Raw genomic sequence first — 144,179 nt, forward strand, 5'->3', positions numbered from 1 at the left:
TTATATACAGTCGGGGAAGGGCGTTAATATTTCATTTTAATCCCCAGGGACTTGACTCTCTTTGCACATATTCCATGCTAGTGAGTATTCTCAGCTCCATCCAGCACATAAAACATTATTGATTAACATTGATTAATGAATGCATGTGCATAGTTTTTATGGCATTTCAATGTTTAAATGCAAATATACTGTATTTGTAGCACAAGAAATGTTAAATGTCAAGGGGGTGAATACTTTCCAAAATTACCATATATGGTAATGTGTCCTGACCAGTGATCCTTAATCCATACTCATCTTTGAAGCATTATGCAATGAGACCCTGCAGCTTTTCGCTTCCCTAAAATAGATAATAATCTCACCTCTACTGAAGGAAAAACACCAGCTTCTTTTATTGTGCTTTTGACAAGCAATGAGCACAAAGACTTGCACCGCCCCAAAATAATACCATACTCATTATTCTGCTGTGGGAACTGATGCACACCATGCATTGCTTCTCACACTGCTGTGCTGCAGCTATACTTGTTAATCACTGGCAACACAGCAAATTGTAACATTAATTCAACTCACATCAAATGGCCATCATCGACTTTCCAAGTTTAAACTGGCTAATGAGTTATTAAGAGCTGTTTAAGCAAATAATGCTCCAATTAAATGTGTGAATGGAATACTAATTAGAGGCCAATCTGAGGAGTTGTATTTTAATGACATTGATGATGATTTTAATGATCATGTGAAAAAAATTGTGCGATAAATGGCAATAAAGTATTTATAAAACTCCAGGAGAAATGATGTGAATTCTTAAGTGCACTTTCTCTCTGTAGTGCACAAGGTTTAAATTTTAATTCAAGCAGCTGATGAGATTCTGTGTCTATGGGCAATCCAGATAAATCCATGCTGAGAGTGACTGGTGATCAATTGGTTCCCAAACCCGGACCCTGAGGGACACCGGCCCTGCTGGATCTGTAGGCAGCTGGGTGCTCTGATTAAACTGTGACTGATTTAGAGTATGCCAAACTTGGCCTGATTAATGTGTGTTCACACACTCACATGCACTCTGACACGTAGACAGACGTGGCTGCATAAAGCTCAGGTCAGTCTATTTTAATTTAAAGAGAATGGCATTGATAAGGAAAATACTTTGAATCTCTATATCTAAGAGAAAAAAACAACTTTTAACTGTATTTGCACAAGCAATACATCTGCAGTCTGGCTGCTGGCCAATGTGTCTCTCCACCGGAGCAGTTGGGTGTCATTTATCTTGCTCAATGACACCTCAGTGGTAAATATGGAGGTGGGAGCATTCCTCATTCACTTTCACTGTCCAGATTTCCCCTGCTAGTTGAATAATTTGAACCGAAGGAAGCGCTCTCCAGATCTGCTGCAACTTCTTCTTGCTCATGGGACCAAAAGTACAGCAGGGCCTCCAACACCTCGAGGGCTGAAGCACCATTCCGTCCAAGTATCTGCCGCCAGGGCGGATTAGACAGAAACCTGGTTCTGTCTACAGCCAGGTAATCCATGAGCAGAGAGACAGATAGCGCTCTGAGCAAGGTTTGTAGATCTCCTCTGGTATTTTGGATGAGAAAATGGGATATTTATAGGAAGTGTGGGAGCAACGCCTGCATATACAGTAGCTGTCCAGCAAAGCAAAGCATTGGACACTCTGACTCATTTTGCATAGGCTATATGAGAGAGCTATTTTAAAGAGATGTAGCCTAAAGCTACAATACTTAATGTGTGGGTCATTTCAGAAATGTGCAAAGCATAGCATATCCGGTGGTCGCATTATTCATATTGAAGTCTTGTTTTTTTTTTTTTTTACATTTATTTATTCCACAGTTAACTAGGAGGATGCATTTCATCATTTTGCATACAGCTTTCATCACCCTCCATATCCCACTGACTACATAAATTGAAAGCAAGCCAAACACGTGGCAGATGATTGGGGGGAAAAAAGAGGCTGGTTAAAAGTGTTGAGCTAGAGATATGGAAGCCCATGCCTATTGGTTTAATGGAAATGTGATGACAGGAGAGCGCGGCTGCTCCTGCTATAAAAGCTGCCTCGCTGTGAGCGCAGCGTCTTGGAGAGGACTGGACCTTCAATCAGGCGGCCGGTGAGCATCACAGAGACTGGGACCGACACAGACAGACCACACGCTTCAGCCATGAGTGAGGTAGGTGCTGCTGCCTGTTTTATTAGGCTGCAAAACGCCCTTTCAGCTTCATCTAGTAGACTATAACCTTCACCATCCCTGCCAACTCCGACATTTCAGCACGTGCAGTAAAACAAAGTAAACCAAACAGTGCGACAGAAATGGGAAAAAGACACATTTGGCGACACAGGAGTCAAATTTTGGTTTAATTCGCTTCACTGTCGCGCTTCAAGTCCCTGGCTTTGGCGAACAGCATGCACATAACTCTCAGTAGTAGTCTGATTTGCCAGATTATTGCCTATATATATTCGTGAAATCACATTTTGGATGACTGGTGTACGATTATAATAACCGAAGTGTGGTTAACCTGTGAAGTTACCAATTTTCATTTTAAATCCATTCTGGCGACCAAATTTGTTGGTTTCACCCAAGGAATGACAATTTTGCATCATTAATAACTGCATTAAGAGTAAAAGAAACACCAGTCCAGAAGCTCCGGGTTACTGACTGCGCTGCTGTGCACTGATAAGATATGTAATAATAGCCTACTAATACTACAACTACTACTACTACTACTAGTAGTAGTACTAATATTAATAACAATAATAATAATAATAATAATAATGATAATAATAATAATAATATGCTTTTAATGCGCCGATGGACTTGTTCTATAAAATTAAACCTGAATAACCAACAATATTCCTATTTGCACATTACCCACTGTGCACAAGATCATTCAACCACCCCTGAATAATTCATTTTCATAGCTGTGATGATGATTGATTGAATTGAATGATTGATTGAATGCTGACTGGCCAATATAATTCTAAAAAGCGTCTAAAGCCCACTCACAGATTGATGAGGCTCAAATCTCCTAAAACTTGCCAAAACTGCCAGTCAAGTGCCACAGCATCATGGTTAAGTAAAGCCTATGAAACTATAAGGCATCTTGTTGCTAAATAACAGAGCCAAACTCTGACATTTGAAATGAAAGCTTAATCCAGCATGAACTGACATGTGGTAGATGAAGCGGTGGCAATATTGACCTACACAGTGAGTCTATCAATCAAAACAAACGCATGCATCATTTCATAGAATTAAGCCCTTATAACCCGCATGTGGATTTACAGAGGCGACAAGTCTCTGGGATTGTCATAGTGTAGATTAGAAACATAAAACAGAAATTCTGGCAGAGTCTCCTCTGTGAAAAACTCTGCACTGGCAAAGAGCACATCCTATAGTTACTGAATTATTCAAGGCTTGCTGCTGACCCAGAGAAATAAAACATTCTCGCAGCGTGCATGGGGGAGCGGAAATAAGTGAGGCTCCAATCTGAGACCTTATCATGAGTTTATTCACCCAGACTAATTGGATAGTCTGAAAAAACAATCGAGCGGGATTCTTTGGGCAGATGACGCATACAGTTGGACACAATTATTTTTTTGTTTTCTGTCAAAAATCCCGCAACAATCTGGAATCCCACAGTTGGCACATGAGAGAGGGGTGGGGGGTGGGGTGGGGGGGGGGGGTGGGGGGGGGACAGAGAGAGAGAGAGAGAGAGAGAGAGAGAGAGAGAGAGAGGCTGGCAGTAGCAGATGGTGTCCAGTCCTAGTAGCTGGATACTACAGCTTTACACACGCTCTCCACAGCTGCAGCCTATATTGGGCATCCATTGGAGGAGCTCAGTAAAGGAATGTATAGGTGAGAGAAACCTGCCCATACAATCCTGCATAATAAAAAAATAAAAGTAAAATAAAACTACAATGATAGATATTTTGAGATGGAATATTTTCCCTTGATCAGTGCTACTAGAATATGTGATTTGCCAACAACACCAGCATCATTATGAATCTGCATTGCAGGCGTGTGGATTCACGTTGCGTGTCGCAGACCACAGCCGACTTCTGTTCTGCCCTCTTGTGTACTGCTTGAGCAAAGTCAAGAGTCTTATAAATAAGACATTACACATAGGGAAACTCTGGCTGAGGAAATTCACTTGCATCTCATGTCAGTGATGGATTCATATGCCTATAAACAACCAAGGCCAAGACAAGAGTACGTTGCTGTGAATGAATAATTAAAGAAAAATCAATGGCCGCCTTCATCCACCTCCATCCCCCACCGTGCCTCATCTTCTTCACATTTATCCTATTCAGTCTCAGACAAAGTTTTTATGGTAATCACAATTATATGACTGGTCCAGTTTGGATTATTTGTGCAACTCTGACCAACACATTCTGCATATTTGCAAAAGTGGAGCGAAATAAAATGATTTGGGGAATGGAGCAGAGTGGAGGATTCAGAGCAAAAGAGACAAGAGACTGGAGAGAGAAATCTCATTTAATTACAGTCCACTCACTGCCCTGTCTTTAGAAGCCCGAGGAATTATTTAGTCTCTTCGATCTCTAAGAACATAGCAACCAATCTCTCCCGGGGCTGTAGGCCGGAGCTCTTGAACCGTGGCAGTGTAATCACTTAAGCATATGCGGTGTATTATTGGTAAACACATTTATACCTGCGCTAAAGCCATGCGTCAGGGTAACTGCATCAGAACTGGCCCCTGAATCCACATCTCTCCACATTGAGAGAGTGCTGGCATGATTGAAAAATTCTATTCACAAATAGAAAATTAAACAGACATTAAGGGGTGCTAGGATCAGTAGCATTTTTAAACATCAATAAATCATTGTCAAGTTAATTGTGATACCTTGGCATCTTTGCACTCTGCACCATTGCACTATTGTCCTTTGCTTACAAAGGATATTTGTACATAGTAGTTAAATGTTAAATGTTTAGGTTTACCTCTGTTCATCTTGTTGTCCTTGTTTTTAGCTGTATATCTATTCTGTGTAAGTATATTGAGAGCAACGAAAAACCGGAGTCAAATAAAAAATCAAAGAACTGAGTGTGTGTTCTGCCACCATAGCAATGAAAAATTATGCACTTCCAGATAGTGCTAGCCAGTCTGTGACACCGTCCACATTGTCACAAAATTTGGAGGTACAAAATTACAACTATTACTGTTAGTGTTTCTCAAAATTAAGACCACATCTTCCATAAACCCTGTTGCTTCCTGCCACAAACCGGATGTTGCTATTTGTCCCTGCTCCCTCTCCCTGGCGCCGCTGAAGAGGATAAACATGTTGGAAGTGATTTGTCCATTGGCCTTTCACTCGTTCCACTATCATTATTGCACGACATTCTGAAAGCTGTAGCTCTATTAGCGCTGGAAGGACAGCGCCCTCTTCCCATTTTGTGCCGTAAAGCAACCTGCCTTTCTGCCGTTACATAATGTCCCGCCAAATCCGACCCAGTCTCACAATGTAAAACGCAGTGTAGAGGCCGGTAGAGGCTGCCAGTCTTCTCTGCGATGGTCTTGTTTGTTTTACGGTAATTATACCAATATCTCAAAACTAATGTGGTAATGATTTATTGGTGTTAAAATGCTAAAGGTAGAAGAAGTTGCAGGGCAGGACTGTCAATTATACTCTACACTCAACATGCCTCATATTTCCATCATAAACAAACTAAAACAGGGCAGCCTGGGTCTATTCTCTCCCAACGAGCAGCGTTATGGCACTAATTCTGCTGGCTCTGTGCCCGCAAACACACTTAAAATGGCGAGGGCTGTCTTGTTTTGAAATTCTAATGAATTTGCCAAGTAGTGCCAGAGTGGATGCAGTGTTTTAAAATACAGACTGTAATTTGAAGCACAATTATCACCATCTGTAGTTATTATCAACCATTATTTCAAGATGCAGAAAATGATGTTGGTGTTTAGTCTTCAAATACAGTAATAATATAGCTTATAGTCTTGTTTGTTGTTTTGAAAAGTAATTTATAATGATTACTGTTTGTTTTATAGTAACAGATTGCAGTCATAATTTTTGTAATCAGACCACTGTAATCCTGTAATCCATTACTCCTCATCATTTAACATGGATGCCAGCTATACGTATGATCATCCTGGGATGTGCTGTTCCCTCCACTTACAGAGAAAAGCGGCTGATGTGATGATTAAAGTGTAGCGCTCTGTCATTCTCTGCAGCTGTTATCGTGCTTCGTGGCTCACATCACGATCTTGAACCTTCTTCCGCCTCTGTGCAAAGCCGTAGGCTGTCCAACGAAACTTATGAGTTTATAAATGAGCCAAAGCCATGCTGGTGAGGAACTGTCAAATCTGGCGGGGCAGGCAGATAGAGAAAGAAGATGTAGACTGATGCAAGGAGGCTGATAGATGGGGTAGAAGAATGTAGCTTGAAAACCTCAAATCTGGCTGCAGCCGACTTTGGATAATTAGCTTTACAGATCTAGTGGTTTGTCATGTCCGATGTTCAAGAATCATATCTGACTGGTCGATGGGATAATGTGTCCTGGATGATATCAGAATATCTCACATACCTTATCCAGGTTTCTCACAGTCGGGATAAAAGGTTACCAGGTTATTGTAAACGGGACACGGCGTTAACATGCGCCAGGTCATAGTATGTGAGCATCAAGAATATTTAGTGAATATTAATCTGCCAAACAAGTTCAAGTCTAAATGTGCTTTAAAGTCGATTCTCTTTGTATGTAGCAGTGTTTCCTCAAAGTGTGTTTTACACTCATTGCAGAAACAATTGCTAACTTGCTAAGTAGCATCACTAAACCACAGCTTTGATTCCCTGCCAGTCCAAGACATGTTGCCTCCAGACAGATATGCATTCCATTTTGCTTCAAAGTACAATATGTGATGCATTTAAAGAATTATATAATCTGCCCTGATTTTCAAAAGCATGACTTCTTCTGCGGATGCAACTAGCTTTCCCATTAGCAAGAAGGGTGACGGCTAGATTCCATTAACGCAGATGACAGGGAGTTTGTCGGCAATGGAGTAAAAACACATGAAAGGTCACAGCTTTGGTCTGTGATTACAATGACTAAAAGGTGGCTGTGCCGCCTTCTGACAGATTTCGCTGACGCAAATGAAGCTCTGGAAAAAGCTGGAAATATGATGCTGTTGTAGTTTTTCTCTAGGTAATCGCAGCGTTGTGCACTTCAGTGCTACTTAACGTTACATTTCGTAGGATTTGCTTGGCTTTCTGGATGACTCTGTGCGTTTCCACTAAAGTACAGTATAAACTAACAGTGATGATTCATTCATGTTGGTGGGTATACAGTGAATAGATAATGAAATGGCAGTACCATTCACTATAATAACTATATACTATACGTTTGAAAATTACTACATTAAAGAGGATGTCCTGTTTCCTGTCCTTGATTGAATTGAATGCATCAGTTTGAGTGGTCTTTGTGCTGTGGACTCCTCCCCGATACTTTAATTACAATAAGAGTGGTGGCGCCTTGGCAAAGGCATTTGTTTCATCACCGAAAGTGGACTAGAGCCCCTTTTATTACATTAATGAGAAAAGAGTGTTAAAAAGTTGCTGATCGATGTGAAAAGGACAACTAGCCAAGATGGGTGAAATGTGGATGAGTAATGTTTGGGTATTTCCCTTAAAACTGGATGACGGAATGTGCCGAAGCTCATTTAGAACATATTGTTTGTATTTCCATTTTTCTTTTCTTTTTTTGACCTGAAAGATCCACACATTTTAATCTGCGATTCCTGATGATTTGTTGTGAATCATGCAGACTGACCCTAATCGCCTTGAACAATGAACAGAGATTACACTGAAATAATCTGTAATCCATCTAAACTGTCAGCAGGCTTTGGTCCCGGCACTCCCTGTAACCCCCCAGGGGTAATCCTGGTTTCTGGCTGGCTTTACAGAGGGGAAATGGCAAACAGTGTGTGATCAGTGTGTGAGTGAGGAGTGGGACATGAACGGTCAAGACGTGTGGCGAAAAGAGAGCGGATTAGACTTGCTCTGCCAAAATGAGATCAGAGCTACAGTAGCATTATAGGTTTTTCCAGTGTCACACATCATATTGTCTCACTGAGGTACAGTATATGCTTGATGATATAATACAGATAAAAGAAAAGACGTAAACATCCACGTTTCACGATACACACACGATACACATTCATTGTATAATAGCTCTATAGACACACTTTAAAGGAATACATCAAGTTTTTGGGATGTTGGTGTGTTCATCCATGTGTCCCCGGGAAATCATTTGCTCTGGTGCTCCATGCTAACACTTTAGCATACACTATGTTGTTCCCCAACATAGTACGGGCCCGAAAGTAGAGTTTTGAATGCCAGAAATCTCTGCACCTGGTGAAGTAATCACTGAGTGATTGGTATTGATCAAACCCTATCAGATATATTACAGCCATTTTGTGCTATGGGGCAGAAAAAACCTTACTTATTTCCTCTTAAAGGACATGTTCAGATTGATTGTAATTGCTTTCTGATAGCGAGAGAAAATCAAGTACGCTGTACAGTTTGATGTATGCTGCTGTGTGGCCCGTAGTCTGCCTAATGCATGCTAATGTTCTATGAGGAAACCATGCTGCTATGTCATTAGTTTTGCTTGAATAATTCCAGCAGGAAGGCAAACCGTAACTTTCTGATGCTGTAATGAATGCTGTTGTACATGTTTAGGTGTGAAAGAAGTTTCCTCTTGGCTATAGCAGATCAGATTTTCTAGACATGATTGAACTAAATCTCTGCTCTGCTTTTGTCTGCGGGGCCCTAGAGAAATATGCAGCTTGCACTTGATGTCAGTTCTTCAAATAATAAATGGAGACATCGGTCCTGCAAAGACCTTTTTCATGCATTGAACTTCTCTCCTTGGTTTGGTCTGTTGAATTGAATTGAACTGAATTGATTAAATAAATGAACTGTACATTATCCCCTCTCATCCTCAGTTGACCATAGCGCTCCCAACGAACAGCTAAACATGATGCCAGAGAGGCCGCCCTGGTCTCCTGAAATCCTGTGAAATGAGCACGATGTCTTAAACTACAAATACGTGCTCCGTACACGAAATGAGTGAAATACGTTTTCCCACCACGAAAGGATTACATGAAGAAGGTACGACAAATAGGCAGTAGTCTGACATTGAAATAGCACGGTGGAAAGTAAGTGTGTGAAGTCGACGACCCGGGGTTGATTCCCAGCTCACACCAAGAACATATCTACTGTGAGTTAAATTTACATTTTTAGCTAAAGCTTGTCTTATTTAACCATGACCAAAGGCTTTCCCTTATCTTAACCAAATTGTTTTAGTTGCCTAAACCTAACCATAACCTTAACCAAAGTTGTTTTACTTGCCTCAACTTAACTGTTAGCTAACCTTTTCACATGACAAACAGGTGAAAATGGCGTGTCCAATTCATGCTACTGTCACATAATCCAGTTTGTGGTGGAGGAACATAATCTTCACATAATTTGTGTCCACAACACGTAGTCTGGAAACGTTTCTGCGAAATATTATGAGATCACGTTGGAGAAACTGACCAAAGTTGACAATATTAGCAATGTAGCTACTAGCTTGTTGCTTAAACGCTATCAAGAAGCCACCCTGAAAAACGGATTTTCAATACTACCAAAGTCATGACTGAATAGTGACCATGCCAGCATCAGATTATGAACGAATGAAGAAGTCAGACAACTTTTATCCTCCTGCTGTCTAACACTACATGAGAGGACACTGCCGTTATGCCATTGCGACATGAACATCCTCTTTTAGCTGCCCTTGCTTCTGCTGGTAGATAGATATTTGACAAGATTCCACCTGCTAACAGTTAAAACGATTTCTTGGCATGCAGGTAATGAATTTGAGTTTGTTCTCTATGTTTTCCATATTAGCAATGTAGAGAAAACAGAATGACACACTTTGTCTTGGACAGTTAATGTGTTGGCAGCTGAAGAGTGTCTTGGCTGTATACAGGGCTAACAATGAAAACTAGCGCAGCTCAAAGTCTTCACTTGAAAACATTAATCATCAGAGACCAACTGAGTGCGCTCTTTTCTTCATTAGGAAGCTGTCCTGCATGTGCCACGGAGCGGCTGTGTATGCTAATAGCTTTTGACAGCTAATACTGTAATGGGGAGAGTAGAGATGCACTGATACCACATTTTCCTCTACCGATACCTACTCCCTACCTACTCAGGATTATTTTTTCTGAACTACATAGACTGTTCGTTTTGGTTTAGATTTTAGATTTTGCATAACAGAGACATAAATGCAGAAACAGCTGAGATGTATACTCTTGGTATTGGATAATTGTATTAAATTCAGTTCTCCAGGAAAATCTTTGTGATCAGAATTACTTGTAATGTTCCCCTAACAAAAAATACACCTGTACTTTTAAGCCTGCATAAACTTGATGGAAAAATCCACCCTCAGATGCTCTTACACTGCCAGATATCATCAGTCTGTGATTATCCAATACATTTCAGGAGTTATTTTGTGATTGTTGTAATTTACTTTTTTGGTGTACTGACTTTCTCTCAACATGCCTCGTGTACTTCTACTTCACTTAGTGATTGACTACATTTCCCAGAATGCCTTCTGACAACCCACAGAAAACAGGCCTGAAGTTGTTGCATTCAGCTGTGGGTTATAGTGTAGGTGGAGAGAGTAGTGGTAGCATAGTAAGAACAAGAGAGAAGAATGTTTACAGTTGAGAAAAAGTGAGAGTTGTGCCCCTTACTCAAAATACAACACGTCTTATGGCTACATTGCATTCTGGTCTATTGAGGCTACTGTCAGTGGAGAAATTGGTGTCTCTGCCTCTTCTAGGATGGATTTCTCCCTGTATGATTGTTGAACTTTGGTGCAAAATGGTGAGTCTAGAAAGAAGCTCTTGCTGTTCAATTCTGAGTGACTGACACCAAAACATGACGTTTGCCGTTGATGTCTGACGTTTGTTGACGTTTCTGCCTTGAAATACCTTTGTAGCTGTGCTGGAAGTATCTCAATGTGACGTCATGTTGTCTATGTTTGGCCAGTTGTCTGTGGGAAGAAAACAGCAGCTGTTTTTAAACTATTTTACAGTCGATTTTTCAAACCGTCTTTTGAAGCACAGCGCATGGCCTGGTATCTGTCATCCTTACAGCATGCTGCTTGTTCAGTCAATCATTCCTCAGCGGTGTCACTCTTCCAGGCTGTCATCCCTGTCTCCAGTCTGGTGGTGGGGAGGCTGCTAAAGAGTTGTAATGGTGCTGGGATGAGCTGTCTGTGACCTAGTTTTGCTGTCTCCTCGTTAAATTGTTAATAGATAGTGAGTGCAGCATGGAGTCTCTCTGGAGAGCCCAAGCTGCCGTAAGAGCCAAAAATAGCCCCACACACAGTGGGAAGATCATTTATTTATTTTACCAATTCCCTCCATGTCCATGCCACCCTTTCATGCCAGTGTCGATGTGAGAGTGTTTTATAAATGATATCACTGGAAAACATACATGTGAGCATCACATGAGGAAGTGGTGATGGGCACAGTGAATCATTAGGGACTGCACCAATACCACTTTTTCATTGCTGATGCCGTTTCCTTGGACACAAATTTGAGTACCGACTTGCTGCAGACTCATTATGAACAGACAGCTGTTCATAATTCATTTGTATGGACGCACGCTACTTGGGCGTGTTGTCACAATACCAACATTATTTTGCCTTCAACACCAGCCCAAGTATGAAAGTTTCCATTCAAAATACCACAGAAAATACAAAACAAAATTTAAACAAAGAAATGAAATAAACTCAAAATGCAATGTAGTACTTGAAATGGAATGATTTAGACAACAAACAGATTTTGATTAATCTCCATCCAAAATCAGCCATTGAAGTTAATTTTGAAGGGAGGGCACTGAAACTACTAAATGAGTCCCATTTCATAATTACATTGCTGATTTCTGGTCCAAATGTTTGTCAGAACACTTAAAGTCAGAGCATTTAAAGTTGTTTGAAGTATCATTTTCTGGTAAACAAAACCCCCTTATATACAGTATTATATACAGTCAAGTCACCCTGTAGTGCTGGTGGGTCCAGACCAGTCCACATCAGGAACACAACAACACGTTGAGTTTGCCTACTAATGTAGGTGCACCTGCCCCCAAGGTGACCACTCATTAATTTACCACATACAGGAGGCACAGAGGACAACAGAGTTTAGCCGGAGTCAACTGAGGTTTTCTCTGTGGGTGTGAGAGTGCAGTGTATGTCATATGTGTCTGTGTGCGCAAATACTGTACTTTATTTCATTAACTGTCGAAAATTTCCAATGGATACTGAGGAACTCCAAGACATTTTAGATTTTTGGAAGAAATGCAAAAAAATGTCCTACATCACAGTGTACTCTAATCCAAGCAGAAGGATAAACAAAATAATAATTTCTGTTGTTTATCGAACGTAAACACAGCTTTGTATATTGTGACTCAACCATGTCAAACAAACAAGCTATATGTGACGAATATAGAACATCATTATTACCGATGTAATTATCATCACTGCCGTCCATTAGTCAGGCTCCATGCGATGGCAGCATATGGGACTGGGAGCGTGCAAAACACTGTGGTTCCTCCTTGGGGACTGTGATGAGCGCAGCGCCTCGGTACAAGCTGTGCCCAAGCCCAACTCAGATAGCAGCGAGCAAAACAGTGTGTTAGGTACTCATTATCCTCATGATATCAACAGATCCGGCGCCCTCTCACTGTTTAGCTCCCCACATTACGGCCGCTTAGAGGCGTATGTTGTGGACCGACTCATGATCTGCCCTCGTCCAGCTTCCTAATGAGGGGCTGTGCTGCTTGGCAGACCAGAAAGAGAATCTGTTGCTTTGTGTGTGTGTGTATTTGTGCATCAATCTGCAGTGTGAAACGAGTGAGCTACAGTAATTGCAGACGTTGCCCGTTATACCGACTCTCCTCAGTGACTGTGAACTCGCCACAGGGGGAAGATGAAATAAGATACGATAAAATTAACTCCATTGTCTCCAAAGGGAAATGTGCAACAGATACAACACAGCTGAACTATCACTTCCTGGAATTTAGTATTCTAATGGACACCATCATTTTATCACATCACATTAATGTACAAATTAATAAAACATGGTGATGTACAGGCAGCAGGTTAAGAGAGTTGTTCAATCTTGTTCTATCTTGTTTCTTTCAACTGAGAAATATTTCCAAAATAAAGCAGTTTTTATGCGTTAGTGTTTTGGAGAAAGTTGTCCATGCTTTTTATTTCATCTTGGTTAGAGTACTGCAACCTTTGTATTTCTGCATCATTCACAGAAATCACGTAACATGACGTCAGTAAACTAAATGTCCTGAAATGAATTAGGGCAAATAGGGCAAATCTACGCATCAAGCTATAGCTCAGACCTTTTGACCCTGTATGAGCTGCGCAGGTTCCTATTGGCTGTTCCAAAGCCTAGATTAAAACCAAGAGGTTCCAGTTTACTGTTCCAAAATTGAGATTAAAAACGAAGCGTTTGCCTTCAGCGCTCCCAGAGTTTGGAACGACCTGCCGGAGAAGCTTAGCCTGGCTAAATCTGCATCATCGTTTAATAAATCTCTTTTTAAAACTCATTTATATAGACTTGCTTTTATGTAATGACTTTTGAGAATTGTTTTTGACCTCCCTTTTATGCGTCTTACCGTACTTTTATTGCTTTTGCTGTGGATTTTGTCTGTTTTTTATCCTTTGTAAAGCACTTTGTAACTGTGGATTGAAAAGTGCTATTTATTTTTATTATTATTATTATTAAGTAAATAGCACTTTTCAAACCACAGTTACAAAGTGCTTTACAAAAGATAAAAACTATTTATCTATATCTATTATTATTATACAAATAATAACACTGTTGTTGTTAATATAATATATAATATTCCACACAAGCGCCAGTGGCACCTGCTCCTTTGCCTGTATTATAGTCTTGGCTTGATGTCCTCTGCCAGCCTATATGTCACACATGATCCAGATGGGTTGAAGTCAAGGTCAGTGCTGATGATGGGTGTGAGGGTTAATGAAAAGTGGATGAGCGACAGAGAGAGAGAGAGAGAGAGAGAGAGAGAGAGAGGAGCTCAGATGTGCTGGAATGATGGCTGTGATTCAGTCTGAATCACTCTGAGCCCTTTGGTCCAGACTCGCTCAGAAGTGAAAACATCCCTGCTTCACAACTGGCACTGGGTCTTGTTCAAATTGTCTTGTTGTTCAAATGGCACATTGGACAAAACAGTGTACATTCTGCTTACGTGAGTTCTGAATGCAAAGTGCCATCCAGTGACTATGGGTAACATGCGTGGAGACCCATCCTCACATTCACATATCTCATGTCGTCCCTCTCTTGACCGACATGAACGTACCCAGGTGGATGGTACAGTCATATTGTCTCTCTACTTCGCAAGTTGTTTCTAGAGTCACACAGAACTTTCACTCAGGCCCAACATGAGCTGGACTCCCACACTGTGGAGACCAAGAAGAGTTGGATGGTGTGACTGCACGACTGAAGAGACTGAGAAGACTGGACATCACGCACTTAGCGACTGGCATTCACAGATTTCTTTAGATTCTTTGGATTCTTTTCGGGCATCACACACTTCCCAAGTAACGACAGGCAAACCTGTAGACTTTGACGACGCTGATGATGGCTTATTGCTGAAACGCATCCGTCATTTGTGCTCTATAGCTGCCCATTTAATTAAAAGACGAAAGGACATTATGAGTGCTGGCTTTTCTTTCTTCATGAACTCGCCAAAACACAAACTGTTTCCACACCTGTATTTTTTCCTCCTCTTGTGCTCCGCGCTCATTGGCTGGTCTCCGTTCAGATTTGAGTCCAGCTCACACTACAGGAGTATGTCAAGATTTTTCCAGATTCAAGTCGTAAATATCAACATGTTGGCACATCAAGGCTACCAGTCTTTGGCGCTCATGGGGGAAAAGCAGTGCCACTCTGTGAGAGGATGCAGCAACATCCGAACAGCGCGAGTGTTAGGAACCGGTTCCAAATTTGTAAGAACTGTGGGATTGATAAAATGTCTGACTGTCATTTCTGCTGGATTTAGGAAGATAAATCAAACTGTGGCTGACTGCGGACCGACTGAAAAGAGCTGAAAAGTTTGGCTTAGCTTTACGAGGACGGAAAATGCAATATCTATAGAAAAGCAATTTCCCGCTATAGGGAGGAAACACCCCCAACATGGTGAAGCATTGTTCAGCTGTGATGCCCCAAAGTGTTTGTTTTGAGACATTAAAACATAACCAACAGAGGCAAACTGCAACACCGCTTCAACAACTGTTATGTTTTTTTCCCCATTCAAAATTCCCATTGAGGACTTGAGTCCTTTGTTAAAAACGCTGCCGGCAAACAGAGCGACAAAACCTTCTCAGCTGTGTAGAAGTGAGCGAGTGATAAGAATCAAGCTGTGCCAAGCTTGAGCAAAGACTGCGATGGGCCATGACAAACATCTCATCTGAAATTCGCTCATCGCCTCTGAATCCTCGTGAATTGAATGCATTTTTATGCAAATGCCCTTTTCTTCTCTCTGTGTCTTCCACATTTTATTAGGAACAGTAAAACAAAGGAAGTGCTGAAATTGGGGGAGATAAAACCGGAAAGGGTGGGGAAAATGTGCCAATGCGTTTAGAGTTATCCCCCCGCACATTACTATGACTGGAGTGATTACGTAAGCCCCAACTGTATCCAGGCAGAAAGAGGAAAACGAGAAGTCAGAGAGAGAAAGAGAGAGAGAGAGAGAGAGAGGATGAGGATCTAAGTAGAGGGAAGAAAGAAAGAAGGAGGGAAGAGAAGCGGAGGATTCTTACTGAGGGGCAGTGGTGTGGCGTAGTGAGTAGGGAGATCGCCCCTCATCCAGAAAACACGGGTTCAAGCCCTGCTGAAGTGTCCTTGAACAAGACACTGGATCCCTGCCAGCTCCAGGGAGGCTGTTCTGGGTCTGAGCCTGACCTTTGACCTCCCTATGGGCAGCAACACTGGGATTAGCACAGATTAGATGGAAAAGATTGGTTTTCATTAACCCTCATAGCGCATGTTCAAGTAGCTTACAGCATCAATGGGAAATGTTTTACTCGGTGATATCACTGGTAAGAAGAAGTGAGTAGACAATGACATTTTCTAATGATTTTTTTTTAATGATTTCATTTATCGTAATTGACCACTACATGTATTCTGCAGCATTCTTCTCCAGGAAATACAAAGATCTTAAACAAAAAACTGACTCTTAAACTCTTAAACTGATTTAACAACAAATATGCTCAAATTTTATAAGCCTCATTACATGAATGTCAGATGAATACAGATATCACTACACCTCTTATATTCCCTCACCTGTTCTTTCTGTGATTAATATGACTTGTAAGTATGTTATAGACAAAAATCATCTAACTTTGGGATACTTGGAGGATCCCATACACACACACACACACACAGACACACCCAGCCAAACACAGACAGAAATAGTGCCCACACCTCCTTTCAGTGTGAGATTTTTAGCCCCTCTTGGCCCTGTGGAATAGTAGCCTAGCCGTATTTCATAGCTGAAATGTGGCCTAATATGGAAGAACGTTCCGTCTCTTTGAACTCGGATAAGCTCCTCACCTATCTCTTGGTGAGTCTAAAGCCATGATCCATCTGCTTAGAATATGACAGGGTTACTTGAAGCCAAAGGCCGAAGGAGGATGGAAAAGGAGGAGAGAGAGGGAACTGAAAGATTGAGAAGGTACGGAGATGAAAAGAAGCGAGGCCGAGGAGCGGGAAACGGAGTCAAACCCGGAGCCGGTTATTGATTCCAGCATAAATACACTTCTCTCAGTGTATTTGTGCTGCATCGTGACAGTCATTCAAATATTATTGTTGCTCATTTCCCAGCAGTCTGTTAGTCTGCCACCGAATGCCTGCCTCTGTCCTGGTGGGTGGAGGTGTGATTTGTGGCAGCCTCTCTGTGTGGCACCAGCGAGTAGCAGGGCCCGATCCAAGCAGATGAGAACCAGCATGGCGCCGGGAATCCCAGCGGCTTCGACTCACTTTGATTTCCCCGTGTAAACAGAGAAACAGATGGCCGAGCGAACCGCCAAACAACTTTCTCCTCACACCGGCTCTCGTAATTACACAGAGGAAACGGAGTAAGATGCTGTTGGTTTGGTTTTTTTTTGTTGCAGATTTTATTTTTTGCTTTGTTCCCGCTTGACTCGCGTGTGTCAAAACTGCTTTGGCATTTGAAATTCATTGAAAGCACCAGGATTAATAATTCAGGTTGGGCTAGGCGAGATGGAGAGGTCTTCTCTGCCGGGAAGATGAATCTGTGAAATACAGCGTCTCCTATTCATAACACATTAGTCTTATTGCGGATAACACTGAGAAAAAATGGGATTTAAAAAAAAATAAGGATTCTGGATGGCAGGGAAAAATATAGTTGTGTGACGCAAAAAAATCTGTTTTTGCACTCAAACAAATTTAAAATCTGAATGAAGCAGCTGGAACAATCCCTCTCGAACACATGATGGTGCCTCTGCCTTCTTGCTTTCTGAGCAGCTGAGTGCATGTTGTGATGTTGCAGAGCGGCATCAGACTCAGGGGAGAACAGTCGGGAGTTGTTAGAGCAGGCGGAGCGAGCGTGCCTTTGCTGCAGAAACATGGATTATAGATCAGCGTATCTCATGCAGCCGCACAGAACAGCAGCAGTGGATGTCCTGTAACATGTATGACGAGCGTTAGCGTGTGGACGACTTCATGCGATGCTCCCCCTGGAGGGAATATCAGAAATATACCAAAATCTAGCTGACTGCAGTGTTTTATGGTCAATGTAGATCTTGCAGATATTAAAGGAGGTCATGATGGCTATTGAATATACAGCGTGGTATTTGTTTATCTTGTTGTAAATGTGCATTTGTGGGGAATTTATGGCGAGGTAGCACTTATCTTATATCTTAATGTAATATTTTGCCTCTATAACTAGGCTACTGTAGTTTCACAAAATAAACAAAAGCAATCATTAAAACCCACTATAAATAATTATTTACATTATCTAATACTACACCCAGCACAAAATTAATACCCATTTTCCTCAAAATACTGTATTCCCTGTATGCAAAACAGGTTTTTAAAGATGTTTTGTCATTCTGTTTTGTGGGGTATTGGGGGGCAAATCTACAATTTTTTTCTAAAATATTAGCTAATTTGAATATAAATCATAATACAAAAAGTGTAAAAAAAAAAAAAAAAAAGTGTTTGTATTTGCGTCCATATTCAACATCTAAAATTGTATTCCATTAGGAGGAAAGGATTCCCCCCCCCCCCCCCCCCCTTCAGCTGTGGTGTCCCGCCTTGAATTTAGTTTAAAAAATGGATCATCATATTCCAAGTGTTCCTCTCTGTTTCCTTTGCAGAGACAAGCATCTGGAGTAGCGACTGGAAACAGCAAACCATCTGCTGGACAAGGTATTTTACAACCACACAGAAAGTTAACTGTAAAAACTACAAGTATGCAGAAATACTATGCAGTAGAGTATGTATGACTAATATACAGTTTTCTACTAAGCTTGTATGGTGCATAGACAGTTTCTGACTGACACAAGATAGATATAGATGTAATAGAGCTAGTTTTGCCATTATGTTGCACTGAAAAATGTGATTTCTTGAGTCATCAGTGTTTGTTTCATGTATTTTAATGCCATTGTTGTACAGATCAACTGATATGCCCCTTAGCTCACCAATACTTATTTTAGATAGCCGTCAACCCGGAAGCCATTGGCTCCAATTGTAAGCTAAAAACCTTGAAATACGGCTCACAAAGACATAGTTTCAATTTTAAAAATCGCTAACTGTTACCACGAAAAGTCAGGCTGTTGTAGTTATTACCAAATCTAATTCAAATGGGAACAAATTCTTCATTATGCCGGGGACTATTTTCGGTGCTATGGAACTACTTTCCTGAAATCGCAAAGTGTCTACAGCCGGCTTATTAAGTTTTTTGAGGAAAAAGTCGGCTGGCCCGGTGCATCGCGATGATGAAATATGTTGCCCAGAGCAACGGCATGGCTCTTTGACGTGTTTTTAATCGTTTTTTTTTAATACAATGGAGTTCTATGGCTGCTGGGACGTGGCTGCATTGGGCACCGGCTACATGGACGAGACTTGTTGGCAAAACAAAATCATTGCTGATTTTGTTATTTTCATAGGATTTGTTGACGGTAAGCAATGCATTACAAAACACCAGCCTTATCCTTTAACGTGAGACCAATGTGGTATAAGTCAAATGATGATGCTATTTTAATTTCAATAACATATAGTTAGTATAGTATAGTAGAGGCCTGGAAACATGACCTGGCAAGTTAGTTCCAGTCACATGATATTTTCTGTCCCCTCCTGAGAAGCTGAGTGTGTAAAAACCCGGGAATTACAAATTACAAATACTACACAGATTACTCAAAATTCAGAAGAACCTGATTCAGACTCCTCAGAGCGGTGAGGATGGATTACTAGAATCACCACTACACCAAAACCTGCACCACCAGTTTTATGATTTATATCATAAAAATGGCAATGAAGCAAAACCTGATATGATGTTACATACACATAGAAATAATAAAAAGAAGGACTCGGGTTTGATTCCTGGCCCTTTCTGCTTCATCTCTGGCTGCTTTCGAGAGACAATAACCTTTCACTTAAGCACAACTTCTAAAACCCATGTTAGAATGCAGCAGTAACACACTAGAGGGAGTTCTACAGTGTGTTGTGGTTTTTGTGCTGCGTCATACAGTAGGAATGAGGCCGCTTTTATAAGATTTATAACACTTTTACACTATTATCAAATATTAAACAAAGATACAAGCTTTGGGTTTTAATTTAATAATTTTATTATGGCCCTCTGCCAAAACACAAAATGAGTTCCCCGTTGCTAAGCAATAAACATCCTTGTTTGCTTCATTCCAATCACAGGAACAGTGTGAATAAATTAAATGCAAACAAGGCAGAGTCATGGTGCCTTTTGAATTACAAGGTACAAGTTAGTGGTTATAGGCATTCATATAACGGTTTTATATAAGACAGGACATGCCACAGTGATCATGACGATAAAAGGGTCCCTGCACCCTGGTAGCAATTCACAGGAAGACCTACTTTGCAAACTGGGCCATGGTATTGTTGGCAGAATAATGTAATTCAAATCCCCAGAGTTATAAACGGCAAAATTAGTCTTGCAATACTTGGCAGGATCCTTTGAATTTCATAAATGGTGTTAAGTGTAGAAGCTCTGTCATCCTGACGAAATGGGAGTATGCAAGAACAAAGGCCCGTTTCTAATGAATCTCACTCCGAGTAATTGACTTTTTTCATGACTTCAGCGCAGGTGAGATGAATGTGATTCATTTTGACATTTTCTCTCTATCTTGCAGAATTAATGGACGCTAACCAACTCTTGGCAAGTTTTGAAAAATAGCTGACGTTCTATCACAAATATATAACAGGTTGTTGTGCAGTGTTACTGTAGGTTTCCTCTTTTCCAACATATAAACAGATAAATCCAAGTCTTTTTGGAGTCGGGAAATTGCCAAAATGAGGTTTCATGGTAGCTTTTGATACAATACACCATGGAATCAGTGAATGTAATCTCCCCGCTCCTTGAAACCGACCTTCTCAACCCAACACAATGGATCCAGCACATTAATAGCAGCCCATCTACCACTAAATAGCTCCATATAGCCCCCATTCAGCACATAAAGCAGCCCCGTCCCCGCCTGTGTACCTGGAGACCCGGCATCGCCTCCTCCCTCTCTGGGGCCGCTGATAACACTGAGACCCGTGTTGGAATGGATTTCTGTCTCAACCACTCGCATGATAAAGTACATTGTGGTTCAGGCTCAATCCGTGGGGAAACACCCAGCGGTGACGGAGGAGGGGGGGATCTGAAGCAGCTTAATTGAATTTGATTGAGGCGTGAATTACATTCATTTGACATTTGCCCATTTTCACACTCTTTTTGTCCCCTTCCCTTCTTCTTGTGGATGGGGGAGCGTGAGTGAATAGCATGGAGTATCCTGCTGTAGCAGTGATCACATTTCTTCATTCAGTGCCTTCACTTTAAGAAAGAAATGTACAGAAATGACCTGTGGACACAGTAAAAATAGGAAAGCTCAGTTTATTATCATAACTTTATGTCACAAGCCTCAAAATCGAATGACTGTTACTTTGTTTTACATTCTTACACCTTTACAGACACTGTAGCCTTCAGTTAGAAGCAGTAAAAGTGTCCTTCTGCGATTTATCCATCAATATTTCCAGTGTGATATGTAATTCTTACGGTCATCGCTCGCTTTTGCAGGTCACCTTTTACTGGTTTCGTCACTCAGTTTCCTCTAGATTGGGCCTTCATCAATCACTGTCTCTTTACCTCTTAGTCGCCTTAAATCTCACAGGAATGTGACCTTTCACAAACCTTCCACGGGAATAATATCATCATCCATCGTGGCCATTTTGATTCATTCATGCCGCAGCGCAGCGCCTTATTTGAAGTGCGATGTGCCCGGTTTATGAAGCTAACAATACTCTTACACCCCCTGCGGTATAAAGGGCATTGACCCCGCAGAGCAGGTGTAATTTTAGAGAAGGATGGTCTGTGTGTGTGTGTGTGTGTGTGTGTGTGTGTGAGAGAGAGAGAGAGAGAGAGAGGCACTCTGTCAGATTAAGAGCAAAAATCAAGGGGTGACTCCAATCTTCTCCCCAAGCTTTTTACGTCCCTTTGTGTTGCTGCTTAAAATATGAGCAGAATGGATGATGTGGCTCCTGCAATCCTGAAATTTGTTTTTATTGTTGTCATCCGAGGGCTTCAAGGTCAACCGCAGCAAGTTCCATCTAAATGTAAGTAGGCCGTTTGGACGAGTCACCTTTTATGCAAGAGCACGCGCAGCTTCACGCACAGCGGGCCGGCACGATCACGCAAGGAGCACGGTGTTGCATGTCAAGTGTGGCGTTTAAATAAAGATTTGACCTTTTTGGTATTAAAAGCACAATAGGCGCGCGTGGATGAAGAGTGACGCGTCTTATTGCTTTTTCTCTTTCCACGAGGCCCGGGGCGGGAATCGAAGCCACATCCCATAAAATTGGACCTTTCGCTTGTTCTATCACTCCATTTTTATTATGCTCACCTCCTGTGTTTAAGCGATCAGCATAGACTTGACCTCAATATGCACTGAATGCGCGCCGTTTGGGCACTGGAGCACCGAGACTGCGGCCTCGCTGCATTTCCTTTATGATTAACAATGCATCTGAGATATTTAACCTTTCGAGCGGAGGAGCGCTGTTTGTTTTCCATCTCATCTCAGCGAGGCAGCCCCCATTCTTATTACATAGGAGGATTAAAGGGGATGGCATATGAATAATGAAAGAGGGGTTCGACAATGAAACCTCTGCTGCTTGTGTGGAGGAGATATTTATAAATGGGGGATTAGAGGGGTTTGTCTTCCTTCGTACGTACAAAAGACCGACCTGTTCTCTATAGGATTGTGGGAAGCTGCTGCCTCGCAAACATACAGTCGTCTATTAAATTCAATTCAAATCCAATTTATTTCCATACACTTCGGTGGCTGATGTAGTGTAGCAAAGTTCCTAGAGTGGAAAAAAACTGTTCTTTGGTTGACAAAGGAATGTAGTCGGCTCTGTCTATCAGGGTTAGACCGATATGTCAGCTTGCCCATATGTGGGGCCGATATTGGCCTCTTATTAAATATCAGATATCAGCTATCAGCTAACACTAAAAGAATTTCATCAGTCTGGGTTTCAGTGTTAGTGTCACATGATGGTCTAAATGCAGACTCAGAGTCTTTAAGTAAGTAAGGGGGGAAACACTGAATCCTTGTAATTTTTTTGGCATGAAAATGGAAAACATCTAAGATATTAAACACCAAGACGAAGTGATGTGCAGTATGGGGTGAGCTTAGGAGGTTGAATTTGAATGAGAAGTTTATTAAACTCACTTCTGGTGGACAAGCTGTCCTTTGCTGAATTCTGTGAGGCGAATCAGCTCGATGAGTATGGCAGCTGTCTATCATGCTGGCAGGCACAGGACTAGAATCAGCATAAAGCATCCGGTCATTTTCAACCTGGACCCTATTTTCCCATCATTTTCCATCAATGGACGCTCCAAAAATCCACCCCAAAAGCACCCAAAGCATGTCTTTTTCAACACAGTGACTGTCGGTAAAAAGTTTGCAGGTCCCCTATGTGGCCTCTTAACCATTTCCCCCCCCCTTCTCCTCTCCCCCCAGACGAAAAGAAGGACGCCCTGCCCCAGGACTTCGACATCGACATGGGCGCCCCGGAGACGGAGAAGGCGGCCGTGGCCATCCAGTCGCAGTTCAGGAAATTCCAGAAAAAGAAGCAGGACGTGAAGTCGTAGAGCGGGGCCGCAGAGCTCCGTCTCCCTCCGCTCAGCCGCCGCGCGTCCCGCCGCCGGGCGCAGCCTTGCATGTCAATCAAACTGCACCGTTCGTCATGAACTCAACAGAAGGGGTGGGGGGTGGGGGATGGGATTCCTGGAGGGGGGGTGGGGTGGGGATCTCGGGGTTAAATAGTATCTTTGTGAGAGTATATGTGTAATTATTAAATCAACTGCTGTATACATAAATGATAAAATATTGAATTCTGGATGTATCTATAGGTCTTTCCTGTAATTTTGCTAATTTCTGTTTTTTTTAAATGGAATACTTTCATAATGCACTTGCAGCTGCAGTAGCACTCAAACGTTTTAATAGCCTTTCTTATGTCACCTTCAATGTAATATAGCCATGTGAACAGAACAGAACCAAACAGGTCCTCGATAAATAGATCCTCTCATAAATTAACAAAGCAATGAGCAAGATACAGTAATGGCCTTTAATTCAGGTGGAATATATAGCCACATGCATTGTTCTGACTGATAGTTTCTGCTGCAGTCATGATTCCATTGGTATTCTCAGCCAGGCTTCATAAATCAAAAGGTTTTTCGGCTCTCCCGGAGGTCCGCTAATGACATTTCCCCCTGGCTGGGTAAAATGATCCCGGCCGTTACAGCTTGTCTGTTTGATCCCGTACGGTTGCCGGTGCTTTCATGCTGTATGACTGATGCGTTTAAAATGAAATCAGTGTCTCAAATTGGTATTTGGAGGTCTCACTGCAGCCAGTGTCCAAATCTAGGGCTTTACTGCATCTCTCGGGTTTTCTTTTCCCTCCAACATGTCTTGACGAAGGGATTTCATTTGATCTATACTCTTCCTTTCATGACATGAAGACATCTGGATTGTGTGTTTTTTTTTCTTCTTGTAGATAGATGTCGTGCTTGTGATTTGATTCCAGTTGTTTCTCTCCACTGATATTGTCCAATCCAAACAAGTGATTTAAACACTGCTCAGAAACAATGTTCAGTTGACTCACTCACACACACAGGTGCACACACACTTACACATGCATGTAAGCTTGCACAAACTTAGGCACACACGCACACACACACTCACACTCACACACACACACACACACACAAATAATTAATAAATATATTGGAAAGGATTGCAAGTTGATTTACTTTCTATTTACTATTTACTTTATCATTTCAGTTTGTTCCAGTTATTGTGAGTGTGTGCAGTTGGAAGCGGATGAGGCATGTTGCCCATTATATGAAAGTCTGAGACTCTGGTTTAAAAGAATTACAGTATATGCAGCATATAAGATGCTATTAAAATACAGAGAGAGAAAATATAATTTCCTTCTATGGATCAATTATGTATCACAAAGGTAGAGTTTTAAATGTAGATTATGAAAATTCATTATTCTTATAATATCATAATGTCATAGCTGATGGAATATCTTATAGCCTAGTTCCAGTTTCAATACCTTGATGTATAATTGTCCACTTTATCATGTGAGAGTGTAACTGCGACATGCAATCTTGAGTTTTTACAGCCCATCCCCTTTTTCATTTCTATGTTTTCAGTGAAGGCCAAAAATCATCATAACAACGACATTCCACCCTCCACACCTGCTGATCACGTTTTCCTCTATAAATCATTGTTTTAGGGATAAAACCACTGTAATAAAAAGACAACAGTAAGTGTAAATCATTTTTAACTGTCCTTGCTGTGACAGGAAAAGTACACCGTTGACACATTTTTTCCAGTGTATCACTATCCTCAAAAGAAAAGCTGTGTGGAAACAGCAGAGAATATTTGAGCAGGGGAATTTCTTTAAAGGTCGTATAAAAAAGGAAATATGTTTATGGCACTTTGGTGTGATTAAATGAATCCCCCATCCTCCACGACCCAGGGGAGAAAGACACTACAACAGAAGACTATAGCCTCTCAGAGTGAAAAACCAAACTATTTTAACAGGAAAGCTGAAGCATGCTCTTCTTATCTGGCCGCTCTGTGGCCTCTTAGTAAAAGGAGGGAAGTCTCAGGTGGCGCTTTATTTCCCGGGTCAATAAGCCGCTGACACCGGGCCGCCAGAGGAAGTAACGCCATGCCCAGTAATACATTTCTCTAATATTAATCTCTGCTTCACAGGACAGGGGGTCAGGCCAGGGTGACAGTGTATGGGAGGTATAGAGTATGAGCAGCCAAGTATAAAGCATTAAAGGTAAAGAGCGTTCCTGTGCTTCCCGCAGCCGAGGCCTGACCTTTAATATGCTTCATACAGAGAGGCTGTGCTGAAGCATGAACAGATGTTGTAAAAACCCAACTGAAGCAATTATAAGCTGTGTATTTCTGTATGTGTGACATTAGCTTTTAATGCAAACGATGCTAAAACAGCTAGCAGTGAATATGCAGTGATGTAAACTTACGACGAATGCTGATATCAAACATGCACTCAAAGTTCTGAACCGATTAAAATTAGATTAGATTTGACTGATTATGAGGCACCCAAGTACTATAAGTCACTATATAATATCACTATATAATCCTACATTGTAGCAGTGGGATCTGGACATAAACTTATGGTCTTATGGTCTGTGTCTGCAGCAGAGAGTTTTGTCTGCTGCATGCTAACACTTTAGCATTTGGCGACTAGCATTATTCAAAAAGTGAGAAAATGAGAACAGCTCTAAGGCTGCATGGTTAGTTCATTTCAATGACACATGTCTTTAGAGATTAGTAAAATAGACATAAAATTTGACAAAGATAATATACTTTCAATGGCAGAAGATCTCTTTTCCCATGAGGCTTTGAGTGTAACTTTTGTTTACACAGGAAGTGAGCAAAGTTAGCTAGACAGCTAAAGTTTTTTGAACTTCACTAATGATGAAGATGGAAATTTTGTTTTCAGTAGTTCTACAGGCCATAGAATCAAAACCAATACCAACTTTACTAAAAGGTTTATCTTCATACTTTGGATAATGCTAGTTGCCTACAATTACTTAACATACTGTATGCTAAAGCGTTAGCATGCGCACCAGGCAAAGGGATCTACAGGAGACACAGAGATAATTTAAGTCAATCCTCTTCAGATATTGGGTAAGGTGACCAATTGGACAAACTTCCAAAGTCGGTGTAGCCCTTTAAGCATAATCCTCTACAGTTAGGATCAATGTAGATCATGTAGATTACTGAGTTCTGGTGCTTTAAATGTTAAAACATATACAGTAGATATGCTTTGTCCACTGTGAGCTAACAGCTTGGTTAACCACTTATTGTTAGTGGTCTGCTATTAATGTTAATGGTGCAAATGATTTGTAGAAATGAGCAGCCTCTCTTTTTAAACCAGAGATTTGCTGTCATCTGTGTTTAAAGAGGAGGATCAACATATTTGTACTGCAGTAAATGAATTTGAGAGGGAAAAAAATGTCTGCAATCCAATAAATCAAAACATAAACAATGCCAGTTGTTAGCTGAGAATTGTTCAAGAAGGGTCTCATTACTCCAATTCCGGACTGGGACTTGTATCCATAGAAATAGCAGTTTATTAAACTCCATTTTCACAGTCGTTTCCCCAGCAGCTCCAGCTTCATATTTCTCAGGCTGATCAGAGGGGAGAATTCAGTTCGCCTCCACCTTATTTATGACAGCAGTTATTAACCGCCATGTGTGGCAGCAAGTAAATCTCTGTCACCACGCTTAATTTGTTGTGGACTTCAGAAGTGGATGGCGAATATAGTTGTCACGCTGAGTAATACGCCTTCCTATTAACCCGAGTCGTGTGATATAAGACCGTGGAAGCAATTTCCCAGCCAGGACATTTGGAAGCTGAGGCAGTCTTCAGACTGGCAGGCTGGAAAGCCCTCGATCAATAAACCAGTTTAGGAAGGGAGGCGATCGTCTTTAACGCTCACTGTTATATGACTGCACACTTTACAACTAAATGGGGATTCAGAATGAGTCTTTATAGACCCATGGTGTCAGTGCTATGGAGTGGAGTGGAGTGGTCATATTTTAAATTTGGCATTAGGATAAGGTGCTGACTTTGGAAAAATCTCACACTGTTAGATATCATCAATCTGTGATGTTCAATGCATTCCATTATTTTGTGATGAAGTGTGGTAATTTACTTTTGGTGTATTCCCTTTCCTTCAACCTGCCTTGTCTACTCAAAACACAATGCACTACATTCTGGTCTGTTGAGGCTACTGTAAGTGGAGAAACTGGTCTCTCTCCTCTTCTACGATGGATTTCTCCCTGTATGATTGTTGAACGTCTCTTGGTGCAAAATGGCGGCTCTAGAAAGAAGCCCTCGCTCTTTGATTCTGAGGGACTGACACCAAAACCTGACGTTTACCGTTTAAGTTTTAGATTGCAGAAAAATGTTCTACAATCAAACTCTATTGTAGCTGCACTGGAAATATCTTGACGTAAAGTCACACTATCTACGTTTGACCAGTTATTCATTCATTTTCTATACCCGCTTATTCCTATTTAAGGTCACAGAGGGGGCTGGAGTCTATCCCAGCATGCATTTGGCAGAAGGCAAGGAAACACCTTGGGCAGATCGCCAGTCCATCACAGCTGGCCAGTTATCCGTGGGAATAAAAAAAAAACACCACCAAACAACAAAATGGACCCAGAAATGCAAGATACACCACCAATAGCTGTTTTTTTTTTAACAGTGTTGAAGTGTTTTAGGGTGAATTTTTCCTTTCATTTGTTAATCTGTGGAATGCTTGGAGCCTATAAGAAATCAGGTTCCTCCAGTCCTACCTCATCCATTAGGATTTGGCATTACAGTTTAGGGAAGATAAGAGGGACGAAAGAGGATGGAGTGATGAGCAACACTTTGCAACACTGCCACCTGCAGGCGAGAGTCCACAGAGTCAGAGAGGATGAATGTACAGAAAACTATGAATGCCATTGCTGAGGATATTTGAATCTAGAGGTGAGTATTGTTAGGATGGCTCACCGCTGCTAAGTTAAAGGTCTACTGCTGAAATTCCTGACACCGCAGACCAGACCAGCTCTCGGCATGTCTGGGTCGACTCCAGACCACCATCAGTCATTCACGTCAAACTGTGGAGGACACTTTGGGGAACAGCCATTTTATTCATCAAATTTGAACTGTGTGTTAGTTTCTCTTTATTCCAGTGCCACCATGGTGAACACTCATGTTAAAAATAAAAAGTGACATTTTTTTTTTTTTCCGTTAAAATGTATAATCATAATGAAGACAGTTAATCATAGAACTAATCATAGAAACTGACATAATGACCTCACAGCATTTTGGATCAAACTCTCCCTCCAGGACTAACTCAAAGAAACAGAAAGAACAGAAACGGGCCAGGGTAGACAGTAACAAAAGTAATAACAGCTTATTATATCCACATTTTTTTTTTTTTAGATATTTCCCATAGACATTAGGTTTGGTTTGAAGGGGGGATTCTGTTGGATTGTCTCACGTTTTTTTTTTCCCTGTAGAGGAGCGTCACCGCAATGCAGCGACAGTAAATCTACTGAGGAGAGTGAGAGCCGTGAAGACTCTACCTAGTGCACTGAGATTAGGGGGCTCTATCTGGACACACTTGAGTCGGGGTGTCGTGAAGTGCAAACCATTAGTTCTTTAACCCTCCCTGTTCTAGCTAACATCATTTACCACCCTGGCAAATAAGCAGTGGTAAACTACACCTGAATACATAGCTGGAGTGTGTCCGGCCCTGTAAGTATACTCACAACATAGTTATTTTTCATCAATACAGTACAGTATAGAGCAATAGTTTTCATATAATTTTTCATATCTTTTTTTTTTTCATATTGCACCATCAGAGAATGGGACACAGAGAAAGATCAACAGAGACTCCATTTCCTAATTAAAACGAGATATGTGCAAACATGACTAAGGACTTTATTAACCAAATCAATTCTTCCCTGTAATATCCACAAATAAAAGTGATTTCTCTTTTTATATATATATTTATAGTAATAAGAATAATAAATCTTCACATTGGATCATTTCATAGTGTGACAAAATGCTTGACTGGGCTTGTCCAGCCACGATCGTAATCCTCATTGTCTTTTAATTGGTCAGTCCCCATGCATCCATAGGAAATAGATTTTTTTTTCTTCAAAAAAGTAACAATTTGAGAGCAGCTGAAAAGTTTGGACTGGTGTCAATTGCTTTCATTCCAAGATTTCTCCCAAGTTTCATTCAGTGTTTCAGAAGGATATTCCATAGGAAAAAAATTACTCCAAATCGTCATCTTCCACTCCAGAAAAAAAAGATGTCCGGGTTCTTATGAAAACATTGTAGTAATGGTAATAATCGATCATTTGGTAATCAATAATTAATAATCATTAATAGCTGACAACTAACAATTAATAATCACTGATTAATTATTAAGAATTAACAAGAATCAAGAATAAATAATGCTCCCTCGTTACTCAATTAGTTTGGCAAAGCTCCGCCTGGAGTCATTTCCGATGAGTGAATTTGTCTCAAGTGAAAAACAGAAAACAAACAAGAGATGAAAGAAAGCTCTAAAATAAATAAAAGGAGATTAGTAAAAGTGACCCCGCCCTTGGAGGAAGGGGACGTATATACAGAACTGCGTGGTGAAAGTCAGTTTACTGCACTTGAGTGTTAAGTCCAGTGTTAGAGTGAGTTCTAGTCCCGCCCTAGACGCCCCTGCTGTTATACCAGCGTGTAGGACTTTGCGTAGGGGTTGCTGCTCTGTTTGAGATGTCCTCGCGAGTCCAGCAGGGACTCCTGGGAGGTGCTGAGCTTGGCGGCCTGGGCCAGCTCCGAGCCCTCTCTGTGGGGGAGCGTGGCCGCCGAGCCAGGCTGCCACTGGGCCACTGGGTCCCTGCTGGCCTGAGGGGCCTCCGTGGGCGTGGGGGGCGCCATGCGCGAGGGCCGCTTCAGCGAGCGGCTCTTCTGCGGCTCCAGACACGCCTGGCCCATCGCCGCCCCCTCCCCACTGGCCGTCCCCCTGGACGACCCCGAGCACGACATGCCTCGGTTCAGCAGGAAGTCCATGCGCAGGTACGGAGGAAGGTGAACCAACTCGCCCCCTGCAGGACGGAGAAGAGGAGGAGGTCAGAGTGAGTTCAGGGAGAAAATACATGGAAGAAAATGGGTCGTCTGATTGTTAAGTGTTCATTGTTAATTCCAATTTTAGAAACATGATCAGTGGAAACTCAACAGACTGCTTCCTGGATTTGTGCACTGAGAAAGTGCATTGAAATGCTGCCTTCACGTTCTGTCAGGAATATTGTAATTAAGTTGAGCGAACATAAACCCAACAAAGTGGTCCCCAAGTCCAACAGTGGACCCAACAAAATGTCTAGGCTGTCAGAGGAAGAACCCAGCTCTATATTAGTCATACTCACCGTGAGAGGTGATGAAAGTATTAAGTGTTATCGCACAGACATGCAAGCTGTCCTGTGTCCTGACACTGACCTTGACCTTAAACAACATCTAATTTAACAGTAACATTTTACTGTCACCCTCCATCCTCTATCCCTGCTGGCTCCATTACACTTACTGGAAGAGTGATTTTCTTAAATATTAATAAGCGATGTCACTGATCTGAAGACTGCACAGCAGTTAATTTAAATATGCAAACTCTATCAAGCCTGAGTTTTATTAAATATGTAGTTATACAATGGTTTAGCATATCTCTTTTACACATATTGAATGTGCCACTTAGCAAGCTTAGCAGCCTTTGCTCATCTGTCACTTTTATCCAGTATTATCAAGGTTTACCCAATTAACACAAATCCCTCCAGCAACCACTGGCATCTGTGAATAGATTCTGGTAAATGAATGATAAATTATGACATTATTTAGAAAGGTTGATTTACAAAACCCTGCGTTATGCTTTGCTTGGCCTGCGGTTTCATTTGTGATACCATCAAATGAAACCTTTTGGATCTGTTCCACTGACAGTAAGATACTGTTGGATGCTGCAGCCAAGGTGATTTTCTGGATACATTGTCTGGTTTAGAGCTGTTAGCAGTAATATACAGTGAGGCTCATTCAGATGTACATAAACATAACGTGTTTTTTAACTGTTTAGTGTCTTGGCTCTTACTTTGAGAAAGAGTTGTCATGAGTTTTCATTTTCAGATAATTGTAGGGTTCGACCAATATAGGTTTGTGTAAGCCGATAACATATTTTTAGACTGAAGCTGCCTATAACTGATATTCAATATCTTTAAATATGACAATTTCATGCCAAAAAAAAATCCAAGCATTCAGTGTTTCCTCCCACCATGGGACTAAAACTCCACTGAAACCCAGACTAATTATTTTAGGGTTAGTCTAGAGTTTTTATGTAGCTGTGATCAGGGAGGAACCTCCATCATCAGCAATGGATGACATGGCCAAGAACCAATAATTAATAAAAGGCCAATATCAGCCCGATATAAAGGCAAAAGTCGAACCCTGATTAATTGAGTCATGTAATATTTTAGGAATAGCATAAGATATGTGAGCTTTTTTTTAGGCTGGCTTTTCCAATTAATGGTCCAATAATCTCTGAAAATATGAACCTGACTGAAGCGATCATCTACAGGGTTAGAATCACAGCTAAGGGTTGGTTAGCAGCATTAGACTGGAAATTGAAGCTGAGGGATTAAGTGTTATCAGCATCATAATGAGGCCGGTTGTAACGTGGCGGTTAGCGTGGCGTCGGGGTTCGGGCCAAGACAAGAGCTGTGGTGCTTGGCGACGCGGCCTCACCCGGTCTGTGGGCCTTGGGCACGGCCATGTTCATGACTCGGCTGACGTCCTGAGGCTTGGGCGGGGAGGCAGTGAAGCGGCAGATGCCCGACTCGGACGGTGTGCTGGAGGTCAGGCTGTCGGTGTAGTCGTTGGTGCCCGCCGTCATCTGCTCCGAGGAAGTGTCCGAGATGAAGCATTCGGTGATGGTGAACTTGGCGTGGCGCAGCTGCTCCTCCATCTTGGCGTGCTCGTAGGCCCTGGCCAGCTCCTCGTAGGTGGAGGAGGCGCTCTCGGTCGACACCATGCTGCTCCGCGCGCGGTCTGGACGTGGGCCGGGGGTTAGCGGGAAGAGTGAGCGTGAAGAGAGTTAGTAGCAGCACGGTTAGGGCGTGGCTTTGTTAAAGTTGTAAGACAGCTGATATTTGAATTGTCGTTAGAGATTAAGGGTAGTGTTATGTTGTTATAGCCGGTATTTGCATCCTGGTGTGCTGTTTACCTGTGTCCTGAGATGGGCTAACGCTGTAGCTGTCGCTCTCCTTGTCAACAGAGCCTGCGACTCTGGGAGTGGGCAGCCTCCAGTCCGTGCTGAGTGTGTGGGCGGAGACGGGGGGATGCGGGCGGTTCAGGGTCCACTGGCTGGCGTAGCGGTTGCGGGCGGCTGGGCCGGCTTTGGCTGTGCGGCGGGCTGTGGGGTCTGGGAACAGGGAGGAGAATGATGGGGTTTGTTAATGCAGATCACACAGGCGTCATTCCACTAAACCCTATGGCATGGCAAAGTTTCTGCATCTCATATCAGTTGCCACCAAAATTTAACTTAATTTTGGGGGACAAGTGGAGCTTATACAATATACTGTATTATTATTTGGTCAATGACAAATTGGTTTGCTATGCTTCCAAATACCTTTCTAGTGATTTTGCTTGATATTTGCTCTCCATTATAATGATAAATCCAATTTGAACTCACCAACAACTGATGCCTACAACACGTTACATCTCACTACACACTACATCATCACATTATCATGTCTTATATAGGAGTGATGGAGAATTTACAGAAATTATTCATGTACAGTACTGGAAGAAGGTGAATGCTACTGTGTAGCAGTTCATAAGATTAACTAACATTAGCGCTTAAGAGTCATGTATCTAGAATGTAATATCTTACTGGGAAACTGAGCAACCAGAGAATAACAACAGGCACATCAATGGGGGAAAACAATGTGGGATAACAGTAGGGAAAAATGCTGGGAAAACAACAGGGTTTCAACCAGTTATATGAAAACAACCACAAGCACACATTCTAAGTCTAATGAAGTTAAAAAAAGAGAGTCCGTACTGGACTTACTGGTTCCTGGTCTGGCATCGGACACGTCTACCAGTGGACCGGTGGCCTGGGACAGGGACTGGTAGTGGACTGTGTGGGTGACAGTGGACGACTTCTGTTTCTGGGTCTCCCCAAAGTCGTTATCGGTCAGTAACACAGTGGACCTGTCATCTGGAGGGACAGAGGAAGTTCAGGACTACAATAAGGAGGCTCATTTGCTCAATATGTTACTTGGAAACAGAAACACAACATACACTTATAGCATACAGGTACACAGACACTCACCAACAGTCTCCATGGTGTCTCTCTCCTCGATGAGAAGCTGGGCTCTGGGGATGTCGATGTGCATGCGGAGCGTCTGCTGCTGCTTGTTAATTGGCTCGGCCGGACGTGTGTTTTTACTGGGGAACACGGAAAATGAGCTCAGTTATAGGAAGCTCTTGCAGAAATTAATATTACTCAGACAACAACATTATCGATATATTCCAAGCAGACATTTGTCTTGATAATGGATATGCAATGAAGTTGTAGAACAATCTTACCTCATGAGCATCTCAGCCAAACTTTTTGCATCTATAAAATAAACACAGGCAAAACATCATTTTATTTGCTGTCCATGTGAGAGAATTGAGGCTAAAATCTGTTCATGTGTCAATGTTCCCATCTCACCTCGGAGCCTCTTGAGCCTCTGTTCCCTCCTCCTCCTCCGCAGCACCAGCAGTCCGATGAAGATGAGAACGATGCCCACCAGCACGCAGGAAATGGTCACCATCATCTTCAGACCATCGCCGCCCCCGGAGCTGCCCTCGCTCACATTGGGCGCCTTCACCAGCGGCGCGATGGTACCTGAGCAGAGGTCACATGCGGGTTACGAATGGACTTTGAATGCTAATGCAATTGTCATGACAACAGCATGGCGTGAATACTATTGTAAGAATCCAGAAAATACGCAAAACACAACCAAATATGATTTGTGTCAATGAATGCTAAGTACTGGATGACCTTTATGATAATGTTTAATGGAAAACATGTGGCCAGCAACTGGTGAAAGTAGAGCAAGACCCTCAGCAGCTGACAACTTGCAACTATAACATCTTCCTTATAGAAATTGCATACAATCTGGCACCACCAGCTGCTGCACTGTGCTAATATCAGCACTTGACCTTTTGCCGAATTGGCAGTGATGCCTGGTTGCCATTCTGCCAAGCAGTACTTAAAGAGAATGAACTCATCCCTCACAGCTAAATGCTCAGCCTGATTTTTCTCTGTAACAGTTCCAAGATGGGAGGGTGGGGGAAAATGAAGCGGGGGTCTTCAGAAACGGGGCGGCGGAGAAGCTACCGAGCTCCCGGAGCGTGCAGCGGTGGAGGTATGGGATGGCAGCGCTCACATCCTTTCACTCGAATGAGATCATGACATTATTGAACTCGTGCGGTGGCATTCAATAGGGACGTGATGGAGGCATCATAAAGAGCAGCAGACAAATCAGCCGCAGCCACCGGAGTCAGCATAAAATGTGTTTTTTTACTGCCCAATTCATCAAGGGAGCCTCAATCTTTTGCAGCTAACGTGGAGACTGGCATTAAAGAGCCACTGTAGCAGCAGAGAGATGAGTCTTGAGCTCTGCCATTAACAAAAAAAAAGGGGATTTATTCCCCTCAGTGTTAGCCTGAAACTACCACCGTTGGATAGAGTCGGTGAGGATGCTACAGTTATTGAAAAAGTGAGTCTTTTATCACCGGTTCTTCACAGATACTTGCTTCAACAGTCAGGGAGTCACTCTTCACACTATACAACCTCTGGAGCAGCCAGTGAATCTTGCAGCTACAGTACCAGACATTACTAGTAGAGCCGCTTATGGCTGGCCCAGATAGATATTTCATGGAAAGAGATGCTGATTGGAAAACAGTACTGTGTTTTGCGGACAACTCACTGCCGTCGTAGCTGAGCGTGGCGAACTTGACTCTCTTCTCAGCGTAGCCGGCGCTGTTGTAGACCTTCATCTGCAGCTCGTACCAGGTGGCCTCCTGCAGGTCGTACAGGATGTAGCTCTTGGTCAGGGAGGTGCGCTGGGCGGTGGTCCAGGTGGGCGAGTCTACGGGCCGGTACTCCAGGGTGAAGGAGGTGATGGGACAGCCGCCGTTGTTCCAGCCGATCAGGTTGAGCCTGACCCGAGTGGCGTTGATGCTGGTGAAGAGCTCCTGCTCCTTCGAGTACTGCGGCTCTGTGAGGCAGAGGGGAGGAAGGAAGGAAGGAAGGAAGGAAGGAAAGCTTAAATGTATGAATCAAATAGTGTGAATGAACTCTGGATGAAGGAAAAACTTATGTTTTATGCTTTGTGGCAACTGATAATGTAATAAGTTGTAAAAATGTAATAAAATGTTTCTCTAAATGGGTCAAAACTGTAATAAAACCTGTTATTGTAATAAATTGCTGGATAAAGTAATAACATCTTCAGACTGATACTGTAGTAATTTGCACCCATTATAATGCAACATTTGCTGGTTAATATAATAATGTATTACATTATCAGGAAAGAAATATAACAGTATCACTTCACTTGCTATTCATTACAATAGCAAGTATTGTTACATTTTTCACCCATTTAGAGGGACAATTTATTATATTTTGACCAATTATTACACTATCTGGTGGTTATTACATTATCAGTTGCTTCTTCGTTATTTAGAGGAAAGCAGAAAAAATGTTTAAAATACCAAATAAATTATATCCTTTGGAAACTGATTATCACTCCTATGAAATAATTGCAATAATTGCATTGCATTGTCAAATTTTCAAAGTCAGACACATTATACATAGTGTAAAAGCATGTGAATGCTCGCCTGAAAAGATAATCAGATAATTCCACTTTACAGATCAAAACCCAAACCCTCAAAAAACCTTCAACTAAAATAGCCATTATAGCATCTTGTGTATCTTAAAAGAAAGCTTGTTTGCTCATACCTTTCCCATGGGTCTTTGCCTCAATGATCTCACTGATGCGTCCGGGCCCCACTGCATTTTGGGCCGTGAGGGTGAACTTGTACCAGGTGCCGCACTTGAGGTTCTCCAGGCGGTAGGAGCGCTCGCTGGGACTGATGGCGAAGTTACCCCACTGCTCACTGTTGTCCTCCGAGTACTGCAGGATGTAGCCTGGAGGACAGATGAGGACTTTCTTTAATGTCGGTCAATAGCCGTTTCGTTCATATTCATATAGAAGGAAAACAAACACAGACAACAAATTTTCCCTAGAAAAACAGAGAAAAAAGGAACTGTGTGGTGTGTGTCTGACCTCTGATGGAGCTGCCTCCGTTGTCTCCTGGGATCCAGGACAGTGTTATTGAAGTGGTGGTGGTTTTGGTCACTGTGAGGCGAGGCTGGTCCGGTGGAACTAGAGGAAGGAAAACAACTCAGTCAGACTATAAAGATTAAACACAGGAATAAAAGGTTTACAACTGAAAAGTAAATTTGCACCCTGCACTGCTTGAACGAGAGTCTGCACACTGTTGTCTGCTCCTGAGGTGTGTAAATCTATTAACACCTATAGACAGGTGATGTTTTGAACATGCTGCTCTTCATCAGACGATCACATGAAGAGCAGCAACACACTCGAAACATCACCCGTGTATAGGTGTTAATGAATGGACCCACCTTGCGAGCAGATAATAGTGTGTGGACTCTTTCATTCTTCATGTTTTGGATTCTGTTTGGCACCTGTTGATGAGATTTGGTTGAGATGTGTGTGTGTTTTGTCCTTTTCTACGCCGTGCATTGCTTACCTTGAACCTGCAGGTTGAGGATGATCTTGTCCGGCCCAAAGCTGTTACTGGCCACGCAAGTGTAGTTCCCAGAATCCTCTGCCTTCACCGTGCGGATGACGAGGCTGCCGTTGCCGTGGACGCTGCGCCGGCTGTCGATCACAACGGGCGCTGGGGTTCCATTGCTGAAACATGAATGTGTTTTAGTGTTTATGTGTTGAGAAATAGCTTCATGTTTTCAATGTTACACAGTTCATTATATGAAACACAAGATTTACAGCTATTCTGACAAATTGAATTTGAACAAATTGAACAATGAATATTCAACTAATAGGCAAATGTCCTGTCAAAGCTTTTATAAGCATTTAGCTATCTGTTATCTATCTGGGCCAGCTTTGAGGTTAAACTGCTGTGTACTCACGTCTCCTTCAGCCACTTGATGGTGGGGGAGGGGTCGCCCACCGCCTTACAAGGCAGCACAATGTCTCTCATCCAGGGGGTCGTCACTGTCCGGTTGAAGGTCAGGATCCGAGCTGGAGCTGCAAAAATACACAAAATACACAAACACCTCATCAGCCCACGGTGGAGATATCACACACGACAAATAAATATGTTGTCCCGATTGAGACGGGCCTTATGGAAACACCAACAAGTAAGAATTGCTGCAGCTTATCTGCAATATAAATACTCAAGCTCTCTAGAATTTATCAAGGTGTTTTGTGTTTATTTTCATTCGGTTAACTTTCCACCACTAAAACTGCGGGGTGATGCTGTTGCTTTCTCCGACTGAGCTGTGGAGCGGGGGAGGAGAGGACATCCATCACCTCGACCTCGGACAGGATGTGAACGTCCTGATAGGAGGTGCGGGTCCCGACTCCAGGCACCGCGGGGTCTATCGCCGCCTGCTATCAGCTTATCAGCTCTCACCAAGCATGTAAAGTGCTGACAGGGCCAAACAGTGGGCTGTTTGCATTCGGCCGACGCTCCCCCACCTGTGTTCTCGTAAGGCGATACTGGGAACGGGCTGCTTTTTCACCCCCCAGATAGGTCTAGTGAGTTGGGGTGTGTGTGGAGTGAGGGAGGGGAGTGAGGAGGGCAACAGGGGATCTTGCATGCATTACAACCTATACAGTTCTCTGATGCTCTGGTAAGGGCTTAAAAATTATACTTGTACCCAAAACAGATTGAGGAATATACAAGTAAGCTAATATCAAATTGGATAAATGCATAGGATGAAGGGTATATTAATCCTATATTTGTGAACATGACCAATTGTCTGCGAGAGCCAAGTTTTTTTATCTGTGATATTATTGAGTGGCAAAGTTTGGACCTTCTCCAATGGCATGTAAATAATGTCAAATGCTGTAAATTAATATTAAGCATTTCCCCTGATTGATACATACCCACACGGTAGAAAAATATGTGAGAGAAACAGGTTGCTTGTGCCTTCCGTCTGGTACATGCAGTTGAAATCCATGCTGATACATGTTTAATTATAAGCTCTTGGTGCTCCATCCATCACAGCATTTCTTCACATATTTGGTCTGCCCGCTCACCCCCACCCAACAGCTTGGCACTGAGACACAGACATTTTGCAAAAATTGTGTTGGGACCTGCAGAATTCCCATAGTTATGCATCCCTCCACCCACATTACCATCTTATCTCTCTGGTTTCTAGCTTTGGAAGACATTTGTTCACTTTTGCAAACATTGAACTGAACTTCACTGAACTTTTGCATTTTAGTGTACGCAGTCATTTGTTAAGAAGCACTAAAGGAACTGAGATTTTTCCACTGTCCGCCCAGGAATGGTGTGGAGTAAACACACGTAAATTCAGTTTACTCACCTTTTTGCAGAATAGGGTTTACCCACATTTTTAGACTGACATAAATCTTTAAAATTACAGACTGTAATTCTAAATATACATCATAGTAAGTAATATCAAACTGATGTAAATGATATAAGGATAATGTCTTTTCAGGGAAAAAATTAGCATAAATGAATGTGTCTCTGAGAGTATAATTGATTTTTGTTTATATTGGTGGTTGTGACGCCTTTATTTACCACTACATCGCTGAATCCACCCACTGATCATATGATGTGCAGTGCAGTACAGCTGTTTCAGCGCCATCCAGCATTCGACTATCAGAGTGTGCAAAGGAAGAGCTCCACCTACCCTCGGCCATGGGTTTCACGGTGATGATCTCACTGGCGTTTCCGCGGCCCGCAGCAGTGACGGCCACCACCCAGATGCTGTACTGGCGGTTTCTGCTCAGGTTGGGGATGCGGTAGAAGAAAACGTCTGGGGCCGCCTCGAACTCACTGCTCACCTGGGAGGAGGGAGACATTCAACAAGGTCTTATCTTGCTGCTGCAGCACCAGTTATGGTGTTTCTTTCCGTTCTTTGACTTCATCTGAAGGTTTGCATGACCTTTTGTGGGCTGAGAAAGTTTCAGGACCCGAAGGCCAATGAAACCTATTCAAAACTCATTGTATATTTCCAAACATGCATGATTATCAACCTGAAAACAATGTTGTTTATCCAAAAAATGCCAAAAAAGTCTATCTTTTTTTGGGAACACAAGGTTTTCATTCAAAAGCAATGATATGTATGTGATCCTTTATCATGAAATCATGTGCTTTTATAGGGAATAGGTGACTGAAATGGAATTTATTGGTGGAAATTGATGGGTCAGTTCACTTTCAATACACACAATTCAAAATGTAAACTGAAACTGCTATTCGCATAATAATCATAGAGCCTTCATTCTCAATTATTCCTTAATAGATTGGGTATAAGAGCTGCCTACTTTCTATTTTAACAGAAAACCCACTTGCTGAACTGATTGAATTGAGAATGAACTGACCCCAACTCACTCCGTCTACCGGTTCCTTCTAAGGCCCCCAAGAGTCTTACCGTGGGATGTGGGTTGGAGCAGAAGACGGTGTACTTCCTGATAATGCCGTTCACTTTGAGAGGAGGGAGCCAGGACACGAACACCACGGAGTTGGATGCAGCTGCTGCCTTCACACCTGCCGGAGGGCCGGGAACTGAGGGGGAGAGAAGAAGAAGCCCCAGTTGATATATTTCCTACATAAAACTAATATTACCACTAGGAATAACTTTGTACGGTGCTTTCCAGAATACTGAGACTTTTTTACACTGATCATCAAACAAGATAATGAAAACGCCGGACCTTCAGTGGGATTTATCATTCTAGTAAGTGCAGCTTCAAACGCTACTAATTCTTGCAGGACATGCAGGAATTACAGCTCTCCACTTAATTTGCTAATTTAAGACCCTGACCACTCTTTGGCCCAGTTTGAGCCTCGGGATGTGTTCATTACTGCAGAATATTGACTATTTTGCACAACTGACATTTTATGTAAAGAGCAGACATATTTCCTTAAGGCTACACAACAGACACTCACACACGGTGAGTCAAACCTACACTTCACAACACGTCAATTGACGAGTGTGATTTGTAAGCTGCCTTCGTCTCTTTCATCTTCAGAGTTGATAATGTTTATGGTCCTACCGTCCTCCTTGGTGCGAGTGTAGATCTGCTCGCTGCGAACACCGTCGCCCGCTCTGGTGAAGGCCAACACCTGGATGCTGTAGTTGGTGTACTTCTCCAGCCCGTCCAGCTCCAGAGAGGGCTTGGAGGTCGTCACGTTCCTGATCTCTCCGAGCTCTGATGGACAGAAAAACAGGGGAGGACAGGATTTTTAGTGGAGGCATCTTAAGTCAAAGGCCTCATCAAATGCAACTCTCCTACCGTAAATAATAATCCGGTGATATGACAAGCTGCCACTGTGCCAAACATGTGACTAATATATCACACAGTAGATCACATACATAAAAGTAAACGTCAGGCCCAAGGGTGTCACACCACAGCCTTGGGTGTGATGTCATATTCAATCACAAAGTTTGAACAACCCTGTGTCCAAGGTCCGCTCCAGTGGCAGGCCTTGACTGGCAACCTGCTACTCTCAGCTGTTAGGGTTTGAATTATTGATGTCTCATTGCTCATTCTTTCACTCTTCTCTGTCCTTATCACTTCTTCACTCTGGTTTCTTCTCCCTCCTTTCTCCTTCTTTCTCTCTCTTTCTAGAGATTTACGAGTCCAACTGTAGCTCCTCTTCTGTGGCTTTTATTGAGCAATTAAAACTCAAATTGTCGTGGAATGACCATTGCACCTGCAGAACTGTTGACTCTTTGTGTGTGTGTGTGTGTGTGTGTGTGTGTGTTTGCCTTGGGTCTTGATATCCAGTTATATTATCCAGATACAAAATTAAACTTAAAAACAATATCTTATATCAGGAAAATATATTACCTTATATCTCTGGAATTTAGTAAGGGCAGTAGCTTTACTTCAAGGGGTTGTATTGGTTTGTTCTAGTGTATTTTATACACTTTCACACTCACAATTTACGTGTATGCAAGTAGCATATGTGTATCAATCTAGTCATGTATATACAACATCCTGCAGCCATTTGAAATAATAAAGTATAATCTTAATGTAATCCCAAACTCAGTTATTGTTTGAATAGGAAATGGAGAAAATGGACCGCAGTAAGAACTAGTTGATTCCAGCAACACTGGTAATGATGATACAAATTGCACCACCATTTTTACAAAGGACTTGCATCTCCCTCTGCTGGTCAATGAGCTTAAGTTCTCACATAATGAATGATGACAGCTATTATCTGGGGGGGATTTGCAGAAACATACAGTACAAACATACAAATCACAAGATTGAGTTTAATTTAACCAGATTATATAATCATACATGGCATGTTATATGTGAATTATGTACATGTATTGTGTATAACCTAGACTATGTGTACATACAGTAATAACCCATGTCGTTTATCAATAACACCTAAATTCAACCTTCAGCATTCACTTAGCTTTCTCTCAATGCCAAACTTTAATGAATCGGTGGCTCCTAACTGTTTCTTCTGTGTGTGTGACGTGTGCATAGTAAATCTGTAGTAAATGGTCCAGTCCTGAGCCGGTCTGGCTGTGCCATGGACTGTTACCATGCAAACTAGTCCTAGCTGTCAAGTCCTGAGCAGTCATGTTCCATAGGCGGGCCGATGTGATGTGACAGTCTGGGGGTCAAAGGTAACCGCGCTGTCACAACCAATCTCACTGACACATTCCCGGCATGTGACAACGGCATGGCATGCTGTCTGACTTCCACAGGACCATCCAGCCTGTTGGCCCATAGTGGAGGCTGTAATCACCCTCCTTAATTAGTCTGTAGGAAAGAGCTGGAAGCCTACAGACACACACCAGCCATCTTACAGGGTAAAGCTAACCCACTAGCATTACTACCAGTCTGCCTTTATGTCTGGTAGCATTCACAGTTATTAATTCGTAGTGTTTTACAGTCTGGGGAGATAGCCAGCTAGGTAAAAGTTGTCTCACATGAAGACCAGACTTCAGCCAGGATGTCAGCTGACTGCTAACAAAACAGACGTCTAGATTTGATTCACAGATAATCTATGTATGTATGGGATTCTGTGTGTTGGCCCAATCAATACAATAGGTGAGTTTTTCTGAGCAGCCAGTTTGGGAATTTGCAATGCTTTCTATATTTATTTGGAATAAAATAATGTACTCTTGATTGAAATGATCAGAAAACTAAGCCTAACTCTAAAACATATAATGATTAGTGTAACTGCTGTGTTTTGGCTGCTTATTGCAGGAAAACTGCAATCCCTGTCCTCTTTTCCAGTGTTATGAGGTTTCATAGAGTAGAAGTCATTGGTTGAAATTGCAAGCCCTTGCAAAGAACTATTGATGTGTCCAAAAATATTTTGACGAAAAAGTGCAAGTTCCTGAAGACGCTGGCATGCATATCTACTTATGTAAAATGTGTGCTAGTGGAAACTGTCCTGCACACGCAATGTATTTCTCTATATCACATACACTTTGTGCGTAACCTTAGTGTCTTTGAAGTAGTATACAGGCGTGAGTGTGTGTACCTCCGTCAGGCAGGTTGGCCCAGTAGATGACCCTGAAGCCCAGCAGGTTGCCATTCAGGGCTTCTTTAGGAGGAGTCAGCCAGGACAGGGAGATGACCTCTGGAGACGTGGCTGTGGCCTGGACGTTCTCTGGAGGACGACTGGGCACTAGGAGGAAAGAAAGAACCAGGGAGACAACCCATGAAAACAGTGGACTGATGGGACCGACTACATCTGGCAGTACCCTCTAACCTCCACTAGGTTGTGATAGAGCCTCACATTAGCTTCCATCATGAAACCCTGTTGTCTGCTTCTTCAAGCACAGTAAGTTCATCAAATGTAATCAAATGTACACTACCAGTCAAAAGTTTGGACACACCTGATTTAATGTACTATGTTTTTCATTATCTTAAAGCCATTTTGATCTGAAGGTTTATTCTTAAATGCTTGAAATGTGTTTCTTAGACAAATATAAATAGTGAAGTTGATATGTATGAATTTCTTTCCAAAGCATTTGCCTTTCCATCAAGGTAAAGGGCAGCTACTTTTAAGAATCTAAAATATAAGATCATTTTGATTTGTTTAACACTTTGACATTATTTCATAGTTTGGATGTCTTTACTATTATTCTAAAATGTGGAAAATAGTAAAAATAAAGAACAATGTGGTGTGTCCAAACTTTTGACTGGTAGTGTATGTTTGTAGAATCTTTTGTAGTTTGTTGTGGTATCTTTTAGTATCCACTTTTAGCATTATTAGCTTGTATTAGTCTTCTTTACTTTCACGATTTGTTCATTATGGTTTTACTATTATGGATTATACATTAATTCAGTCCCCAAGGCAGACACCACAACCTTGCTGAGCTTGCTATCATATTACAGAACCACCATAGTATCTCCCTCCTTTGCTTACCATCCTCCAGTGTGGTGGCGGCTACCTCCGTAGAAGAGGGCCCCGTCCCGGCGCTGTTGCTGGCTTGCACCACCACCCCGTACTGGGTGAACTTCTTCAGGTTGTCCAGCACCAGGCTCTCTGCGTTGTCCCCCGTGGTCTCCATGCTGATCACACTGAACTGGTAGTTTCCCCCGGAGCTGTACTCCCTGTAGCCCACCTGGTAGCCGCGGATGGCTCCGTTCTGGAGGTGCTTCTTAGGGGCCTGGAGGTGGGAAGAGAGGGGCAACATGAGACGATGAGAAGCGAATGATGATTTGAAGAAAGTGTGCGCCCTCACCTACACTGCTATATAAGATCCTATGGAAAACACACTGCAACATAGACAATGCATGCATAGTCACACATAAGCACATAATTTTTCTAAACCTTTATTTATTCAGGAAAAGACAACTGAGCACGCATGCCGTTTCCCAGCAACACCCTGCTTTACATTCATACAGTTCCACACATTCAGCAGCTGAGGGTTAAATGTCTTGCTCAAGGGCACAATGATAGTAGTTATTGAGGGAAGGGAGAGCAGTGCTCATTTACTTTCCCCACCCAGATTTTCAAAGCTGGTCCAGCAACCTTTAGGCCACAAGTCTGTTTCTCTAAAGCCTAGGCCACCGCTGCCCAAGAGTGTCTCTGTCTGGACACACACACACACACACACACACACACACACACTTATTTGTAGCCCATAAGGTCACATCAGCTTACCCTCCAAGTGACTCGGATGCTCTGGGAGGAGAGGGCTTCCAGCTGCACCTCCTGAGGCGGTCCATCGGGAGCTGAGATCAGGTCACAAACATGTACGTTTTATTATACTGCACAGCAGCCTGAACTGTAACAACTATGACAAACATTTACTTCTATACTGGTTATTGCAAATGATGTGCACAGAACAAAACCCCCCAAAAAACAACAGATGTCCAGCAATAAATCTCAACCTAGTTACTTGATCATTGTGTTTATATGTGGCTGGTGGGGGTGAGGAGAGGTGCTCTGTGGGGGGTGGAGGGAGGGAAGGGGGGATAGGCGGGTAATTTGCAGAAGGGGTCCAGCCTCAGTCTATTGACCGCAGTGTGACATTTACTACTGGGGCCGCTAATTGAAAAGTTCTGCTTTTAGTGCGGGGTCAGCGTGTGTTCAATAATGCAACAGAGCCAATGGGCTGATGTCACCGGGCTGTTAATGAATTGACTCGGGCGGCCCTCTCCCTCCCTCGCTTCTCATCTTTCACTCACGTCCGTCTGTTGTCTTGCTCACTCTGACTGTATCTCTGCTTTGTTGGGTGGAAGTAACTGTGGTACTGTGATTAAGTAGGTTTTTTTTTTTGTGTGCTTGTATTTTTACAGAGTATAAATTTCAGCTACGGTATTGGTTTGTGTTAGCCTGGTTGTTTCCAGCTAGTTTGCTAGCCTTGCTAGCTAGTTGGATAGCTAATAGAGCAAAAAACATCAATATAGTAATGATACTGAATAAAGGGATGGGCATTTTTTGTTTTTTTTATATCACAGATTAAATAATGACATGAATTTCAGCATCTTGTTTTAGAATGCTCAACATAGTCATAGTAAAAATATACATATTGAATATCACATACTGAACTCTCCGTAGTCTTGTCCTTTTTACATTGCATGGGAAAGGCCATTATGTAGTAAAACATTTTTTTTAAGTAACTTAGTAACGTTTACTCTGGGTACATTTTTTGACCTTTTACCTGTTTACTTCCCACCCCTGGTCGTATGTCATGTCATCTGACACAGACCTGACAGAAGGACTGGCCAATGGGCATTGCATAATGTATTGGTATGTGAGAGTGTGTGAGTAATATTTGTGCGTCAGAGTGTTTTATGCAGTATACAACATAGACTGTATGTGGAGGGTGTTTGCAGAAAAGAAACACGTCCACAGTCGCTGATGCTTCACCTGCTTCATCTGTGGTGATGGTGAGCTCGTTGCTGGCCTCACTCTTGCCGATCAGGTTCTTGGCGAACATGCGGATGTTGTAGGTGGAGGATGGGTGCAGGTCGATGATGGTGGCCTGGTTGAGCTGGGGTGACACATCTTTGGTCTTCTGAGCGGTATCCCAGGAGGCTGTGGGGGGGAGGCCAAGGTTTACTGGGGTTAGTGAGGATGGGAGAGGTCAAATACAGCTACGTGCATTAGGACTGGCTGTATTAAATTATAGTACTGAGACAAAGTGAATGCCTAAGGGATAATTCATGTCCTGGAGCAAAGCACTCCCCAAAAAACATGATTCTGCACAAGCTGACAGATTATAACCTACAATACATGCAATCCTTTGTATTCATGCCATCTCATTTTAGATTGAAATGTCTTTTCCTGTACCTGATTTGTTCTTGCTCTCGATATCGAAGCCTGTGATGGGGCTGTTGCCATCGAAGCCCATGGTCCAGCGCAGGGCAATGGTCCTGTCCTTCACCTCTCTGATCTCCACCTCTGGAGGGTCAGGGGGCTCTAAGAGAGAGGCACAATGTCAACATACTCTGTTATTTCAATGTTACTGCACTTACAATGGGTTATCACTAATCTGCAGCTTGCATAGAGGCTGGAATGTTCTATCTCAGTGGTGAAATATTTTTCTTTAGGTGTCTGAGGTAGTTGCACTATACCTTGTACTGTGAGTTGAATGATTCCTCTGTCTTCACCAAAGGAGTTGATGGCATGGCAGGAGAAGAAGCCGGAGTCCTCCCTCACTGTGGGCATGATCTGATGGAGGTAAGGGAAGAACCTCCATTATATTGGCAATGGACGACATGACATGCCCATTTTTTTTAATAAGGCCAACATTAGCCAATTGTACGCCTAGTTCCTAGTGGCACTGCCCCCTACCTGCAGGGTGGAGATGACCTCGTCGGCGACCTCCTTGACAGTGACCACATAGCGGCTGGTCTCGGGGTTGATGATGCGCTCCTCCTTCTCCCAGCGCACCATGATGGGCTTCTCGCCGTGCGCCGTGCAGCTCATCTTCTTCTCCTCGCCCTGCGTGGCCAGCGTGGTGTTGGGGTACGATGTGATCATGGCCGGGACTGGAGGGAGAGGAAGATGGAGGAAAGGAGGAGAAGATGAGAGAAGATATCTTGTTAAAGTTATCTCAAAGACTCGCCATAGGTTTTTGACTTCAGCCATAATCCAATACCATTCCTGAATTACACCTGATAACTGTATCGGTCAAAGGAAGACCACCAGCGCAGGACCGTTTCTCCAGTTCAAATGACTCTTAATTGAGCCACTGACTATCACACATCACTGGTTTCTTTTCAACATGTTTGCATGGCAGAATTTCAATTATGTGTTATATTGTTCAACCTAAATCTAAGTGTACTGACCAATCCAAAAATGAATATTGTTATGTGGAACTTTAATAATGTGATGTTTCATGCAACAATTTTTTATAGATCTCCTACCATCATGATACATTTTTCACATGCCATGATATGTTGCTGTCTATGTATTTGTTTGAATGCCGATAACAGTAGAAGAAAGCTGCTGTATTCTACTAAGAAAGATTCAATCTGGCCAACAATAATAAAGTAAGTTTTGTAGCTAAGTAAACTTGTATTGATATTAACTATTTAGCTTGCATTAATGCAAACAAGTGAATTATTCAACATTTAAAAAACTCCTAACACATCATACAGTCCTGTTCAACATGTAACTTTTTACACAAATACTGTAGATACCAACAGCAACTGACGAGTAACTAACCCTTTGGTTTACTTTAGGCACACAAAGTAGTTCCAGCATTTTTAAATATACTGTAACTGAAGCTTCCCTTTAATGTTGTGTTGATAGCAACAAATGGCTTGTATCTGGTATCCGGAGGTCCCTATTGGTACAGTGGTGCGCTAACAACACTCTTAAGACACCGCACTAAACACACACTAACGACGTACACGCCTCATTACACCCACAGCAGAGTGTATAACAACCCTCTGCTCCCAGATGCACACACAGATACACCCACACGCACACACACACACACACATACTGTACACACACTTTCAGTCGAAACATGCACAAGCTAGCGCATGCACACATACGTGCGTGCACTCCCCCCCTCTCTTTCTCTCTCTCTCTCTCACACACACACACACACACACACACACACAGAGCGTGACTTCAGTGATGTGATGGGAAGTGTCAGGCAAGGGGTTGCAAACATTTAAGCCTCATCTCTTATTCACTCCGCAGCCATTTGGAGCTCGGCTACGGAAAAGAACGCTGATTTATTTTGCATGACAAGTATGAATTTTTTGTGAGACGCATTTGGAAAAGTGGGGGAAAAAAATAACTGCTCAGGCTTTATGTAAACGTTATCGTTTTAGAGCAAAGCTACTCTCATTTTGCCGTGTAAGTGGCTCAGAGGTGGCGCACAGCGATGTTGTTGACACTCCTGGCAGGGCAGGATACTGTGCTAGGTGACAAAAAGCAGGGAGGGAGAGCAGATACAGACAGCCCGGCCCATTAAGACTGTACTGTACACAAGACATCCACACTGTAAGCATCACAGGCCTTTCAGCATCCGGCCTCTACAGCAGAACTACATTCAATACAAAGTTATATTTGTCTACATTGGCACATTTTTCTTGTACCTGCCCGATTCCTTTCTTTATGTTACAGCACAGCAGATATATTGATGTGCTGATGCTATAGGCTGATATTGGCTTTTGTCAGGCTTTTGCATTGTATCAGCTTGAATTTCACCCATAGTACAGTGATTAAATAAGCAGATTTTGGCAAAAATCGTCTGTGATTACATTTTACAGGGGGGTATCTTTAGAAGTAGATCATCTAATGTTTTTCATGGCTTTTACACTCTTGGATGTTCCTTATTTACATGAAAAAGTGAGAATTGTACTATTTGCCATAGTTGTATTTAGACAAAACTGTTGCCTCTGAAATGAGCCAGTCAGGACATGGTCAGTTTGTGATGTAGAAATCTGACTTTACTGGAGTTGACCAATCATCTTATGTTTGGGGCAGAGGGAGGGGCCAGACAGCCAATCACAACAGTGGCTCTTTCAGGCTGCCAGACACGCCCCAAAATGGCCTGTAGCTCTTTAAATGGGAGAGGGGCACTAGAGAATAAATTACTTTAAAAATGTATATATTATTTTCACTTGAAAAAAACTTCACAGGTCTATCTCTTTGACTCATGGTAATGATATAAAATATAAAACATAAACACCCTCTCCCCTCCCTTTAAGAGGGTTGGGGTACACTGAAGAAAAAAAATGCTTAGATGAAAAAGAAAACATAGCATACATGTGTTTTAGAGTTGTTTTTGGGGCTAGAGAGGGCTGTGATGACAATACATGGATACGATAGCCTGCAATGCAGCTCTTTTTCACAATTAAGCTTTGAGAGCCCAGATTGAATTAGATTAGATGAAAGTTAAATGATCCCTTTAGGGGAAGTTGGGCCAGCAAAGAGTAATAAGATACATCAAAGAAGAATAGTGTATAAAAAAGAATCAAGCAAATGGGGTTATATAAACATACTGGACCGATCAAAGTGTATGAATGAAAATGTGCAAAAAAAGCACATTTTCCTTCATGTCGTACTAATTATTATTATAAGTAAGAGTGTTGGAATTGTTGGTTGGGTATGTTTGACATATTTGACAAAGATACTTTCCAAGGAACTGTCAATCTTTTACACAACCACCAAAGGAAATATTACTAAATGTTATAAAATTAATCTAACCCTGCACCGATTATTGACCTGGTATATAATCGTGTTACATATTAGTGGTATTATTTTCTGTGGCTCTCTCTCTGATCAAAATTCTCCAGTTATTTTAGTGTGGGAGTCAGACAGCACCGTGATCAATACAGTATGTAACACATTTTTAGGAGTTTCAATTAATTTTAAGACGCTACATCATGATATCGGTTTAATGTCAGAGAAGGCAGAGATAAATAAGCAAACAAATAGTCAACAATGGGAGTGTCCATATGACTTGCAGAGGGCTCAGAGATGAGGCATACACTAATTGTGTGTGTGTGTGTGTGTGTGTGTGTGTGCGTGCGCGCACGTGTGTGCATGTGCTGCATGTGTCTATGCGTATGCATGTGTGTACAGCTGCATGTGTGTTTGTGTGTGGAAGCAGCCAGCTGAGCCAGCCCTGAGGCGCACTTCATGGCCCTGTAATTGCACTGTTGATGTATTTCTTTAATATACAGCAGTATTATGGGAACAGGACTACGGGAGGGAGGGGGGCGGGGGTGGCGGGGAGGAGGGATAGAGGGAGGAGAGAGGGAGGAAAGCGAGAGAGAAAGAAAGAGAGGGAGAGAGAGAAGGAAAGAGATGGAGAAGGAGAGGAGGAGAAGGTGGGAGTCCCCCTCCTGATGAGGCATCTACTCCCTTGGTATCTAATATAGACTCAGTCCAACCACACCACACCACATGTATTTATGCACACTGTGTACACACAGGGGTGTGTTGCTGGACAGAAAACCCCCCATTTCACTTCATCTTAAACCATTCACTGTGAATCATTGTCATTTTGAATCGTCTCATTTCCAGCTCATCTTAACCTAGATATCTGTGTTGATTGTCCAGCTGGATCTTACTGTATTAATAACATACAGTATGTAAATACACTGGAGGGCATTCAATCTGAGAGCAATGAGAAGTGATGTGCTGATGAGGAACAGGACAGGATGGTGAGAGAGGACAGTGTGTATGCCAGTGTGTTGAGGTTTTTTTGCGTGGTTGTTTAGTCCCTTTTCTGGAGCTCAATGAGGCATCAATCAAAGTCAGCAGCCACAACACTGAGACAAAGGCATGTGCTGTGCAGTATGCGCTTTGACTGGAAGAAACTGTCTTTATTTTTCATCCGAACAGAGTATGCATGGATATCCGTTGTTGTATCTGTAGCTGACGGCAGTAAAAAACAAAAGAAAAAAAAAAGTATTTCAATTGGTGATCAGTGAAATGTTTTACTGCCAGCAGAACGTTATTATAATAGCAGCAGTATTACAGGTTCAACAAAACAAGAGAGCGTCCAATAGGCAGAGTGTGTGGCGTATGTTTAGTGCATAGTAGAGTGTGTCTTTTATGTGGAGGTGAGGAGAGCCCTGTTCCTGCACAACAACCCAGAGGGCAGTGATGATACGCCTAAGCCTGCAGGGGATTGTGGGGGATAGGCTGGCTGCTGATAGGCTACTCCCGTGAGACAAAAGCCCCCCCCCCACTCCCTCCCCTTCTCCCAGGCTCCCTTTCACCTGGCCAGGTTACCATGCCAACCAGCATCGGACAGTCTCTCCTCTCCCCACCTCTCCTCCCTCCTCTTCCCTCCCTCCTCTCCCTCTCTCTCTCTCTCTCTCCAATCTCTGCTCTTAGAAAAGGGCCATTTCTAGTAGCCAGGAATAGAACATGGACCTGCCATTGATTTTCACAGGAGTATGATGATGATTACACAATCACCCCCTGAATGTCGCAATGCAGAGCGGAAACAAAAAAAGATACAAAGAGAAAATGTTGCAAATATCTTTAACTGATGGCGTGAGTGTTGTGGAAAACAACATTAGGGATCAGGATAGGTAATAATACACAATTATACCAGAATGAATATTTCAATATAGGCCTTTTTCTTTTTCTCCGATCAACGAAAGAATGCACTAAAACAATCAGAAAGGCTAAATAAGATGTGAGGTGAAGAAAAGGGATGAAACTTATTTCAGAGTCTGCATCAATTGGGCTGAATTTATTGCTATTAGCAACAAACTTACACATTTTCCTTCATAAGAAAATAAATTATGCTCTCATTCAGTCAACATAGGACTTAAGTTAAGGACCTAAGGTAAATCCCAGAGATCACTGACGTCTTTTTTTTTTCTTTCTTTTTTTTCTGTTGGTTGAGTTTGAGTTTCTGTAGGTGGGGCTCTTTTCTTTTCTTTATCTATGCTAACTACCCAGTTCTTCTTCTATTTATTCCAAACAAACTGCTGTTGCTGCTGGAAATGTAAATGCATCACTTCCTGTGCAGCAGAGGATTTTTCCCAGGAAAGAGCTACCGGACACCGGGTGTTTAGAACAGCAAAAGCTTTCATGAACTGACTATAGGTTGAATCACTATTGTGTTATATCAATCAATGATAGAAAGTAGCAAAATGGACATTTATTTATATGAAAATGTTGGATAATTACTTTAAGCAACTATCCTTTTAAAAAGTGCTACAAATTGTGAGAATTTTATCCAATAAATCATTTTGTAAGAGTAGGTGTCACTTTTTTAAAATGTTGAAGATGTTTTTTTTTTAAACAAACCCTTCATGTCTACCATGTCTATGTCAAGGCAGTATAGTCCAGGTTGGAAACTCTGGGACGCTAGTCCACATTTAGCCCCACACTGCGTGTGCCTGGCAGGCCGATGTAGGCCACAGGGCCCCTGGCTCAATGGGGCCACGGGGTTCAGACGAGAGAAGACGAGCCGAGATCTGTGTAGCTCCCTGCCCTCGAGGCACAGTGCAAGAGGGCAGTGGGGAAGAGACGGTCTGGACAGGGGGAGGGGGGTGGGGGGGTTGTGGTGATCGCACAGAGATGACTGGTTCACTGGCCGCCTGCAATGTACTGAAATAATTCCCTTAGCTGCACAATTGGCTTGGACATGGAGCATGATACCGACTGTACGCCCGCAGACCGGTGGGCTTCTGTGGCGAGTCGGGAGGAGGGAGGGATGCAGATGACTAAAAAAAAAAAGATGAGAGACATGCAGAACATAGAGGAAGAGGAGATTTCCTCTGTCTGAAGGACGTTGTGATTGGGAGATCGCTCGGTGACCACGCGACAATACCATTTCTCTTCAATTAAGTCTCATTATGCGCTCGGCTCTCATCACTGTGTCTGGCGACATTATGATGTCTAATAGACTTGATTGGTCTTAATTGGCACTGATAAACATTGAGTGGCTGTTGACTGACTCTGATAGCATCCGCTGTGGATCGGTAATGAATTGACTCAATTGCGTCTGTTTTGGAGGTAGGGATGCTTAACTGGGAATTGAATAAGAATCTTTTGTTTGCAACCAATACCAAGACAAAAAAGTTGATTACTGGTTCCATAAAGAAGTTGTAGTGTACTTTTAAGGAAAATTAAAAAAAGGTAATCTTGCATAAACATACATACAAATGCACACACACACACACACACACAGCATAATATCAGTGCAGTGTGCGCAAGCAATTTCTGCTGGCTGTTAGTGCAGTGGCAGTGTTCATACAGGATGATACATGGTGTATTATGACGAGACATTAGCCTATGCACAGACACTCATAACAATGAAAGTGCCAAGCTAGGACATCACAATAGCTGCAATTCATTTCCCAGGAAGTCCACCACAATAGCCTGGCAGAGCGGGATCTATCTGAAGCACTGCATTAACCGACTGGCCCATTATTCTTTTTGTAATGGTTGCACTGCGCTGCACTGTATCTGTGCCTTTACATTGTGTTTTTGAATTAGAGTGTGTGTTCTTTTGTATGTGTGTGTGTGTGCTCGTTTGTTGACCTGCGCTACATACAGTACCTGACTGTGTCTTCGCCATGCATGCATCTATGTGTCTTTCTCTCTCTGTTTGTCTGCCTGTCTATCTACTGTATAATATTTACTGATACGCCAAGCGACACTTGGGCAGCCAATAACACACAGCGAAGATCATACTATCCGTCACGTGAGCACTTCAGCGTGCGTCAGCTTGTGTGCCTCCCTAATTGGCTCCTAAGCCTCTTAAGTAGCTGCCACTGCTCAAGTGGTGTAGGCTGGCCTGGATAAACAACATAAAAACAGCACAGGGTGTACAGAGCATTACAGTGAGGTATATTACCAAACATTACTGGGCCACAGTCTCACACATGCTGCTGGACTGGACAGGGTGGAACACAACGCCCATTAAGCACATGGAGAGGCTTCCAGGGTTAATGAGCTCTTTGTCTGCCAAAGTGCACACACACACACACACACAGGAGAGCTGGGGTGAGGTGGGGTGAGGTGGGGCTCCATGGGCGCGCAGGGAGGTTCGGGTTACTACAGAGAGCAAAGAGCAGACAGAAGATACAACGCCGGACAGCACAACGATCAAAACAACAGCCTGACACTCCGGGAACTGAGCTCACACCTGAGGGAGTGCTGACACACACACACACACACACACACACTTGAGCATATGCACAAGCACAGATGCTCTCCAACACACACATGCACACAAAAGAGACAAAAAACACTCTACAAAAACGACTTAAATTTATTTCCAAGCTTACTGTAACGTGTAACTGTGACATAAGTGTGTCACTGTAAAACATCCAATCAATATTAGGGACGTCTGTTCTTACTGTGCAGGACATGGATGTTCACAAAAAATCCATGATTGATTGTTCTTTATCATATGATAAAAAACAATCATGAATTCTGAAATAAACCTCTTTTGAATTGTTTGTATCTGAGTATGCCTTAGGTATTGAGAAAAAGATTTGAAAAAGATTTGATATCAGGAAAGAAAAGTTTCGATCAAAACGCACTTTTTTCATTCAATAATTAATTATTCAAAAAAAATAATTTATTGACCCCTAGTATGTGATATAGCTGCGAATGCAAAGATTAATAATGGAATGGAGACCAAAAACTATCTACCTGTTCTTACATTTTGGGTCACATTTCATATATAGGATTGGGTTACTATAGAAGATTCTCACACAGAGGAAAATACAAATTCCTAAATTTTGTATTTTTTAGCAAAACAATTATATTGCAGATACAGTTGCTTCTACCCAGTGGACAGTCCTAATGGTAAGGAACTTGTGATTCTGTGTGAACCTGATGTCTGTGCTGAATATGCCGGTGCACAGGTACATAGTTGTCTGTGGTTAGGCACGGTTTGTCTCCACATAGCTCTATTTGTTCACTGCAACTTTTTTCCTTGCCTGAAACTAGGGACGTTTTGGGCCGTAAACTATTGACTATCAAGTTGAGGCTAGTGGCCACAGAGCAGGGAAGTCACAGCAATGACAATGGTGGAAAGCAGTGAGAAAAGAATGTACAGTGAAGCTACAAGTATGGCAGACAAGGCCAGTAAAAAAATGCGGGTTAACATCAGCATTTTTTTCCCACGCTTGTGCCATCTGAAGGAGTCGGAAGGGCTGAGAAGCGACACAGAGCTTCAGGACAGGTAGGATGCTAGCCAGCTAGCTAGCTTTTCTATGTAGCAGAGTAGCTGTGCTACATTATACCACAGAGTTCATCAAACAGCTTCATCAAGATGCGTGACAAGTGTTCGCTGCCTCAAGGCAAAAAGTTACATATTGAAGCTTTAACATCAGAGAATGCTGATTAAGAAAACTCCTCAAAGGGCGCAGAATGTGTGGCTGTAAATCACACCAAAATGACTGGAGCGACTACACTGAGAGAGCTGATGCTTCTGTGTGTACGGGTGTTTGTTTGTCTGCGAGGGGTGTGATATGTTGGGAGTCATGAAGGAGCGGTATTTGGCTGCGTCTGGCAGACAGAGAGACACTCAGCAGGGAGCGCTCTGCTCTGGCTTGATAAGAGCCACAGGGACATAAGCCTCATCTAGCATGTGACTGATCAAAATGAGCACCCAGCTACAGTGGGCCGGCTGGAGATCACACGTCACACACACACATACACGCACACTCATGCATGCACGCACGTGCAGCCGTGTACGCATGCACAATCACATACACACATACGCACGAGCTTAAACACAGAGAACTGTAGATTGTCTTGGAGTTCTGAAAAATGTTTTATGTATTTATGAGAATCTAGTATTGCCACTGACATTTCGCGGGTCTGGCTTCTAATGTTTGCGCCAATCCAGGAGTGTCACAGAAGAAGCATTTATTCTTAAATAACCATTTTCCTCAGTCATATTTACTGTAGACTGTCAAATCCCTGCTTTCAGCATCTCTTTCTCTGACAAGACAGGATAAATTCAGTCGTCTGGTAGACTTTCAAGGTTTATCAAGTCTTCTGTCCACCTGAAGAGGGCAGTATTCCTATTGAAAAAAGTGAGGCATTATCACAAAAAAGCACTGAGTGGTAGGCATTTAGTGAGAAGATGTCTGAGAATTAAATTGAATGAATTTAAGGGCAGCTCAGAAAAACAAATTGCTTGATGTCTGTTTCAGACACTGTGGGATTGTCTGTATAGGACGTCATTTAATGTCTTAACCATATAGGCTTAAAAGGAGACGTGTAATGATCATGTTGGGAAACGTGATCTCTAATCACTGAAAAACTTGTATGCATGTGAATGTGTGTGTGTGTTTGATGGGTACTAGCTCCAGTCCTCCCATCATGTCACTGGTAATCAGAACACAGTGGCTAGACAAGGACGCACAAGCATTGATAAGGCATGAAGGGAAGGACAAAAAGATCCAGAACAGAACATAGGGTTCTTCTATACTGAACCACATCTAAAATGCCCAGTAGCTCTTGCAAACATAAAGGTAGGATAAGACATCTATGCACAAATAGAGAGAACACAGAGAATGGACATGGATAACCCATTCCTCCCTCATCTCCCCCCCATCCCCCCATCCCTCAGTCCTCTTTTCCACATGGCAGCCCCTGCCTGCATGCAGAATTCAGGGCTTAATGGAGGGGAGCTAAGTCCTTGGCCACACAGCGGATAAACGCTGTACTTTCTCCAAGAGATGCGGTGGCAGTGGCGGCGGTGGCACTGTGTGTTGCTTTCGTGGGATTCGCTCAGGCAGAAAGCACAGTGCAGGCACCGTGGCGGCATCTTGCTGGTGGCCTGACTGCCACAGACAATGCAGACCCTGGTTCAACTCGCTTAACCTTCCCACTTTTAAGCATGACCAGCCAGTGCATACATGAGGAGAGACAACTGGTCAAAGTGGAGAGTGACCAACACTTAATTGTGGAATAACTAAACAAAATTTAGTGTTAAGAGGCCTGCCCATGATAATCATAAACTTAACTTCAGTGCAAATCTGTAAAAAGCAATCAATTACTGTTAGAGCACCACAAAATGGCCGCCATGAACAAGCCTTGTGGGCTGTAGTAGGGCAAATTTTAACTTTGCATACTTCAATTGAAGAATCTTCCCGTAGGACTTACTTTTGACATTGAGGTACATGGACTTGCTGACATCGGCCCCTACGTCGTTGCTGACCCTGCACAGGTAGAAGCCGCTGTCTTCTTCCAGCACGTGCTTGATGAGCAGAGAGCCGTTGACCAGCACCTCGATCCGGAAGCCTGAGTTGAGGGCGATGGGTTGGAACTGGGGCACCCCGGCGCCTGTTGGAGAGGACAGAGTGAGCGTCAGTTGGGGTTAAACTGATATATCGGGCGGATATTGGCTTTTTATAAAAAATCTGATATCTGCCTGTCAATGTTGTCCACCTTCATCCTTCCACCAATACAATTCTGGGGGAAACACTGAATCCATGTAATGTTTTGAAATTCTTGGACATAAAAATGGTCAAATTTGCATTGCATATTGGCACAAAATAACACTTATCGGCAGCTTCAATAGAAAAAATCACTATCAGTATCGGCCTTCAAAAACCCACGTCAGTCTAAACCTTGTGTCAATAATATTAGCATACCAGCCTCAATCATGTGTATTTAGCAGAGTCAAGATGCCAGCATGACTGACAAGCATGGAAGCGACGCATAACCATGTCGATGTTCTCAAGAAATACTGCTACCCTGTGAAGTCTGGACCGGATAGTGTAAGCCTATCTTACATAGTCTTACACCTATTTCCTCCTTTCAGAGGAACAATAAAGCTCTTCCTTTAACCACGGCTGCATCTCATCTCGCAGTGTTTGTTTGGACTTGCGGAGGTGGGTGTTTTGGCATTCAACCTCAAGGCTGTGGACATTATGTTTGTTGTGTTGGCATTCACAAACGGATCATCTGCCGTAGAGAACAAGCTTGCCGTAGGACAAAAAAAACACCCATCTTATTTTGCAATTCAACAAGATAGTCAAAAGGGAAGACAAGCAAGTTACCCAGTTATGACAAGTCTATGACAAAGTCTAACACTTTCACTGAACCTGAGCAGCTTTGCATAGAATAGTTGTATGTTATGTGATATGTATGTGTGTGTGTGTGGTGTGTGTCTACCTTTAGAGTACTCCCATTGGATGGTGGGAACAGGATAGCCTTCTGCAGAGCAGTTGAGTATCACAGCCTTTCCGTAGATGCCGTCCTGGTCCTTGGGTTGCACCACAAATTTGGGAGGGACTGCAAGTCAAAATGATTCCCCAATGGTCAGTCATGTGCTGTATGTCAGAGCAGCATCCATAAACTTATTCCATCTCTCTCCAACCAAATATATGTCTAGTGATCATACTCATGACTCGCTCTGCATGTGAGCTGAACTGCAGTATGAGCACTTTAGCTCACTCTTTCCCATGGGCGTCATGGGAAGACTAACTGAGTCTACATTTTAACTTATAGTTTTATCATTATAATGGAGAGCAAAGATCAAGTAAAAATCACTAGAAATGTATTTGGAAAAAATCACAACAATGGAGCATTCAGGACCAATGTTCCCTCTCAGATGATAGTTTGGTGAACTACTTCTAATCATTTATAAAATTGACCAATCCTGTCAGTCATCAGTAATTGCTCCACTTTGTCCTTAGAACTTTCAAAGGCTTGAAGTCTTGGTGGCAAATGATACCAGATGCAGGGGGACTTTGCCTGTACCTTATGGTTCAGTGAACTGACTCACCTCGGACGATGAGCTGGCTCTGGTGCTCCACGGCGGCGGCCTGGTTGCGAGCGATGCAGGTGTAGTTGCCGTTGTGCAGCAGTGTGAGGTTGGAGATGCGCAGGGAGCTGGTGAAGTCTATGTTGTCTATGGTGACGCCCAGGCTGGCCGGGATTGGCCGACCGTCCTTCTGCCAGGTGATGAAGACGGGCTGGTCGCCGGACATGACCACGCAGGGGATGAACACCCGCTGACCGATGGAAAACCGAGGGAACTCAAAAGGGTGGATGGTAGGTGGAACTGTGTAAGAAACGAGAGCACTTGAGACGTGTTTTTGTGTCATATAGAAGGTGAATAAAGTCTAATTTCATCATTTCACCTGTTGTTGTCATTTCACTTGTGAGTCACACTCCTTTAATTTAGGCTTAATTTTAAGTGCAGGATTCAATCTCTTTGCAAATGTCGCTCAGAAACAATGGCCGTACCTTTACATGTGTATAAAATGAGAACAGGTTTATATATTCCAACTGGCAGAGCTACCTCAGAAAGCCCTCCCAAAGCAAATCAACAGCCATAATTCCCTATTTATCGCCTTGTTATTAATATCAAAGCCTTACTTAGATCTAGCCTAGCTTAGATGTCAAGAATGAGAGAAACATTTTATTACCTCTCCCCATGCAGAGCGGCAGAATCCTCAGTCAAACAACACTAATTTCTCTCATGTAACAGTCTCTCTCTGTCTCTCTATCTCTCTCCCTCTCTCTCGCTCTCTGGGGACACTGTAGCCATCGTGAGAAACAGATGCTTTGGAAAATTAATGATTTAAAATAACATTGGAATAAGCGGCACTTCAGCGCTTATTTAATTCACAACAAAATAGGCATAATAGGCTCCTGGGGATTCCCTCTCGGCAGCGGTGGAATGCTAAGCAGCCGAGAGGCAAATTAGCCGAGGCGGAATGGCGGCGTGGCTTTGTCTAGGCTGTGTGATTTCCCCCTCGCACACTCGTTAGCGCACCGAGACCCGCCGGAGAGAGGGGGGGGGATTTGCCCATCCGACATTTCAAATTATGCAGCGTCATTGAAGAAAGAGAGCCATCTGAGGTTATCATCATCTGGCTCAGCTCAGCGCCGCTGCATATTCAGATCAGCCCCAGATAAGCTGGCTGGGATGATGGAGATGGTGCCCTGCTATCAGTGATGTGAGTGCTTTTTTACCGGCTCTGATATACAAATGTCCCTCTCCATATCAGTGTTTTCTTTAACATGGCATGGTAGATAATATAGGTGATGCTTTAATGTATTTTCTAAATGTGATGTACAGCGCATAAGACAGTTGGGAAGACACTTAAGGGTCAAGCGTGCGTTGTGATAAAGTGATGCAATTGGTGATTCCTTCTTAGTGTCCATAGGACTGAGGGATTCATGATGGAGTACCCATGATTGTACACAATAAATACTGTCTCGTGATATTGTACATCCTAAATAAATGGCCCAAGCTGCTTACTATCCCCTCCTGGGTCATGTATAACTGATGGGCAGATCAGATTGGTGATAATCATGATGGAGTACTCATGATTACACACAGCTAATGTTGCATTTTGCTACAGTTCGTACATTCCTAAATAAAAGGCTCAAGCTTACTCTCCCCTCCTGGGTCATGTATAACTGATCAGACTGAGGCCCGTACCTTTCACACTGACATGGACACTCTGGTGTGTGGAGAGCTGAGGCTGGACCAACACGTTACATGTGTACTCTCCTTCATCCACGTCCTTCTGCACGTCGTACAGCTTCAGGGTGCCGTTGTTCTCGAAGGCCCGTTGGCGGTGGTTGTACGGCAGCAAATTGGAGTCCTTGTACCACTTGATGGAGTAGTACGGGTAGCCAATGACACGACAGTGGATGTACATGTCCCGCCCAGCGATGGCAGTGAGGTTTTTCATTGGTCGTATGCTGGCAGGCCCTTAAAGGACACAATGGAGAAACACCTCTCTTAAAATGGTTTTGAGGCAGGGGGGTTTGCGTAAAAGAACTGTGCCGTGTTGTGTGTGTTTTCAATACGCCACAAGGTCATATGTCTTGATTCATTCTGCTAGCCAAGAAATAAACGCATTATCAAGATTATCGAAATTTGGGAGTTTCAGAGTACCTGACTAATACATCCTTAATTATTTACTTGTAGTCATTCAAAGAAATACATCAAAGCAACTCTCTTCCTTAAAAAGGAAATCAATTCCAGGAGCAACACCGTTGATTCTGCTCTGTATCCCTTCATACCACATTTGCATCTTGCCTTGTCAGTACGGGGGACTTATTCCTGGATGAATTAGGTGGAGGGTGTACCCTTCTATTTGAGTCTGAAGTGAATATTACCTAGCGCTCCCACCTCTTCGGTGCCGGCTGTGATTGCCTCTGACAAGCATTAGAGCGGAATGTTCCCTCTCCCCACTCATGCACCTATTATCAAAACCATTACTCATGTTCCCTGCTCTCTCACACACTCGTGCAAAACCAACAGAATAACCAATAGGCTTCCATAGCACAGGGCCTATCAGGGAAATGGACTATTAGGCTTCTTTTTAACGTACTGTAGAGGACAGTTTAACTAGGCTCTGTAGTGTACTTTGAGCACGAGCACATCCAGGGTTGCTACTCTCTTTAGCACGATTAAGGAGCCAACGATGTGAGAAACAGTCATTACACTTTCTCCGCAATGGCACCTGTGGAGATTTATCTTCATTGCTTGGCTGCATTCGGCATCCACGGACCTTCGCTTAAGGGCTACAGAATCGCCCTATTTAGCCTTACAACATGCAAGAATGAACACAATCAAATTAAGCCAATCAGTATACAGAAAGTACCCTTCTCTCTGCAACAGAGAAATGCTAATGGCTTTGCATCGAGAGGAGAAAGCTTGAGTGACCTAGTATTACCGCTACATGACAATGGCAATCCAGCCAACCATCTCCCCGTAGAGAGCAGATAGCACCACAGCCTTACACTAGTGCTAACTGTAAATCACCCTAATGGCGTCCCAATATAAAGCTATCAGCAGGTGTTGGGTAGGAAGCGGGGCATTAGAGAAGTTAATGCTGACACCAGTGACTGATGATAGGAGGGGCCACTATAGGGGGCTGTAGGAGGATCTGCCCCATTCTGAATATGACATTAAAGCAAGGAGGAAACAGGTCAGAGCCAGCAGGTTTCTCTAGGTGAAAGAGAGACTAGCAACACATCTGGTGACTTAAAAAGCTTTTCTATATTTCTATATCTATATATAAAGTAAATCAGTACACATATAGCACACCTGAAAGAGACAAAGCAAACCCTTCACAAAAATAGTCAGGCACTCTTTCAACGTCTGCGCATCCGCATACTTTAATCTCAGCCAAGATAAAACCTACAAGAACGAAATAAATCAAGACATGTTGATGTGTATATGTGATGGTGTGTTGGAAGAGCTGATCTGACAAGCACCTCTTACGTTTATTCGCGCCTGGTAGGAGACTGTCCCAGCCGAATTGTTGCAGATGCAGCGGTAGACTCCTCCGTCGGGGACTTGGGTCTGGCTGATGTTGAGGTGGCTGACCACGTGGCCTTCGGCGTTGCTGTAGTGGGAGATGCGGTGGCGGCTGTCCCGTACCACTGGGTCGTCGTCCAGAGTCCACGTTACCCGGGGCTCCGGCGTGCCCTTCACCGTGCACGCTAGCGACACAAACTCGTTGATGTTGAAGACCTTCTCGCTGAATGAGGCCAGGATCTTGGGGGTGCCATCTGGGCAGCGGCAGGAGATAGACAAGGCAATATGCACTTTCTTATTGTACAGTAATGACTCTTATAATAGAAAATTACAAAAACACATTTAAAACCTCTTGTCAATATCCAGACTGATTTGCCTTTTCATTGCAGCACATTCATGTCTGGTATAAACAAAAGAGAATAGAGCAGCTAAATATGAGTCCTTTCTCTGGCTCCACAACATCATTGATTATCAATAACCTCTTTATATTGGTGTATGGTCATGGGAGCCAGCCGCTGCAGCAACCCAGCTTGTGTATGTCAGCCATGCAAGCCTCTTTCAGAAAATCTAATAAAATGGGTTGGGCCTGGGTTGTACTGCAGCACTCATTAGCACATACACACTCTAGATGCAAGCGGCAACACACACACACACCCACACACATACACATGTGCATACACATGTACACACATTGAGACACACACAAGCTTACACCGATACAAGGCAAATCCGTCACTTAGTGAAGGCTGAACTCCACATAAAGTGCATTCCTGCTCCCACCAACACATCTCCATCAGGAGCATTGTGATTACTGACCTTCCAGGATGACTTGAACAAAGTCCTGGGCGGACATCTTGCCGTTCCTGGCGAAGCATTGGTAGGCTCCTCCGTCGCTCTTGGCCATACCGGCCATTACCAGGTTCTCCCGGCTTTGGCCTGTCATGCGGACGTTATTACCGGGGTAGATGAGCTCTCCGTTGCGGTACCAGGACAACTGGTACTCCTCGGAGCCGGTCACGCTGCAGGACAGGGAAACCTGGCTCCCTACACTGCCCTTCACCTTCCGCGGGCTCACCACTGCCTTCAGGGGCTCTGGAAGAGGTGTAAGGGGGTTGAGGGGTAGATTTCAGTGGGTGATTTGTATAGGTAGCATAAATATCTGTGTTGCAGCGTGCATTGCTGTATGTACTGAGTACTTTTGTACTTTTAGTGACATCTTAAAGGTGTTAGATGTAGCATTTCAAATCACTCAATATAGAGACATTACTAAAATTACCGGCCTCTACACTGCATTTTACATTGTGTGCCACAGAGTCGGATTTGGCGGGACACCTACTGGATTGCTTTATGGCGCAAAACAGGAAGAGGACACTGTTCTTCTAAGTGTGAGGTAAAGGCTACCAGTCTTCTCAATCATGGTCTCATTTGTTTCTGGTAAATATACCAAGGTGTCACAATGAATCTGGCAATGATATACTGATGTTTGAAAATGCTACATGCAGCACCTTTAAAGATCTGGAGTGGCATATATACTTTCCTAACTATCCCTGTTTGAATGACTTGGATCATAGCACTGATACAATCCACAATGACTTACCACCAGCCCTTTGGCACTGACCTTTGACCTGCAGCCTGCCGACCACCTCAGCATTGCCGTAGCCATTCCACACCTCACACACATATGTCCCTGTGTCACTGGACTGGGCTCTCTCTATCAGCAGGCCTGTCACACTCTGTCTGAAGCGCGTGTCGGGCTCCAGCGGCCGGTTGTCCTTCAGCCAGCGGTATTTGGGCGCAGGGTGACCGGAGGCCTTGCAGGGCAGCTCCACCCGATGGGACGCCATCACCTCGCGGCGCTCAAAGCTGTCCAGGATGTGGGGTGCTGAGTTGGTGGGGTCTGCAGGGGGCAATAGGTGGTAGTGAGAGGAGTCCTATTTCATGGCACTGATTTAGTTGCTTTTGTTGTTAATTCATTGTCTTTTTTGAGCTCCCTTATCCACTGTTATTGTATTGGACTATTGAACACTTTCTCTGCCAAATTCTTAAATGCACATCATGTAAAATAGACAGTATAAGTATTGGAACGGTTGTGTGTAATTGGGTCTTTTTACTCTAAACTTCTAAAATTGGTTTCTGGTCAAAAGATAACTATATGGCAAAACACCAGACTACCAGGGCTGAGCATAATGTGTCTGAAGTAGCTATTCTATGTGTCCAGTGTTCATGGTGATCATGGTGGCAAAGGGGCACACCATGTTCTTGCAATATTGTTGGTCTCAGTCTTTAAATGTCCCTTTAAAACTGTAATAACTCATGTCTTTTTTGGATAAAAAACATTCACCATCATTATCATTTAACAGGGCTGGATATCGACAAAAGAGGTTCCTGACATAAAAAGAACATCCCACCCCTCCCCCCTACATGGTTTAAGGTAAGAGAGAGCCTTTTTTGTCTTGATCCCCTCCCCCAAAAATATCTTGACACAGTTCTGCTTATGACCTTTGTCACATGTCTCTTTCTCTCTTTCTCTCACGTATCTTTCCTGTCACTCTCTATTCCATTCAAATAATATTTTTTTTAAAAATGCATACGTACACGTTTATTTCCCTAAGGTCCTCCCCTACATAACACTCACTTAATTTCGAAACCAAACCAAAATAAACCCCAAAACAAAAACCAAGCCAAACCAAACAAAAGACAAGAGGTTTCTGTTTTATTTTTAGTTAGTTGTTTTTAGATATATTGTAGGATATGGTGTGACAGTATGAGACTTTACTGCATACAGGTTCAAATCCTTGCAACAAGCCCTGTTGATGTTGTTGTAGCTTGTTGGCACTTGGACACCAGTTCAACGCTCTAGATATATCGGTGCTCCTCTCACCTGAGACAATGAGGCGGGCGCTATTGCTCTGTCGGGTCTCTCCTGTGTACCGGTGGCGCGTCATACACCTGTAGTTGTACAGCCCGTCTTCCATTTGCACATCCAGGATGTACAGGGCTCCCGTGGATGTGATGAGAAACCGTGACACTGGGAAAAAACACAGAAAACATCATAAGCAATTGCACAGAATTGATGGACTATACAGTTTGAAACAGATACTGGTCGTAATGACATGTCAAATATGTCACCTTATTTTGACCTGTAATTGTAGCGTCCCACTTAGGCCAATCAGTGTAATTTTGAAAATGTTGGAACGCAGTGGTGAGATGCATCATTTCCCCAAGTTTCATAAAAATCGGATCAGTGGTGCCTGAGATACTGACAGATAGAAAAATGAACGGACGGACACCAATTTATAGTCCCCCCAATTTCATTATATGGTACAACAAGCATTTTGGAAAAAAATTATATTCTACATCAGAGGGTGTGAGTGACAGGAACGTTCAGTGTGCATATTAATTTTCATACACTGGGATCGCTCCCTTACAAGAAAAACAAGGCAACAGTAAACATGTCATCCCCAATGAATGAGGCAGACCACCTCCGGGCCAATCAGTAACAAATATGTCACCTTGTTCTGACCTGTAATAGCAGCGCTCCCCTTAGGCCAATTAGTATAATCTTGAAAATGCCTGAATGCAGTGGTGAGATGCATCATTTCCCCAAGTTCTGCCAAAATCCAATCAGTGGTGTCTGAGATATCGTGTGTGACACATGAACAAAAGAACAAAAGAAAAGGATCGATTGCTTCCCAATTTCATCATGGGGGACAACTACCATTTTAGAAAGAATAATATTCTACAGTCGGAGAGTAACTGAGGAGAAAGTGTAGTGTGTGTGTTCATTTTTATACACTGGGATCGCTAGCTTACACATTCTAAAAAAAATAAAATAAAATGGAGAAAATCCAATATTGAAGTCACTTAGCAAATATTTGCAAGTCAAGTGAGGTATGCAGCCCTGTGTGATTGTAGTCACCAAACATCTGCTGCAGCCCATTTAGCTCAGCACAGCTCTGAGGCGCTGTGACAAGGCTGTGTGTTGTGTGGCTGTGTAACACAGCTCGTTATCATGTAGCTCATCGCTCTCTTCTCTCTCTCTGGGGGGAAACTCTCCTTCTCTCTCTCTCCGTCTCTCTCTCTCTCGCTCTCTTTCTCTGCTCCAGACTAAAGCGCAGGGAGCCGGGGATCACAGAGCGCTTTGATAAGGCATGGTTGCGCAGGTCGGATGTGCTAATATCATGCTAATGTCATGCTAATTTGTGGGAACACATGGAAGCGGGGAGAGGTAGTCGGCGTTTATGAGGAGTGATGTGCGCTGTGGCTAGTGGCTGCCGGGGTATTCCTGTGTCACTGATGATGGAGAAGCCTATTTGAGAAGGGGCTGGAATGGGGCCGCCGTACGGTGGAATGAGTCTGCCAAAGGAATATGAGATAGGCAGAGATATCATAACGCAGACTGTATGGCGTGCTGAATAACTCTCATTTAGTCCCTCCTGTCATGACAGCTTCATGGAGATTGAGACATACTTTACAGAGAGGCCCTTGTACAATGCATGCAAAAATAATGGAGAGAAGGCAGATGGGTAGAGCCTGTGATCATGGTCTTAAAGGTGCTATTTGTAGCATTTTAATACATCAATTAATCATTACGACATGAATTTTGAGACATTAGTCTAATTGCGATAAACAAACAAGACCATTGCCAAGAAGATTGGAGATCTAAACTGCATTTTACATTGTGTGCCACCGGGCCGGATTTGGTGGGAAATCTGCTGGATTGCTTTATGGCACAAAGGGAGACTGCTTACGGTATAGTAAAGAATGTATTCATACCCAAATGAGCTACAGTATATTCTGCAGTAATATTATCAACTCCGAATAAGAAAATACACCGCTATCCCCAGAACCCCCCCTGGGTGTTTTTACAGTCACCTTTGCAATTTTTCTTAACTCATCCTTCATGGGGGGATTTTACATAATCCCAATGATACTCAATGACATTACAGGTTCAAGTTTTAGATCTTGGGTTGCTGGTTCTGGGAGAGAGTTGTTTGGGTTTCAAATATCGATGTAGCTTTCCACCAGCTTTCCTTTAGCTTTCCATAGAAATTACATGAATTCTTAAAGTGAGTGGTATTCCCTTGTTAAGTAAAAGAATATTGATTAAACTTTGTGGTATTTTGCATTGGGATTAAATAATGGTGCAATCAAAAAAAAAAGGGGGGGGGGGGTAGAGAGAGAGGGTGTGAGAGAGAGAGAGATAGAGAAGGAAAGGAGGGGGGTGAGGATGCAGCTATTGTGAGCGAGTGTTGACCTAGTTAGAAATGAGAGACCATGGATTTGATATCCTGAAGGGGTTTTCAGCTTGTGGTCTAGATGCACTTGTGTGTGACAGACAGACAACCACTGGTAAAATGAGGGAGAAAGGAGAGGTAGTGTGCATCCTTGTTTGTGTGTGTGTGTGTGTATGTGTGTGTGTGTGTGCACGCTCCTTTATCACTTAACCACAGAGACAAGCTACACAATATTATCTAATTTGAATTGTGCAGGTTGCAAATGCAATTCATTTTCAAGGAAACAAACAGTTCAGAGAAAGCAGATATCAAAGAAGGGGAAAGCAGGCTGTCTCTCCTGTCTTTCCTCTCTCCTTTTTCTTCCTCTCCCCCCCTGCTCTCCCTCTGAAAGTTGCCTGGCACCCTGGAAGGCATCAAAAGTTGACAAGGCAGGCTTATGAATGAGAGGAGCTTTCATTAGAACAGACTGCCTGTCACTCGTGACAAAAGGCCAGAGTTGGGAGAGGGGAGTACGCCTGTGTTTTAAATGCATGTTAAAACAGTGACACATACACATACATACACACACACACTTGCATACATTTACATAGGCACGTGTGCCAATGCAATAATTTCACTTGTTTCCAATGCAGTTTCACTTGTTTTGAGCATGTGCTTGAAACAAGAGACAAGCAGTATCTTGAAATAAGGTGGATCCTGCCACAACTAACAAGCTAATGTCACTTGATTCAACAGAATTCTTTAAACAAATTGATTTGCATTGAAACAAATGAAATTATCTAAGCCCATTGGCATATTTTTTCACTATAAAATACGAGTTTAAGACTCAATACTAGACTAAATTGCTCGGTAAGATGCATATTTTTGCAATACACTCACCAGTACATATAGGCAAAACATGCCTCTAGATTATTATTGAATTCCTCCCCCACTTGCAATGCTGAAATAAGACTCCTGCAGCAAAGATTCATCCAGAAGACCTCATTATGTTCGTTTGATATTAGCAGAGATTACAACTTTAACTATCACAGGTGTATTATGTTTTAAAATCTATTCTCTGAAGGTCCCACGGACCACAGTGAAGACAAAGTGTCTGCACTTTTTGTGCAGCATGTGAACCATCTACCTTTTTATCTCCTTGTTATTCATTCTGTCCCCTTCTCTGATCCTCCTGTATCATGGCCTTATGAATAATACAGCTAGGCAGTTCACACCTTGGTATCCCTAACCCCCATAAGCATCCAAACAGGGGAACCTCGCCTTAAAGCAGCATAATGTCCCTCATAGCAACTGTTTTTCATTCATTCTCCCTCTCTCTCTCTCTCTCTCTCTCTCTCTCTCTCAGTATACACCATAATTTCTCACTTTCTCTGTCCATCAAGCCTTGAAAATGAAATGATTTCCCAATCACTCTGTTCTGAAAAGTAGTGGAATTATGGCATTTCAGTTTTTACCTTCTGTCCTCAAGATAAACAAAGTAGAAATACTAGCAAAAAAAGTAGAAATTGCTGTATAATGTTAATATTAAGCACTTGCTTTCTTTTTACATTGTTTTTATCTGGCCTTCATTCAAATATATCAGTGGGCTTTGTCAATTTCTATCAAGGAAAACATGATTGTAAGAGCTCAATACTGATATTTGGGTTTTAAAGGTATTTATAGGTCCATCTGTGGATTTGAGGACTGGGGAGGAAGGCACTGCTCTGCCCTGCAGTGCCGGACAAATACTAAAGTTTAGGGAAGATAAATACAATGCTGAGGCTACTCAAATCTAAAATGAGAAGCTTTTTTAACCCCCATTCTCAGTAAAGATTAAACATTCTCCTTATTTATAGTTTGCAAATAGGGTTGAGCATCCTTTCATCAGGAGAAATGGACATGTATACATTAAGTTTATGTGTATGTACAATATGTCTATGGGCATGTCTATGTGTATATGAATGCATATGGCATGTCTTTCATGTGGTGCATATTTAGACCTTCATTGTAATAATTGGTATAGGAGTTTTCAATACATTATATTATGTTCAAGGCCATTATCATTCATTACGTTCTTATTTTCTATTTTTCTGTGTTCGATTTCTTCTTTTGTTCCTTGAGCCAGTTCTTGCCCATCATCAACATATTCATTGTCAAAGAGCTGAGCATGTACAGCACTGTATGTGAATGTCCTTGTAAGCTGAGGGCATTTCTGTGTCTGCATGTATCGCTGCAGTTATCTGAAATCACATTGGCTTGTGTGTGTCTGAATGTGGTGGTCTGTGTGTCTGTGTGTGTGTGTGTGTGTGTGTGTGCATGCGTGTGCGCGTGCAAGTGAGTGTGAATGTGTTTATGCAGCACACAGCTGCATGGAGGAATGGTCAATAATAACGATCGAAGGCGCTCCACTACGCTTTTCCCTGCTCCTCTCTGCTCCACCTACTGCATACTAACACCGCCTGAGAGAGAGCCTCCACTGTTCTGCCAGTGTATGTGTGTGTGTGTGTGTGTGAGCGCGCTACACATATGAGCGCGGGTTTGTGCCCACACCTGGGTGTATTAGTGTATATTTCTGCGACTATGGCATCACTCCACCCCAGGTGGCTCGCCGGCCTGCCAGTCCGCTGCCTCTCCCTTCCTCGGCCCGCCCAGCTGCTTGGCATCGGCAGTGCCAGAAACACAAGTCCCTCTCTGTGGATCGCCGTTCAATAGATTCAATTAATCCCCATACAAGCTACACTGAGCCATCAAGCAGACTCTCTATTCACTCAAATTGGGGAGCATTGCGGTTTTTCGCTGAAACTCGAATTGCTTTGCGAGCCATAACTATGAATAGCAACAGCGAGAAAAGGCTGCATCGCGGCCATATTACAATGCTATTGTTCCACTTTTCATTGGGGCTTTTGGACATTTTGTACTGGCGCTGATGTGCCGTCGGTGGACACACAGCCGTACCTAACAAGGACTAAGAGGGAAGGATTTCCAATAGGGTGGAAAACAATGACACATGGTGACATAGCTGAGCACTTTGACCTGCGCTTGCTGGGCGACCATCTGGCTGAAAGATGTCCTTTAGCTGCCTGTATAAAAGAGTTACCTTGGTGCCTTGAGTCATTTCAATATTCTATAATTGAGACATGAGTGGAGAGAGACAGGGAGGAAGAGAGAGAGAAGAGATGGAGAGATAGGGAGAGCAAGCGGGAGAGAGAGAGAGAGAGAGAGAGAAAATAAAAGATCAAGAGGGAAAGAGCACCTCTGGGATACAACCACTCTCTGTCATCTGAAATGACTTACAAATTAGCTTACAGCAATGCGCTCCCAGTGTAGAAAAAAAGACACAACTTTCATATGCTAATTCAGATCATGGCTAGGCAGAGCAATTATCAAAAAAAAATGTCAGCCCTGTCTGTCTGACAGATCTCAACAGGCGCCTGACGACGCCGACTCCCAGCACCTCTCTCTCTCTCTCTCTCTCTCTCTTACACACACACATTACTCAGGTATACAGATTCCCCTTTTTTCCCCCCAATTCCTTTTGTTAACTGAGGTAAAAAAAACTCAATCGAGAGACTGACTATTTTCTCCTCCGACCTTGAACACCTCGACCCCGCCCCGCACTCTCCCGACTCTGAATAACTTTGAATAATCTGACCTATCAACACCGACGGTCCGCACGCCACTTACGGGAAACTCATAGAGTCAGCTAAACAATGCAGATAAAAATTGCCTCCTCATCACTCTGCTGGCAGCGCGGCGGCAGTGTCCCCACTGTGCGACTGTCTTGGAGTGTATTAGTGAGTGGAGTGTGGTCCCTGGAGACAGCTGGGGCCTACACTGTCACCGTAACCTTGGCCACTCAAAGTCATGCAGCTTGACAAAGAAGAAAAAAAACAGAGAAAACCACGCTGCTTGACACTAACAGAGACACACTGGCAGACCAGCAGCCATCTGCATGTAGAATTAATTAAAAAATCCTCTTGTAGACGCAGATAAATAGAAAGAGAGAGACACTGTGCACGAGTATGTGTGCTTACTCACGCATTTTTGTGTGTGTGTGTGCTTCCTGCTGTGTTGCAACTGCACGAACACATGAACTGCTTAATTATTGCGCTTTTATCCTACTTCAGACAAACTTCTTTTGAAAAACGTAGCTTAACAAAGAGACATCAAGGTCCCCTACCTCCAACCGAGCAACTAGAGATGCAAGCCAACGGTCTGCTGGAGGATTCCTACGACTATAATTAAGCAGCAGAACATAAAAGGGAGTGTGTTACGGTGAATAACAGCGCCGAGGTGATTTGGTTGTGAACATGAGATGTAGGTGAGCGCAGATCTTAGTCAGGATGTTATTCATTGCAATGTATGACCGTACGTGTTTTGTGCAACAACACTACATCTTCCCAAAAAAATCTATGTGCTTTCCATTCAGCAAAATGCATGTGCTGACATTCAAAGCACCAAATCGCACGCAAATCCTTTGTCGTGATTACACAGGAGAACAAATAAAACTGACTAGGATTAACTGTTGATGATTATTGGGATGATTAGAATTAAAGAGTCAATTATATTTTTGTTTAAGTGATGACAAATGTACAAAGATGATGCTTGCATGAGCTTGAGCTTCGCATTTGATTCACATTTTGCAACATTACACGCACAATTTTAAAATGTACTGCATGGTGCAAATCCCCTTTGTGGTCTGAAAGTGGCAATAATACTGCCATATGCAAAGCCACATGGTTTCACACTATCAAAATGTCACACGGTGACTGAAGCCAGAATTGCCAGTGTAGTCTGTGAGTAATAATGAGTGTATGATGAGCCCAGGAGGGCCTGTGTTGTAATTAGGCCTGGTCAGAGTTATTGGCAGAGTGACTCCAGTCTGATCAGGCTGGGATAAGCATCTCTATGGAGAGGGGGATCCCACCAAATTAGAGCCCCTCTAATAAAAACCATTTGTCATTCTTACAGGAGGCACACTGACAGCTACTGGGGTTGCCATGGCAACACACTGGCCGCCACTCGCTTACCAAGCAATATTCCCAGTACTGTAAGTGGTGGAGAGGTGGAAACACATGCGCGCACACACACACACACACAGACATATATTGTACAGTCAACTGTTTCAATCTTTAGAAACGTGTGAATACACTGTAGCATAACACTTATACACATTGTTATGCACACACACACACACACACACACACACACCCACACACACGTTTGTATTACTATACTTGTGATGACCTTCAATATCTACATTCATTCCTTAACCCCTACTTCTAATCTTAACCTTAAAACCAAGCTCTAACTCTAAACTAGTCCCTTAAAATAGTTAGGATAAGCCATTTTGGAGGATTTTCCTATTTTTTATTATCCTCATAAGTATAGAAATACAAGGACACACACACACACAAACACACTCACATACCAACCACCTGTCCTAATTTATTATCTTACCTGGACTACAAACTTCCAGGCACTTAGATATCTGGGTCCAGACACTATCGGCTCGCTACAGACAGAGTTGAGTCAGAGTAGAAGGCAGAGCTTTTTATTGCTGCTTCTAATCAGCGGCAGCATCCCTCTGCTCATTAACTAGACACACGCTAGCCTGAGGCTAACGGCCTCATATGTCAACCACGGATAAAGATGTCGTCTTCTGCTCGACTGAATAAACCGCTATTAAAACTAGATGTAAATGGACGTTCAACGATATTCAAATCGGGAGACAACAGGGAAGCTTGAGCCCTGAGGCGCTTGGCCTCATCGCTGCCCCACATTCCTTTGTCGTGGTAAAAGAAATAGAGATTTGAGAATGGAGATTAATACTCTATCTTTAGCACTTTATTATAAAAGACATCAAAGATTGCTACGAAACAAAATGTTCACATACAATAGGGCAATAGGTGAAACTCAGCTATGATAGTTAGCTTTGCATTTTGGGATGGCAGCTGTTCCTCTATGTGGTTGAGGGATGAACATCCTGTAGGTAGCAGGCATGAACTGTATTAGATCTTTTAGGGTCTTTGCAGGCAAATGACTTTGCTGTTCATGTGAATATATATAGTATGCAGTTTCTTTTGGCTTAATCGAAATGGAAAATTACATACAGTACATATCAGGGCACCTGTCATGTCAGCCAGTATGAGCAGAGTGACACCAGTGGCTGTGATTCAGTGTTGTTGAAGGCCATTGTCAGCAGCTTTGTCCATTATGAGCCATGGCTGCTATGTTCAGCGAACTATAGGCAGACACAGGCGTGTAGACAAACCAATGAAATTCTATCTCATCAACTAAAAATGAAACCTTACAATGGACAGTACCATCTACGAATGGGGCTTATTTGTATAGGGCTTATTTGGCAGACATTGACATTCTATGACAAGCTATCTCTATTCTCCAGTAAACTGTTTGGAGGCAGCTGTGTAAGCACTTTCTCTATCGGACAAATGTCTGATGAAGTCAAAACTGAGCAGGGAAATCTCAGGCACAATAGCATTCAAATACGCACTGTGCGCCTGTGTGTTTTTATCTGGAGTGCGTGCGTACGGGCGCATGGGTGTCGTAATTAGCCGGTACTGGAGTCAAGCTATTAAACCCCCGATGGCTGTGCGTTTACAATGCTATCATTGGCCTCCTCTCTGGCCAACACTAAATGAGCCAGTGTTGAGCCTCAGCTGTATAATCATGAATATTCATCTCTCTGTCTGCGTCTCTGTCTCTGTGTGGAACCTCTGTGTGCGCGCTGCACTGGCAGGCATTAAGGAAGCTATTACTATCCGCTCAATCACAACCCGTGACTTTGTCTGGATAATAAGTCAAGCTGACGACAATTCCACTTATCGCCAAACCTCAACAAAACAGGCTTTGTTTTGGGGACCAGAAAAGAAGCGAGCCCTGTTTCCAGTCCCAAAGCTTTTTTTTCTTCAAAGACCAGTGTGGCAGGTCAGGGTTATCTTACTGGTTCCTGTATAGTTTTTTCTCTCTATTTCATTCCTTTGTTTTGCCCCTCCCCCCCTCCACGTCTTTTCACTCATGCTTTTTGAAAGCTCGGGATAAAAAAAAAGGGCCAATGCCCCTAGTGCCACCTCTGGACGAAAGCAGTCATCAAAGAGAAAGACCTGGGAAGAAGAGGGGGGGGGGGGGGGAGGGGGGGGGGGTATGGAGAGAGCGGGGAAAGAGAGGCGAGACCCCACCCTTCCAACACACTGTCTCTTGAATACCTGTGACACAGTAGTATTTGAAACAGACTCACAAATTACGTTTGTACTCTTAATCTGCTCATACAATGAGCATTTATGAGTACAAAGCACCTCACTGCAGTTATCATGCAAATACTACAGACTGTTGGTCAGATCTAGGAGTGTGCAAAATGACAGGTATTGTGGTTGTTTAATACAGTTTTCATCCCCATGGTACACATTTGTTTTATGATATTTTATTGCTTCTACCTTATGTCTTACTTTGTGTTCTATGTGTTTTAAGTGTTGCCCATTCTTGTCCCTCTCTGTCTGTTTTAAGTGAGCTTGTCAAAGCAAATCCCAATCAACCAAGTTGAGATGGCAATAAACTATTGAACTATTAAATATTTGCATCTCCACATGGCTACCAATTACATTAACTAAGCGAGAACCTTGCTTTATCCTCTGCGTTAAGTCAACCCCTTCAAACCGTCGGCGCACAGTGACAACCTGAGTCCATAACAGCTTGTCCCATGGTGCCATTCCCCTGTGACTTGGTGGCATCGCGTTCCCTTTTATGGAAAAGGTCTTAAATACAGCGCTCATTGGCATTTCATGGTAATTTGCGGTGGCAAGTGGAGCAGCCAATGCCGCTCTGTAAGTAAAGCAGAGGGGGCAAGAGGAGGATTAGATAATCAAACAGTGTGCCACTTTAAATAATCTCTGGCTCCTCTGGGGGAGGTGAGACTCAAAGCCGGAGCCCTTCTGCTTTAATTGTCTGATTTTCCCGTCATTACAGTTGAGGGCCTCGGTAATTCAGGCTTATTAAATATTCAGGAGCCACACTGAGGATGAGAGGGGAGGAGGGAGCGAAGGGAGAATGATGAAGGTGGAGAGGAGTGAGAAAAAGAGCGAGGGAGGGAGACGTGGCGATCCAAAGAGGAGGCGTATGTGGTCACTGCTTGACAGAGAAGATTGAGACAGAGATACACTGCCATCCCCACCGTGACAAAGAAACTCTTTATTAAGAGACACTATGCAGGGGAAATTGTGGAAGTCATGCCTGAATTTCCTCACATTATCAATAAAAAAACTTTATATCTTCACGAGTGAAGAAATAAAATCCACTTGAAACCAGACATCTCTGCTTGTCGTAGAGAAATTAAATTATATAATCTCAATAGGCTCATTCTTCTGTATTATTTACAACCTGTTGTTGCATTTTTTATCACTTGTATGTTTCTATTAACCCTTTTTTTCATGATTAGTAATGTTTTTTATTCTAAATACAGCTGAAGGAGATACAGAGCAAACACTTTAATTGACATTTGCCAATTTGCAAAATTGAAAAGTATTTTAGTCATGAAACAAACATGAGCAAACAGGAGAAAGTAACTAATGTAAGGTGAAAGTTTACTGATGTAAGATGAAATCTCCAACTGGAAGATAAACCTGACTGCAGTGGGTTTGAGCTGATAGAGGCGTTGAGTGGAGCTCTCCATGGTGCTGAAACACAGACAGACTGTCAAACTGGGAACAGCTTCAGCAGAGAGCCGACCACAGACAGAGAAAAACAAAATTGGGAAGAGGAGGACAAAAGGTTAGGGGATTTTCAACTGAAGCAGCATATACTGTTAGAAAAAAACAACTTATAAGACAGCAAACAAACATAACGGTTTTATAAAGGTAAAAGAAAAAGAATAAGAAAGAAAAAAATTATGGAAAATAAGTTTAGGACTAACCAACAGGTTTTAATACAGATACTGCTTAAAAGAAATGCAAACAGCCAATTGTACATGAAAATCTGGATTGTTTGTATGCTGACTGCATGGGATTAAAGATGGAAATATGGATTAGTTACATCTAAAGTAATTTTAAAACAAATTCTCTTCACAAAATTTAGAGACAACTCTTACTCTCTATGAAACAGAAACAATACTACTGACCCATGAATAAAGATCACACAACAGAAACCACACCGCTGGCAGATATTGTCAATGTTTTGAGGAAAAATCAGATTTTAAGAAGAGTAGAAAAATGACTTGTTAAGACGGATATTTTTGCAGTGATGCTGTGGCCCGTCCTAATGTGGGGCAAAGGGAACCAAAGCAGCAGACTCTTGTCCAAACAGATTAGGTGTATTAAGATGATTTGGCAAAATTGTTCATGTAACATTCCTGCCTATAAAATTTGAATGAATTGAATTGGATGGAGAGAGAGAGTTTTGAGTTTTATCAAGCCTTCCTTGTGCACTTAAAAGGAGACACTTACAGTTTGCATTTTATCTCAAAAATGCACAAATGACAAAAATTATCCTAATGCAACACATCCAGAAAAATAAGCTCCCCCATCACATTTCCACAGAGTGCATCATTATAGACCCAAACCCCTCCGAGTCCCTCATTTATAGACTGAAAACCCAGTTTGATCTTTGTTGTCACCCCTTTAAAATCAGCTGACACCTTCCCCCACTTCCCCCTCCTAACATTCTTCCTGGTCAACGAAATGGCAACTTTTAGTTGCCCTAATATGAGGTTTAACAAAAAAATATGTATTCTTATTGAATGGACCATGAAAAATAAAACATACATTGGTGACACTCTTGTTCAGTTACCAAAGCAAAGCTGGAATAATCTCTCTCTCCTAAAAAAACAGAGAGAAAAAGAGAGAGAGAAAGAGAGAGAGACTGTATAGACATCTCCCCACCGTCTCAAAGTCTCATTGACTTGCTGCAGCTCATAACAGCTGATTATCAGGCTTATTAAATCGGAAGATTGTTTATATAAACCGCTGCCTGGTTTACACGCTTCAACATGCTTCTGTTTAATGAACATAAAACTGTAGTGGCAAAAACATACACCGGGACACAGAGGACGTCGTGCAACAGTACATTTCCTTATGCATGTTGGAGTAATTATGGTGGCGGTACTGATAAACAAGTCATCACCTATTCTTGACAGACAACATTTTTATGAATCTGCTCTGAACTTTCCTTGGTGATCAACTTGCCACGGCACGTGCCGTAACTTAAAGGTTACGGCACGTGCCACGGCAACAATTACATTACAAGGTCAGGGTGTCAGCTCACTGACACCAACATTCATTCATTAGTCCAGCTGGATATTTATGGCCAAGCCACACACACACATTTAGAGGTTGTGCGCACACACGCACGCTCAGACACACACCCATGGATGCGCACACCGACACCGAGATGTGATACACTCGGGTTCAACCGATGGTTTTTTGAAGGCCTATACAGATACCAATACGTTTTAGACTGAAGCTGTGGATAGCTGATATTTTGTGCTGATATTCAACATTTTTCAATTTGATAATTTTAATTTTCAAAACAAAAAATTACAAGTATTTAGTGTTTCTCCCAGAATTTTATTCTTGTCAAGGTGGAAAATCCTCTGAAACAGCATTCAGACCATCGTGGGACACTAAAATTCTCCTTTGAAACCCAGGACTATAATAATAATAAAACATAGTCATGCATACTTGTGTAGAATCTGATAAAACAAAATGTCAATTTAGACTCAATTCTTCAGGGTCTTCCCATAGAGAACCAGTGTAGTATTGACCAATTAAACAATAAATATGTAATCAAACAAACTGCATCATATCAGGAGGGGACAATACGCTGACTGACCCATATCTAATTTTTAATAAAAGGCCAATATCGGCCCCATATATCAGTAAACTGATATATCTAATCCTAATACACACTCAGCTGATGTGAGACCGCCTATTATTAAAACACCCAGCTTCGCTCACCATTTATCCCCTTTATATCTCCATTGGCTGGAAGGGAGACACACCCCTTATTTACAGGACTACCATGTAATCTAATTCCACACAGCAGCCTCCACCTCTCCTTCAATCGCACCCAAAAAATCTCTCCTTTTCCCTTTCTATCATCCCTTTTTAATTTCAACTCCTTCCCCTGCCCGTCTCCCTCTCCATATCTGTCCCCTCCGTCTCCTTGCTTTTCATCTCTCGTCTTTCCTCGGTGTCTCCCTTCATCCCCCCCTCCTCCTCTCTCTCTCTCTCTCTCTCTCTCTCCCTGCAGAGCATTAGCTTGCAGTGGTCAGGCCGCTTGACAGCTGCTCCACCTGAAGAATATCAATCAATGTTGCTGTGGAGACCGAACCATGCTCCCCTCCTTTTATTTTTTACCCATCTTTTCCTTTCATCGTCTTGCATCTCGCGTGTGTCTGTGCACGGACTAAACAAGGATACAGTGTTTTTTTATACAGTATACAGCTAAATATTCATGGTCGATACATGATTTCCCACCTTGAAGCTCACCCCTGTGTTTAGATTGAATATTTGTCCCTGATGAGATATCATTTAAGTTCTCGAACCGATCTGTTACGAGGGAAATGCTTTGGCGCCTTTTGCTGCTAATTTCTTTGAGGTGTGACTAATTGAGTCGCGGGTGCAAACCCCGAGATGTCTCAGACTATCACTCCAGATGAGCCAGGCAGACAGGCGTGGGATGGAAATGTCTGTCACCGCTAACACATGGCATTAGACTGAGCACTGTATAAATTATGCTGCCCAAAATAGGGCAACGCTCAAAAGTGCTACTAACCACCATTGAGGATTCCTCTGTTTGTCCATGTAGAAAAACCCTTGGAGGTGAAATATTACATTTTTTTCTTTGTAGAAATCCAGTTACAGTCTGGAGAAAAGCACTGGAGAAAAGGCATGAACAGTTTTAAGTGGTTGTTGGTTCAACTGATGCATGTGAGAACCAAGAAAACCAAGAGGTTACGATTTCTTGTTATCACAGGACACTAAATATGTCCTGTGTTTGTACTGAAAATAGGGTGTGATTACATCACCTAGCAACAATTCCTCCAGGACATCCAAAGTGTCAGGAGACCAATCACACCCTCCCTTCTAATTGCATCAATCCACCTTGCCATACGACACACACTCCCACTCAGCCGGTCCCCAGACAAGGCCCCAACCCCACTGCGGTACATAATGCTAACCAGTGAAATGACTCCCCACAGACCCACCATCAGTGCCACTAGTGCCAGGCCCGCCAGCGGAGGGTTAAGTAAATATTGGGCGAAGCAGCTGCTCTCAGAGTACCAGTGTCTGCCTGTGTTCCTGCCTGGTCCCAGCCTGGTATAAATCACACACAGCAATTAGTGCCACACCGTCCCCCTGCCCTCGTTAAACAACCCCGCCTGCTGAGGAAGCCCATAAACACCAGCCTGGATGGGTGGAGGGAGGGATGGATGGATGGATGGATAATACCTGCAGAAAACTGCAGAAAGGCAGTGGATAAACTGATAGTGTAGTGGGCAGAAGGGCACTGAAAGAATATACCAATTTTTGGAGACTGTCCAATTGGTCAATTTGGTCAGCATACACTAGCATTGTCTCAAAAGTAAGAAAATGAGAACTTGTAGCAGCTCTAAAGCTAAATGGTAAGTAATCTTAAATGATATGCGACCAAATCTGGCAGTTTTGTGTTGGAGATTAGTAAAACGTACACAATATATGATAAAAAAACCAAACAAGTTTTCCACTTTAAAGTCATTGTTGGATTGATACTCGGCTGTCTCAACTACACAGTACACATTTGCACATTTGCACAGTTTATTTGTAAACTGCCATGCAAAGATAGCAACTAAAATGTAACTGAAAGTTGTATATAGGATTGACAGTTACATAATCAATCTTTTAGATTCCAGTTTTTGAATGGATTTTGGTCCCGCAGATCAGACGAGGGCAAGTGTGGCCTGCTATTCTCAGGTTTTGCGATTTGTAGGCCTTTGACTGCTATTCGTCACTTATTTAACATGTATGAATAAAACAGCTTGAGCCAGTGATGATCTAATTCATGACACATGCTCTAAAAAGTGATAATCAATGATCACTGAGGTGATTTTATCATTCATCAACTGCGTTGCCCATAATCTAAAATACCCAATTAAACCTTCTATGTAATTCGGCCGACAACAGCTCATGAAAGGACGAAAACAGCGGCTTCATGAGAGGAGAAATAGCCATCAGCACCCCTATTACCATATTGCTCTAAATTACCACAATCACCGGGGGAGCATTTAACATGCCACCACCCAGAAAAAAAAAAAAAAGTCCCACAAATAATGTCAAAATGAATGTAATTGATTTACATTCTGCCTTCTTTCTGATTGTGCTACCGGTTGCTGTTGTGTCCAGAGTAATTAGGAGGTAATGAGAGAGTAATTGGGCACTGGGCACGTGCGGTGATGCAGGGAAGAGGCCGAGAGAGATAGAGAGAGAGAGAGAGAGAGAGAGAGAAAGAGAGAGAGACAGAAAAAGAGAGAAAAAAGAGAGAGAGAGGGAGCTCAGGTGCTGAATGACTGGCCTTGTCTAAGGGAGAGACTGCCTGCAGCAATGCTCTATAGAATGGGCAGACACCCCCACCACCCCACCACCACTCTGAGAGGAGGAGGAGGAGGAGGAGGAGGAGGAGGAGGAGGAGGAGGAGGAGGAGGAGAGGGGGATGAAGGAGGTAGGAGCACTGCTGTGGAAGGGAGGAGGGGGGGAGGGGAAATGTGGTTGGAGCAGGTGGAGAATGCCGGTTAGCAGTGGTGTTACTGGTTCTGCTGTAAATGTAAGGGGGGGGGGAAAGCAAGATTGTCATTTTATATGTATCCCATCTCCTCGTATTCCCTCTCATACCACTCCGTCTTCTATTTTATGTCTTTATTCTCTCCTATTTGTTTTTTTTCCTAACTCTCTTTCTTTTTCCTCTTGCCTTGCCTGTCTGTTCTGTGGCGCCTGCATGGATAAAAACGGTAGAAAGAGAGAAAATTGTGGCCCAGCAATCTTCCGTTTCTGAAATATGCCTCTCCTCTTCCTCTTTTTCCCCCCAATATGTCTACTCTCACCTCAATACCCCTCCACTCTCTCTCTCTCTCCCTCTCTCTCTTGTTCCTCTTACTCTCTCTCTCTCTTTGGTAGAGTGAGGCAGATTCTTCTCTTTAGGTGCACTGTGACTGGAGAGAGAGAGAGAGAGAGAGAGAGAGAGAGAGAGAGAGAGAGAGAGAGGTGAGCTGGTTACTGTGGCAACCAGGAGAGTGACTCTTAGGCAATGACATATGCATAGAGAGAGAGAGAGAGAGAGAGAGAGAGAGGGAGAAAGAGAGAGAGAGGAAGGGAGAGGAGGTGGAGAGAAGAGCGTGGAGGGATGGAGTAGAGGGAGGGATGGAGTAGAGGGAGGGAGGGAGTAGAGGGAGGGAGGGAGGGTGGAGGAGGTAGAGAGCAGGAGGCAGATCAGAGGGAGGTGTCAGTGGGTTACTGCGCACAGAGAGATGCACCCTCTTTTTTTTTCTACCCTGGAAGAAGAAAGGGAGGCAGAAACAAAAGGAGCTGTCTTTTGAATGGTCGCTGTACTGGATTGGACTGTCAGAGCTTCCTACTAACAACCTCACTTAGCTTGCTGCTCCCACTCCCAGACACTTCCTTACCCTCTCTCTCTCTCTCTCTCTCCCTCTCTCCCTCTCTCAGAAACACTGCACGCCTGAGACTATGCTGCAGATGACTGTGGGCTTGAATTTTATCACATAAATGCCAGTTATACTGATTGTCGATCATGCACGAGTTAATATGAGCATTAAGATGAATAAAACTCCATTCAAAATGCACGCTTTGATTTGATTAAATTACTTTAATACATATAAAAAATACAATCGGCCTTAATCAGCCTTAATCCTGCTAGATCCACACGTCAGGTAATTATGCTGTCATGGATTTTGCTCCATTTCTCAATATAAACTTGTCATTTTGAGATGAGGCCGATTAACCTTTAACCCTTTTGAAAGGCATTATGACTTGCGAGGACAAGGGGGGGGGATGATAGCAAGTAGCCTCTGACCTTATGACAGGAGCCCACAGAGAAACAGACTGCCAGAGACAAACAGAGCCATGGGGTGGGTGTAATGAATATGCTGCCCCCTGTGGTGGGGATGACCTTATAAACAACAACAAACTGTCACTACGGCCAGGCCTGCTGGGAGCTGCCCTCTGTGCAAGGGCAAATGGCCTGGAATTCATTGGACAGGACTGCCAAACCTCGCAGACCAGACTGCTATTAGATATCTGAGTGCGGGGCATGCTCCTGGGCTGCTGGACTATATCGTACACTCATTTTAACAATAAACCCATCTCAATGAGCATTGCAAAAATTCCTTTGATCCATCAGCCGATCACTGAGGCCATGTGAGCTCCGTAGTGGCTGCTGCACACATCAGTCAAATCTTCAATCGCATTCCACAACACAAACCCGGGATGGCAAAGCATTTATTTTCTTCATAAGTTACTTGTCGTATGTACCCGAGCAGTTCATCAAAAGTCTCATCGGTGCCAGTGTGGTAAATGCGCTCCAACTGTGCAGCGCAACGCTAACTGACTCCTTTTATTATACAAGACAAGCTACGCATGCAATCTCTGTGATCTCAGCCAGGCGTTCGGAATCAAACAGCAGCCACCGCAAGTGGGGAGAGACATCCTTATGTTTCAAGGGGGACTTTCATGTCACCATGAAGGAGATATGAGGGGGGGGGGGGGAGGTTAGAAGTCAGAGCGAGGCATATGGCACCTTGAATTTTGGGCAATGAAAACTGACAGGTTAACTGAACAGTTGGCAGGGGGTGGCGAGTGGTAGGGGTGCACGGGGGAAAAGGGTAGAAGAGAGGTGGAGAAGGAGAGGTGGAGGAGGTGTGTGTGTTTTTGCGCTTGTGTGTGTGCACGCGTGTGTGTGTTTTGGGTGGGAGGGGTGAGCGGGTAAGGTTGCTAAACACTCCCATCTGTTCGTATCCCGAGGCGCTACTAGGGCAGTTAGCTACTGTCTTATGCAGATGAGGCGTCGCCGCGCCGGGGCCTTCCACTTAGAGAGGATAAATAATTATATAAATATATAAATATATTTGAATAATACGAGCGGCAGAATGTGAAAACAAGGAGCGGCAGGGTCAAGCTGTTGCCTAGGAGCGTTTGTTTTTTTACTTCCCGATGATCACAGCTCTTTCAGGATGTGCGAGTGCCGTAACTCTCTCCTCATTAGGGGTTGCCTTCCTCTGGGCCCCAGCACCGTCCCAGGAGAGAGATCTGCTTAACAGGGGTCTTCTATGCACAGTGACATGCATTATCTGCACTGCGGAGCTATGCTGCATTGCTAAGCAATACCATTAATGTTTGGGCTGAGTGTGATTTCTTTCAGTCTTTAAGATGAGCTGGATATTGGTGTTCATGATAAAGAACTGGGCTGTTTAAAAGTAATAATAAACAACATGTTCATACAAATAAATGTCTGTTTTGCTACTCTCTATTGCCGATTGATATAACACAATGCTGATTAAATCTACAGCCAGTTCATGAAAGCTTTTACATTTGCTGTTCTAAACACCCGGTGTCAGGTAAGTCTTTCCCGGGAAAAATCCTCTGCTGCACAGGAAGTGATGCGTTTCCGTTTCTTTTTTTTTGCACTTTAAGCAGTGCACTTTGCATTACAGACATCCTCTGAAAAGTAAAACAGCCAAAGTCTTATTTTCATGTATTTGCATGCTGCAACATGTGTCAGTTTGCACTGTCCTTGAATAATTTCTCATGTCCATAGTCCAATGTAACTGATTCCAACCTACACAATGGCAGATCTCAGTGTTAAGGTTTTTGTGGGGGGGTAATTGAGAGAGATTACTTGCATCACCCACATCCCTATTCTTAGATACGGTAATGTCATGTGTGTGCTTCAACTAAATGATAGCATATTCAAAGGAGGATAAGGAGCTTTTGATGGAATGAGGGGGATAGGAGAGGAGAATATGGTCGAAGAACTGGAGGAAGGAAAAGCAAAGCCTGGGCTGATTTGAATCTGGTGAACTGTCAGAGAGAGGGATTACCCCACCAAATCCCTGGCGAAAATAGAGGCCCAAGTTATTTACTAGCCTTACAACCAGCTGCAAACCATCTGTACTTAATTGTAAGACACAAACTTTATGAAGATCAACAGGGGATTTGGCCACAAAGCCTCTTACCCCGCTGAATTGGTGTCCCTGCTTCGAGGGAGAGTAAGGGAGGGTGCTCTGGACATGTCACATGTGGTTTGGAGGACATGCATTCCACCACTCGCTCTATCCTGCAGAAGTCCCTTTCAGCCCCCCCTCCACGCTAAATACATGGGCAAACCTTGTGTATTACTTGGCGTAAGGGGGGGAGCTCAAGGATGGGGAATTAAGACGTAGTTTAGAAAGCACACGCACATGCAGATCCGCTTGCGTGGACGCACATTTGTACGAGGCAGACAGGCACACGTGCGTGTACGCACACACACCCACACTCACAGCCACCCACTCACACACACTCGCATGCACACGCCTTTGTACGTACGCATGCACATGCACATACATATACACATACATGCACGCACACACGACAGAGTGGCCGGCATCAAAGCATTTAATTGGCTTGAGCCTGGATGCCTTTTAGTGCGAGGCCACTCATTAGATCCCAATTAGCCATGAAAGTACCCCGGTAACCTACACTTAGCCACGGAAATCAGCATGGAGAGGACAGCAATACCAAGACTAAGCCACGAGATATAAGCCCAATAAAGAACATGCGTGCGGCATTGTTTAATGTAGGTCGTTCTTGACTGTGTTGTTCTTGGCAGCCGTCTGAAGACAGGAGATAAGAGGTCCTGTCCAAGCCATTGAATGGCAGGTAGCCAGCGTAATCCTATTTAACAAGATCTGGGCTGGATCTGGGGTGGGGCGTGTTGGTGGGGTCACACGAGGAGTCCCATCGGGGTCAGGTTGTGGCTTTGTGGGTGGTTTGGTCCCGAGCCTTGTTTACTTTAAAGACAATGTGCACTGAACTCCTCTGCTTGCATCCGTGGCAAATCGTTAAGAAACCAAATGCGCCACTTATTTGGAAACACTGTAATTCAACTGAAGTGCGCAGCGGCGTGCGAGGCTGTGTGGTGTCCTGCTGTTATCTGTCGCTGAAAAGCATGAACAAAGCAGAGGACGGGGGGGGGGGGGGGGGGGGGGAGGCTTTCCTCCACGAGTGCATCGGTTCTAAGACACTCACAGACGGGTCACCCAAGAACAAATATTGGCGGTCCTAAGCTGCTGGCCGCTTTAACTCATTTATTTTCTTCCACTGCACTAATTCCTCCCATCTCCATATGTTGAGGGGTGGAGGGGGGGGGAGGGGGTGTCAGGGATTAGGACATCCTGTCTGGACATAGGCCTTGTATAATCATGTTGGAAGGGCCGGTCATTGTGCATCCCTGTCCTGTGTGTGGCTCTAATCCAGGGTGCGGGTCCGCGGGCCCCATGGTACCCCGCTGTAACACCAACACACCCCTCCCCCCCTCCTGTTGCTGCTACTAGCGCTATCAATGCAGCAGAGTTCACCAACCATGAAACCAGCAGGTTCATATAGCTTAGGATAAACCATGTACTGGAAATGTGGAAGGAGAATTGCCTCAAAAGTCCTTGAGATGATCAGGCCAGTAAATAAACCTGTTACTGTATTATAAGTGATACAAGTGATACTACAAAAGCTCTTAAAATTATAGAGTTGTTAAAAAAGATATATCATACATCATGAACCGGGATCTAGGTTCTCTCAGTCCATCCAAACAACACTTGCTTCCATGTTTTGTTTGTGGAAATATGGGAAGCACAAGTTGTTAACCTTTGTTAGTACTGCTGATGCAAGTTAATGAGGCTAATAATGATTTCTCTGCAACACCTTCCATAGAGTTTCTCAGGCATTTCACAACATAGTTATCTACATCACAAATACATGCTATAAACTGATTCATACCAGCATACATTGAGCAGATTGCACATCTCAAAATACACTCAAAACTGCGAAAAGCATGAACTGGAATGCATAAAGTGTACGCGTCTGCCTAGAAACCTATCCAACCGTGTGAAACGTTTAACTGAGTACCTATTATATATCATAGCAGATTATAATTTGATTTGAAAATCTGTACGTTTATTAACCTCATAGATGAAAAGCTTGTTTAACAGGAGCAGGTCTTAACTAATAACTGAGTGGCAGCTGGCTTCTTTTAGTGGTTTGGACATCGTCTTTAGCAAGGTCACATCATAACATGTAATAACACTTCTTGCCCTCCCTCGCCTCCCCCCTCCTCCGGTATCAACCCCCCACCCCCTCCACCTCTCCTCATTAGCAGGTATAATCCCTGAAGGCCCATCTGCCAGACACCCAAGCCACAAAGCACAGAGCAAACAAGGCTGGAAGACACTGGCCATTATAGGGCCTCTTTGAATGGGCTGACTGATCACTTACCTAGACAGTGTGTTTGCTCAGGCCCTACACAGGCACACAATAGTGCTACTACAGCGCCGCTCTTTTCACACAGATAAGGAACTATTTGAGTTGCAGGAGAATGATTGTGGGTGATGAGCAGTACACCTGCTTCACGTTGGGGGGGGTGGGGGGTGGGGCATGGTCCCTCTCAAATCCAGTTCAAAATACAGGCTTGTCACATCATCAAGCATTGCTCTACCTGCAACCTTTATGAGTCACAGTGGATGCTGCAGCATTTTAATCTCAAGTTTTTAATAAAATGTCCGCACTGCAATATAATTTGTTCATGAGTAATAAGGGAACCCTGTTACAATAGCCAAGCCATGAATAGGTTAGTCTGTGGCAGAGTGAATTCAATAGAGATGGAGCACAACTATTTCAGTTGCATCTAATGTTTCCCCTAAACAAAGAGCCACTGAAACTGGGCCAACTGTTACACATTCACTTTCTCATAAGCGTTAAACCAAGCATTAAGCATCACTGTGTCCTTTCAGTGCACAGTATCTAAAGGGCTTCTCCCACATTAATGATGCATCATTTCACTAAATGTTCTCTTTCCACGCTGAAAAGAGCCTTTGGTTGGGCATCAAAAAAGAAATGTGCTATGTTTGTCTGTAGTGATCAGCTCATCTATTCAATATGCATTGAGAACCAGCACTGTTCTAACAACAGAGACTGGCTGACACAAAATGGCTGCCTTGGATTGAGAGAGGCAGTAAGCCAGCGCAGCAGCAGCCTAGACAGAGCAAACCTTTTACCAGTCCCCCTTCTCCCTCGCTCTCTTTCCTCACCCTGATTGAGAGAAGATTAACAAATCGCTAGTATAACGCCACTTGATTGCTTTTTTTTTTTTTTTTTTTCTCAAGAGTGCCACAGTATCACCGCCATGCCAAGAAATCTTGGGTTGGGGTGACCCCCAGGCTTTGTGGATATGTAATCCTGGTTTGGGGGCTAAAGGGATCAAGGCACCAGAAGACACAATGTAATCAGGAACACCGTCTACACCCCAAGAATCAGACCGCAAGATAAATCCAGGCAGAGGTTTATCCACAATGTCAATTACAACATATGTTGGGACACAGTAATTGACACATGACACACTTGTGTCAGCCATTCGGTCGCACTGAGGACAACCCTCTTGTATTTAAAATATATTGAAATATTTGTTCAAATGTATACATTTTAAGAGAGGACAAATAGCGAGAATGTTGCTTTTCTTCCCACAGGCCCATAACATTTTTTATTTCTTTATTTAGTAAGGGAAAAATTTCAGGCTGTCTTTTTATTACATTGCATAGCTGCATGAATACATATATATGGCAAATGCAATTTCCTCTAATAATGCATGTGATATTGACACACATGCTTACAATACATTGGCACTCATAAGTGTGGGAGAAACAAAATTCCATTGAATCAAAGGAGCTGCTGAAGAAACTAACTCATTCATTCGGCATTAGCATGGTGTCGGTTTCATGCTGTATGTGTATTCTCATTGGAGTGTGTGTGTGTGTGTGTGTGTGTGTGTGCCAGTGACTGTGTTTGTGGTTTTACTGGGAATAGTGAGAAAATGGCTGCACAAGGTCACATGGTCTGGCCTCCATTTTGGAGTGTGCAAGTCTGCAGGTACAACGGCTGCTTGCCAAATACACCTGAGACACACACACACACACACTCCGATGAGAATACACATGCAACATGAAACCGACACCACACTAATGCAGAGTGCACAGAGGTGAAAGCTTTTACAAAAAATCAAGCCAAACTGGAAAAAAAGAAGAAACTGGCTAACATACAGTGAGCTTAATAGCTGTTGAGAGAGAGGAGCTTATCTTCCCACCACAGCTAATATGAGCTTCTCAATTAGATGAAAGGCTCTCTCCCTTTCTCTAATTTTTTGTTCAATTTCTCCAGGCAATTTATTTAGGGTGGAAAAAAAGAAGAGTGGAAGCCGAGTGAACGCCATTGGCCAAGCGCTCGACGAGTCACGGGAAGCCCCAGCCAATCAGGCGGGGCTGACGGCGTCGACTGAGACCCTCAGCAACAACATGACTATTTACTGTATGCTAGAGAAAAATCTATCTGGGGTTCACTACTTCTCAAATATGAATAGAAACTTTACAAAAAAAACCACTTAATTCAGTTATTTGCCATGCATCTAAAAGATTTTGTCACATTTTTGTAGCATTTATTATTATTTTTTTGCACTCTTATACACATCAAATGTAAGACAATGTAATGTGAACTGAAAAGAAATAAACGAAAAGCTGTGTTTTGGGGTGAAAATGTAATATTCTTATCGACGGTTGCAAAAAGAGCAGTAGCATCTAACATGCTAATTAAACATGTTTCCTTTGCATTTTGAAGGCAGTGGGAGATATTTTTAGACAGTTCATTCTGTATTCTGCATTATGGATTAGCCCGGATTATGCAAACGACCCTTCATGCGTTCGCTTATCAGTTTAATTTCTTTGTCCTCTGAATTATTTTTACACAGACTCCCTTGGTATTGTATCTCTCTCTATAGCTGCCAAGTGGAACTAAAGGATTAGGCAAGCATTTCCAAAAAAAAAAAAATAGCTTTCCTCACCTTAGACAAAATAATGTAAAGCATTTGTCGGCAAGACTGATAGAAAATACTCTGTTAACAGTTTTCATTACTAAGAGTTTGCATGCAGAGTGAAATTCATCTGAATATTCACGCTGTTAATTTAAATTGTGTAAATATATCTTGATCAAAAAGGATTCAATTGTGATGTATCATTATTGTTGATATTACTATAAATATTGCATTTAAATAACTGGAATGTCTTGTTCATCATTCAATAATAAATATAGATCTAAATGTTAAATCAAGTTTATTAAATAAAAAATTACTTCTATTTAATACATTCCTAAAATATTATCAAGCATTATAGTATAGTTTAGTACAGTAAATAAAAATAAATCACAGGAATTCTAGATTTTAAAATGTTGAAGCACAGAATTTAGTTAGGGAAGAAAAACTGTAAATATGTAAATATGGAATTTAATTTTGGCCTTTAATATATAACAGACATATTTGCTTTTTATATTGGCTGTAAAATATTTATAAACCATCCTCAAAAACATTAACAAATCAATTGAAATTATGAACAAACAAATCATCAAATATGTATTTATCCAATAATAAATCAACTTCAAATTTAGTGCAACTAAATTAACAAATTATTATTTTTTTTATGTTTCTTTTTTTTTTTGCTTAAATCAGTACTGCAAAGACGGGGTCATGGCGATCAAAAATATCCGTTTCATCTCTTCAAAAGCACCTTGAACGAACGCATGAAGCGTCTTCGACCGGCCCAAACTCATTCTTAATCATCCTTTCCCACCATCTGCTCCTCCGCTGTTTTATTAGAGTCAAGGTTACTTATCACAGCATGAAAAATACCGCTGCAGGAGTGTACAGTGCACATGACAGGGCACCTGGGCAAGGGAGGGGTGGGTGGGTGGGGGGGGGGGTTACAATTCCCAGAATGCACTCTGCATGCAACGCGCACTGCTCGGGGATATCGCTCCCCCCCTCCCCAGCTGCCCAAGACGTCCATCTATCAAGGTGATTTCCCATGGCGGGTCGCCTTGGAAATACCTTTCTACAGGTCACCTTTATGCTGGCAACCGGCTCCCCGATGAATTAATTCACTTCATTATTCCCAGTTTTGATTAGCATGGCGGACCTGGGGGAGGACTCTTCATCGCCATTATCTTCTGACTGACTTGTGGGACAGCTGAGCTTCGCCTCCCCTCTCCTCTCTCCACTCCTGTGCGTTCCTTTTGTTTTCCGTCACTAAGATCTACCGTAAAGTTCTTCTCATCGCATTGTTTTTTCCGTCCTATGGTAGCTGGGAGCGAGTCGAGGCCGGGGGAGAACTTGTAACCAAGGTGATTTTGTTTTCCTCAGCTCTCCACAAACACAAACATCAATCTGCTGTTTCCACTGGATGTTTGCCTCTGTCCAACTTAAGCGCGCGGCGAAGGTGAGGAGCCGAATCTCTGCATGATAATGTGATAATAGCGCGAAACCGCATTCAAGGCCCATTGAGCTTTTGCACTTAAACAACCATGATTTATTGAAACGCTAAAATGTCCGTGTCAACAAACGCAGACACCGGAGTGCACTCGCGCACAAACAAGCGCGCATCAATTGGGCCGATGCGGTGATGTCAAATGACATTTCATTTCTTGCCTGTCCCTTGTTATAAAAATCTGAAGATGTGAAACTGCGGGCCCGTGTGTCATGAGTCTGCATTAAAGCTCAAGTCATGTTTTTTTTTTTTTTTCACCCCCCTCTTTCTTTTGCTCACTTCCTTGACAGAAAATGCAGCACAGGCAGGGATAGATGGAGACAGAGAGAGAGAGAGAGAGAAAGAGAGAGAGGGAGAGAGAGAGGGAGGGAGGCTGTGAATAGGCAGAGTGAGTGGCATGCATGGACGGCCCCTCTGTCTCTCAAAGACACTGCAGCAGCTGCATGCACGCGATAAGAGCAGCCATTCACAGCCAACTCCCCCTCTTCCTCCTCCTACGCACAAACACGCCAATACACTTTTCTCTCTCTCTCTCTCTCACACACACACACACACACACACGTTCAACCGCACATCAACCCCTCTGCAGGTTCCTACACAGATGTGGCGATTCCAAGGAGCCATTGTCGCCAGTCAAAGGTCCTCCTTGCGAATCATCTTTTTTTTTTTTGTATTTCTGACGTCAGAGTCATCAACAGCAAGGTTAAACATGGATGAGATGGAGGGGTGTGTGTGTGTGTTTGTGAAGTGTGGGGGGGGGGGGGGGGGTGAACAAGGAGAAGGAATCGCCTTCCCCTCTTTATCGCTGACAGAGAGTAATCACACGGTGCTAGGCAGGCAGCAACACAGGCGTTCCTCCAGCGTTGTGACTGACGCTCGTCTAGCTGTCTGCCACATCCACCGCCGAGTCCCATTTCCCTCTCTTTGTCTGTCTCTCTCTCTCTCTCTCTCTGTCTCTCTCTCTCTGATGCTCTTACATACAGATGATTGGTTAAACGCCTGAAGATCACTGGCTCCTTACGACAGCAGGATGTTTGCAATATAGACCTCACTGTATGTGAGGTCCTGCACTGTGAAACTAGGTAGGATTGTCTCCGCACCAAAAACACCAGGGCAAATGCCTACATGTTTATTGTATTTAGCGAATTAAGTGTGTTAATGGTGATGCCTTGTGTTATGTCACCTTGTGTTCCCAGGTGGTGCAGGCCTGAATGTAGCATCCATGTCATGCTGCCCCCCGCCTCCAACCCTGTCAGCAGTTTGACATCCAGCTTCCAGGCTTTCTTTTCAACTTACAGCTTACTTTTCAGCTCATACATATGGGCAACATGCAAAATCCCAAATCATTTGATTTTCATGACATTCTCCATCAACTAAAGCCTTAAGGATCCTTTTTAGCATACACACGCACCCACACTGCAGGAATATATTTCCGCGTATATACGACGCCCACCATTGACATTCGTGCCAATCACTTTGATCCACTGATAACACCCGGCCCCAAATCCATACAGTCCATAGAATCTCTAAGTGCCAATTAATTGGTGGCTCCTTCCACGATTAGCTCATGTTGCGCTTATAGCTAATCTGTATCTTGGCAGGGAGCCACGCGTGACCTGGCTGGCGTCCAGGTCCGGGAGCTGCGGAGGCAGCAGCCGTGAACCAGCACGGCACGGCACGGCACAGCACAGTGCTGAACAGCCTGGAGAAGATGTGCCAAACTGCAGCGGCACAAAGGAGACCACACTGTTTATCAAAGATTAAGCAGTGTTTAGTATCTCCCCCCCACCCCTCCTCCTACCCCCCCGCGCTCAGATATACGCATGCGCGCGCACCCACGCTCACGCACACACACACCGCCACCGCCACCTCCGGCTCACACCCTAATTGTTCCCGGCCCCGAGAGTTTAATAAAGAACAAATTGCGGTTATTGGTGAGCAAACAGCACAGTACGGAGGTGGGAGTGTGATCATAGCAGCGGCGGCGCAGCAGAGAGAGAGAAAGGGCATCAGCCAATTTAATTAGTATCTCTGTCGGTCTCGGGCTAAGACTGGAGCAGCAGGCTGTGGTGAGCACACAGCATAATGTAATGGTAATGTTTGACAGTGGGACTGGACACTCAGGACACTTTCTTAACTCATCAATAAACATACTATTATAACTGTATAATCATATTTATGATCACATTTCCTACCCAACCTTTAATGTTGCTATGAAGCAGTCACAACACATCTATCCGGCACATTGCCATGTAAGGTATAGGCCTAACGCATTCATGACATGATGATAACATGTCATCAGGCATACCAAACATGACATATCAGATATTTTTCAAAATTATTGTAGTTGTGACTAGGGATGTTGCACGTTACCTTCAAATGCAGAACAACCATAGTTACTTAAAGCTGAAATTCAGGACCTTTTTCCATTAATAGATTTTTTATCCAAAAGGCCGCTCATGCATTCTTTTTGGAGAGATGATCAATTTCTCTTCATAAATATGTCCAATTCCTGTAATTTATTGATACAATACAATTGATATTGTATTGGTATAATTTATGTGAAAAAATTGCTTATTTATTATATTTTTCCTCTTCTAGCTAGCCATGTGGGAACTATGGCACAAGCTCAAACTCATAAACTATTATTGCAGCTGCCCAGGTTGACAAAAAAACCTCAGCCTTTTGTGTCAGTCAGTAGGCCATCCTCACAGATGGTTTAAACAAATACAACTATCTTAGATGGAGGACTGGTGCTTCCCTCAGGCACCAGTTTCACTGCACAGCGGACAGCTTTCTAGTAGAAAAAGCAAAAGGCTTTGGATTAAATGAATAAAGGTTGACAATATACTTTTTGTAGATGAGGAAAGGCTATAACAGAATTGCAATGATTATAATAATCTATTAATAATATTTCATATGTAATGTCAATAGTGTATCTAGTTATATATTATAAATATAGCATCTCACATTCACAATACACTAAATAGATGTGATCTGGATGCATCACAATGGCATCTTGCAGTAGGTAGAGAAGGAAATGTGCTTATATATCTGTACTGTTGTGCTCATAGATGTATAACGGATGCAAGAGTCCAGTTAATGTACATCATTACCAAATACTGGTAACGATCTCCAACAAAACATTTAGCAGTTTGCACTGATTGTTGGCTATCACATCCCTTAATTGACATAATTATTAGCTTGTTTTAGATCTGGGTCTAAAATGAGCGGCCGGTAATTGAGGAGAACATTTTGGCTCCGTGTGGCTCTGTGGGTTCCTGGTTTCCCTTATAGCTTATCATGCTGCCTGCACACTGCCCAGCCCACAACTGCGTCTACCCGTCATGTTCCCATAATGCCTTGTGGCAGCCGCAGCCAGATTCATGCACACAGGTATTGATTTTCTTCCCAGTTTTTTTTTTTTTCCCTCCGCGTATCCCTTTATTTATCTCACTAAGCCCCCTGCCACTGGGTGTGGGGGAAGAAGCAGCTCGCGGCTTGTGAGAGGACACAGCGAACACAACACGAGAGACACTTACCACATAACCTGGATTTATTTTCATTTATCTGTTATTTATCTGCCGCTATTGCTCTGCTGCAGAGTAAAATCCTGCTCTGAAGACATGCGGATGTGTGTGTGTGTGTAGGTATGCGTGTGTGTGTGTGTGTGTTTGTGCTGTCCATCCGTCCGTCCGTCCATACAAACACTCGATTCTCCACAGGCCACCTGACCCATTTTTCTGTGTGAATAACAATACTCCAGCCAATCATGGGCAGACAGAATGACGAATGCTGGAAAAAGACTCTCCATCCAGCCTGTCACACGTCAGAGTCCCAACCCTGCCTGTCGACAGAGGGAGGGAGGCAGGGAGAGAGAGAGAGAGAGGGAGAGGGAGAGAGTTAGTTATCCTCTCTCTCTCTCTCTCCCCCCTCCTCCCCTCCTCTCCTTCTCTCTCCTCATCTCCGCCACACAGGGACCAGTAAAACCATTACCCACCCACCCCAGCCCCCAGCTCAAGGTTGTGCTGCACCAATGGCTGTGCTTTCTCCGTACCATTCTAAGAAAAGGGCAAAACCAACAGCGAGTGAGTGGCTCCCAACAATACACATTCATTATCCCATGCTACCTGTGAGCTACAGCGCAGCTTCTATGGCAAATGATTTACTCCCCGTTCTGTTCTCCTGACAAATGTTTACAGTAGGGCAACATCCATACCGAAAAGTCATTATCACATATCGCTCTAATGCTCTGATGTAGGATGGCAAAGAATTTCAATTCACAAACTCTTCCATTTTTTTTAGATGTATGCAGCTGGTAAATGTTAAACATGTCAACACTTGCAGAAAACATTTAGGTTGCTTAGGTCATAGAAACTGTTTACATTGTTAACATGATAAAATATGAAATTGAGCTGTTTACACACAGTGTAGCTGAACACACCTGCCTCCCAAGGACATCTCAGGGTTGACTTGACTGTATCCATAGTGACAAAGAGGAGTTGCAAAACATGCAGGTCAGCTGAGGTTTTCTTACACCAACAACAGTCGTCCACTATGCCTCCACTATGCCTCCTCACCTCCCGGACATTTGCATGCCTCCAATACTAGCCCGGCTTTGTAGCTACCTTGAAATGCAGAGGAGAAAACATTGGCCTCTGTGGAAACACACGATAACGTCCGGCAGCCTTCTGATAGAAACTCTTGATATTTACTTCAAAGGCCCATTATACACAGCCAATTAAACTGACATAGTGTGGCTGGCTCTTCTCCCTTTCGGCAATGGCTGGGGGATAGAGACTGGCTGCAGAAATAACTGGAAAACACATCCCAAATGTCAACAAACATGAGAGGAACTGTGAAATGCACAAGATGGCTCAGCAAATAGCCAGATTGAAGGTGTTAGAGGGATTCACAGTATCCTTAAACAATTGTGTCTACATGTACTGCACTACCAGAGCCCAACAGCAACTGATTGTTAATATGAAATATTTATTATGATGATTAGTCTTCAAACTCATGGAGCGACTGTGGGGTGACTGGGAAAAATTAGTGGATGTTATGGGAATGCGTGCCCATGTATTAGTGTGTGTGTGTGTGTCTGAGAGAGTGAGAGAAACAGTGAGAAGAGGGAGCAAGAGAAGAAGAAGAAAAGCTTGAAACAGAGGAGAGATGAGGGAGGGCTGAGCCGAGCAAAGAGAAGCTGTGTGATGGCCGACGGCCCTTGTGCTTAGCTCGTGTGCAGAATGAAAAGAAGCCCCTGTGTGCGTGTGTGTGTGTGTGTGTGTGTGTGTGTGTGTGTATGTGTGTGTGTGTGCGTGCGTTTGTGTATGTGTGTGTGAGTCTCTGCAGTAGTGCTGGGGGGTCGGCCCCCTCTCGGCCCTACTGGTGCTGAATGCAGAGCAGGCAACATCAGGCCAAGGCAAATGACTACAAGGCCTCCTCAGTGACTGCAGCACAGGCTGCACCTGGGGAATGGCCCAGCACAGCAATACAGCAGCAGCTAGCCACAGTCCAGCACAATGCATCCCGCAAAACCCTACAGGACGCACACAAGCACATTCTGTCCAGGTATGGTCAGAAAAACAAAAAGGAAGCACCAGGATTCAGATTTTCCTCTGTGACGGTGGTTCTGTCATGATGTTGGCTGCTTTTTTTCTGATGTGATCTCAGAGGTGATGTTGATGCTAATCACTCTATAATATCTGATCACACTGAATGATCATCTGGACCCCTCATCTTCATGATAGTGGTTGAAAATGGCTTTCTTAAAGGGGCCCTACTATAGGAATTTAATATATTTTTATTTCTATTTAATTTAATAAATTCAATTTAATTAAATTTAGTTGTTACATTTAAATTTGTTGCATTACCAAAAAAACACCCTTTTTATAGGCAGGTTTGGACTATCCCCAGCAAACACATCACAACTGGACTTGGTCTTGATTGGCTCCGCTCAGTAAACAATTGCTAAAATCCTTCCAATCAAGTAAGTTTGCAGCATTTGAACTACCCGCACCCATAAATTCTTAATTCAAATCGTATTTTTTTACTTTATTTTTTATTTTTTTAGAAAGCAATGGCATATAATCAACATTATTAGCGTGCATATTGTCATTCTGGATTAACAACCGTTCACACTAGGAAAATAATAGGTCAACGGATAACGCAATGAAGAATCATGTAATGTTAATAGTGATTAGAATTTGCATAGGCCCATAAGAGATGAAGAGACGATGAAGCCGCCACCGCTGCAGAACCACCAGAGCCATTCACTTTGCAGGGAAATCTTGCTAGTGTTTCATTTTTTTTTACCCAGGCATTCGGTTAACACACCACATTTATTCCTCAGCATAGTAAATGCTGTTTGTTTAGCCAAAGACACACCTACAGTAAATACATGACACACCGCTGGTTTTCAAGTTTGTCTCTGCTGAGAGAAAAGATGAATGCATGGATGTCGCTGCTTTATCCCCACACATTTCTGAGTGACAATCAGCTCCTTATCATTACCGCTATTCCAACCACAATCTCACAATAATTTTCAGTGGAAAAACTGATTCATGAATAACAGAATGGGTGTCTTTGCTGAATTGGAGATTGGACACTGACAAGGCAATGCAGGGTTTAGCTCCATCCTGTCGATGTACAGGTTACAATGCAAAAAAATATCAATTTTAACAACATTTAGTCTAGTATTGAGTCTTAAAAGCTCATGTTTCCTACAACAAGTGAGAAAATTTGGTTGATACTAATGGAAGGATCCACAATTCTTAAAGCAGGTGAAACTGCATTGAAAACAAGACATTATCTCCACACATAAGATTTTTTTCAGTTATTTGTTTGATTTTAAGACACAATACTAGACTGTAAAACATGTTAAGATGGATATTTTTTGCATTGTTTGTTGAGTTGGAACTGCCAAACACCAGATGTGGTAACCACTGGAGCAAACGGCATCCTGTGAATGTATTTTTCATCATCATTTTTCCATTCTATTCTAATGGACAGCGGGGCTCTTTAAGTGGTGCATTGTTAGTCTACCCTGCAACAACTCAAAGTGGTCTATGTCCAGTGAGACTTGCAGAGGGCCTGTCAGATGGGTGCTGCACGTCATGCTACACCTTCCAAACAGAAACGCTCCGCTCAATTATTCATGCCAGAGACAGAAAAGCTTTATTTCACAAAGTTTTCTCCAAGTCTAAGTGTTGATATTATTTTAATTCATTAAATATTGAAATGGTGGGGTTTGGTCAACGAGAGGAGGGGTTCGGCCATGTTGCATTGAGCTGCCAGTCAGTGTGCATATAGACGCACAGACACGGACACACACACACACACACACACACAAAAACTGCACTTAAAATGCGTGTACCACAGAAGATGAGGGGAATGGACGGTGCGTCAGTGGGATGCGTGCACTGAGACGTGAATAAAGACCATTTGCTCATGGATTCATAGGCTTCCATCTTCCATTATTTAGCATGGAGAAGAGCAGTGGATTGGTGGCTGGATGATTTTTCTGACAGCGTTTACATGGCTGACAGCTACAGATGTGATGATTTTAAAGGCGCAAGATAAACACTTTTGTTTTGACAGCGCAGCAACAATTTTCTTTAAAGACAAGTTCTGAAAGATCCAGCGTTCCAAAATATTCAATTGCAATTCAAACTTGCAACCATACTGTAAAGCAATGAAAAAGAACGCAGCAATGAAGTTTAAAAAGTCTAAAAACAAATGCATTCAACATTATAAAGACTATGTATTCCATCAGCAACGTAACCCTTGTATGCCCACAGCTCAAAAAACATGCTTGCGGCAAATCCATTTATGCACAATTAAGAGATTGCTATAGATTTCAACATGGCCGCTTTCGCCTCAGCGGACAAATGTGAAACGTCAACAAAAAAAAAAGCAATCGCTAGCCAGCATTTGCCCTCTATCCAAAAGCAAAATGACATTAGCTCTTGTCTATTGAGTTTGTTAAATGCCCCACATAAAGTGAATTTGCCCCCCAGGGCTGGGAAACAATCATGCAGGCGAGCGTTCCATTTAAGTGATTTGAATGATCGGAGCGCTGCAGTGCTTCCTATCAGCCAGAGAAATGGGTCAATACACTGAGACTAAGTGACACGGCTGGCAGCCTGCGCTCTCGTGGAAGACCGGCAGAGGAAGAGGAGTGGGACCTCACTGTCATTGGGTCAGACAGACGTGGACACACACACACACACACACACACACACAGCAGGGCTGGTTGGCTGGCTGGTACAAGGGCTCTTGTCTCGTCTCATGTCAAAAGGTCCTTGCTGTTCACAGTCCACACACACCTCTGTTGTCACAATCCTCAGCTCTTGGCAAACACCTCTACTTGTAATTGTCATTTAGATAGAATAAACCTCTTAAGCATTAAAGGTGTAATGTGTAGCATTTCTAAACATCAATATATCATTGTCAGAATAATTGTGATATACATAAACAAGTGAGACCATGGTGGAGACGGTTGGTAGTGTTTCTCAAAATGAAGACCACATTTCCCTTAAACCCCGTTGCTTCCTCCCTCTCTTTTGCTTTACTGAAGATGACAAACATTTTGGAAGTGATTTTTCAACTGGTGTTTCACTCCAACATTTGCCACTGGGAGAAACTCTTTTCATTTGTGCAGGAGGCACAGCGCCTTGTTTCTGTTTGGTGCCATAAAGCAACCTCCATTTGTGCCATAAAGCAAAATAACAGATTTCCTGCCAAATACGACCTGGTGGCACACAATATGGTCTCATTTGTTTGTGGTAATTATACTAGTCTCTCAGAATTAATGTGGTAGTAATTTACTGATGTTAAATTGCTACACGTAGCACCTTTGAATTAAAAGTTACGTGCATTGCTGTGCAACAAAGTACAAACCGAAGTATTCATTGCCAATCTCCCACAGACTGCATTTATCAGTCTAACCATATAGGTTTCACTCTGCGGAGTGATATAATGAGAATCTCACATGGACAACTCAAACAAGATGCTCATTAATTACAACATTCCTAGAAATATCGAATACTGATGGTCACTTCTGCCACTTGGCTTTCAGACATTGTGCAGTGGCTTGTCTAGTAAATAAAGACATTACGACTTACTCTCAGCGTTGATTGACATTGTGTCTTTCTCCCAGGACACAACAGTGATGTAGGCCTCCACTGAGGCAGGGATAATGCACTTGAAGACCGCCACATTGCCTCTCATGGCTTTCTGGTCCTCCACCCGGACAGTGTAGGGCTCTCGTAGGACTGGAAGGAGGGGATGAAGAGGTGCATTAGACAAAAAAAAACACTCCTAATATTGGGGCAAGAAAACCTGCTCCTGATAATGGAACATCATTGTTTGGGTTTCAACAAAGCACCACTGCATTAAGCGTGGACATGCATGAGCAGAGAAACTGACCAGCCTTAATATGGACATCTTGGCTCCTGATTCTCCCTGAGGGGTTCTCCGCTGTGCAATAGTAGGTGTTGTCGTGGATGAGCTTGCTGAAGCTGGAAGGGGGGATGTGGAAGATCTGGAGGGTGCCATTGGGGTGCACATGGCGGATCCCTGGCACATCATAGATCTCCTCGCCGGTGGCCAGGTACCAGCGCAGCGAGACGGGGGGCACGCCTGCGGCGGGACAGGGCACCGACGTCCCTGTGGTGCTGGCAAACACTACCTCTTGCACAGATGCATTGACAAAATATAAGCTGGAACGTAGATCTTCACTGAAAACTGTGGGGAGAGAAACGAGATGGGAAACAGAAATGTAAGAAAAGGAAGCGGGGACATGTTGCAAGAGCATTTGCAAGTTGTTTACTTCCTATCAAAGCCTGGAGAACAATGTAGATGGATATATTTACTCAGAAATGCATCATGTTATCTCTTCACTAAAGAAACCAGTTGTTTAACCCAAAACTATTCACTCAGCAAATTTGAATAACTATTGTTTTTATGATCTGACTATGCCATCCTGCATCTCTACAACTGTGTCATGTTTGCCTTGGAATTTGGGCTGTGTGTGTTTTTCTGGTTGACCGTTGTGTTTGTCTTTGCTGCAGTGGAGGGAGCTTGGAGGAGTGTGTCTTTTGTTGTCTATGAAGAGGCATTGCAGCAGGGCTCTGGGAGAGCAGCAGTGGATATGAACTAACACAGCCAGCGCAGCGCCAGACCTGACTACACTACATGCACAGTGATGGGAAAGGGGGGCAACTGGAGCCACACCCCGCCTCTAAAACATGCATGTCGGTGGGTACAGCATGCACACACACACATGCGCACACACACACACACACACACACACACACACACACACACACACACACACAAAACCCACAACCCTATCCTGCACCAATCCTTTATAAGCTGTAGGGCCATGCTTGCTGCATACACAAACCCACGGGTTTCTGGGAAATCCAGTAAGTACTCCATGCTGTATGTTTTGTATCTCAGCCTGCCTTGTTGTCATGGCTTTAGAGCCAATCTTCCAACAAATAGTGTTTCTGGGTAAAAACATGGAAGGAAAACTCATTACTATTTAAATTCAACAAGCCAACCATAATACTAATACTTTATTGCAAGTGGCTACATCATATGTTATTGTTTGTAACACAAAAAATGACGTTCACAAGATCATATTTGTGTCATGAAGGTTTTGTTTTTTTCTGTTTTTTGTTGACCCTCAAGTAGCCAAATGACCACACATTTCCCCCTGACAAACTAATTTGCATCCACGGCTTCATCAGAATTAAAAGCAATTCCCCTCATAGCTCCCAATGCCTCCAAAAGGTTTAATCTTGGATCGATTTCAGTTATCTGTCATTGTAGCAATTATATTGTTGCTGTGGTGTCAAACACTTCCTCAGAATCAGTTTCCATGATTACAATTTGGATATTGGCAAAAATACCCCTAAGAGCTGATATGGGGTCAATTTGTCATGTTTGTCCGTGTGCAGTGGAAGCGGTTTCCAAGTCATCTTAACTAATGAAGCAAGGCTATGTAATGCGATACACTTCCCCTGTAGTAAGTCACTGTGCTGGATAAAACTGACAACGCAAGTCTTTGCAGTAATGGAAAACCCACACTGTGGGCATGAAGCCAGGCTATGTATATTGGCTGGATCCCAAAGAATCATGGGTGGAGGACTTACTTCATATATTCATTTGTTTTTGTTCATGTGTTTTAGGTGAGGGCAAACAAATGGCCATAATGACAGAGAACTACATACCCCGCCTTATAATTTAGCCCTTAATATTTTGTTTTGTTGCATTTCTATAAAGCTGACGTGTAAGATTCAAGGAAATATGTTTGGACATATGTTTCTTTAACATTGCACAATCGTGATTATCTCTGTCCCTCTAGAAGAGACAGTTAGGGTTTTTGATCTGATATTTATAAACATTGGAAATGTAAGCTGCACACATTCAACCTTAGCTGTCACATACAGTCCTTGCAACATGAGCTCAGTCAGTCAAACTGAAAATAAAAATACCTCCAATCCCCCTAATTTCCTGGTTTCCAGTGGGAGTTACCTTTTTGATTATGTTTAGAGAATGGATTGGGCCCTGAAAGCCTCAAAACCCCAAAAATGAACTTATGATCAAAATACGAAACTGCATTAAATGTGGGCACAAGAGGGGCTCTTACTGCACCTGTTCATAGCTGTGCAAATACTAATGTGCAACTAGAAGAGGATTTTATTGTTTCTATGCTGGATATTAATTCAACTAAACTAAAATGAAGTGAGAAGTTCATCAGGCAAAGCAAGAAAAATGTGACAACAATGAAACTGAATCTGAATCAATTCAACCAACTACAGAACAGATACTATAATATGGAAATGCAGAAGTGATTTTTATGGTAATATGTGTGTAGGTTGGATCTTGGTTTTATCTTGTAAATTTGTCCATCAACTAGTCCATTCAATGCATTTATGCGTTTATAGGGCATTTCAACTGTGTGGCTCATGTAACTTTTCCCTCTATGCTAGAAAGATGGGAAACATTTCACTGATTTCCCACTATCTGCCAATGGAGGTCAAAAAGTGATCACTGGATATGCATACCCACAGATGGCATACCCATGTTGAGTTGCGCTCACTCTCTTGCCAATGTAAAAGAAGATGGTCTGATTGCAAGAGGGTCACTGCTTTAATGAGTATTTTGTCTCTGCAAACTATAGATAACTTCAGTGCTAATACTGAGCATATAAACTCAAAATTTATTGACTGATATGTTTTAAGCTGTAAAACTGTTAAAGTCATTCCATGTTATATTTTAGGTGAGAACGTTTTTAAAAGATTACATTTAAGGTCCATCCAGTGATAGATGGGAAGCCCAATGGTAGATTTGTGTTATAGTGATGAATTTGGTGTACAATACTAAAAATAGATTTACAGAGATTTCACAAGTGCAGGCAATAGGTATTGATATATTATTCTCATTACTGTAGCCGTATTAATAATAATTTATTTTAATGATGCAACTGCTTGCTGAATGACTTCAAATTATGAGCGGCCAAGCTGAAAACTGGATGGCTACAGCCCACCTTGGTGTACCTAAGTATCATAGAAACACAAAGTGAAAACTCATGACAGCGTGCAAATGCACTTTTGGTCTATATTGGAATCAATTACATCTGCAGGGCAACTACAAACCAATATGAAAATACTCATTTGCAAATGGTATTTCCAGAGTAAACGGACTAACAGAACGGCATGAGAGGAAAACTTCTGAACGCAGGTATGCTCCTATAAAGCTAACCGTAATTGTGGTAATCTGTGAACACTCAGTCTGTCAGTCACCTACTGTAAATATTTCAGGCCTTTCTACTGTATCTGTGCAGCCTGGTTCTCGCCTGCCCGCCCGCACGCCCGCCCGCCCGCCCGCCCGCCCGCCTGCCTGCCTGTGCGACAGCTGCCAATCCCCCCTCCCCGGGGACCAAACATTTTAGCGCTTCATAAATTCCTAATGAGCGCGCTCAAATCACCGGCCACTTCCACCCACTGGTCGTTCAACCCGTTACGACAAACAAACACTGTCGCGTACACATGTTCCTGCACATTTCGAGCTGCACTCACTTCACACATGCAGTACTCAGAGGGCCGGTCGTGGAGGTGTTGAAAAGTGAATGGAGGTCGCTGTCGACAGCTACAGTCTGGCAGTTTCTTATCCGAGAGGTGGGAAGAAGAGGCAGAGTGGCCGCGGGATTGGTCCGTTCTGGGGGACTTTTTATTGACTGCTGAAACCTGAACATTAATTCCCTTCAAAACCGGTCATTTGGGAGTTTAGATGCAGACTCAAACATGGAGGTATCATGTTGCAAATCTATGAGTGACCTGACAAAAGACCTCAAAGACAAGCTGCTGATAAGAGTTGGCAACACATCCAATTGAGTGTATGTGTGAGCATGTACACACGCACACACACACACACTTCTGTTGGTGTGCTTGCCTGAGTGTGTGTGTGAGATTATATTCTGTGTGTGCTGTGTGACTGCATGTCAGTAGTTAACACACAGATAGATAACCTTCAGCCTTTATGTTGGCATTAGAATCCTCCTCCAGTCACCTCATCACTCCATTCAAATGTCTATGCATTTGTGAAAACACCAACATAAATCTCAAAAACAGATTTATTATTATATTCTCCTATCCCAACTTTGTGTGGCTAATCTTACTCTGCCAACCAATTATTTGTTCGGAAGGTTTGTTTGAAAATTTTTAAGCATGGGTGGGCGGTTAATAAGAGGTAGCCTTCAAAAACAGATTATTGCATTGCATTAAGCAAGGAAAAGAACCAAAAGGATTTTGAAATTTCTGCATTTCGAACGTAACTATAATTTCAGTCCATAACCATAATACTAGTTCAAAATAGGCCACATTCATGCATGCAAAATCACTCAAGGTAATCATATGGAGGGTCGTATTGTCAGTGGTTGTTATGTATTCCATAACTTCTTTCATGTAGAAAGGCAGTCTCTACAAGGCAGTCACTCACACGGGGAAAATTTGATAGATTTTATGATATCCTCGTAAAATCTCAGCATCTGTTATGAATAGCTGCTAGCTATCTGACTGACCAGCAGTGTAAGTGTTTCACCACCATTCAGTTAATTGGATCCAAAACATCAACAGCCATACTGGCACTCATCAACTGCATAAATTTCCAATGATAATCTCCCGATTACCAGATGGTCCTTATGGCCCCGTGAATTTGCATACACTCACAAGTGTCTGTTATTGTGTCACTGTTTGACCCCTCCTTGTTTTCTGACCCTGTCCTCCTTCACATAATCCACAATGCACTGCGTTATCCATCGTACTAGGCAGCTGAATTTCGTTCTCAGTGAGTCTGCATGTTTATGAAAATGACAATTTCAAATCCTCCACTGTCCACCACTGCTGCAAAATGAATAGTCAAGCTCCTCCTTGGATAGCCTGTGTTTGCACAGGGAAAGCAGGAGATGCAAATATGTAGTGCAAAAATTTTGAATGTGAAAAATCAAAGACAATGGTCGGCTCATTGTCTACATTTAAAGCCTGTACTATTTATTTTTTTTTAACATTGCACAAAAGTTTCGTCAGGCAAAGGCAAAAAATTTTGTTTAGTTTAGTTTGAAATGTCTTTACGGAGGGGCATTGGCATCTAAACCTATGAAATACAACTGGAAAGTAAAAGGAATTGTATGTTATGTCCTGTGTTTTAGCTGGACCCTGAGTCTGAAATAAAGTTTGAATGAATGAATGAATATTTGAAATCGGTTTCTAGGCTCAAAATAGCAGTTACAGTACGCTCTGGAACATCAGAAGTCACTTTCATTGCTGGTTATGTCACCATTCCTCCAACAATATATTCTTTGTTAATTTTTGTTTTTGTACCGCAAACATATTTCTTACTGTTGTCTGAAGTCAGAAAAAAACATCTGTAAAAATCCTATAATGAGTTTTATTTTCATAAAGATTGCCAGAAATCATTTTGTACAAGTGGGTGCCACATTTTACTTCAAATCAGTCCGCTGGGCCCGTCAGGGATTGATAGTTTTGTTTAGGGAGTGTGATGGGTGCTGCAGCGCTAAACGAGAACAAACAGCCATCATGCAGCCTCTGGTCTGAGCGTGTTTGAAAGGTGAGCGAGGGAGGAAGAGAGGCTCCTCAAAACCGCTTTTGTCTCAATCCGCTTTGCACCAACTCATGAAAAATTGAGACGCCCCGCCCCCGTCTCTGGGCGGCTGATTCCTTAAGACGAGCAAGTCAACTGATGGACGCTAACGCTGCCAGATCCCAATAGTTCAGATAGATACAGTAGGAGTGCATTTATTTTTCAGTGCATTGCCAAGGCAAACAGTGAAGGAGGGGTGTGGGGGCAGATAGGGAAGAGGGAAAACTGGAAAGCACTCAGACAGTGACATGCAGGCAGCTATTAACAGAGAGAGAGAAAGACAGAGAAAGAGAAAGAGATCGGAGAGAGGCCACAGCAGAGGTCAGAGGTATGCTCCACGTCCGTTGTCTCTCAAGCGCTCCTGCAAATTCACTTTTTCCCCTTCTATTTCTCTCCCTCCCTCTCCCCCCCCTCTCTCTCTTTCCCAGCTCTGCTCCGTCTGTTTTTATTCCTCTCTAACCTTCATCTCTCCTTCACGCTCCTCTGACCCCGTCTCTCACATTCAGACTTGCTCAACCTTTGCACAAGGATGCAGGTGCAAAAAAAAACAACAAATGTGAAGCGTGTGTGTGTTTGTGTGTGCATGTGTGTGTGTGTGCAACCTTGTAAGGGAGACACTAGAGCACACACTACCCTGAGCCAAGCTCTCCATTGACTATCTGTATTTATCATCCGCTGGACCTTCATGAGTCCCTACAACTGAACAGCAGCGCAGCCCAAAATGAAAGTGCTGTACTCACTGCATGGATAAGGACACTGCTGTGCTACTCCACACATGGAACAAGGCGATCCTTAGCTGTGCAGTACTAGTCAACTACAAGTCAAATTCTACAGTGTACTGGGAAAAGAGGAAAGGGGACCGGTGTATCGATAGGAAAATCCCATTTTATCACATACTTGGACCACTTGCAATATCATCCAGTCAAATCAGGTTCATGCCAGACCCTCCATATATTCCCTGTGACTCTTCTTGTGTATTATCTAATAAAGCAGAAATTACATAAAAATAACTGCGATTTTTTTTGGGGGGGGATATGATTCGAATATTCAGTCAAACCAGCCTAAATTATCACCACGCTTGCTCGCAAGCAAAGGAGACAGTGTGTGGGTGGCTGCTGGCTGTCATCGCGCGTGTTTGTGTACAGCACCGTTAAATAATAATCTCATTAACGGCTGTCATAAAATAGTAAGATGTAACACATACAAATGCGCATCCCGGAGATATCTAAACGCATTGTTTTTGCGGCACGAAGAGGCGCACTTTTGGAGAATCTATTGATAACGCTGAGAACACACGAGCGAGATCAAAACGAGAGCCGGCTGAATCTTAAAGCGGGAGATGAAAGATTTATGTGGACCGTATCGATAGTCGGTCAGCCGTCAGCCTGGCTGGCAGATTAAGGCTGCAGTCTGCAACACTTTGGTCCACATCTCAAAGGACTCATCTGAATTTCTCTCTCTGCTGATGCGTAGTGGTGGTGTTTGGAATCTTCCAAAATGAATAATCTTCTTGTATTGTAACTGCTTATTGAACAGATCTGTAAAAATGATTAGGCTATGTTTTTGGGGTTTTTTTTCCCACTCCCTTTCATTAAAAGTTCCTGCTTATGTCCTATCCCACACATCTTTCACTGAGCCAAAAAAAAAAACGATTTTGGATATTACAAGTTCTTGCATTCTCATTTCTTTAGGCATCACACACACACATGCACACCGTTACAATGCGCTGACACAAACTCATAAGCGACAGAAGCCCACTCCCATGCCTATCATGCCCACACACACACACACACACACATACACAGGCATGCGCTCACTAAAAGTCACCATATGCCAAACGGCCCGTGCCACAGCCTCTCTTAATCGACATCATTTTTACGTGAGCCAAAACCACAAAGAGAAAAAAGTGATATTGTTCAATTATGAATCCCACACATCTATAATGAATGGACTCCCTCTTTTTTTATCTGTGTTCTCATCTCTTAGCAAAGCTGAGAGAGGGATGGGTGGGGGTGGGGTGGGAGCGGGAGTGGGGTGGAGGGATCTGTTGGGCCCCTTCTTCTTGCTGTGTGGAATAATGGCGGGCACGGTCCCAGATGTCAGGACCTATTGGTGGCAGGTCTTGCTGAAGCCTCTAATCCTGGATCGCAGGTGACTCCTAATGCACTCCTGCTGTCTTAAGGCCCCTGACGCTGAGTTTGGAGCTCAAGGGCACCAGACACGCTCCGGTCAAGGACAGTGTGCCCATATACTGTACATATATGCTGACATGGGCTTGGGAGATGGGCGAGACAGCGAGGGGTCAACTGAGCCAGCAACGTTGCTGGTTTTGTCTGCCACCAGTTCTTGAGAGGCAGCGTCAACCACTTAGACCTACTGTATATTTCTAATGCGTTAGGAAAGAATAAACATCTAAGTATCACCTAGTACCCAAAAGCCCGAGTTGCACAGCTCTTCAGTGATTTTCCTCTTCCAAAAGAGTAAGTAAAAGACCTTCCTCTATCCTGCCTCTAATGTGTGGGATTAGCGTCTGCTCAGTCAGACCCATGGACCTCCGCTCTGACAGTGCCCATCAGTGGCTGCTTCGAAAACCAGCCAGGCAATTTATTTAAGTAAATGTCTGATCAATACGGGCCCTGCTAACACACAACATAAATAGGCCTATGCATTAGCCTGTGCATTAGCCCACTGATGTGTCAGGGGCTCTTTGCTGGGTCTGTGTTTACCTCAACCAAACACCATTAATCAACCATACACCTCAGTCGAATCTGCTCTTGTGAGCCTTGTGTTTTCTTGTTGAAATTACAAGAAAAAGACGTATTCATGCTACATATTATTTCAAATTATCCTGGTTGACTGCTTGGCTTTCTGCAACAATAGCCTGTTATTTCCCCTCTCTCCTATGATTTTATCACATTGAATTAGCTATTAACCACAACATATCCATCCCGCCCAAGGCTGGGCATGAATTAAAACATTAGAGTCCAGTTGGCTCTTAGCCACAGCGTGGCCCTCGCCAGGTCAGGGATCTCTGTGGTGCTACATTGGGCACCAGGGCATCAAGACATTAGGGCAACTCCAGTGGGGCAAACAACCACTGAGCCACACTGACAGCTCATGGCAGGAGATGCAGGTAATTAAGGCAGAGCTCTGCAGAGACCGCCTAGGGAGGGGAGAGTGGGGGCTGGGGGAGCAGAAAAGGGGGAGGGATGGGGGAGGTGGGGATGGGTGGAGGACAGGACGGCCTCACGATGACACTGAGTAAGCATGCACCCCCCCTCCTCTCCTGCCCTAGGGGCTTACACAGTAAGCGGTAAAGAGGAGCGCTGTGCTGTGCCGTGATGCGCAGACTGGAGAACAGGGACCCCTTACTCTCCCGAATCACCGGCTCCCAATTTGCCCTCATGAATAATGTTGAGCGGTGCGCTCAGTGCCACGCAGCCGCTATGTAAAACCAATGATACCCTCCTCTGATGTCAACTCTCTGGAGGGCGAGACGAGAGTTGCTGTGGAGTGGGTTAGTTGATGCATATGAATGCTCATTTACATGAGCGCCAACAGGACAGAGGAGGAGTACTGTGAAGACTTTAATCAGTTACATCACCAAGATGGAAATGTACAAATACTGGAAAGCAGCAGAAAGAGAGAGACAGTGAGAGAGAGAGAGAGAGAGAGAGAGAGAGAGAGAGAGAGAGAGAGAGAGAGATGGCTGAACAATGAAAAGTGGAGGAACTCCTGTGTGTGAGCGAGTAAACAAGCTCTCTCTGCTGCCGCTGAAGCTAATATGCCAAGACACATCAAAAGGAAGAAGGAAAAACAGGTAAAAACAACCATATGAGAGATTCATAATGCTCCATTAGCGTTCCTAAGTGACATAGCATTGAAATGGGACGGAATATACACTATCTGGCAACTTCTATTATTATTCCGCATGAATATCAAAGTATGAATCAGAGCTTGTTGTTGACATGGGTTTCATCCCAGAGCTCTGGAGTCACCAATGTGAGCTCACATACTGTATTACAGAGCCAAATAAAACCCATAACCTACTGCGGCTGTCAGCCCAACCATATGCCTGCCCTCTGACACATCAGATTACATGAGACATAAGTCTTTAAGTCTGTGGAATTTATTCAAGCTGCATCAAACGAAAACAGAATTTCACTTTATTGTAAGACTAATTATAAATAATTGCTGTGCACTCCTCAGGCAGATTTTTTGACAACACTGCTTTTGTGATTATTTTCATAACTTAACCTTTTTCTATGCAAATAAAAAATTATATATCTGGGAGTATGGCAGTTCAACGGTATCAGTCATTCATAGTTACACACAATCATGGTGGGATTAAGCCTCTTGTAATTGACAATAAAGTTAATATGAGCAAAAAGTAGCCTTCCCAAGTAGCGGTGAAATTTGGGGGTGTAAAATCTTAGTTCTTGAGTTGCTGTCATTCAAAACTAAGTGCTTGAGCGTATTTTTAGTGAGCTACTCTTTTACAGTAATTGACTCTCTTGTCTGAGTACTTCTACTTGACTCAAATTTGTATTTAATACATTGCTTTAAAATATATGCATGCTTTCGGTATCACCGGGAGATGGAGTGACATTATTTCTATTTCAGTAAAATTCTTCCCACCTCTGCTCGCTATTCTGTCAAGCAGAGCTCCGACTGAGTTGATGTGGATGGCAGACAGAGAGAGAGGGAGAGAGAGGGAGAGAGAGAGAGAGAGAGAGAGAGAGAGAGAGAGAGAGAGAGAGAGGGAAAGGGGGATCTCAGGTGAGCTGAGAGAGAGGACATTAAACCCAGCAGGCGGGGATGAGCGGGGAGATTAGCTGAAGGAGGAAGGCTGACAGCTTTAAGATCATCTACATACACTACAGTGTGGCACAGGAGCCTTATAGCCAACACAGAACACAGTCTTTTATCATAAGCATTTACACTACATCTACTCTTCATCAGTAGTAAAAACAGGCTATGGCATTCTGTTTTTGTCAACAAAGTGAAACTGAACGGCCATATCCGAATATTAAACAAGAACCTGAGCATAATTTTTAGGTTGCTATTGCATGCTGTGAATCCAGTAAAGAGTGAGACTTCCATGATGGCTAAATCTATTGGAAAAGGGCATTAATGGAGTGTCTTTACTATCAAAAACAGCCTTATCCTTAGGTGCACTTCTCCGAAAATCTCAGTGACTAACCTGTTTGTCTTTAAATTGGTGTACGAATAAATTTGACTTGATTTGACGTATGACTGTAGGCGAGTGGTGACCAAACTTGTTGACAAGGAAGGACTGAGAGCTGCAATGCAACATGGGTGGTGGGACACCCACGGGCCAAAAAATGTGATTTGACAGTGGTTACTTAGATGTAACATTCAAGAATACATCATCATGGTGTTTGTTAATATGAATTGTAATCGGCAAGAAATTACAATTGCATCAAAATAGATAAACAGAATATATTATTTCTTGAATCACTTATCACATGAAATCTTTAGATCGTCCAGAGAAATTTGTTTGAAGGCCCTAGTGTTTGGCAGTGCTATATAGGCTGTGAGGGCAGATATTTAACGAAGTCGGCTTTATTGCCGCGTTCTTTTTGCGTCATCTGGTGTGCTTAAAAAAAAGGCAGCCATTTGCAGTAGAGAAACAAAGAGGCGAAGCGGGCTAGCGGTTGACAGTGGAGGGCAAATCAAAGTCCTGGGGTTAAATGGGATTGTGGGTCAGATGACTAGACATCACTGCCTTTCCGCTCACAGCCATCCTCTTGCGCCTCAGAAAAAATACCACCCCCTCCACCCCCCCCGCCCCTCACCCCTCTCTCTCTCCCTCCATCCCTGCCACCCCTCCTCCTCCACAGCCCTCCATTTGCCTTAGAGGCGAGAGGATTTCATCTTCGGTATCCCTACTGCAAGAGAGGGAGTCCTCCCCTATTTCCACAATGCTAACATACAGCTAGCCAATCTGCTTAGTGTGTGTGTGTGTGTGCTTTAGTGTTTCTGTTTCGCGCTTTCCTCCGCATCCAACATCATTTGAGAAACCCCACCACTGCTCCCCTCAATTAAGAAACACAGCAAAACCTGCATATACACCGCAGAATACACACACTAAACACGCAACGCGCCTTATGATTACCGGAGCAGCGGGGAACGCTGTAGTGCACATACGGTACGGCGTTCTCATCATTCAGTCCTGCAGGAGACGGTCCATACAGCGCTGCTATAAATCACCCTGATGGACACGCGGTCAATTGAGAGGAACAGAGACAAGCAATGACTGAGAAAATGGCAGCCGTCTGCATTAGAGCTACACTCAGTCTGCACACAAACGTGAATCATCCGTTATTAATCATCACGTTTACTGCGATTATTAGATCAAAATCAACGTTTCGTTCATTTCCATGCAGCTATAAATACTGTACGTATTTCCCCGTCCTATATCCGGATGGTGCAGTCTGCCTGCCGGGTGACAGGGGACACTGGGGCTCTTCAAACACAGCCAGGCAGCAAAATACACATAAACGTATTCAGAGCGTTTAGTGCTCGGGATTAATCGAATTATAATTTAATCATCTGATCAAACAGCAATTAGCATAATCACTTCTGGGGAAGGCCTGATAGAGTGGAGACTGAAGCGGAATGGACCTGGGGGCTAGCAACACTTTAATGAAACATTTGCCAGAATGTTTGAAAATGTTACACATTTCTGGGCTACAGGAATAGAGCTGACTTTTGAATGCTAATCAGCGCTTTTTGGTTATGCCTCATGAATACAGCCAATAGTCAGCCGTAGGGAAGGAAATTGCCAATGAGTTCCTGATTTGATATTGTCGCGATAAAAAGGTCCCAATAAAATAATCATTGGTCAGTGTGAGTGCAATTTTTTTCAGATTTAATATTCAGCTTTTATTTTATTTGACTGCAGGAGGCTGACATTTTGTTTGAAGGTATACAATGGCAAAATTAATTGGACTTTTAAGATAGAAAGTTATAAATCAATTGGTAGATGTAATTCAAGGTCATTTTTCTACCATTTCTATATTTTTGATACATCATTCTATTATTTCTTTAATAGCTTTGAAATGCAAATAATAAAATCTGTGCTTAGCATGAACATAAGATACAATGTTGAATGTGAGTGTGTGTGTGCGTGTGTGTGCATGTACTGTAGGTGGGAGGATGGCAATACACTTCCATTGATTCAAACATTTAAATGAACTACATGGTTTTCCTTTTTGACATGATAATGCTTAAAACAAGGGAGGTTTAATGTTCAAGCAGACTGACTGATTGTCAACTGAACTGATATTACCGACAAAGACAAAAACATCTGTGTCAGATACACACTGCAGTAACTGGAAGTCTCTGGACGCCTCTGTTACTACAGACTGCATGTTGGCTCTGGATTCACTGTGACCTCTAGGAATATGACAGATGAAGAGTTTCAACTGTAGCAGACTTGGGGAGGAGGTTGGGCTTTGAAGTGTGTGAATAAAATTGTACTGCTTTTAATTTTCACCGTTTTTGAGATGTTACTGACACAAATCCTACACTAACAAAGTCATTATTTTTTTCTGAACATTTCCATATGCGCGTTTTACATTAACTTTCAACATTTTTGGCAATTTTTTGAATTCCTAGCTATGCATCTTCCAATGTGGGACACAATATCAGTTTAAGATGGATTAGTTCCTGCTCACACATAATGATATTGAAATAGGTTCCTTAAAGGCTGCAGTACAAGTATCATGAACAATTTATTTTTCTATAAATCTTACTCAATAATAGTCAAGCAGTATATACAGCAGTGTTTTCCCCAGAATTGTATTCCTGTCAGGGTGGAGAAGCCTCTGAAGCAGCATTAAGACCATCATGAGACACTAAAGCTCTCCATTGAAAGCCATACTAATGAAATTCTATTAAGTGGGTTAGCTGCTCTGTAAAGCAGGGTGACCCACCACACCTATTCAATGGCAGGGAAAATTCTCATATACAGTATCTTGTCAGTTATATGACAGATACACTGTAAAACAGAAGATGATGAGAAACACTGTAATATAAAGTATCTTTGGGCTTCAAATGGATCCAAATCATTTCTACATTAGCTAGTTATTATTCTGGTTAATGAATTGACATATATGTGGGTTTCATATATGAATAGCACAAGCTTATACATACGCACTTCTCCATCTTAGTGTCTACATAGTTGTTTTGGTCTCCACCACCATCTTAGTTGTACAGCTCTTCTTTAGGCTACAAAGAAAGGGAACGAGTCTGTATATAAGCCACTTTGCCTTTCTTCTCTTCTTCTTAGGGATAATGGTCATTTTTGTTCAAAGGAGTTCAAATTAGGCTGATCTCACTGTGTATGCATGCAGGCATGACTGTCTACACCCAAGAAGGACGTGGAGAAACCCCATGAGCCGGAGTCTCTGTAGGGGTCATTTGGCGACACTTCCATTACCCCAGTGACAGCCTTTAAAAATGGCTTTCCAATAATAGCTACACAGTATGTGTGTGCAGTGTGCAAACCACATTAGAGAAAGCCCCCAGATTCTCTGCCACTGGCTCTTAATGTCTTCATAAGCGACACCAGTAGCCAAGCCTATCTCTGTTTCACCTACAAGCAACAACACAGTTACCACGCCTGTCTGTTGTTTGATTGTAGTTATGGTGATTTCAGAAAGGGGCCTGACCACATATATAATTATGTCAATGGACATAATGTACAGTTTAGATTATATGTCCTCAACGGCCTGTATCTGTATCTCTCCTGATACCTAACAGTGGTGTACAACAGAGTTTCCCCTACTACTGAACAGGTGTGGTGGGTCACCCTGCTGTCGACCCACCTAAAAAATGCCATTGTATGGATTTGAATGGAGAGTTTTCGAGTTTCAGAGGCTTTTCTACCTGCCAACAGTAAAGTTCTGGGGGAAACACTGGTGCACATGGTTTATATGGTTCATAGATTCTCCTCCTTGCATCAAAAATACCTGAAGTCTGCTGTAACATCCTTATGTCACGTTACACGTCAAGCACTGATACAGTTCTCTCATGAGTTAAAACGTCAGTATAAAGCTCAATGACCATGAAACCACTTGAGGATAAAGTGGAAAAGCCAAAACAAGACAAGAGCAATGGCCAGTGTCCTGACTTACCGTCTAAGCTTCATTTAGCTAAAGTCCTGCAGTACCTGGGTGGTCAAAGCATTAGCCTACTGCCCCACTTTATAATGGAGGCCTATAGATACAGGCTGAATGGAAAACAAACACCAACACTAACTGCTCTTGTTTTGTTAATTCACCAATCCAGGCAACAGCTGCTAGAAACCTCAGCAACTAACTTCAAACAAACAGTCTGCTTGTGTATAAATCATGAATAATCAATCAATTATTGACATAATTTAGTCACCAATATCAGTTGCCTAGTGTACCTTGCATTCATTTTTTGCATTTCACAAACAAACTTGGAAATACATGTCACACAAAATGGGCCTCGCTCCCTAACCAAATGAATTACTACCTACCAGTAAACCCTGGCCCATGACTTAAATATAAGACAAACAGTAGCACCAGTAAATTCCTGGCTGATACAAACATCCAATACTCAGAAAATGTCATGCCAACCAAAACTAAATTTTGCCCACAGCATTAATTCATAAATTCAAACATAATTGACAACATAACTTGGAGTTATGTTCTTGTTGTGTTTGCTGATGTGTTGCTGAGACTCTGACATCATGTGAAGTGACAGATGTGTATTAAAGACCCAGACCCAGTTTCCCACTGGCCTGAACATGACCTCCAAACAATGCTTTCTACTGGTTTTGCTGGTGACAATCAATGATGCCACTGATGTGGGACCAGTGTAACGATTTATAAAATGTCATGAAAATATGAACTTCAATTTAATATGAATAAAGTCAAGGCAAAGGGGCCAATGTATCCCTATTGGTAGAAAAAGGCCCCATCATGAGAGAAAAACTAGTAGAATAGTTCTTAGAGATATTCAGGCTTTTGGATGTGTGATAGACAAAATGAACATTGCATTATAAAAATCTAGTTTGGGATTATGTTTTTGTATAAACATTGATTCAAACTACAATTTAAAAGAGCTATAACAACACCTGTCACTTAGACCCATAACACTGGCTAGTGACTTTCAGTAGGCACAATACAGTAAATCACCATAACTGGACAGAAGTACTTGGTAAAAAGCCTTGTCTTTTTCATATTAGATAAATAATATAGATTGCTCAATCTTCATCAATCTCCAACAGTATGATAACTGGCTGATATATTGGTCAGTGCCTAAAAATAATGGCAAAACAGAAATAGCCTGATTTGATATGATTCTTTGAGCATTAGATAACCACATAACACAAGCCGACTGTCCCTCTTTCCCCTCTCTTCCTCCTGTTTTTCTGCCTCACTACACACCATCATCTCCTTAAGCATTCTGGTCTGGGTTAAATGAAACCTTTAACAGTTCAATGTGCATCCATTAACATATGCTTGAGTCTACTCTCCTCTGAACAGCCAAGTTAAGGCATAAGCAAACACAGTGGGGAGATTTTCCCTTTTGCCAATTTTATTGCCCACAAAATTCTTGACTCAATGCAGAGTGGCACTGATAAATACTGAAGAGAAACAGCACGTGACTAATAGATGCTGAGTGTCTAAAAACAAATTGGACTACCTTTCTAATACTGAGTTGCACAAAATTCTGCACAATCCAACTAAAACAATTACAAACCCTTCTTTAACCGGTCTCTAACCCCTTCATCTATGTCTCCCATTCATGATGAAAGTGGCTTTAAAAGCAGAAGTCAATGAGGAATCAAAGCTTTCACCTACATTCAACTGATCAGTACAGTATATGTCTCTGAGCGAGTGGGTGGTCCTAATAAATTTGTGTAAAATGTGAAATAATGGATAATGTACACAGTGTACTTTATTATAGAATTATGTGCAATGTAAAATAACTTTGATACTATTGAAAATATAGGAGAAAAAAATTGCTACATTCTATCTGTAACTCTACTCTCTTCAAGACCATGATTGTTAATACAATATTTCACTATTGTAGATCATTTTCTAAATTATTTTTTCTCACATATATAATGGTGATGTGACCTTGATATTGTTTCTGTGCTCTGGTAAACTTTTCACTCTCTAACTATTTTGTCAAATTTGTAAGTACTGAGAACAAGAATAAAGATAAGGAGAACAAAATATATATATTATTGTGATGAATTATCAGAACACCTAATGTTGACTGTTCATGAACTCATACTGAGGTACAAGGTTTAAAAAACATGTAAATATTCCATCGCTGTCAAAGATTGTGTTTTATATTGTATGTAATGAATATAACATTAATAAAAAGCTCCTCCCGGCGCTAAAAGACAGCAAGGCCTCGCTACGATTTACTAAGAATAAACAGCCCTTTAAGAAACATGTTTCCACTATATTGTGTTGAATGAAGTGACACCGGTCTGTTGATATTAATGGCCGACTGAGAAGCTGCTGAGGAGCCGAGTTCAGTCGCTGTTTGCTGATGTGTGTTGCTGTGACTGTCAAGCCATCCCGGCTCTATGTGAAGTGACAGATGTATACCAAAAGACACTAGTCGACGCAGACCCAGTTTCCCACTGGCCTCAACATGACCTCCAAGCAACACTGTTTTTGCTGGTGATAATTCGTCAAAACGATGCAATTGACATAATAACAACACAAAGATGTACCAAATTTCATCCAAATATGAGCTCCGGTTTAATACTAGCAAAAGTGACCGGGCAAATGTTTCAAAAAAAGGCCAAAAACATGTTGGTTTGTGGACCATTGATGTCAAAATGGCCACTACACGCTTATCTCAGAAGGGAGAATAGGACAGGAAAGCAATGCTGTATCTTGATGAAAGTTCTGGGTAATTTAACACAAAATAGACTCTCTCCAGATACTGCTGTAACCTCTATCTTGATACTTTCTGAATGGACAAAAAGATAGACTGCAGCCCCTGAATGGCACAGTAAGCCACAGATATTAAAATCACATCTATCACTGATGTGTCAATTTGGACTCAAAATAAAATGGTCACTCTTAATTCAGTGCTGTGTTTGTGTCCATACTGTTTTATTAAATTAAAGTCCGCCTGTCTGGTGTCTTCATCCCAAACCCACCTCTCCTCTCTGGGCTTGGTTGATTACAATCTTCATCCTCATGACAGCTTTATCAAGGTTAATCTCGTACCTGGGCTCCCTGGGCTACTCCTGATCTAAATGAACAGTCTAAGTGTTGCTGACAGGTATTCAGATGCTGGGGCCTTGGATATCTTTAATCTTCTAAACACAGTTGCTCAGCCTGAAGGAGCCTGGAGTCGGTTTTTCTACGCTCGGCCTCTTGCTATGTTGATTTAAGCCGGAAAGAAAATAGTAGTAAACTGAATTCCAATCCTGCATTAATACTGTGTGAAGTCTGGATGAATTCATACTAAAAAGGCTTATGTTTTAATAAGCTGAGGTACCCTCTCCGCTGCAGCCCCTCACCATCATATGCTCAAAGCTAAAAATACACATGCACACAGTGATACTAAGTGCCAATTGAGGAGCTTCGCTGTATATTTACACTGCTTATTAGTGTCCAATTGAGCATGTGTCAGATTTCCCCCCCGGCACGGCTGAGCAAAAAACAACATTATGCCATTTCCCCCATTTTATCTCTTCATAACTAGAATCTGTTGTTCCCATTCCATTTAGGTTTTAATAGAGATACTTTTGCAAGAGCACTCTAAAAGCTCAAGCACCACTGAAGTGAACTCTACAACAATTTTTACTCTCTGCAACAGTGAATTGTTTATATCTACTCTAGATGAGCTTGCAAATGTGTCCCCAAATTGGCGAACTGCAATTCAGTGCAAAATGGAGTTTGTATAGTACGATCCATAAATGACCACTGCAAAGGTAGTGCTGCGGTGTAAATAGGTGGATTCTTGTCTTTAAATGGATCATCCACACTGAACACGCAGCGTAAACATCAAAATCCTCATAAATAACCGTAAAAACACAACCGAAACAGAGGAGAAGCAATGAAAACGTTTGAGCAATAGAACTTTTAAATCAATTCTAACATTTCACTCAAACCTATCATTGGGAAAGAGTGACAGGCTGAAATCTATGGGGAAGCACTTCCGGGGTCACCTGAGCAGAGTGCAGCGTCGCTCGAGCCCGAAGCCCACACTGCAGCAGCGCTCATTACCCAGGTCTCCATAGAGACAACCTCAGCAGCCCGGACCGGACCGAAGCCCTGAAAGCCTTCATTTCAGGAAGCCAGGAGAGGGGCAAACTGCACTGTTCTAATGGCACCTGGGCATCCAGACTAATCATTTTCAGGGCCATTCAATGAATACAAATGTGCAGTAAAATAGATTGCGTCTCAAATCGACAAGCACGGCCTTTTCAATCACACGATCACTTGTGTCTTTTTAATATTGTTCAGCATCTACAGGTGTGTTTTATATTCAGTGTGGCACAGAAAGAAGCAAAATGCAAAGTAAGGATTGCCATGGTGCACTGTGGGTAATTCTAATTTCTGCCCACAAAACAATATTTGAATCTTTGAATCGATGGAAAGGTGAGTGTTAAGTGAACCGTGTCTGTCAATATGAAACGCACTGCATCAGCAGCGGCCGCAAACGTCGCGTTCATCACAATTAGAAGTGCTGTTATTGCCATTCAAAGTTTCCATGTCGAAGCCTCTAGCAGCAGCCATTTTGCAACGCTGTTGCCTGGACCAAAGAGACTGAAAAAGCCATTCACAAGCAAAGAAACAGATCGTGCTCGGGCAAGCAGATACTCGAGCACGCCGTTGAGCGGGATGTGAAATGGGCATCCGCCTATGGAACAGGTCCGCTCTGTTTCTGGAGACGGTCATGCCTCAATCGTAGAGAGGAGTTTTTGCTACGCCACCGTCACTGCTTTTACTCTATTCTCTCCTATAAACAACCGCTGCCTTCATTCAGCCCTTCAGCATGGCCACAAAATGGTTTTCCTGTCATCTTGGGTTGACGCATCACCCTCTACCCTCAGTTTACATTGTATGTGTCCACTTTTCATTTTTTTAACCCCTTTCTATCCATCCATCTTTCAAAAGATCCTCTAAATGCCCCAATTTTCTTTCGAGCTGATTTCTGCCCCCCCCCCCTCCACACACACACCCACCCTCTAGCCCCACAGCCCCTTGTCCTCCTCATTGCCCCCCCTCTTCCTCACACACCCTTCTTGTATTCGCTGTAAAAAATCAGTCACCCCCAGTCCAAAAAAAATAACACAATTGCCTCTTATCAAACCTATCTTTTTAGGAATTCACTGTGCACAAAAAGGGATCTGGATGCATTTTGCGAGAGGTGCACTTGGGAAAGGGTGATAAGGGCTTGTCTACTGTTTTTTTTCCCAATCCAAAATGACTCCATGTCTGTGCTTCTAATATGGCGGGTGCAATGCCATAAAAAAGCACAGCCAACCTATTTAATCCTTTTTCTAGAAGATACCGGAAAGATCTAACAAAAAGCAAGTAATCTTACGTACAAATGATTTAATTTGATACTTATAACAATCAAAATAGTATCCTTTATTATGGCATGCAATTAAATTAGATATATTTTTCATCAGGATATTTCTTGGTTCAGGAGTAGTGTAATTACTGAATTGAAAAATCAATACAAATACCTGGGTAGAAATTATTGCAGTTTCATTAAGAAAATAATTCTACTGTTTGTATGCAATTCATATGCAGTTTTGAGGTTATTTTTAACAAAAAAAATTGATTATACCAGGGAAACATGCAAATGTGTTACAACAAAACCTAATTAATTACTCAGAAAATATGCATTTTCATTAACCATATACATACAAAACTATGATTTTAAACTATCATCATGCATACTAAACATCTATAAATGATCTAGCAAAATTAAGCCAGACTTAGGCCCAGCCCAATTTGATGAGAGGGAATAAATGATCCTTTATGGTATAAACTAAGAATGCACCAAAATAATTATGATAGTGAGTTTAGGCCTACAATTTCTTAAAAACCAATGGTAAAAAAAAGAAAACCCCTTATTTCACATATAGTGTGGGCTGCACCTATATCACTCATCTCAAAATGCCTCCCTCTCTCTCTCTCTCTCTCTCTCTCTCTCTCTCTCTCTCCATATGAAAAAAGGGAAATCTAAAATGTTCAAAATGCATCAGCAGATAAGCGTTTTCACACTCTAGCTGTATGGGCAGTTAACCTGGATGTAACTACCAAGCCCAGTGAAGCCCGTAACTAAGCTTCTGTGTCAGGACATAGCAACAGCCTGTTCCTCCTTTTAATTCTCCAGGAAAAAAAAAAAAAGAAGAAATCAATATCTTAACCTGGAAATGGACACAATCTACTTAGGCTATTACAACAGTCCTGTTGGATATGTAACATAAACTTGAAGTTCAATATGCACAAATGCATCACCTACCATTCAAGATGCACTGGGAAAAGATAATAGCCAATATCCACATGCCCCGCTCCGTTCAATATCCAAGCTTATGCTTTTTCTTCTTCTCTCCCCACACTCTTTCTTCCTGTATTTTCTTCCTTTTATTTCTTCAACAAGTCTATTGCAATGAAAGGAAAGAGAGCTTGCACAAATTTCTCTCTCTCTCTCTCTCTCTCTCTCTCTCTTTCGCTCTCTCTCTCTCTCTCTCTCTCTCTCTCTCTCAATCCTTCACGTTGGGAAGAAGAAGAAGAGGAGGAGGTATGAGCTTCTTCTTCTTCTGCTGCTGATTGTCTCCTGGTACAGTAGGAGATACTATATGATCCACAACTGCGCGTCTCCCCTTTTTGGACTGACCGCACCGCACCGCACCGCACCGCACCGGGCCTCAGTGCAGCCTTCCCCCCGTCTCGGAGCGCTGCTCTGCGGGGAACATGAGGGAGCTCGGCTCGGTGCGCTCCGGTCCAGGTGAGGTGTGCTGCTGCTGCTGCTGCTGCTGCTGAGTCAGAGGCTGGAGACGCATAGGCAGGACAAACCCCTGAACGCGCACACAACTCCGAGGCTGAACAATTCAAATTACAAAAACAAATAACAAAAAGGCTCCAAAATCTGAACACAGAAAAAAATAATCAATAAATAATAAATAAATAAATTAGAAGATTATGCGCGTAAAAGGATGCGGCCAAAAAGAAGTCAAATAAGTCATTCCAGGGATCTTGGGGAAAAAAATCATGCGTAAAAGTTGGATTTTTTCGGAAAAAGAAAAAAAGCGCATGGACTTGATTGTTAGCTGCGCTGAAAACTCATTCTCTCTTCGCCGCCTCTCTCCGTCCGGCGAGCAACAAGCACACGCATCTTCCCCCCGCAGCCGCACACACAAACTGCGCACACTGGTCCCTGCGCTTATAACCTGCCCTGCCTCAGAGCACTATGGAATAAACCCTCGCCTCCTTCTCCGCAGCCGCTTTTCTCCCTCTCCATTGCCTTAAAGGTGCAGAGGGGGGGCGCGCAGCTGAGCGTCTGAAAGACCGCAAAAAACACCCTCCTGTCTTTTGTTTTAGTGCACAGAAGACGGACCAAGGTGTCCCACTCAGAGAGGGCAACTGTGCATTAACATAATCAAGAGAAAATTAGCCCATGCAGGACATTCTTCTGTGGTTTACTGGCACTGCTGTACTGTTGTAGGCTGGAGGAGGGATGCTGAGGGAGGGAGGGAGGGAGGCGGAGAGGGAGGGAGGGAGTGATGTAGGCTACACCTGACGAGATATGTAGGCATTTTGGTGGGGGGAAGAAATGCTAAATTATCTTAATTGGAGGAGATCAAATCCTGTCTTTTAATGTGTTTTCTGTATAATTTATGAGCCCCAGGGGCGTTTTGGGGATCCAGCCAGTCTTACCCCTGCGTTCATTAATTGACCTTGACAAATATAAGCAGCGACCCCCCAATGCACCAGGGGGCATCAAACGGCGGCCATGTCAGACATCCACAGCCCCCCTGCCCGTGAGTTCAAAACCACACAGGAGGAAAACTAAAGCAGGTAAGAAGATGTGGATGATTTGGTTATGCAAATGAAACCAGTGATTTAGTAGGAAATTAAAAGGTGGGCAAAGCACCAAATTAACAAAAGGAATTATATTTTTTAGAAAAGCTTTAATTTATGCTCTTTCCCCTTAAAAGAACCTATCTTCATATAACTTACATCAGTTTGATATTACTTATTAAGATGTATACTATACATTTACACCATGAATATTAACTTCAGCTTATAAAAGGTGGGTAAACTGAGTCCATCGGTGGGTTTAGCCTCCACTAATTCTTGATTGTAACACTCCCTGGTAAAATAAAGGTTAAATTAAAATAAAAATACTTATCAAGCATGGTTGATTTTACAGTCCTGGGCAAAACATTATTGTTGTCTTAATGTCGGCCTACATCAGAATAGCAGGATGTGTCACAGGTAGGAGGAAATTAACATTTGGCTGCAGGAAAAGAACCACAACATAACAGACTGGGCAAAATGTTCAATTGTAGAACTAATTTAATTTTTGAATGATTATACTGACCAATTGCAGACATGAAGGGGGCTTAAATGGAGGCTATATGTAAAAATTCTACCATAGCCTAGTGGTGCACATGTACTGCAGGGTACTGAATCAAAAATGTGTTGGTTTCATAAATGTTTCCTATACTGAACAATTTTGGGAGCAAACACGCATGCTAGTCCTTTGACAGAGGTACCAACAGGCATGGTGTCACACCAAGGAAGTCACACATTTGCATTATCTGTTTATATTTTCAATTTAAAACGATTTTTCGCAGGCACTGACACAACTGCAACTGCAATGACAGCCGCTACCATGTGACCGTTTGAATTCAGCCTGGCCCATTTATGTTCAAATAGTAGGCGAGCCGGAGCTTTAGCCCTCCGCCCAGATACAGTGTCTGTCTCTTAGATTTAGCATCCACATCAGACCTGCACATGAACATGCTCTGCACCAGGAATACAGGACCTGTCACCGCCTGTCTGGCCCCTGCGCTTCCAGCCAGGCAGCCCCAAAATAAAACAGATCATTATCGCTGACTCCAGCCATCCAAACCAAGATGGCAGGGAGGAAAACATGCACTATTCCTCACACGTTGTGTACAAAGTAATTCTTTTTTTTTGTGTTGATTCTGCCCAATCTCCCTCCCTGTCAGTCTCCTAGCCTCCCTGCAGTGAGGAGCTGCGTTGTTCATCCAGTTATGGCGCTGTGTTCCTTGTAATCTGCACAGCTCCACTCCTCTTCCTCTTTCTCTGTACCTGCCTCTGTGCAGCGTTGGTCTGCAGCCTGGCACTCTCAACGCCCCACTAGCCTTTTCAAATGGATTATTATTAGAAACCCTACTGTACTATTTTCCTCCAGTTTCTCAGGCACTCGGAAAACATGACAGCTACCTACTTAGACTGCCTGCAATATGAGGCGATTCATTAGATAAACTGCCTTACACAACACCACCTATTGATATTTAACTGCACACACTGGTCTTCCATCCTTATGTTTATACCTGGATTGCTTCCTTTTTTCTTTATCGTATCTGTTTCTAATTCAGAAATCGAGGTCAAAGAAATTATCTTAGAAACTTGAATTTCCAGGCAAAACATAGGCAAAATGCAGGGAGAACTGATTTGTGAGATATAAGAAAGGCGTCATGTAACATATTTACTGATGCATAGATACAGTTTAGATGCATTATTGCTGGTTCATGCTCTTGACAAAACACTGATACACACACACACACACACATACAAGAGCTAACCAGAGCACCCATTTACTCGGCATTGACCCATTTCCTCACCAGTCTCATCGATTCATTGTATTTCTTTTCTTCCTATGACTAATCATTCAGCCATATGGTAAATTATTCTTTTCAGGCTTCATCCCGGTGGACTGTTTGGGTAAGAAGATCGGCTTTAAATCACTGGCTGCATGGTCACATATAGAGCCAAATCCCTATTTCTCTAATCCCTAGTTTAACTCCATGATATGTTGTGAGGAGGTTATGATCAAATCAAAAGGTATTATCCTATTTAAACCCTTCTGTTATTTAAATGTTACACCTTCAAAGACATTTCTGGAATTTCTTTTTCACACTGATAAAGTGGCGTACTAAATCTGAGACAAAAAAAAAGTCCAACATTAATGCATTTTCAAATTGCTGCACAGAAAAAAAATGAGCAAAGTGTCAAGGGGGAGAATACTATCTGAAACATCTGTATCACACATAAGTTTCATAACACATGCATACATACTACTGTTATTATGTCTTATAATGTATTGTGCTAATTGTAATATGCCTGTAATGGACTTGAAGTATGCTTATAATGCACTTATGACGCTTCATGCTGCACTACACTGAGGATACATGTCAAACTGATTTAGCTGTCACACACTGTCTGCTGTATCAAGAGCTTCATCAATCACGTCTGAGGATGAGAAATGCTTCCTTGCTTTGTTTTCTGGTGTTGTGGCTTTCTTATTTACGTTACAACTGGACATAATAATAATAATAAGACAAGAAAGAAGGAAATACATTCCTGTGTTGCTCCTTGCCCAGTGAACATTGCAGCAAAAGACTACGCTGTCAGTGGATGGGACATAATCAGGTGACCATGTCCTACACTGCCCCGGGGCAGCTTGCACACCCTGAGCCTCCACAGTGCAGCAGCTACTAACAAAATAGGTCCATCTCTGTCGATCTCTCCTATCTCTGCCTCGCCCAAAACAATGTCTCACAGAGATACGGATAGAAAAAACAGTTACTGCGAAAGAGTGAGGGGGAAAAGGAAGGGAGAGAGAGAGAGTTGACTGGAGGCCAATTCCACCACCCAGCAATATGGCGAGTGAAATGTGAGTACAACAGCGAGCCTGTACTCATCATTAAACATGGAGACCACTGGAAGGGCTATAAATATCCCACAGAGTGCATATTGTGACAAACACTTGTCAAGTCGTGAGTAGCCAGGCTTGACCAAAACACTATAGCTGATTTCCACCCGTAACTACAGTATGTGATGAGATGAGACCGGAGATGGGAGAGTTGTTCTCAGAAGCGATGGTCACTGAGGGATTTCTTTGGAATACACAAGACTGGAAGATTAAATTATTTTTGTAAAAATAAAAACCTCAACATTTTGTTCAATTCAGCTATTTGTAGCTCAGAGCAATATTGTCCTACTTCTCTGTATGGCACATTGTAAGAGGCCCTTTACAACATTAGGTTTGAGTAGAAAAATAAGCTAATGTAAGTAGAGAATGATAATATCCATCAATTTTAACAACAAAGAACCTGATTCCCCAAGGGTGTACCTTTTATGACTCTATTAACTAAATACTCTCAAGTATTTTGATTATATTCAAACAACCCAATAAAGATATATCAGTCTTTGCCTTAGACATGACCAATGATGGCAAGTTCATCTCAATTTGTGACTTGTAAGGAATAAGAGAGCTTGGCTGGCTGGGTCAGACTGCTGAATAATTCAGACCACGTTATGAGGTAGAAATGGAGAAACAGTAGTCTAATGTACATCCTGAGACCCTGATTTTATTAGATCATCTTTGAATCCTTCTCTCTGCCCATAAATTCTGAAGGGAACGTGAGACAAAGTCACAATTCAAGTTTAATGAGTCGACATGTCTCCAGAATAAAGAAATGGAGAAATCGTGTTCCCACTGAGAGTAATTCCCCGCCATTAGAGGGGGGGAAAGCGCTGTGTCTGCTTGAAAACAGCTATGTACCATAAGTTCCCCACTGCAGGTTACACAGGGAGTTGATACTCTGCTCAGAGCCAGAGCTACAAAGAATTTAAAGGAAAAATCCACCTTGGGATACTCTTACACAGTGAGATATCATCAATCTGTGATGTTTTTCCAGTCGAGAAAAAGAGAGAGAGACGCGCCCCTTACTCAAAATACATGTCTTGTGGCTGCATTGCATTCTGGTCTATTGAGGCTGCTGTCAGTGGAGAAATTGGTATTTCTTCCACTTCTACAATGGATTTCTCCCTTTATAATTGTTGAACGTCGATGCAAAAGGGTGAGTCTAGAAAGAATCTCTTGCTCTTTGATTCTGAGGCTGACACCTGACGTTTACAGTTGATGTTTTAAATCACTGAAATGTTTTCCTCTATCAAACTCAAGCTGCATCGACTTAATGTTGATGTTTGGAACTTATCCACTGGAATAAGGAAAATCCACCACCAAACAAAATCAGCCTAGAAATGCAAGGTACAGCGCCAATAGCTGTTTTAGCGTGCATTTTTCCTTTAAGATAGATGCTTTCTTATGTTGATTACTGGAGTGGCAACTCCAGAGAGTCATTTCTACAATTATTCTACTATTCTACAACTGTGAGGACTTGTAACCTCCTTTCCTTTAGCTGCAGCAGACCTAACATGCATGGCAGTCATTTTTAGGGAGCAGGAACTAACTGTATGCCTGGTAGACTCCTGGTTAACAAGGCTGAAAAACACTAATTTTCCCTAGTTGGTTTCCATAATCACCCTGCCTCATAAGGTAGTGACCAATTGAGTGAACAGAGCAGAGCTCCTTGATGGCGCACCTTACTGGATCTATACATTGATTCCACTCATTGACTACTTTGCATCTCACGGCTCAATGCGCTTCTGTCCAAGTCCTGATTGAGTGGACAGCAGGGTCATCCAGAGGTAATTCTAGGATTTTAGGGCATTTGAATTTCAATAGCTGAATTCATAACTTTGGTGCACTCTGAGATAAATATTAAGGCAATAATTGTTATTGATTGAACAATTAAAGAGCAAATAAAAAAGAACAATAAAAAAGTCTCTTGAACATTTGAATAATTTTTCTTAATAAAATGGTGCATTATTAGGGTTTGTTGGGTTGTTGGAGGCCGAAACAATATTTTTTGGACTGAAGCTGCTGATTAGCTGCTTTATGTGCCAATATTCAATATCTTTAAATTCAACCATTTTCATCTCAATCCCAAAAATTGCAACTATTTAGTGTTTCCACCAGAACTGTATTCATGGCCTCTGAAACAACATTTACACCATGGGACACTATATTATCAATTATTATAATATATAAATATAATGTATGCATGCATACTTGTGTGGATTCCAATCGAAGTGTTGAATTAGAATCAGTTTAGGTTAAGGTCTTCCCATAGGCAACCAGTGTAGTATTGATCAATTATACAATAAACATGTAATCAAACAAACTGCATCATATCTATCATATCAAAGGTGGAGCACACTGACTGAGCAATATCCAATTTTTATTAAAAGGCCAATATCGGCCTAATATATATATTGGCAAACCAATATATCAGTCGAATCTTATGTGTTACGTTTTATAAAAACAATGAGCCACTTGAAGCGACCCTTTACACTGATTTCAGAACAGCTTAGAGCCGTTAGTCACAACAATAAATGAAAACCACAGCCTCTTCTGGTTTATTTCTTGATAAGCCTTTTCGTTTATTTATTAATTTATGGAATCATCTAAAGTTATTAGCTGAAAAGGCTTTCCATGACATTGTGCAATATGGTGTTGGGATATATTGGTCTCTGTGTGATCATGCTGGTGGGTTAGCGGTCATCCAGCAGGTTCTGTTCATCAAGTCAGCTTTTAAATACTGAATAATATGTGTGATATTACTCTGTTCTGACTGGAGATATTGTGGCGGCAAGAGACTGCTAGGCTGTCATTCACCAAGCAGGAGTAAACATCTTTGAGTTTGACTCTTCTGGTCCGTAACTGTCCAACATGGGGTGGCAGCGTTGCTTAGTAACCACGGCACATGGCTGACCTTATCGGTGCGGTCATAAAAATGTATGAAGTCCTTTTATTCATTTCCCCCTCTCTGCTGAGCTCTCTCTCTCTCTCTCTCTCTCTCTCACGCACACACACACTGACACACACACAATCCCGATGAAAACACATCCTCAATACATTATTCTTGTGTGTGTGTGTGTGTGTGTGAGCCAGCAGCAGGGTGGTAATGAAGGGCTATACCTGACACATGCCACAGACTGTATCAAGCAGCATGAGGAGACTGAGGTGGGGAGAGCATCCAGTGACAGGAAAAATCAGCAGTGGCAATAAGCCACAGAGGAAAACAGCAGAGGATGCAAGTGGGGAAAGCAGATTCACTTTTAATATGCCGAGATATTTTTTGGAAGACTTTTTCAAATATTAAGCTGTGTGTGTGTGTGCTACGCTGAGAGGAATTACACTGCTACAGATTAAAAAAAAAAAAAAATGCTGGGAAACGCAGGATTAAGAAAGATGATGATATTTGGATTGGTCACTTATTTGCTGACGTTGCGTAACCTATGATATGATGCGCTTACAGTATCATGTTCCTGTGATCTACTTAGTTGATGTAAATCTATCTAGTTTACATCGCACAGTGTCTTAATCTGGGCTTAATCCTCAGTACATATTTATGGAATTAATAAAGTATTATGTAGCGGCGGTGCTGCATACGACTAACTATCTGCTGTGTATGCGTGGGGTTTCCCAGGGCCTGCGTGAGCTCATAGCAGTGCTGATGATTCTTAACCGCAGAGCGCCACACAGGACGTTAAGCGCCGCTCTGCTCCGTCTGTCAGTTTATTGACACAGCATCACAGCGACTGGCTTCCTCGCAAAGTGCTGCTCCGTTGTTCCCACAGGGAGCGCAGATGTTAGCCTTGCTGTCGCCTGCGCCGCCATCTTTAGCGCCCCGACAACATCTGCACAGCTGTGTTGTCGGCTGCCACACGCAGGCAGGAACCCCCCACACCCCCCCGTCCCCTCCAACCCCTTTCTTGAACTGTTGACAGCTAGGGGCAGGTCGGCACAGATGGCAGGAGGGAGTGTCAGGGGACTGGCACTGGGCGGGGGGGAGGGGGGTGGGTGGCAGGTAGAGACCGGGGCTCCCATCTGGCCCCGGTGCTGGCACTCTGCCCCGGGGCATCTTCGCCGTTTACCCTGCAGAAAAAGCCTGTCAAGAGTTGGAAGTCACCTTGCGCAAAACGTTGTACTCTCTGGGCGGTTTCGCCGGAGAGGAGGAGGAGGGTGGGAAGGTGGTGAGGGGAGGCGGGGGATCAAACACTGTAGTCTGGGCTAATTTCAGTAGACAGTGGAGGGAAGAGAATGGGAATCAACTGTAATTAATCCCAGGGTTCAGACAACGGCTTGCCCAGGTTATCACAAAAGTCTGATTGTGCAGGTTATACATAACGCAATCTCACAAGAATCATGGGAATTTATAGTTGCAGTTTGTCTGGAAAACTCAAGCAGAAGCCAAAGGAGTTGAAAATGTGGTGGTCATGACAGGGCTAAGGGGACCACATTTTTGGAGCAAATCGGCCGGTTAAAGTGACTTTCCCATACTCGGTTTCCACAGTCCTTCAGAAAAGAAGTCAATATTTATAGATCAGGCTTCTTTTTAATTCTAAAAGAATTAAAAAAGCAAATGAATGAGAAATGAGTAAATAAGTGACTTTTAATCAGATTTTTCTGATTTGAATTGTATTCCTTTAAATCTTTAATATTAGAATATGTGCTTGAATTCTGAAATCACTGCTTGTGGGTGCATGTGTATTTACTTCTTTACAATTTTTCTTTTTATACTTACTTTAATATAACAATAATAATTATTATTTTGTTGTATTATAGATAGATTATTATTCTTATTCTTTGTTTTTGCTTTAGCAGTTAGGTTCCGTTTCATGCTTTGCAACTCTTTGAGACTGAACACAAATTTTCCGTGTTGAGTAAACAATTAAGGTGTACTGGAACATATTGTATTCCCTTATCTCTGTCAGCGGTGGCCAGCAGGCCTCCTCAGACCTCCCCCAATACGCAGTGTCTGACCGAGTATTTGACTGAGCTCCGTCACAAGGCAGGCCTGCAGATCACAACGACCGCTCGCTGCAGCGCGGGGCGTCGCCCGGCGGGGGCTCTTGGTCTGACCTGGAATGGCTGTCCAGGGCAGAGGGCCAGCACAGAGGAAAAGAGCTTTACGGACGGACCATGTGGTCAGGTCATCTCTCCTCCTTCTCCTCCTCCCTTACCCCCTCCCTCCCTCCCTCCTTAATCCCAGCCTGAAGCTCCCTCCCTAACTCCTCCCTGCCTCGCTCCCCCCTCTCCTAGCCTGTAATTACTCTGTATCTAGTATATCACGAGGAAATGCCAACAGATGCCCAGTGTCTAAGACAGGCATTATGTTCTTAGAGGATGCCCTGGTAATGCTGGTTTTTGCCAGGCCGCTGATGATTACCACATTGTCTAGCGGCGGTGAGAGGACAACAGGTAGCCCTCTCTGCTGGCCGGGTCACATGGTGCTGCGGTCCCAAGCAAAACAAGACCTCGCAGGTCCAGGGACATCTGGCTGTTTGTGGTGTGTGAGGAACTGATGGGATTAATGCTCAGGGAAGTCAGGGAAGGAAATTGTTTGCCATGATGATGGCTATAATAAAGATAAAATTAAAATTGAACTAATAAGATAAATTCTACTACTACTATTAATAATGATGATAATAATTCAAGTATAAGTAGTAATAGCATTATTCTTATTATTATTGTGCTATTTGGGGGAAAATTAAATGAGAATGCACCAACAACAGCGTTCAGTGCTGTATTTTATAACATGTTACTCATCAAGAATTCAAAACCGGAGGAGCCCAGGACTTCATTCGGTATAAGAGAATGTGTCAATCATGGGGACTCGGGGAGAAAGTGGTTTGTCAGAGCCTGAGGGGGCCACACTGACCTAAATACAAAATTGTCAACAGCAATACATTGACCAACCAAAAGAGGACACCGGGGAAACAAACATTTAACTCTGCAAAGATGGCATTAGTTGAAATACTCAACTGGGAATGTGCATCTAAAAGGCTATGTTTTCCCTTCTCTAAAATAGGCAAAATGGAACGCTGTGGCACAATCATTTTTCTAATTGTGCAGAACCATTGCTCCAAACAAAATAAACAAAAGTTATTACTTACTCTATATGCAAAATACATGTATTCCTCCTGAGAAAATGAGATGGAAGTGTTGTTGATGTGCATGGAGATCTGGTTACTGTTAACTAGCTGGCTTAGGTGTAATCCTTCTGTTGTTGTTCTTGTTTACTAGTTTGCAGGGTTTAGACAGATGTTTTTGCCTTATTGTTATTGCTGTATGGTTTTTACATGGAGGCAGGCGTCATCACTGAACAGAGATTCTTAAGATTAAAGTCTCACCCTTCCAGTAAAGAGGATTTCTCTGGATCCAGCTCATCGACGGTGCTGAATCGGCGGCCTGAGTCAGTGAAGACAGATGCCCCCATGTGGTCAGGGGCGGTGCTGCTGGTAAGGCACAGAGTAAATCATTCAAACTCAGTTGGGGGAAATCAAGCTGTATTTTTGTTGTTGTTGTTGTTGTTATGGTTGCTTTAAATACCTTACAGAGAATAATCTTTGGAGGCTTATCCTCAGAGTAATAACTTGCGATGCCTTAAGGTGTAATTTAGAGGGAATAACAAGCAGGCTATGCTTGTTATTCCCTCTAAATGACAATGTTTTTGTGATTTGGATCTTCTTCAGACACAGGCCTAACAGCCTCAAGATTTAGACCTGCCTCTCTTGGGATGATATGCTAAGAAATCTATCTTTGATATTCTATTGTCAGCATTTGTAATTTTAATAAAGAATATTAAATTTGAATATGGTGTAAATCCTGTTTACCCACCTTTTTTATTTGCAAAATAGAGTTTGACCACCTTTTGAGGCTGAAATACATATTGAGGTAAATTCAGATTATACATCATAGTACTGAAGAAAACATAAATGAATACTTGAAAATGTATTTGATTTTTGTTTATATTGGTGGTTGTTTGCCTTATGTTGATTGCCGACTAAAGGTCATAGTTTGCACCTTTTTACCCACTGCGTCACTGGATATAAGACATATGGTATAAAAAAAACATTTTAACTCAGAAAACAAGGCCATTTAGCTCCAAGGATTGAACATTAGTATCAGGGCATATTTAAAAGCTACTTTAGCTATAACTGCTCTTCCTCAGAACTATGTTTCAGTGAATTTGACAATCCTAAAATTTCTCCAACCCCATGCCACATGGTGTGGTTGACATCTTGTTGACTTATGCATAGGAACCTTCAAGAGTGCAAGCGAGTATTGGCTTCTTTGGAAAAACATCCCTGTAGAAGCTAATATTTTGTCTGAATAGCAATTTCAATGATATACTGTTATGGTAAATCAAAAGGTGGCCAGTCGGTGATCATCACAAGGCAATGATCCACAAATATTAACAAAAATCAATCATACTTTCAAAAAATTATTAAATCATATTTTTTTCCTTAAAAGACCCTATCCTTATAGTCTATCAGTCTGATACTACTTACTACGATATATACTGTGAATTTATCCTATAAAGGTGGGTATACTGTATTCCACAAATAAAAAGCTGCTGAGTTTAGCTGGGTTGACCCTCCACTACATCCCTGTTTACAGTATGTAAACACCACTGATGCAGCAAAGACGGTGAAAAAACGAAGAAATTAGAGAAATTAGACTTGCAGATTATTGTAAAAAAAAAAAAAATAATCAATGGAAACTTTCCTGCACCATCTCCAGCCAATACCCGGGATCGGTGTGAATGGAATCTCCTATATGACCTTTGCTCTGTGTACACTGTATAAAACCAGCGCACACAAGTGCATGTGTTGCGAGCTGGGCTGCACCCGTAGCTCAATACTGGTTGACCTACAAAACCAGTGAGAGTGCTGATGTTCATCACAACCGCAGGACCCTGGTGTGTCGTAAAGACTCATGCTGATCTGAGAGTCTATGAGGCTTGACGCGTGACATCGACCTCACGAAAGAACAGGAGGGGGGGAAAAAATAAACACATAACTGCCCAGTAACAAGAGCTCTCTCCTCATTGGCTGCTGAAGAATGTTGGATTGATCATACCCTTTGTGCGAAATGACACATGTGGTTTTGATCCACACGCACACAGGCAGGATTACAGTAACATGCTCACACACACACACAAAAGCTTGTGTATGCACATGCACAGACTGAGGCTTAGACATGCACACGCCAACACAAGCACTCTCTCTCTCACACACATACATACGTACACACACACACACACACACACACACCTCACATACACACATTCACAAAGTGCTGGTGAGAACTAGGGCAGAATCACACCAGTAAGCCTCTTTTTTACTTAAATATCCTCTGAGAATTCAGTTTTTTTCCTCACCCAAGATTAGCACTTAGCCCCTAGTAACAGTGCTGTCATTTTGTTATTACACATCACCCAGGGTGTTTCATACTTAATGTCAACACTGTTTTCTCCTCAATAATTGGCCAATTGGAGTTTCACAACAGCCCACAGTTTATGCTTTTAACTAATGGCATTTGTTCAGGCTGAAATCTGCAACAACATGGACATTTTCAGTTTGATCTTAATTTTAACCAAAATTAAGAAATTGTAGATTCTACCGACCATAACTGGCTTGCAGCTAGATTTTTCCTCAACAGTTTTATATGGATAAAGATAGAAAGTAGGCTTTGCATAAAGTAACGATAGATTGATGATTATTTAGAGAGGTTTCATCCATTCTACCATCTGCAGTGTCATCACCAAACCATCCTTATCTTTCACCCCCCAACCTGCTCCATGTCAGTTTTGTCATGCTGGGACTATTGACGCCCCTGCTCATTGCAGCCAATAGCCAATCAATGTGAGCGCACGCAACAGCAGCACCTCCCCTCTCATGTATGTATGCAGTACATCTTGCCATACGACCCTATAGCTTCCCCCTCAGCTGCAACAGTGAGCGCGGATAGCTAATTTAGGGATCTGGTGAAGAGTTTGTTTGTTCAACACACCGGGGTTCCCGGGCCTTCCCACGCCTCATTTGAGAGGCGACAAGAAAAAAGGCAAATAGATGAAAGGCGTTCCCCCCCCAGTTGGGGATGATGCAACAAGGGTCCTCACGCTAAACAGGCAGCTATTCAAATGAGTGGCTAATTGTGGCATCTGTTAACCCATTGAAGAGGTGTCAGTGCAGTATCATGGGTCTGTTAATTGGTACAAACAGGTAGCAGATGCAGGCTCTGGGATTGAGCATCTGCCAATTAGCGAGACAATCTCCATGAGCACTGATTAGACGGCCAAGCTGATGGAGAGAGATGAGAGAGGAGAGGAGAGGAGAGGAGAGGAGAGGAAAGATGGGAGGAGAGGAACGGAGAAAAGAGAAGATGGGTGGGGAGGAGAGAAAAGGAAAGGAAAGATGAGGAGAGGAGAGGAGAGGAAAGATGGGAGAGGAGAGGAGAGGAGAAGAGAGGAGAGGAGATGAGAGGAAAGGAGAGGAGAGGAGAGGAGAGGAAAGGAAAGATGGGAGGAGAGGAGGGGAGAAAATGGGTGGGGAGGAGAGAAAAGGAAAGGAAAGATGAGGAGAGGAGAGGAGAGGAGGAGAGGAAAGGAAAGATGGGAGGAGAGGAGAGGAGAAAAGAGAAGATGGGTGGGGAGGAGAGAAAAGGAAAGGAAAGATGAGGAGAGGAGAGGAGAGGAAAGGAAAGGAGAGATGGGAGGAGAGGAGAGGAGAAAAGAAAAGAGAGGAAAGAAAACATAGACAGATTATAAGAGTTTGAAAGGGGAAAATTGAAGAGAACAAGACACTGAATATGATGACTGGCTATTGCATACCACCCATTAAGATAAATACAAATAAATACCTTTCAGGGCCGATGCGGTGAAGGTAATAACTTTTTTTTTTAAAAGATTTATTTTAGGCATTTTTATGCTTTATTGACAGAGAGATAGTGTGAGAGAGAGACAGGAAGATATGGGAGAGAGAGGGGAGGACATGCAGCAAATGACCGCAGGCCAGATTCGGTCGTTGCGGGAAGGCCTGAGCCTTATGGTACGCGCTCTACTCGGTGAGCCACCGGGGCGCCCCCGTGAAGGTAATAACTAACATTTTTTCCTATCAAAGTATTTGTCGTATTGTTATGAAGTTCATTCACTATTTGGGGAAGCATCACACCAGGAATAATGAAACCACATTACCAGTTCAAAGTATTCCTAGAAAGGACTGGTAGTGTAAGAAAATAATGTGATGGCTATCACCACCCCAGCTTGGGCACTTGTGTCCTTGCAAATGTCACAACACCATCTTGAGGCTAAAATGTATCTGAATCAGTTAACTTTTTACTGCTCAATATGAAATATCAATTAATGCTGAAAATAAGGTGCAGTGAAGGTCTTGGGGTTTCCCAGTTCCTGTGAAAACTCAAAGATTCGACCCACACCAGACTGAGGCCGTGAACTTAAAGCCACACTGAAATGAAAAATCACTTTGTAGCTCATTCTAACTATCATACCATACACCTATTTAACTTTAAAATGACAACAAAAATATTTGATTGTATTTTTACACTTTTAAATGATCCCTCCCCACATTATGTCCTGCCCCAAAATCCTGTTTCAACAGGAAATACATCACAGTAAAGAAGCAAGATGCTCTCAAAATGCAGTTTCATTGTGACTCACTTAAAAAAAATTTTTAAATAATTAAAATACACAAATTAAATTAAATTAAATTAAATTAAACTACGGTCTAGTTTGAAGTTATATTTTAGCTGTTTCATGTACATGTTGGTTTGTTGGGTGGGTTTTCATGAAGTCAATAGTTAATTGCTCATGTCTGAATTGCTGAATTGCTCATGTCCTCTCTAGAGAGGCTAGCTGATGACCCTGCTTGATTAGTTTAATGAGTTACTCTGTGCTTATACCTGTCATGCTAAACCCTACTAGCCTGCAGATGGTGCTGACTGACAACTTGGGTATCAGTGGGATATCATCCCATATTGCTACAGTGGAAAGAACGTGCAAGCTTTGAATTAGTCTCTTTCACGTCCACGAGTTTGGTATGATTTTCATGATAAAAATATAGATTATTCCATGGAATTGATGTTTGCAAAGAATCATGGGGATTGCTATATAGAGAAACTCCCAATTGCATACTAACAGCAGTTGTGTTTAAAATAGTGCAAACGTTGGTTTTATTTTATATTTTGGGGATAGAAAGCATACTTGATGGCCATCTGATCAGGTAAGTGGTAACTGAAATATGGTAGCAATGTTGCTTTTGTTTTCTTTTTCTGTTTCTTCGAGAGACAGGTGCAGACAAATTTGCTGTCAATATCACATTTATGACATAAACGCTGCATGCAGAAGTGGTATCAAAACAAACACAGCAGGAGTGATACATCTGGGAGAGACAGGAATCTAAACTATAAAGTAAGAAAGGACATTAAGAAAAAAGTCATGTTGTGCTGTGGGCTGCCAAGATAATCATAATCAGGATCTTTGTTTTTATTGCATATCATCACAAAACAAGCACATAATCTGTGATAAGGTGCAACCAGCTTGTTGCTTTGAGAAGGTGTGGCAGTTTCAGGCCGTGGCTTCAATCAGGAAACGGAACTCCTGGCACAATAAAAAAGTTACTTTAGGCTATATATTGATTTATAGGACAGATTGCAGCAGCATTCAGTGTAATACAGTAGTCTTTATAGCTGTGTCCCACTGTCATGCATGTGCAGTAAAGACCGACCGACGCAGCTAAAAACGAATTGGAAGCAAATTGCAGACCCCTATGGCTGCAAACACTAAAACGAAGTTGGAGGATATCATTCAAAATAACTGCGTTTGCAGTGCTCATTTCATATCAGGTAAAGTTTCTGCCTGTGACTGACAACAATATACGGAAAATGTGTATCCAACCCACATCAGACAACTAACCCTAACCCAACTCTAGGGCATATGGCCTAAACTATGATGACACTAACGCAGGTGCTAAGGGCATGAACCAAACACAAACTAGATGCCCCAAAAAGTTCATGAAACTTTAAGGATAGAAGGTAAACATCCATAAATTCACTGTCAGGACGGAGGGGAGAAGTCCGACAGGTTAATTTCATCACTAAGGGTGAGTTTGTTACATAACTCTCTCTGTTTTGTGCTGACAAACTGTGTCCTGAAGAGGCATTTGCATGTTCGCACATTATTTGGCTAGCTAAGCACTGAGATGCTCTCCGACTCTATTGACGTGAAGTACAGCAATGTTGTTGAATGCCACCACATCTCAAACAAATATATCGGTCTATAGTTACTGGTCAAAAATAGCATCATCTTACTCACCAAGATGTTCACAGCTGACAAGCATGTAACCAGCACTAAGCTACTTTTCACTTTATTTTATCAAGCACTACTTAGCTACAAGTACAAAGCATGTAATAGCATTAGGACAGTGAGATGATATTCCAATTGAACAGATCTTGTAATGTTAGGTTGCAGCCAGGCAGGCAGCATGTTTGCAGCTCGTTTTTACACACACAGTGGAAACATGCCAAAGGCTTCTTTGTTTTGATTCTGTGGGTGTAAACCAGACCCAGACAGACCCGGTCAGTGTGGCCATGGTTTTGTACGACTGCCAGTCTGCTCCGTTCTGGATCTTGGTTCTGGAAGTCCACTTAACACCTACAGTAGCCATATTGCCCTTATTTCTGTAGTTTGCCCTAGAGCTGTAATTACAAGGACTAAGGCAATTCCTTATTACAATAAGGAAATAAAATTGATTGAGATGTTCTGGAAATAACCAGAATGAAGAAATAGTGCAGTGCCAGTAACACTCCTTATGTGAACATTGATTGCCAGTGCAGATTGCCATGCATGCTCTACTGTAGATCTTCAGTGTAGTCTACCTTCTTATATTGTTCTTATACCATTTTACATTACCACGATTCCTGTTGTCTGTGGATTTTTGGAACATATGGAAGGTAAGGTAAATTCGAGCTGTTTGGAGGATTATATACATGCATTTACCAGAACACCCTATCAGCAAGTCTCAAATTATATTTTCTGTGTGTTTCCGTGTATTGTGTGTTTTTGCCAATGCGGACCCACTCCTGTGTTTTTGAAAGCAGAAATCTCTGCAGTGCCTGCGCCGTGGCTGCTTACTTTGAGTGAAACAATTGTTTCACTCATTACCATTCGGGAACCGCTGCTGTTATTTACTAGTCATATTATACTTCAGTTAAGCAGAAATATTACACATTTAATCTTTAACAGACATTTCCACTATTGACAAGGGGTTGCCAACACCTTCCTCTAAAGGAAATAACGACTGCCAGTCTGCTCTGTTCTGGATCTTTTTCCACTTACCACCTACAGTAGTCATATTACCCTTATTTCTGTACTTTGCCCTAAAGCTCCCTAGAGCTGTAATAATAAGGAATACAGCAATTCCTTATTACAATAATAATATAAAATCAATAAAATTGATTGAGATGTTCTGGAAATAACCAGAATTAAGAAATAGTGCAGTGCCAGTAACACTCCTTTATCAAATAGAAGCCTGAGGTGTTTGTCATCAATGAACTCCTCATATTTACTTTGAATTACATATCATGTGAACATTGATTGCCAGTGCAGATTGCCATGCATGCTCTACTGTAGATCTTCAGTGACCTAGTTTAAGTGTATTGTGAATTAGTTAGTAGTTTGGTAAACTACAGTTTCAGAGTGGATTCTCCAACACTGTAAATCATCTAGAAAGGCATAACCATTTAATTGAGGTGTGCTGTTAATAGTAAATATGACTCATGAGCCAGTATCATAGTGTGCTGTAATGCCATACCTATGTTGACCTAATTGTATTGAAATGAAACACATTTCTTTGTGCGATAAATGTCAAATGTGCAAGTCATCACAGCAACATGATGAATTTCCATATGGCTACTCAGGTACAGGACAAGTGAGTTGACTCCTTCATTCTTTTGTGGTCCATGTATACAACAGCCATGTTTATAGCACATTTAGTAGCTCAAACACTGGGTAGCAGGGGAGCTGCTTCAAAATCTATGCTCCATGACAACATATCATTGCTTTACAACACTATTAGGTCTTACTGCTGCCAATTCTTAATAGATACTGCCTGTTTGTAATCTATGAGTAGATACTGTACAATGAAAGGATTCCAACTTATTAAAATATATGTAACTAAAACACATTGATGCATGATGTGAAAACTATACCCAATGTCACAGACATAAGCAGTGCCATGAAAAGTATTTGCCTCCAGTGTGATTATCTGTTAATGTCTGATCAAATTATTAAATATGAAAATGTACAAAACTGCAGAAAATCACAGAACGTGTCTAGCATTAAAATAAACTACACTAGCTCACCTCCCTCTGTCGCTGTTGAAGCTTGTTCGTCAGGTGGGGGGACCTGCTGGGACATTTTGGCTTAATGAGAATGAAGCCGTTTTTTTACAGCTAGTTTAATTCAACTGAAACAGCACGTCAACATTTGCCATAGTCATGTAGCCTAACACACAGTAAACCCACCTTTCTTGGTGAAAACTTGTGTAAATAATGGTCTCGTTTTATGTTTTGCCTCTCTTTCCTCTTCTGAAAACTGGACTCAGCTTGTAGCAGAGGCATGGTATTAGCACTTAGTTGTGTTTCTTTTCTCACCCTCTCTGTTCTATGACTTCCTATTCCCCGTCGCTTCTCCCGCGCAAAGTCAATTAAACTGTCCAAACACCGGGCTGGGCTAAACCATTTTCCACATGACTAAGGGGGTGTTCCTGGTAAATAAATACAGCAGATACATTATTTTTTAACAAATATTTATCAAAGAGTAAAATCTACAAACCATGAATATGTGAGCCCATGGCTACTCAGGTACAAGACAAAGTTCACTCCATTGTTTTCTGGTCCATGTATACAACAAGGGCCATGTTGTCAAAAACCAAATTACAAGTTACCTACTGCTAATTTTCCATACTAATTTGTCTGCAGCATTGTTTTCACGACACATCCAGCAGAAAGCTAAGTATAAACTGAAATATACACTGGGCCACATAACATACATTAACTCAATTCTGCTCTGTCTTTATATTATATTTGAAAGGCAATGTGCAAGGATGGTTCCAAATGAATTCATATGGATTACTAGGCTATTAATCTTGACCTCACTGGCATTAGCGAGGTGACCTTGCACACTCAGCACTGATAGCAGTAGTGTTGGTGTTGTTCCACAAGAAAAGTGTCCAGTTGTCAGCAAGGTGCAGTAGGCTACATAAAATCACCACCAAATAGTTCAACAAAAACCTGTCAGCCAACCACAACCAATTGGCTCTTTTTTTGCTCAGTTGATTGATTGATTAGGATACTGACATTACCACAATTCCTGTTGTTATTCCTTTTGGAACATATGGCAGGTAAGGTAAATTCGAGCTGCAGAAATATCTGCAGTGTGTGTGCTATGCACTCTTAGAAACAGAAAGGCTAACTAGAACCATATAGGGTTCTTTGACTTGTCCTCATAGGAGAACCCTTTTTGAAGGGTAGACTTAGAACCCTCTCGGAGGGATTCATCTAGAACCCTTACTAAATGGTTCTACCTAGAACTCACAGTAGGTAGTTACATCTGGAACCCTCTAAGAAGGGTTCAGTAAAGAACCCTGAAGTTTTAACAAGAACCATTCCTCAGGGTTCATTACAGAACCCTGGGGTTATACCTAGAATCTATCCAGATTCTAGGTATGGTTCTGGATAGTTCTATCCTGTGCATTCTACTAGGGTTCCACTTGGAACCCTTCTAGGGGATTCTACCTGAATCCTTTTATTTTTTATAGGTTCCTCTTTGAACCTTTATATGGGGTTCTATAAAGATTCCTTTCATATTTTATAGTTTTAAAATAATGTACGCAGCAATTACCAATTATACAGTCAAACTCACTTTTATTGAGACATCTGTAGTTTTATTATGAACTCTTAGCAATGACAAAGAAGGTGGAGACATTCTCTGAAGATGAGCCAACTGGATCAGAAGTGGCTCTGTAGATCTTTTGGAAATGTCTTACACTCATTATATTGTGAATAAGCTTAGGAGCAGCTAAAGTAGCAAGATAACTGTCCACACAAGCTCTCCTCATCTGGGGACTTCATACAGGCTCCTGCAATGGCAAAAAGGGAGAGAAAAAGATGGTTAGTGGCTGCTCATTAAAGTCTCCATAGCACACCAGTTGAAGTTGTCAACAATAAAAAAAAAAACACAAGAAGCAAATTACAGTTTATATAAATGAATAGTTCTCTTTCAACACACAACACTTTTGCTAGACTCAAGCTTGAATTGGGATGTTAGATGGAGCTTTTTTTTAAAAATGTTTTATTCGCAACATTCAAACATTACAGTTACACAAAAACATAGCAATAGAAATTCCATTCATGTAGAAAACATGTTAATGATTAAGACAAGAAAATCTGCAAATAAAATGTTAGATGGAGCTCACCTTGTTTCTTTGACTTCCTCCTTTTGAAGATAGTTTCTGGCCACATGGTGCACAAACAGGAAAGGACATTGCTATTTCAAGGAAATGTTCTGCATATGTTCCACCTTCTGTTATGATTGAAGTTGTTTGGTCACTTGTTTTGTCACACCTGGAATACTGCCCGGTCATCTGGTCAAGTGCTGCTGAAAAACTTCAAATTGCACAGAACAGAGCAGCCAGATTAGTTCTTCATTGTTCTTTCCGTGCTAATGTGTGTGAGATGCATAAACGATTATCTTGGCTAACTGTGGAGGCTAAATTAAAATCTAGTCTTCTGTTATTCATGCAAACTGTCATCTGGAATAATACACCACACTTCTTTTGTGAAAAACTAGTATATACTGGTTTTTGTCATGGCTATATGACACGTCAAGTGAGTACTGGTCATCTGGTAGTACCTAGTCCACGAACAAATTGTATGATGAGAACTGTTCTTTATAGAGGTTCTTCTGCCTGGAATATGCTCCCCACCAACATCAGACAGATCAAAAACAGATTTTCTTTCAAAAAGTCACTAAAATAAAAATTGATGAATCTCAAATAGCTGTTACTGTGTTGTTGCTGTTTTGGAACCTTTTTGTTTGTTTTTATTTATTTTTTTGGTGCCGTGTGTTTGTGACAATTTTGCTTTTGTTTCCATTATAGGTTACTGCTATTTATTGTTTCATGTGTAGAGTCATTTCATTTATTTTCTGATCTTTATATTTGGCTTATGTGGCTTTTTCTTGTTGATACTGTGTGATTTCAAATTGTCTTTTTATTGTTGTTGTTTTTGTGTGGACCCCAGGAAGACTAGCGACCACTTTGTGGAAGCTAATGGGGATCAAAATAAAGAATAATAAATAAAGAATAAAGAATAAACACAGCTGATCAAAATTAGCCTCTGATTGGTTACATGTCACACCTCCTTGGTGGAAGAGGAAATGTGTTGACCAATATATTGCTCTTACATGCTTGAAGACATCAGATAGACATGTAGCGTAGTGGTTAAAGCACATGTCTAAAGCCTTTTCAGACTGAAAGGGCATGAGACATGAGATTTAGACACAGAACTTGAATGGATAGAACGGTCTTTCCCATTCAAATCAACGTTCCTGGATGGTCGGAGGAGCAGCCATTTTTATGTGTACTGTTACCAAACTGACTTACGGCAAGTTGCTGAGGCGAGAGGTTTTGCAACGAGAACCAAAGCAGTGGAAGACTGGCTTTGCAGCTGAATTGAGTTGTCACACATGCCTCCACTAGGTGGTGGTCTTTTACAACTACTACTTTGA

General features: G+C 42.5%; 2 protein-coding genes across 3 annotated transcripts; one reads left to right on the forward strand and one right to left on the reverse strand.

Annotated features, from left to right (window-relative positions):
* The first annotated feature begins 2,094 nt into the window (after positions 1 to 2,094).
* pcp4a (Purkinje cell protein 4a) lies at positions 2,095 to 23,464 on the forward strand. The gene is made up of 3 exons (XM_071898388.1): positions 2,095 to 2,174; positions 18,459 to 18,510; positions 23,334 to 23,464. The coding sequence occupies exons 1-3, from the start codon at positions 2,166 to 2,168 to the stop codon at positions 23,462 to 23,464; spliced, it is 192 nt and encodes a 63-aa protein (XP_071754489.1). The 5' UTR covers positions 2,095 to 2,165.
* Positions 23,465 to 30,147: 6,683 nt separating this feature from the next.
* dscama (Down syndrome cell adhesion molecule a) lies at positions 30,148 to 102,040 on the reverse strand. 2 transcript variants are annotated; one of them, XM_078286580.1, is made up of 33 exons: positions 102,016 to 102,040; positions 100,685 to 101,008; positions 100,381 to 100,530; positions 65,313 to 65,459; positions 64,050 to 64,328; positions 63,248 to 63,523; positions 62,389 to 62,685; positions 60,599 to 60,874; positions 58,931 to 59,209; positions 58,318 to 58,437; positions 57,304 to 57,483; positions 47,032 to 47,228; positions 46,812 to 46,908; positions 46,528 to 46,656; positions 46,105 to 46,272; positions 44,893 to 44,963; positions 44,152 to 44,395; positions 43,261 to 43,407; positions 40,803 to 40,958; positions 40,181 to 40,314; positions 39,440 to 39,593; positions 37,685 to 37,802; positions 37,285 to 37,448; positions 36,798 to 36,896; positions 36,470 to 36,658; positions 35,439 to 35,729; positions 34,175 to 34,351; positions 34,048 to 34,078; positions 33,791 to 33,906; positions 33,518 to 33,676; positions 32,678 to 32,875; positions 32,200 to 32,502; positions 30,148 to 30,527 (listed from the first exon to the last, which is right to left on the reverse strand). In XM_078286580.1, exons 1-33 carry the CDS (start codon positions 102,032 to 102,034, stop codon positions 30,148 to 30,150), a joined length of 6,069 nt encoding a protein of 2,022 aa, XP_078142706.1. In that variant the 5' UTR covers positions 102,035 to 102,040. The 2 variants fall into 2 exon arrangements, with proteins under 2 accessions (XP_078142706.1, XP_078142707.1); XM_078286581.1 differs by lacking the exons at positions 100,685 to 101,008; positions 102,016 to 102,040 and having other exon boundaries at positions 33,527 to 33,676; positions 100,381 to 100,501.
* Between the last annotated feature and the right edge of the window lie 42,139 nt (positions 102,041 to 144,179).

This window comes from Centroberyx gerrardi, chromosome 11 (genome assembly GCF_048128805.1).
Source record: "Centroberyx gerrardi isolate f3 chromosome 11, fCenGer3.hap1.cur.20231027, whole genome shotgun sequence".
Lineage (NCBI taxonomy): Eukaryota > Metazoa > Chordata > Actinopteri > Beryciformes > Berycidae > Centroberyx > Centroberyx gerrardi.

Excerpts from the sequence above, each read along its gene's own strand:
- pcp4a (XM_071898388.1), top strand. Across the intron at positions 18,511-23,333 it reads CAAACCATCTGCTGGACAAG|ACGAAAAGAAGGACGCCCTG; the intron begins GTATTTTACAAC and ends CTCTCCCCCCAG.
- dscama (XM_078286580.1), bottom strand. Across the intron at positions 46,909-47,031 it reads AGGTCATCTCCACCCTGCAG|ATCATGCCCACAGTGAGGGA; the intron begins GTAGGGGGCAGT and ends TACCTCCATCAG. Across the intron at positions 33,907-34,047 it reads TTGGCTGAGATGCTCATGAG|TAAAAACACACGTCCGGCCG; the intron begins GTAAGATTGTTC and ends CGTGTTCCCCAG.